Here is a 144,179-nt window from a genome sequence, read left to right as displayed (position 1 = left end):
AACAAAAAAAAAAACACTTAAACAAACAAAACAACAACAACAACAAAAACAGTGAAATGACTGATTGAAGGTAGACAGAAACAGGATCTGCCTGCAGAATAGAAATTAGAGAGCAGATAACCTTTCCAAATGGAATTATGTTCCATGGTCTGGTATATAGCATCCAAGTTAGATGGATTTTTATTTTATTTTATCTTTTTCAAACTCCTTTGTAAGTTATCTGGCAAAACATCTCCCAAATACCTAAAGAGGCATGACAGAAGATAATGACTTTGACAGTAGGAGCTCAGTATAGACCAAAAAGCATGGAAGATCAGAGTTGGAAGGGATTCTGTATCAGCAGAACTAGTTGATATTTTGATGGTGGTCTTTTTGTTTATGATGCATATGTACCTGCTTAAAAAATTAAAAGGCAGCATTCAGGAGGAGGCTTGTTTGGCTTACCTTCCTGTGAAGGACATCGGTGTATACTAAACTGTGTCTTGAAGTACTGCAGTCTCCTGATGGCTTTCATTGAGAACTCTGTGTCCTTGAGCAATCCAAAACACAGCTTTCTATTATTTGAAGTATTACAGAAAACTGTTTAAAACATACTGCTATACCCAGAAAATGTTGATCTACCAGGGCATGTAGTCCTTTATTGGATCTGTATTTGAAAGCAGTTTAAAGCATTTCTATTTACTAAGGATATCTAGAACATGCTTCATTTTTAAAAGCATCTGTTCCTGTAGCAGGAATTCCACTATATACTGTCTATGTAATTCTTTATTTGAAAGGTGGAAAGCTCACAAGTGCTACCATGGCACAAAAGTCACAGTCTTTCCTTTGTTTGTTAGTAGTGTGCTCTTTCCTCAGGTGGTTCTGCTTCAAGTGGATCTGCTTTCTCATGGCTGCCTTCCACATCTGTGTTCCAAAAAGCTGTTTCTGTCATGTACTATGGCTAGAACACAGCAGGCAATCTGTGACGCCCAAGTTTTCATGATTAAATGTTATCAGATCAGTAGAAATGCATGGTGAGGGTGGGAACTAAATTTTCAATTGTTTGTTATTTACCAGTTTTTGAAAAATGTTTAAAATCCATGTGCTATTCCACTGGGGACCCAATTACTCTGGAGGCCAAAGCTGAAAAACCATCTACTTGAATTGGTGCCTAAATCTGAGAGAAGCAGTTTTGTTCTCATGCCTCACTTGAACTTGCTACTTTCCTTTCTTGTAATTCCATTTTTCCTTATATCTTGCTGCTATTATTCTACAGTTATCCCTTATATACTTTTCTGCTGTGTTATGTCTCTTCCTTACTCAGCCACCTTTAGTATTAGGGAGAAACTATGTGTTGTTTGAGTGTATTTGAGCACAGGAGCACTGTTTCATATGAACTTCCATACAGTGATATGCATCTGCAGAGCCTGCGTTAACTGGCTTATGCAAGAGCTCTGTCTTTCTAAGTACCATTCACCACAGACTTGGTTCCCAGCTTCTGTTGCCAATGATTTCACTTTCAATGCCAATGTTACTGCTGGTGGCACTTGTCCATTAATTTGTGATGAAATGAAAATTTAATTAACCTTTCATTTGCTTTAAAAAAAATTGCCACAATCCACCTTCACTGTAGTAGTGTGGAGTTCCTTAATCATGGTGAGAGATGATGACATGCACATGCTAATGGAGCCAATGAAGTAACTGTGGCAACACAGAATCATATAATGATAGAATATCCTGACTTGGAAGAGACCTACAGGCTTCATCTTCCTTTCTCTCTCTCTCTCTCTCTTTTTTTTTTTTTTTTTTTAGCAGACACGGCATAAGCTTGCTTTACTTTCCTCAACACTTAGCTTTTTTTCCTCACTCTTCTTCACAATTTTGAGATAGTCTAGGAAACTCTAGAACAGTGTGTTTCTGTTTTGTTCTTATCTTCCTCGTGTGTCTTCCAAAATTACTTGTTTTCAGGTAGAATGCAGTACTCCTCTAATTCCTGTCATTCTATTGCATAGTTTTGTCTCTTGTGTGAGTTAAAAAGCTATTGGGGGAACAAAAATGAGCAAACTCTTATGCAGCAGCTACTATCGGGAATGATGTTATCTGTCTTTTATTTTTTTTCCCTCCTTCTTGCTTTAGGCTACAACACTGTCCTCAGTCTGTTTTTTTTTTTTTTTTTTTTTTTTCTACTTTCACAGACCTTTAGCTACTTGTGAAGATTTTTACTGCTCTGTTATTCTAATCAATCTGTTTTCCTTGGCTATGCAGCAGGAATGTGCTTCGGAGTCTACTTCTTATAAATGAGATAGATGACATGTCATACACTGTCTCTTTTAACCTAGGAATAGGAGTTTTTCTTCCCTTCAGAAATAAAGGCAGGGTGGAGGGGATAGGAGACAAATGCTGAGCTTTCAGGTCTCGCTTTGACGAAGAGTTGGGATGTTTGCCCACAGTCTGAATGCGTTTCTGGGTTCTGCAGGTAGCTATAACCTAACCCAAGTTTTGTGTTAGGTCTACTGTAGTAATTATTGCAGTGTTGATAATCCTTCCGTGTACTTTGTGGTTAGTGTAGATGATGGGAGAGGAGCATGGCATGCTCTCTGGGTAAGCTTCAGCTTGGCAAGAATCAACTTCCTGTGGCTTCCATATTCTTCATATGTCCTTCAGTCCAGCATGGTGAAAGCAGCTTTTGGAGCACTTTCTCAAATCCAGTCTTAATGGAACTAAAAAGATTACTGTTCATGTTTCTCTAACTAGATGACATAAAATACATGGATCTTCCCTTTTCATGTGTCCTACTGGTATTATTTATTTTCTTTCCATATGGAGTGAAAACAGAGATCTGAAAAGCAATTAAATCCTTAAAAATGTGTCAGAAATGTCAATTTCTTTTCTCTGCTACTCAGTTCATCTATATTTTTCTCTTTAGATTGCTGGAATACACAAAACATTGCTCCTCTAGAACACTTCAGTGGCTGTATAAATTTGTGAACAAAGTTGAGAGAAATCCATTACACTACCTATTTACTTGCAAATGTTCCATTTGAGGAGATGAGAAAAGCCCCAAATGATATCTGATACATAAAAGCAAGTTGCTATTCCCATAGTTATGTTTCTAACCTCCATGATCAGAAATACATTTTTTTCTTACTTTTCTCAAGAATTTTTAATCACAGAATGGTTAAGGTTGGAAAGGATCTCTGTAGGTCTTCTGGTTCAACACCCCTGCTCAAGCAAGATCACCTACAGCAGGTTGCCCAGACCATGTCCATATGGCTTTTGAAGAGCTCCAAGGATGGAGACCCAACAGCCTCTCCAGGCAACCTGTGCCAGACAGTGCTCCATCACCACACAATGAAGAAGTGCTTCTTGATGTTTAGACAGAGCCTTGTGTTCCAGTTTGTTCCCATTGCCTCTCACTCTGTCACTGGGCACCACTGAAAAGAGCATGACTCTGTTCTCTTTGCACCCTCCCTTCAGCTATCTATACACATTGATAAGATCTCCTGAACCTTATCTTCTCCAGGTTGAACAGTCCCAACTCTCTCCTGTGAGGAGAGGTGATCCAGTCTCTTCATCTTCTTGGTAGCCCTACTCTTAAACCTTTCCAGTAGCTTCCTGTCTCTCTTGTACTGAGGAGACACCAGAACAGGACACAGTTCTCCAGGTGTAGCCTCAGCAATGCTGACTAAAGGGGAAGGATCACCAGACTTGACCTGCTGGCAATACTTTGCCTAATGCAGCCAAGAATACTGTTAGCCTTCTCAGGAGCAAGAACAAATTGCTGACGCAAGTTCAACTTGATGTGCGCCAGGACTCCTATTCTGCAGAGTTGTTTTCCAGTTGAGTGGCCTCAAGCCTGTACTAGTACCTGGCATTGTTTCTGCCCAGGTGTAGGACTCTGCATGTCTTGTTGAACTTCATGAGATTTTTGTCAGTCTCTTGCTCCAGCCTGTCAAGGTCCCTCAGGATGGCTGCATGGTCTCTGGTGAGTCAGCCAGTCACCCCAGCTTCATGTCATCTGTGAGTTTACTGAGCATACAGCTAACCCATCATCCAGAGTGTTTGCTACAGCTCTGGTAAGGTTATTTTTAGCTAGAGAAGCACCTTCCCCATGACCCACAATATTTTGCTCAGATGGATGAGACACACACTTTTTGCTTCTCTTTGAGCAGTTATGTTCACAGCAGTGGCTATGATGAGTTTTTTAGCTTCAAGCAGTTACACTCAAACAGAAGTAGAAGTCCATGCTAGACACCGGGTTGTGACTATCGCTGAAAAGAGTCTTACTAAGATTTTGCTTCTTTTCACCCTATAAACCTGTTCTCTCACACCTGCTGCCACTTCTCTGCCTCCTCAGAAGAAATGTCTGGTCTTGCTGCTAGTTAATGAGGACAAATTTTGAATCACATGCTGTTGTGTGGCACTGCACGTGCAGTGTGCCAACCCTGCTGATGACTAATGATTAGAGTTTGTTTTGTTTTGTTAGACCTTATTATAGTTTTGTATAAGGTTGAGAGCATGCAGCAGCTTGCTGATGCTGAAAAGGAGGCCTCAATTTTTCCAGGTATGAAATTTACTCTTATCCTTTCTGCAGCAGCTCTGATGCTCACTGGAAACTTGCTGAGCTATTTCAATTCACTGAAATAGCAGAAAAATACCCCTCTTTTCCTCTTCCTCCAAGGTCTCTTTTATTAAAACAATCTTTTTATTAGGAAGAGGGGAGAAGATGGGCAATGCTGTTTCACTGTATCTTTGGCACCTACAGAATGTGAATATTTTTTTTTTTTAGAAGTTAAACACAATAGAAAAATGTATGTAGAGTAGCATAGCAAAGGAAAGCTTAGTTAATTATGTTATGAAGCCAATTTTCTAAGTTTTAGGGCACTTAAGGTAGGTTAGTCTATTATTATTTTTTAAATGCATATGTATCATTTCTCTTTATACATATGCAGAGATAAGATACTTGGTCACATATTATGTATTTTGTAGGCCTTCTGTCTCATTCAGTGCGTGGGATAGACGAGATCAGAGAGCTATCCTGTACAGTGCCTGTATCCCAAAAGGAAAGCTGTCACTGAGAACACACGTACACAGTCTGTTTAGATCTCTCCCCTCATGTTGCTTGCTTGCTGGCTAAGTTTTCTGGAAAAGCATGCTTACCTTTATCATGTCATTTACCAAACAAAAGCTGCTAAGGGCATTGTTCTACTGACTGCTCATTACAACATACTATGCTTAACAGAGAGGAGAGTCCTTCTTAAAGGAAAAAATATTTTTCTTGTATTGTGTAATAAACACATCTAGAGAATTCTCAACTGTAAACCCAATACAAAACTTGTATGGTCAAAATGTATGTTATATTTGAACAGACTGGAGGTATATTCAGTGCCAGTGGGGACACATGGAAAATGTTACTTATTCTCCTTACTTCCATGTATCCTATGCATCAATAAATTAATTGTGTGTTGGAAATAATCAAAAACAGTCTTGACTGTCAAGTGATGAAGACGTTTTACAGACATATTATATTACTTCTCCTTAAGAGCATTCTGATATGAAAGTGATACATGTAAATATTTCAAAATTAATGAGTCAGAGTTCAGATGCCTCTGCTGTTGTTTTTCATGTAATATTTCAACTTCAACAATGAGTGAATCTATTAGTAGTGGTGTGGTGTGTTTCTGGCTTTGTTTTTCAGCTTGTTTATTTGTTTATTTATTTATTTATTTATTTATTTATTTATTTACTTATTTGGTTTTTAGGTGTCTGCCTTCAGAAAATATGACACAATGCAATATTTCTGTTTTAGTTCCTTTCACCCTGCTCCCATAGGCCCTTTTGCTGGCAGCTGGCAGTGACTGCATAAGCCAGAGAGATCCCTTCACATCTGTCTGCCCCGACTCTCTTTTCTGAGGGTCTGGTGATCCTCTGTTTTCTGTGGATGTTTCTAGACCTGCATTAGGCTGTATATTACATTGGTGCCTAGAGTAGCTGTTGGTTCTGCTGTGGTGGACCTTTAAAATTGAGGTTAAAAAGTCCCCTGGGTTGAGAAGACAGATGAAAGACAGGGCCTCACTTCCTTCCTAACTCTGAGTTGCTGGTGTTTCCCAGTCAACACTGGGCTGCTGTTGGCCCTGTCCTTCCTATATCCCAGGCAGCAGAAGATGAAAAGGACTAGGACAGGCCTGGAGCTCCCACAAGCACATCTGTGCTTTCCTCTCCCCAGCCTCCCAACAAAGTGCTGTCACTGTGCCTGGAACACCATCAATGCCACAATCTGCTGTTTTAATTGAGTCAGAAATGGCATGTAAAAAATCATCAGTTGCTAATTCAAAACCACGGGGAAGCACTGCAGGGTTTATTGCTTGCTTTTACTAAGCAGAAGCTCTTGGTGCCAGAGACTCCGTGGGCTCCTTGCCTGTCTCTTGCAATGCATCCATGGATATTGCATGCTGCTATTAGAATTGGGCAGCAGGTGGTGAATTAAAGGATTAAGCTACCAAGAAGAAAAAGCTGTGTTTTATTTTTATTTATTTATTTATTTATTTATTTTTTCTCCTACTGTTTCGTGGCTGGTAAGGAAAGAAGATGCAGCAGGTGCTACAGCCGCTACTGCTGCCTTGGGGGCTCTTGTCCTTCATCTGTTACTGCCATTACTGTCTCTCTTATTGCCTTGTTCCTGCTGCTTGTACAGCAGAATCCTGTGCTTTGCTAGCAAATCATTGAACATATTTTTGGGGGTGGAGAACTTACAGTGTTTTGGAGCTGACTGAAAAGCATGAAGGCTGGTAGTAGCCTTCTCCTCTTGTCTGTCTTTTACTGTTGTTGTTGTTTTCCCCCCCATATGTCTCCTCTGGCTGTTTTTATTGCCACTAGGCTGTCTCACACTGTCACCAGCCAAATTTATGTTCTCGTAAGATCTATCCCTCCAGACAAAATAATGCAATTGGAAAAGGCTTCCTTATAATGTTGTTTTCCATCTGAAATAATTTTTGATTAACAGTATCAATGCTGATGTTAATTAAATTAATTATTATGATATTTTCACTCCCCTTTTAATGCATGTTTCTGAAATGTTCTGATGTCCTAAGCAGACGCATCCTCTCCTTATCTTCCTCCTTTCTGTTTAGGATGAAGGTTACATTTCTGAATTCCTTCTTATCAGAGTATCTCCAGTCAAGTAGGCAGGCTTTATTTATTTATTTATTTATTTATTTATTTATTTATTTATTTAAACAGCTGTCCAATTATTTTAGCTGGTTGTAGCTATAATTGTATTCTGTGGTTACAGTTACAAGCAAGTGTAATTAGATTTCCAGTTTCATGGTATAAGTTCATCACCATAGAAATGAGGAAATACTTCCTACGTGTAGGATGTTGAGATGTTGATTAAAGGAGTATTTTATTATATTTAAATGTGGTGATTCCTGTCCTGTTGTTATAGCTGGTGTGTGTATTTATCTTACTGAGTCAGATGCTGTGTATGCTTATGGTGGCATATTTGCCAGCACTCCTCTGGAACTTGTTTAATTGCTAGTGATCATCTTTGACTGGGATTTTAGGCTTTGCATGAATTGATGTCTTTCTAACATCATCTTCCACAGGAAATTACCTCTGATTAGTAGTTGATTTAACTCCATGGAAATAAAAAATAAATATCTGGAGAGCTGGAGTAGAAGGGTGGAAAATCACAGGAACTGACATTTCCTTTGTACTGTATAAGTATAACATTCCCCTTGTGTGAAGGAAGTCTGGACTTGCAGGCCTCAAGAGTATAATGCAGAATTAAATCAAGCCCTCCAATAATCCACATTAGAGGTTCTGAGATTGCTCTGGTTTTGAATACCAAAACACCAGTGATATTCAGATGAAGGATTCATCCCTTTCTGTCTGAAAAGAACTCAAACCTACTTGGTCAAGATTTTAAACCAAAAAAGTAATAACTTTAAGTGATATTTACTTTTTCTCAAGATCCATTGTAATTGGCACAATCTTACAAAAGTTCTCAGTCTTTGCTTTGTTTCTAATACTCTGCTAAATTAAACTGAGACTAAGATGTCCCTCAAAATATCAAGGAAGCTTTTCTAGTCTTACTCTAATGAAAAGTGACAAAACATCTCTGAGCACTTTGACTTAAAAACAAGAAAGACAGGGAAGAGGTCCTGTATGGTTTATTGCAGGTTTGTGTATGTTTTACTGATTGACATTTTCAGACTCTTACGATGGGGTAAAAGGAGCCATGAGAAGGACAAGGATTAGTGTATCTGATGAGATGAAATTCTATGATTTTTTTTTCCATTGTTTTTACCAAAGTAATCATCCTCTGTGTGTTATGTGATGGCAAAATGAGGACCCTGAATTGCTTGTTGTTTGGGCTCTGAGCAGGGGATTGTGTAGGGTTTCCTCCTGTTGCAGTGATGTGTTTTCTCATCTACTCCCAGTATGAGTTTTTAGAGCTTTGTCATGACGATAGTGGTGAAGTTTGAACAGCAAATTGTATGCATGCATGATTTGTAAAGTCCTAGAACATAACTGGCTATATTGTAAATTTCAGGAATACGTAGTGATTACTTGACATAAACATACATCCAGTCAAGAGTATCAATGAAGTTAAAAGCCTTTTGGACCCAGATGTAATCTGTCACACCCAGAGAAAATAAAAAATAAAAAGGCATTATGATAGTCCCTCTGGATTTATGGCTATATACCTGGATGTGCCTCAGTATTTCTTTCTTTCTTTATAAAATAGTAGATATCAAGGTGTAGGAAAGATGGCAAGAACCATACCTTCTCTCTTGCTCCATCATGCCCTGGGTGGCTTTTCTTTAACAGGCTTCAGAGAGTGAGTGTGAACAGAAAGTGAACAAAAATTGGCATCTGATTAGCGAGGACATGGACAATAGGATCTTGTTTTCACAGAATCACAGAATTTCTAGGTTGGAAGAGACCTCAAGATCATCGAGTCCAACCTCTGACCTAATGCTAACAGTCCCCACTAAACCATATCCCTAAGCTTTACATCTAAACGTCTTTTAAAGACTTCCAGGGATGGTGACTCCACCACTTCCCTGGGCAGCCTGTTCCAGTGTCTAACAACCCTTTCGGTCAAGAAGTTCTTCCAAATATCCAACCTAAAACTCCCCTGGCGCAACTTAAGCCCCTTCCCCCTCGTCCTGTCACCAGGCACGTGGGAGAACAGACCAACCCCTACCTCTCTACAGCCTCCTTTAAGGTATCTTTAGAGAGCAATAAGGTCATAAGCATCTGTGATGTTCAAAAGCCATTAGACAGTAGCTGTGCTGCAAGGAATGTAGAAAGCAGATTTTGTACCTCATTAATATTTTCCTCTTTTGGATTTTTTCCCATCCTGCCGAGGGACTCCTGATGTGCTCTGGACTTACTTCACTTTCAGAGGCCTGGGTATCCCGCTAACTTGGAGACATGCTTTAAGGACAAGATTAGTCTGCCTGTGCAATGTCTGTCTATTAGCATGTTATGGAAGAACCTCAGCTACTTTTAAGGGGTGTTGTCCATTTGCCAGTTGCAAAAATATTTCTACAGTGACCAACATGAAGTACCTAACTGTAATGCCTAGAAGGCTAGCCTGCAATTCTCTTGATGGTGATGTGGAACACCGGTCTCCTCGTCTCCTCTGAATTGTCTTCTGGGGAAACTGCTCTCTCCCCCTTGATGATATAGCAAAGTTTTCTTATCCAGGCACACAGTATTATATGTTTAATATCTTAAGTATCTTAGAATCATCAAGTCATAGAATTCTAGAAAGATTAAGGTTGGAAAAGACCTCCAAGGTCATCTGGGCCAACCATCACCCTACTACCAATGACACCCACTAAACCATGTCCCTAAGCGCCAAGTCCAAATTTTACTTTAACACCCCCAGGGATGTTGATGCAACCACCTCCCTGGTCAACCCGTTCAAATGCCTGACCACTCTTTCTGACCACGTCTCCTACTTGTTTTAATTGTTGAAGAGTAGCGCTCTTTTTTCCTTTTTTTTTTTTTCTTTTTTTTCTTTTTTTTTCTTCCTAATCATTGAAGAGTACAGGGCATGAAGTTTCCCTTCTTCCTCTCACCAGGAACATCACCTGACTGCCAGGACTTTTCAATTATGATGGAAAGAGGCTTGGCAACTACATCAGGCAGTTCCCTCAGGACCCTGGGATGCATGTCATCGGGTCCCATAGACTTGTACCTGTTTAGGTTCATCAGGTGGTCTCGAACCTGCTCTTCACTTACAGTTGGTGGGACTTTGATCCCCCAGCCTCCATCTACGGGTTCAGGGAAATGAAAGAAGAAGATCGCCTACCAGTGTAGACAGAGGCAAAGAAGTTATTGAGTACCTCCGACTTCTCCATGTCTGTCATTACCAATTACTCAGATACAGAAACTCACTGCTAATAGAAGAAACTAGCCACCTATAATCGCTGACACACTCCTATTTTCACCCCTCGGTCTATTTTCACAAATGTTAAAAGGTGCACTGTGGCCCCTGGGGGCTCCTGCTGTCACCCCAGTGCAGCAGCCCAAAGGAAGCTGGGTCCTCTCTTGTGCTCTTCCACGAGGCTCTGTGCAGAAGGGCTGCCACCTCTGGCACAAGGGCTGGGGGATGGGAAAAAAAGTACTCACACAAGCCCTGAGAATTGGCAACAGAATGGTTTATTGCCGGCATGTCTATGGTGTCTGGGGGCTCCAAGCTAATGCTTGGCATGGAGCCTGTGCGACAACAAGTAGGGGGCTGGCCGGACACTCCTGTGACACCGTTTTTGTGCACGGAGAGCAGAGAGCAAAGATGCACCGCGGTAGTCCCATGCCTGTTCTGGCCGAGGTATGTCCACTTCCATTGGTTCGTCCACGTTTGCTGGAGGTTCCACTTCCATGGGTTCTTCAGTGTTGGGCAGGAGGCTCAGCCAGTCCTTGCCTGGGACTGCCCAAACAGGATGCCTTCCATGTGTAAGGTTTCCAGGCTGGGGTGCCGAACCACGGGGTCGTCCATTTCCACGCCTACGTGCACTGTCAGGTTGATTTCTGTGCGCGGCTCCGATGTTGCCTTCTTGTTTCTGGCCGTGGCTGGGTCCCGCACTGTGGTATGGACGATAGGCGTGCCTGTGCTCCCTGCGGCTGTCTGCCTGGTCCTGCTGCCTTCTCCCTGTGCTGCCGTTGTGCCCATGGTAGTAAGGCGCAGACCCGCTGTTGCTGTGTTGTCTGTCCGAAGGACTGTGCATGACCTGGAGTGGCTGATGACCTTGTCCATCCTTTCTTGGCACAGGACGCACAGTGTGCCTTCCATCTGGGAAGTTTTGAGACCGGGGTGCTGAACCGGAGGGTTGTCCACTTTCACGCCTAGGTGCCATGCCACTGTGTGTTTGTTTTCCATGCGTGAGTCCGATGCTGCCATCTCTGTTACGGCCGTGGCTGGGTCCCGCACTCTGTTGTGGACCATAGGCATGGCTTTGCTGCACACGGCTGCCTGCCTGATGCTGCTGCATTCTCCCCGTGCCCCCGTTGTGCCACTGGGAAGGCGCAGGCCCCCTGTTGTTGGATGGCTGAGGGGCCGGCCCGTTCCCTGCGTCATTGCGGTGCCAATGGTAGCGCTTATAGGTGTTTGTGGGCTGCATGCCAGAGCTCGCTCCTCGGGCACTGGTGTCAGTTGTGCCGCCAACGCTCTGCCTCCACCAATAATGCTTCTCCTTCGCATCAGCTGCCTTCTTTCTTGGTGCTTGCTGCGACTGCATAGCTGCCTGCTCACACCAAAAAGGGCTGCCTCTCGCTTCGCTGCTTTGGCTCTTCTTCGCCACACAAGTTGGCTCTCAGAGTGCCTAGAAGCTCAGCGAGTGGCGGGCCAGTGGCAGGGGGGGCTTTTTATAGGGCCCCGAGCAAAGGCGGGGCAGTGGTGGCCACTGTGACCTCAGCCAGCCTCTGTGACGGAGTTGCCCATGCGTGGCCAAAGGCAGCTGTGTTGGGAGCAGCCTGGAAGATGCCCTCAGGTGGAGGAAGGAGGAGGGTTGGGGGGGCTGAGGGCCCCTTTTCTGGGGCTGGGTCCCCCGGGCCATTTGGCTTGCCAGGGAGAAAGGCTGTCCTTTGGCCACAGGGACTGCCCTCCACCTCCCATCCTGTGCCCTGGGTTTATGTTTAACACTGATTTTTATGTAATTAACATTAGTTTACAGAGAGGAACAGAAGCAAGGTGCATCTTCAGCCCTAATTTCCATGTGCGCTTTGTGTTCTGAGTGAAGAATTTCTTCCTCACATCACATCTAATCTAAGTCTTCCCTCCATTTGCTCAAAGCCATCACTCCTTGTTCCGCTGCTACACTCCCTGACAGAGTCCGTCTCCAGCTTGCTTTTAGGCCCCCTTGATAGATTAGGTTAGGTGGCAAAACCGCAGGACCTTGCAAATTGCAGCCTCATCTACCTTGTTCCACATGTTCCACGCAACATTTTCCAGCTCAGGCTCGATCCTCTCACCAGTGTAACAGAGAAGCATAGAAACATTCAACATCTAATCACGTCTAATATAAGACCATCTTCAAGAACTGAACGTTGTGATGATAGAAAAGACTGGAGATTTTTTTTTTTTTTAATTTTGCATTTGTATCCTAGCAGTTTGATAGTGTTTTCTTTAATGACAATTTTCTACTCTTTTTTCCACACTTTGTTAAACTTCTTTTGTAGTTATTTAGACGACAAATGACATTAAAACTTGTTAGTTTGGGCCCCAAACGTTTGCCGTCGTATAGAGCACTGCAAATGACACGATCTCACCTAAGGTATCTTTCTTGAATTCAGTGCTTGATGAGAAAATAAGGCTTTTTGCTTTCCTGTCCTATTCAGAGCTATGATGAGTGTCCTGTAGGGACAATGGGGCTTGTAAAAGCCTCACAGCAGCAGCTCTCACATTGTACACAATATCACTGCTGAAGTATCTTGGATCTGTTTGCTCTTCGCTAGCTTCCGTGACAGGACTTGCACTGATTACCACTGTGTCCTGAGTCTCTGTCATCTCTTTGTGCTTACACTTAGGTAGTATTCTTGCAGAGTATAAAAGCTGTGAATACCAACCATCCGGTCTACTACTGTATCTGATTTGGTGTTTTCATAGGCATGCCAACTCAACTGAAACTGTAATAGGGGATGCAAGAGATGGTATCATCAAGTGAGGCTCTACATGTCATAGAAAACCTTAATTCATGGATTTCCTTTTGAGTATGAGAACAAATTGAGTCCAGGATGGGAGGAATTAGAGAACAGCACTTGTGGGATAACAGCAGATGTGCTACAAACACAGGAGTACAGCAGCACTGCAAATAAAACTACAGTAACAGCCAGCAGTTTGGAAAGAGATGCTTGCAACAGCATGGAGCATCCAGTTACATGGATGTAAGTTTAGGAAGAGACCCCGGAGTGACAGCAAAGGGTAAGATGATTCTTCAGGCAAGTCTGCGCGAGATCTGAGAGTGGTGGTCCTCCGGCCACAGGCTGGCAGGGAGGTCACGCACCGCCTACTGCCGTGTGCCGTGGCAGCCCTGCTCCCCCTCTCACCTTCTGAGCTGAAGGGTATGGCCACAGCTCGGACTTTACACAGATGTTACGGGATGCACCGATGGCGATGGCTTGCTGGAGAGAGAAGCAAACAGCCTTCATATCCTCCTACCAACATAATGAGCACAAATTAAAAGTCAGAATTTAATGTTTTCTTTGGACTGTGCTCTGCTTTGAGCGCAGGGTGAGCAAGATGATCTCCAGAGGTCTCTTCCAAACCTCTGCTTTCTGGGATTCTCTGAAAACAAATCCAATTAACGTACTATGCTGTAGAATACTAATCAAGAGTATTTTCCACATAATTAACAATTAAATGCATGCTGGCAACCTGCTGAATGAACCTTTCCCCTTCCACACACGAGCAACTATCATCTATCATTGGTACCCTCTTGGCTTTTACATAGAAGATCACGAAAACATAATCAGTGCCCTCATGTCTTTCGAAACAAGGCTGTTCTTACAAACCTGGGCTAAATACAGAGTCACTGAGCAGAACAAAAGGGCAGAGGAGCAATGCAGAGCCCCCCGAAGGATGTGCTGTGCGCCCTGTAGGCAGCTGTTCTCCAGTCATGGGCCCAAAGGAAGACTGAAATACTCAATTCTGCAAAATCTCTCACGAACAGAGATCCATCAAAGACTTCCCTACTGAAAGAGTCCCAAGAACAACATGATTGGGGTACGCAGCAGTCATAAGATTGTTTTGTTTTGGTTTGGTTTGGTTTGGTTTTGATGAGTATGTATATACCTGTAGTCCTTAGCAGGTAAGTGAAAACATTGACCTCAGCTTCCCTCCTGACATTTTCATTGCACAGGTTGTGAGATGCTGCTCGGATGAAGATCTATTACTACAGATACAAGCTGTGGAGAGGTGACCCTGAGGAAGCTCCTCCTGTGTGCAGAGTACTATCCAGTGTGAAACCTTCTGCAGGAGGGAATGAAGAGCTGGCTTTTTTTTATCTTGGGCTGTTGTTATTGTGGTGTTTTTACCCAACTGGGCAGCTGAACTCTACCACAACTGCTCTCTCACTCCCCCTCCTCAAAGGAAAAGGGGAAGAAAGCACGATGGAAAGGGCTCAAGGGTTGAGATGAGGATGGGGAGATCACTCAACAATTATTATCATGGGTAAAACAGACTGTACAGAGATATTAACATAATTTATTACCTATCAGTAGTGAGAAACTCAAAGCAAACTAAAAAATACCTCCCTCCCCATACACTCAAGGATACTTCTGGGAAATCTTTGTCGTAGTTGGCACAATATGTATATTCAGTTACAAATTATACATTTATATGCTACCTGGTAAAAATGATTAATGTATTGAACAGTAAAGTAAGACCTACAAACAAAATGTTGTTCATTCCTCTTTTTTTTTTTCCCTTTCCTTTCCTTTCCTTTCCTTTCCTTTCCTTTCCTTTCCTTTCCTTTCCTTTCCTTTCCTTTCCTTTCCTTTCCTTTCCTTTCCTTTCCTTTCCTTTCCTTTCCTTTCCTTTCCTTTCCTTTCCTTTCCTTTCCTTTCCTTTCCTTTCCTTTCCTTTCCTTTCCTTTCCTTTCCTTTCCTTTCCTTTCCTTTCCTTTCCTTTCCTTTCCTTTCCTTTCCTTTCCTTTCCTTTCCTTTCCTTTCCTTTCCTTTCCTTTTTTTGCTGATTTTGCATTGAAAAGACAGAACAACATGCATTCTTGTAACTGGGACAGCCAAGTAGTGAGATTACAGGCTGCTCAAGGTAGTTGCAGCATCATTTAATGTGCGTGGGAGATTCTGCCCTGAAAATGCAGGACTTCCTCTCCATCTCCTCAGGAGGGATGCTGCCAACCCTGTACAAAGCACTGGGAATGCTCGCATCCCCAGATGTTCCCAGAGGATGGCTGCTGTGCTGTATATGGCTATCAAGATCCATGTCAGCCCTGCATGATCTGTTTTATTGTACAGAGGTATAGAGCTGTGGTGTATGAGCATGTGTTCTTTTGTTTTCTTTGGGTTTAGCAACTCCATCATGGTACATTTGCTCTGTGTCTGCTTTGTGGCATGTGGCTTTCACATCCATGCTTTTTAATCAGCAGGCTGTAAGGGTAGCCTTGCTCTTGCAAGCCTGGAGAGGCAGCTTCATTTCTGTATGGACGGTGGGGCTTTCTCAGGCCTATGTATGTATTAATATTCTAGCTTATGTCATCCCATGCTATCAGTAATATGGGAAACGGTGTTTGTGGGTGGCAGGTGTGAATATGTATCAGTCACATTTGCTGTCCCTAATAAGAGAAAAATCACGTTCTGTGGATTGATGTGCCTGTGTTTGGATGAAAGAGATTAGCATGCATTACTCTGTGAAGACGGTAGCAGCTGAGCACATATTATATACTATTTTACCAAAAAGGTGTTGCTTAAACACTAAAATAATCACAAAAATCTCAGATTATCTTTTCTATTCACATTTTGTCCTTTCTTAGGATCTCCTTTCATGTTCACCCAGATTGGCATGAGAACTTCTTTCATTGCTGGTCTTCACAGCAAAGAGACTTAGCTGGAAACCAGTTCCAGACATCCTGCCTCTAGGTGGAGAGGATCCCCTCTGGTATTTTGCTTGACCATGATGTTATAGTTCACGTCAGGATGTGTTCATACATCCTCCCTCAGTTGCAGCTCTTCCAGCTGAAGAAAACATCCACATGTGCCTGCAGTGCTTGTCTGCGTCCCCAGTTGAAGACAATTACTGTGAGGTTTATCAGCAGCCATATGTGTTGCTATTCCCTTCTTTACTTCTGCTGGGGTGAAAATTCTTTATGACTAATCTTGCTCATCTGAACAGAAGCAAGTGAAAAGGTTCTGGCATGGCAGGTATGAGGAGGAATGGCAAGCAGCATGATCTGGGGCAGTCCCTCCTGGCTAGTGGCAGGCTGTGTCGAGGACACCCTTGGCTTCCTGACAAGTCTTCTCACCTCCACTAGTGTCACACCTCCACACCGGTGTCACACCACCACTGGTGTCATTTCTGGCATGGCCCTTGATACAGAGGGTCCTTGTCTTTAACTTCTCATTGGGATAAGTGGAGCAGTGCAATCACACTTGCATGTTTTGAGAAGTGAGACATCCCAGCACAACATCAATATATATGAGCTCTTTCTAAAGGAGCTCCCAGTGTACAAGAAACATTAGCAATGCTACCATTAAAAGCTAAGCCCAAGTGAATTTATTCAGGACAATCCCACAGCTCCATTGCACCTGCATAGAGATCTGCTTTATTTTGATCCTTTTACTACTTTGATACTATCAGTTTTCTTTTTTTTTTTTTTCCTAAATATATATTTTTCTTATGAGGTCATAATTTAATTTTACTTAAGACCAATTTATAATTGGCAAAGTGCTACTGATATTACTAACTGAAGTAAAAAAGATACTTTCAACATAGCTGTGAAATTTTCAGAACAAAACTTGGAATTACCTTATTCTTTTCTAGGAAGCACAGAGCTCTGTAATATTTAATATTAATAATATTTAATATTAATAATATTTAAAGCAACATAAAAATAAATAAACAGAACCCTTAAGATGATACTTTCATTCAAAAGTTTCCGATGGACTACAAAAAGGAACAACAAGAGCAAGTTGATCCTCATGTTCTGAGACTGGTATTTATCCTCAAGGGGAGAAACACTTGGTAAAATCTTAAAAAGTGCATGAGCCTTGACAGACCAAGGAAAGAAGATCTGTCTATGATAAGTTCATGGGGAAAATGTTTTAACGGTATCACCTGGGTAGGCTTGTTGCTTTTTTACATATTGTAGGAGAACTTTTGTTCTAATTTATTGAAAATAGAAAGAAAAAGGTCTTTTAGGATTGTCAGCTGCAAACCTGTGACAAGGAGATATCTAGAAAAGTCATCTAAACATAGTGGTCTTGGGGAGGAATAAATAAAAGAATTGAATCACTGAAGGATGGCTAGATAGCTTCTGTAGTAAATATTTGGTATTTAGTCCTGATTACACATATGATTCTTCCTAATGCTGTTTTATGCAAAAGCAATAAGCTAGAGTCAGCCCTATTTTAAATAAATTCAAATACAGAGGAAAAGTGAAACAAAGTTTTGTGTAATAGCTTTATCAAATGTAAATTAAATATTAAAATATTTTAGCCATATCTTTAGTAGATAGGATTATCATAAGAAAAATAGATCCTAGAGAAGTAACATTTGATTGATACTACCCACTTACATTTTAATGTGCTAGTATAACTGTATTTAAGAGCACAACAAATTGTAAAGAATAGATCATTTTTCAGTTTGTTGGTGGTTCTGAAAAAAAAACAAACAAACACAGAAAAAGCATTTCAAAAATGAACATTTTAATCTTACTGATTTTTTTTTCCAGGTCAATCAATGCTTCTGAGCTTGCATGAATTCATAGATTTTTGTTTCCTTCTGTATACTTTAAAAAAAAAAAAAAAAGAGTAAGCTGTTTGATGTGAAGAAACACATTTTTGACTACTTTAATATTTTTGTACTTCTTTTGTACAGAGGATTGAATGAAATGTTTGAGCTGTTCAAGTTGTTCTGTTAAAACATATTGTCTGCTCACTTGCTTCTGTGAAGGAAGAAAGTGAAGTCAAAGTGAAAGTGGTTTAGTGGTGCTTTGGAGCAAGCATTAAGTCCTCCTGTGACTGTGTTAAAAACAGAGAAAACAACAACAAATGTTGTTAGTATTCCCTGTATGAAGACCACTAATATCTGCCATCTTAGAATACATGGAAAGAATCAAAATGAGGTAAGAAGGAATAATGAGACTGTGAGACTGTTGGGGGAAAAAAAAAAAAAAAAGAAAAAGTGAAGGATATTAAGAAGGCCAGAGTAGAATCCTCTCACTACAGGAGAGGTCACTAATGTGGTCCTATTTTGAAGTCCTCTCAATGCCTAGGAAGTTATGAGTTTGGGAATGGCTCTTGAAAAGATGTATGACATCAACCTTTCATCAGTGAATGAAACTACAATAATAATGTCTGTATGTGCAATAAATCGGCTTTTCAATATTTAAGTACTATATAAAAAATGTTTAATTTTCCTGGCTTAAAAAAATACCTTTACTTTGTAGGTATACTGATTTTTTGACGGACTGCCCAGGTTAACTGTTCCAGAGCTAGGAATGCCATCTGTGTACTTGTGTCAAACGTACTTTAGAGCTAGAGAGGTACACAAGGTAATGTCAGTAACATTTATTTACCAAAGTATCTGTAACCTTTTGAAAACAGACTTTCTGTAACTTGTAATACATAAAATGCATTCCTGCGTGGCATGGTGAGAAGGACATGATGACAGTTACTTTGTGTGACCTGCCTGCTTTGTTCATGATTGTACCACTTGTGCCTTATTAAGAGACAGTGATACATCTTGTTCCACATCACCCATTAATTAATTTTTTGGAGTGCTGCACTGTTACATGAGCCAGCATAAACACAAACAGCTGTTTGATTCTTCCATGGAACTTACTGTAGGAGCAAAAATAGTCATATTTATCCACAAGTTAGTAGAAGTCATGTAAACAAAAAATGTGGAATTTGGTTGAAACTTACAGAACTCTTTCATCAGTCATACATAAATTTATTTATCACTGTTAAAAATAAACCATTTTTTTCCCAACAATTTCAAATAGGTAGATTAGAAATATGTGTGTATTTCATAGTATATAATCACATTGTCAAATGGAAAGTAAAGAAAGTCTTAGGATATGCCAACATTCCCAGTAATACGCAACTTCTTCAATGGACCCATACTTTTAGGGGAAGCTGGGGCTGAGGTAGATGGGGGATCTTTTACTGATTCTAAGGCAATCATGTGCAACTGTTTTGGGAAAGGGGAAGAAGCCATCCCACTGACTTTCTTTCACTGTCCTTCCCTTAAACATACTTGCAGTTACTTAATCACTGTTATGTATTGTTTTAAAACAATACATGTATGTAATTCCCATACTGAAGACTGTTTTTTCTCAGCTATGTTCTATGACATTTAATTTTAAAACAATTTGGGTATAATTATTACAGATGTTTAAAGTATATGCTTTGTAAAATTGAGAACAGATACAAGAAAATGAAGTTAAGTGCTGCTATTGCATTTTCCATTTGGTTGAAACTTTGCTGTGCGCATTACTCCTGTGGGAGCACACTAAATGGAGTGGAATTTTCATTTCATTTGTTTTGACAGACAGCTGGTTCCTTAGATACTTCTCAGTCTACAATACACTTTGTTTTACCAGTCAGAGCTACTGCATTGATAGGAATGGTGTATTTCATTTGAACTGTAGAATAGAAAAGTCATACTTGAGGTCAAAATCACCACTTATGAAATGATTCTTCTCTCAAAATCCATTGTCAATAACAAATCTTTTTTCTTGAGCATGATTTTAACCAAAGACTCAAATGACTTAATGCCCTGAAGTTGAGGAATTCTACTGCCCATCTTCTGCAGAGATGTCCTGAATTCCAAAGATGATTCTATCTAGTAGGGTGAGCATTCGTCTGTCCTTGCCAGTCAGCTAATAGGAAAATCAACAAATTGTATGGTTGCAGATGTATTTTAAATTTCCATTTTTAAGTAAATGAGTATCCTGTTTCATTTGGAAGAAATGTTGGTAGTTACAGAATTTATTACCTTTATTCTTTTGAAGTGGTGCATATCCTTTATGAAATGATTTCCCACTCTAACTACCTTTATGTGCTGTAATAGCTCAGATGAAGAGCTATCGTATAGATGCTGTACCACTGTATGAACAGAGCACATTCTAAAGACAATATTATCATTCTGTACTAATGGAGAAGTTCTTAAAAATAAAATGGGAAACCTTTATGAAAGGTTATTTGTAACCATCCTTTTAACTGAACAGAGGAATTTTTCTTTTGTGGAATGGCTCCAAAGATCTTGTAAATGGAACTCATTTTGCATAAAATTTAAGCCTTTTAACCCAGTGGAACTTTATTGTCTTCAGTGGAGTTATCTGCATTTATATTGCAAAAATAGGGATGTCTTCAGAAATTTCTTTCTTTTCTATAGGATGTGGTTAGTTCCTTCCTTGATAAACTGTTAAGGATTTCTCCTTGAGGTGTTGGGAGAGGTGGAGGGAGAGGACATTAGTAACTCTATTTCACACTCGTGGTATTAAGATATGATGCACTGGATGATATCAAAGAAATATGTTCTGCATTTCTTCTCTGTCTCAGGAAAGGATAGCTCACTCTTGGCCAAACTGGGAAACTGAACCTGACCAAGCAGATACCTGCTTGGGTCATAAATAAGAAAGAGCTGACAGGCCTGGGTAGGCAGATAAACTGGTCCTATTGATGGTGCTTTGGCTACCTTGAAATATAGATGTTTTATTTCCAATCTGTGTACAGAGTCATTGGATGCAATGTGAAAATAATTTAGCTGATGCGTCGTTGGCTTACTCACACATTAAACATATCATTAATGGTCTGAATTTAGTTTTTCATGACACAGAAAGGAAATCTGAGAATGTGCATGGGAAGTGAAAGACTGGCTTACCTTGACATATTGTGTCAAACTGGCAAGACACTGCAGTACATTATGTTGCAGTATGCTTTTCCCATACTACAAGATGGTTCCCAGAACCAATTTAGGTTCTGATCAGTCTGACATCTTTGGTGTGAGCCATATTCCCATTCGTGTTGTCCTTGAGATGGGGAACCTTTGATGATGAAGTGAAAGCAGGTGTATTCAGCAAAGACAGCTGTGCTTTGGAAACTCCCAGAACAGTGGTATCCTGTTGCTTCGTGTGGCACACACAAATAATAAGTAACTTCAGTTAACAAATATTAAGCCTTCAGTTGAACTGAATGGCCTTTCATATAGTAGCGTGCCTTTGGAAAATAGCATTTACTGAGGAAAAACAAGTGGGACTGAAGGGAAGAAATGATCTGAAGGGCTGGTTGAATCTCAGTGGCTCCATGGTAGCACTGCTGAATTAAAAGCGCCTTGCAAAAATGTCAATTCTTATTGCAGAGGGTGGTATTATTCTGGGTTGTGACAGAGATGGATGATGATGGTATGAATCCATTGACTACTGATGACTTATCCACTGACACTGATGGTGTGATCCACTGGATCTGGTACCTCCCTGCTGTCTGATTTTTAATCAGTTAAATTATGAAGATCTGACTTGATTGAAGTCCATGAGTGTGAGAGAGCCTATGATGCAACATCAAAATGCCTCTTTATCCCAGAAATACAGATAGGCTGTCAAGTGTGCAATGGTGGAGGAAATTTGTGCTAGGACCAGACAGAGAAAACAGGGAATGGGAATTGTGATTGAGCAGGAGGTCAAGGTAATAGCAACTGGAGGACAGTAACAGCAAGATATTAATATGAATATACAGAAGGAGGAGAAATGGGGCATTTCCTTGCGGAAGCCAGACATTAATTTCTTCTCCCTGCTCTTCTTCTATCCTAATGTATTGGAAAGGATCCTTCATGAGCATTTCTTTACATTCTGCTGGCCATTAACAAGCTGTGTGTGTGGTACACAGTGGGAACAGGGGAGAGAAAGAGATGTGCTTAAAATGACATTTATTTTGGGCCATTAGCACCAGCAAGTGAAGAAGCTAAAGGAAGAACAGATAGCAGAATTACTGGATCATGTGTTGCAATAACTATTGAAGATTGTGGGCATGTTTATTTTGTGAATCTACAAATTAGCATGTTCTGCACTGAGAAATAACACTTGAAATGAAGGATGTTATTGAGCATTGAAGCATTGCTTAATATCGATTCCTTGGGCAAGATGACTTTTAAGAGGGACTTCTGAAGTCTGAACCCACACTCTTTCTACCATAAACATCTTCAAGTGTTCTATTGCAAAGAGTAATCACAATGTGATAACATGCTGTGAATGCAAACCTTTGAAATCATTCAAAAATAAAACCTTTTGTTCTGATGCGAGGACCAAGAAAAAAGCTAACAAGAATAGTACAACATTTAGAAATCATGGCATAATGAAAATTATAAAGATGTGGGGTTTGTTAGCTTGATAGCTAACAGTTCCTTAGTTGTTTCTATTATAGTCTGTCCAACATACAGAGAAGTACATTAAGATGCAATGCTTAAACTTTTTCTCCACCTACAATAGTCTGGGGCAGGGAGAAATTAGCTTAGTTTTTATTTTGCTAATAGAAAATTGTACATTTTTATTTAGTTCTGATAGTAGGTCTACCTGTTAATATAGTGAGTTAATATAGTGAGACACTGGAAAAAGATACTTGGGGAGCGTCTGGAGGATGCTTCACTACAAAAAATTCAGTTGAGAAAGATTTTCTGTGGGAATAGGATGCATCCTCAGAGCAAAGGGTGTCTTGGGTGATGCATGAGGGCTTTTCCATTTCTCTGAGACTTTATTTGCTATTTTCTGTACTAGTTGAATCAGCTATGTTGTACTTGGAAGCGCTGGCTTTTACCTTCCATAACACTTTCTTGAAGGTGGAAAGAGCTGTGTAGGAAGTCTTTTTAAAAAGACATATGATTAAATGAATTCAAACCATAAAACCTGAATAACCAACCAGAGGTTCAAGTTCGAACTTCTCCATCTGAACTGCCATTTGGTAGTACACTACTACCAGGGAAAACCTTATTTTCTGGTGATATTTTCCTCCCTAAGTTGAGTAAAAAAACAAGTTCTGCATTTTTTATTTTATTTTTTTTTCTCCACCAAAATTCAGCTGAAATTTGGGTTGTTGTCTTCATTGCTAGGGCCTATCTCTGTAACTAACTAATTGGGTTATCTGATTTTTTTCCCAGATGGTGAAAAAGAGGTAGATTGTATGCTTAAACTCATCCATTAAAAACTGAGTAAAAAGATGAGAGGACACTCTCTGAGCTCTCACGAAGAAGAGAAAGTAATGTGAAAAATGTCAGTTGACTGTTAATTTTAAAAGGTGAGTGCTTTGTGCATTCCCAGCAGCTAAATCTTGATATTGAGTTGCATCTAATGTGCCTTTGGCAAGGTTTGCTTGCAAAGATTACCGCTTTGGATCAGGTGCTCAGCACTTACACAGAACTCTGGAGCATGAATTTGGGTGTCTGGGAGCAAGTGTTGATATGTGTACTGCTAACAGCGGTAGAAGAGGTACAGAGGGGAATAAGGCAAGCAGATCCGTATAAAAGCTTCAGATAACTCAGCAGTGTTTGGATAAAAACTAAACAGGGAAATTTGCCAGCTCTCTAGAAGCAAAATAACATTTCAAAGAGACAGGCTATCTGCTGCTGGGTTACAGCCTGATGTGAGTAAATTGCAAGCTGAGATAAATATGCCTAGAACTAACAAAAAGAGATGTAAAACATGCACAAGGTATGATTAACCATCAGGCACAATTCGTGACAGTCCTAACTGTGTAAGCACCGTACCAGTGAGAGGAGCATGTTGCTTTTGCAGTCAGTCTGGTAAAGGGGAGCAAAACATAAGCAAATGTTTGGTGGTATGGAGGCTATGTAGCCTCCACATATGTTAAAAACATAAGAGTTTCATATGAGGATAGCAATAAGGCAGTATTTATTCAGGAAAAGAAAAATAACTTTTGTCCAGAGTATTGATTATAACAGCAAGAGAAAGTAACTTATGCCTTGATTTAAAATGCCTGTGTCCTGACAGGGTGATCTTAAACATGTGAACATTTAGAGCAGCACACAGTGCTTGGTCTGTTAACATAAAATACAGTAATTTAAGGCAGTGAGTAACATTTAGCATAAGTATCTGGGAAAAGATTTTGACTGAAGTAAGGGTTTCCACAGGTTTGTTATCAAAAGCAAAGGGACTCACAAAACATCCTGCAGAAAAATAGGAGTCTCTTTGCTATGATCATACATACCTGAAAAAGATTATGGACCACTCTACTTTTCACTGCAGTCAAGGTAGAAGAAAAATTTGGAGTTCTGTCATTACAAAAAGATGTTGGAACAAATTGGTGGAGCCAAAAAGGTGTCAACTGTATTTTTGAGGGAAGCTAAACAAACGTTCAGCCTGAAACACATTTTCACCCAGACAGGATGCAGGTAGACTGAATGACAGACATGTCCAGTTGCAGTGTTTGATCTGAACAAACAAGCCCTGAGATTTGTATCAGTACAAAAACAACCACCACAATCACCACCAAAAAACAAAGCAAAACAAAACAAAAAAACACAACAAAAACTAACCAACCAACCAACCTAACCTGCCAAGAGAACAGTGGTGGGAGCAGGTCTTGCACAGGTGCAGGAAGATAGTTTAATTCCATTGCTCTGGAAAAGCCTTTACCTTACTACCCCTTTAAGTATCCAAACGTATATATCCATCATATATCCCAAATGTAAATATCCATCAAACAAGAAATTCAGTTGCTAGCAATATTGAGACGAAATAATTTTCTTTTCTGGGAATACCAGCAGATAATAGATGGCAGGTCAAATCCAAGGTGAAGATCAAATGCAATGGATTGAAAGTTGAAGTTAAAAGACTAGAAATCATATGACTTCAAGAAAATGGAGCAAGAATAAATGGAGGGATACAGACTGCCAAGTTGTTTCTGAAAGCATTATGTACAAGTTCAAATGTTTGGCAAATAAATCTCTGTCTAGAAAATCTGATTACTCTGTAACATTGTTTGTAGAGAATGAAAGGAATCTGAAATAATGTAGATATAATGCCTTCTATTGGATATCAGTTTGTGTCTGCCAATCAAAGGGAAGGCTTGCTAGACTTCTTCTCACCCTATACTCACATACTACAGTCTCTTCTCAGACCCACTTATTTTGAAGACAGCAGCTTGGGTATGTTTTTTTTTTGTAGTGGATGCAGTAGTTAGAGCTGAATAAAAACAAATGTGACAATTAGTGTGGGAGGATTGTATTAAATTACTTCTCCATTAATTTATGGCAAAATGGAGTATTTTAGTCTTTTAGCCATCCAAAGACCTACAAATCTCAGGTTAGATATTATTTTTGGTGCAGTCACTTTTCTTTTGCTCACACTCCACGTTTTTAAAAGTACTGCCTGGGGCAAACATTAAGAATTTAAACTTCTCTTTTACTAGGAGAATAGTATCTTGGCATTAGTGGGTAAAAAACACCTGGTTTTCAAAGGCTGAATGGATTTTCAGAGTTTTGAAGCCACTCCAGTATTAATATGGTAAACCATCAGTGAAGTAGCAATCACTTCATTTTATACAGGTGCAGATAAGATGCATATACTTGCTTCTCAGTGGCTGATATAGGGGGCTGTCAGCTCTGAGACAACTCATTTTAAATTATCCAGGATGTCAGTGGCTGAATGCCTTGCCGTGTTTATCGTATGCTTTAAATGTCTGGCATTTCACAAATTTCCTTCACTCTAGCTCAAGAGCTGAAACTGAAATAGCAGGATAAGTGAAATACAAATATATCTTGGCCTTTTCAGTACATATACATTTAGTGCTGGAAAACAAACGAGCAAACAAACAAAAAACCCCACTAATGAATCGGGACTGGTACAACTCTTTTGCTTAGTCACATGGCTGTCCTGAGTCAATTTAGCAGTCATGGGAGTATGTAGGTGCTGTTGTAACCTGTCTTAATGATCTAATCCTGAAATAAGAATTGTCATATGTTGTCTCTCCTTTAAATATCAACCATTCATAAATGTGAGGCATATTTTTCTAACCTTATTGCCCACAAAATCCAGTGCTGGCTGAGATGATGTTCATATCTAGCGATATCTAGAGAACTGTTGTCTTTATCTTAGAAAAAAATTTGCAGCACTAGAGCACATTGCAAAAGGGTTAATTTTACTTACTAGGGCAGGATAGCGACTATTATTTTTTTTCAGTGTTCTGTGCTCTGTGTAGTACTACTTTGTATCTAGGGGAGCTATAGGCCATAAAGAATCTCTTGTGGTAATTTAACCACAACCAGTCAAGCTGCGAGTATACATTTTCTACTTTGCAACACCAGGTTCTGCTTTCTCTTCTGTAAAATGGTGTCACAAACATCAGAGATGCTGAATCTCTGGATGAGCCCTTCCATGGTCTCTGATGCAATGGAGGAATTCTCTGGAAAGTAGGGCATCCCTGTAGGAAACAAATTTAACTATAGGTGCCAAAATCTGGGATTTTTTTTTTTTTTTTGAAAAAAGGTATGCAATTCAAGTTATAAAGAGAAAACTTGAGTTTGTTCTGTCCCTATAACTGTAGCTAGGTATTAGGGCAATGCCTGTGTGCACAGCTGCACTTAAGTTTGTAACACCCTGGGTGGTCCAGGAATTACCTGGACCTTGTCCTCTGTATAGATGACATAATGACTGTTTTGAGACCATGAATTGATTTGAAAGTCAAAGATTGATTGAACTCCTAGACATGTTCACAGCCAAATATTTGACTAGTATTTGGTGCGGGGGGTTTCCATGTGGAAACTTCAGACTGCCCTGAAGATTGACCCGATGCAGCTTTTCCTGTGCTTAGACAAGTTCTTTTGCTTAGGTACTATGTGTTATTAACATGCAGACTGGAGAAGCTGACTGTCCCAGGGACATCCAGGTGGTTCATGCTGCAAAACTGACCAAATTACATGTATACATAGATAGATTCTTGTAAATGATTAGTATAAACTGTTGTGGAGTACAATCTTTTGTTTGTAGTTCAATTGGTTAGAGGATGTTTTTTACAAAGTTTAAGATAACCAATAGCAATGGATCATGTGTGCACTGGAGAAGTCACATAGGAACATGAGCCAGCTGGGTAGAAGGAATTTGCAGAACAGCAGTTTGTAGTCCTCACCTGATCCAGTTGAGGACATCACTGCATGGACCCTTGCAACAGACTCCCATCATCGTCTGTACAGTGATCAACCAGTCCCTTTGACAGATTTAATTCCCCATGTGTAGGTAACTCTTTGTCAAGATCCTAGTAGTAAACTAAATATTTATTTTATTTTTTTATTGTATTCTATATCACTATTTTTTTTTTTAACATGCACTCTGTGAATTTCTGAGCAACAATTTATTTTTGAGTCTCCTTAAATTTCTCAACTTCAGATCAAAACCACAGATATACAGCTTTTTTTTTTTTTTTTTTCTTTCCTCATCTTTGTCTTGAAGTCTTGGAGGGTACTATTAGTTCAGGTTACAGAGTTACAGAGAGGTTGCTCTGAAATATCTTAATGGAGAAAATAACTTGCTTTTCCTAAGCTTCCAAGTAGTAGTGAACTATTTTAAACTCCAGGGACTAAGTAAATAAGTAGCAGTGTTGAACATCTGTAGATACAGACTCAGGCAAGAGAAGTACTCACAACTAAATGGAGCCGTACTTTTTTCTGCTTGTTAGTAAAAATACATTAGTATCCAGATATACCTGTGGCTTAGGGAAAAGCATGCAAGATATGCATATGCTTGGTGAACTGAGTTGTTGTTTGCCATTGAGAAGATAGATATGTCTGATTAGAGATAAAAGTAAAATTCCCATATCTCCAATGAATTTTGAATCTATATTCTAAGTTATGGATTTTACTGATTTTAGAAAGCAGTCATATAGTGCAATAATATATATATATATTACAATTACTATATTCATCCCTGCCCGCTTCTAATATCTTGTATCTCTTCCTTGTATTCTCAGGGAATCACAAAAAGACAGATAAATAATTTTAACTAAAAGTATTGCATTGAAGTGGGTGCTGTTTAGTGTATGTTCTTATTTAAATCTGGTTTAAATCTGGTTTGTATCTGCCATTTAAAATTTTAGCTACTAAACATTAATTATTTCTAATAGTTCTAAACATGACAGAATTAGTCATTACATTAGAGCTTGGCAAAGTTATGATAAGCAACAATGTAGGAAGTTAGTCATCCAAGTTTTAGATAATGAAAGTCTGGAGCACTTACAATCCCACACTGCTACTCTTCCAGTGAGATTCACTGTTCTTGCAGCAAAAAAAGGGACCTTTATGTTTTCTGCTTTTACTAACCTGACGTGAATTCACAGGGAAAGGAGGAGAGACTTCTGGAAAAGTCTTAGATAATGTTTTAATTTTTCAAAGCTATAAACTCCTCCAGCCTACAGTGTCTTCATCTAGAGTGGGCAAGGACTCTCTGTAGGAGCAGATGGTAAGTGCAAGGTTTGTCTGGAGACTGTAAAGCCTACTTCTTAGTCTTTCCTTCAAATAGTCATTTATTGAGACACTTTCAGTACCATTCAGATAATAACACTCGTCTCCAAATTGTATACTTGTCCCATTCTATTAACCAGACTCTTGGTAATAAAGGCAATTGAAATAAATTGCAAACAGATTAAGGTATTTTTAGAATGTTTTTCTATGTGAAATGTTTGTAGACAGACTTACAGCATTCCTGTGCAGCAACTGTAAAACAGATGTGCAATAGAATGTAGAATGTGTAGGGATATTGTACCATTTTTTGTTTGTTTTTGTTTTTATACCATAACAAATCACTGCTTATGGTTTCAGCTTAACTACACACATAGTTCTATTAGGTAGTTTTTCTCCTTAATATGAAGAATCTAACTTTTGAATTTGAGAGAGTCTGAATCAAAACATCACAAACCAAACAGCATTGTAGAGAATTTTGTGTAAGAAATGGATATGTTGTTTCATTTTTGAATTTGTTTGGTAGGTGTGTTGTTAACAAAGGGACATGCTTGTTTTCAAATAGAAGAATTTTTTGAGAGGAAAACATTGCCATCACAGAAATAAAATATTAGTGTTGTAGCTACAGCAATGTTTGTAGCTATCCAAGACATACACACACACACACACACACGCACGTAAAATCCTTTCTTATCTTTCAAAAATGTTATCTTACCAAAGAACACAGAAACACCAATAACATCTGTTCTTGGCATTCTTTCATTCTGAGGTCGGGATGAAAAACCTAGTGCAAGCACTAACTTTTTCACTGGAAGGGGTTTCCTTTCTCTGACCAGTTCTGCTGAATGATGTATTGGTAGTATTACTCATTCTTCACATATTTCTCAGTCTTCAGACTAGGCAGGCACTGGTTCAAAGATGAACAAATTCGTCAAGCTATTTTTTCATATGGGATACATTACTTACAAATTTTCAAATGCAGGATTTTTTGTTGATTTTTTTTTTGTATAATTCCTCAGAGATTTGCATCCTGTAGTATAAATTATCAGCATTCAGTAGAATTGTCTAACTGTATAAAAGGCAAGGACAAAGAAAGATAAATGCTGTAATTTTTGCATACAGTTGCGCCTCTTCAAAAATCTTTTCTATCCCTGTAAAGTGGAATCTCAAAACTCTTCCTTTTTTTTTTCTTTTTTTTTTTTTTTAATAGGAGGGCAAAAAGGACTTCAGCATGGAAAAAAAGGGATTGCTGGTTAGACCAAATGTCTGTCTAGGCCCGTATCCTATTTCCAGTAGGAATTAATGTTGGTTGCCATAGTGTCTATGAACCACACCAGTATATAATAACAACTCATTGATATATTCTCCCAGCCTTGATATGGCTCAAGTTGCAGACTTATTTCTACTCTTTAGGTACTCTACTAGCTCTGCTCTGATATCTGGAGAAGAAATAAATCTCCAAGCCCGCTAATGCTGTTTGCCATAGTCCACTGGGACCTGAAGCTCAATATTTCTTTTTCTTTCAGTTTAAGATAATTTTTCTGCTAATCTGTTTTCAAGTATATTTGTTTTCTTTACTCCCTAAGAATTTGTTTTATAGATACTTTACTGTCCCCGGAGATGTGTTTTGTGTGAAATAGTGTGACTCGTTTTACACTTTTAATATAGTCTTCCTTCTAGATGATTAGTGATAGTTCATACTTTAAAACAAAGAATTCAAGATAAATGTGCCCTTAAATATAACAGTGGTTGTTGATGGATTCACAGTGTTCCCTTTATGGTACCATCTTAGATGCTGAAATGTGTATTGAGTCTCCAGTATGACTGTATGTTAACCTTATAATGCATTCACTTATTGTCTTCAGCCTGTGGCAAAACATTCCCCCAGACTTTATACTCATTATATTATACCAGTCCTAGTTATTTATTTATTCATTTTAAAATCATTAATGTTTGCAAAGTGTTTGGAAGATGACAAATGCTGAGTGAAGTGCTATGAACTGAAAGCTGAGAGGCAAGAAGTGCTGTTGAAGGTGTGTATATGCTGAGCACTGGCTCAGGTGACAGGAATCCTACTTAACTGTCCAATAGTATGGCTTAGTGATGTCAGTATTAGTTTAATCATTAAATATCAAATTACCTTTCCATGTTTTTTAATCCTGTGATGTTGGGAGCCCAAACCCTTTTAAGTCCATCAGTGAAAGACTGATCCTGAACAATCTTTCAGAAGAGGGTAAGTTTGCTAACTCCTGAACTGTAAAGTTGGCAAGTCCAAACAATTGGTTATTTCAGAACATCCTGTTTCCCTAAAACAACCTCAGTTCTGCTGCTTTCAACACAATGTGCCATTATACCCCAAGAATTATATAAGGCCTAAAGGGTGCTTTTATACAGGAAGCCGTAAGTCACATCTTATCTAGGATTAAAGTTGTTGAAGATAGGGAAACATATTTCATACTCATAAACCTTAAGAACATTTACCTATCAGATTATGCTGAACCATCTGTTTTGGGGCTTTGTCCAAAGACAAGATATTCCAGGGGAGGGGATGTGCATACTTTGTTGTTGCTGGTAACTTTATGTGGTTTGTTGGGTTTTGATGTCAGCTGTAAAGACCGGAATACGTGCTTTGAATATGTGCTTTGTGTTTTAGCTTTACATGTTGTCTAGCAAAACACATTGATTACCACATAAAGCTAAATTTTACATGGTAATCTGAATCTTCTAATTATATTGACTGTAGAGGCTGTTGCTGCCATGTATTCCCCATGCTTGTTTTCCATGTACCACCTCTCCCTCTGATTTGTCAGCTTGGTGGCTATACTTAGTCCTGCCTAACCCCCCTGCAATTCATATAAACCAGGTTAGCAGAAACTGACAGTTTGAAACAGTCTCAAACAGATAATGTGAATGAAATAACCTTTTGTGCATGGGATTTGTAAATGTTGGCCCTAGGACAGCCAGTGGCAGCATAGACTTGCTCTTTTATGGTCCTTGCTCTAACAGGGGTCAGTGGAAGCATCTTCCTCTGTAGAAGCAGCCCTTGGTTGCTGTAGTACTTCACGAAGTGCAGGCATGCAGGGTCATGTAGTTCAAAAAGAGGAGCTTGACTTCAGTAGATTTCCTTCTTCTCCATGTCTGAAGCTGACTTCAGGTTTAATTTGGCACTAGTTCATTTCTTGCCCTCATCATGACTAATGTGTTTGAGCTTCCTTATTCTTCTTTCTTGATTAATTGTTTTTTCCCTTCCCCTTCCCTCCCCTTCCCTTTTCCATAAGTAACAGAAGGTAAGATGAATCTATTCTTTGTTGCTTATTTACTTGCAACAGGCAATGCATGCAAAAGTAGAAAAGTTTTTGATCTTTTGAACTAGAAACTGTTACTTTTTTCTTCCTTGTTCACATTGATATCTACACCATAAGTTTTGAAGGCAGTAATACAGCTGTTGAAATGTATCACCATGGTAGTGTTTTGTTTTTTTTACTTACCTGATGCAACACTTGCCTTTCCCTTATTACTTTTCAGAAAGGATTTTGGTAAATAACAATTATAAACTCATTAGTCTCATTATTCTAAATGGAGTAGATAAATAGATATTACTTCTGACACAGATGAATGTAGTAAATGACAGATAGATGAAACTTAGAAGAGGTTTTGGTTGAGATATTTCATAGTAATCGAGCTACTCAAGAAAATAATTTACTCATTCTTATTGATGGGAATTTGGAAGTTTCCATTCTACTAATCTATTATGTAATACACTTAGACATGTTGATTGTTAGAGTTTTGCTTTGAGTGTTTTGTCTAAGCATCTGTGATTACATTGTTGCAGTAATGAGCTTAATGACGATCATCAAAAGAGATGACCCTTTCTGGGCCAGACAGAGTGGTTTAACTGTCTGGGTCTTTTAACTCTTGCAAAATTGGCAGAAAGACACATGCAACTATTGGTAATAAAAAGGTTGTGCAAGAAATAGGGGAAAAATGGTTCTCTGTGGAATGTGAATTTGTCTTTTCTTGAACTTTGTGGAATTTAATGACTTTGAATAGGTACAAAGGAGATTCTGCTCATATTTTGATGATTATTCATCATTTTAAAACATACTGTGACAATACCTATGAAAAGTGTGAAGTCCTGTTTATTCATAGAGTTAGATACACAGTAAATATGATAAAGGATTCTAGCCAGTGGAAACAGTTATTAATGTGGAGGGAAAACTTTTAGTGAGGATGAGTTTAGGAGACGGGCAGTGGTAGATTTAACTGAGAAGGTTCTCATTAGTGTAGTTATGTGAATATAAATTCAGGAATAGAAAAGGAATATAACTTCCATTACCTCACATATTGTGGACATGCATCTGTAGGTCCTGTATAAAGATCTATTGACCTTGTCTCTAATGTTGAGTCTTTTGATTGATGAGTCAGTTGATTTAAAATTGAACTGTCTATATATAGGCTTTGCTCAGCTCTAACACTTAACCTTCCGAATGGAAATAGGTTTTCTTGAATTCACATACAGACTTGGAGTTTATGGCTTCAGAGAGCGATTAGTTCAACATACATGTACTTAAAAAGATTGCCATAAGTTAGTGGGATTTTGTTACTGAAAATGGTTTATTTTGGTGATGAAGAACATGAAACTGAGACCAAGTTCCATATTTACACTGTGTCAAGTTCTCTGATCCATTAACTTTCTTTCATGAGTACATACAGAGGTAGATGTCTTCCTTATGTTCTAGTTCCTGCACTGGACTTTGGTGTGATATGAAAGGTGAAATCTTGACATATATAGGACTTGTGCAGCATCTTAGAAGTAGAAGGATTTTCTTTTTTGGTCTTTTATTTCAGGAAATCTACAAACCTGGTGTTTTGTCCCACAAGTTACAGTCTGAGAGACATCCAGCCAGCTCCCAGCCAAACTCTATCCACTCACACTGGAGAATTTTATAGACAATCCCTACACAGCTCTTTTGCTTCCTTTGGTGAGGACTATTAGTGCAAGATTAAGGCTGTGTGATAGTTGATGATGTGTTGTGTCTGCAGAGTGATTGAAAAGTGGAAAGTGTAGATAGATTTTGTAAATTGGGGAAAATTGATTGCATCCAAACCAAAGGACTGGCTTTTTTCCTGGTGGATTGCTGTGTCCTGAAGGACAGCAAGACTTCAGGTTTCTATTTTCCTTATAACACAATGTAACACTTGTGGACTCTACTAAGTGTTGGAGAGAACTTAAACAAGTAGATTGTATGATTCATAAACAAGTTGATAAAATAAGGAATTGCCCGGTAAGAAGTCTGAGTTTTGTGTGAGACAGATGGTGGTGGATACAGAAAGTTACAATTTGTTCATGGGGCATGCTGGTGACAATGTGGTTCACCCAAAACTCTGTTTTCTCTCTGTTATCTTCATTTAATGACTGATAGACAAAACCATGTTCTACAGGGTACAACAACCTCAGTGAATGTCTGACATAAACATGCTGAAAAAACTTATTATCCTAGATTTGTTAGATAGAGACTGATATTTAATACCTGAAAATTGTCATGGCCAGTGAAAGCTGGAAACATTTTGTGACCCTGTAAAGGTGGGACACTGTATTATGTATCCATTTCCAGCCTCACTGTCTCTATCAAAAAATGAATGCTAAATAAATAGGTAGAATAATGAGGGCTTTGAATATTCTACCTGCCCTGAAGGCTTAGGCCCACTTACCTCTCTAGAGTATTTCAAGTTCTTAGCTTCTAAGATACATTTTAATCATAGATTTGTGGCTGATTTTCACAGCTCAGTGATTGCTTTAGAAAAGGCTTGTGGACATTTCTCCCCCACCCTGAAGTGAAACAACATGTACTGCCAGGTGATGCTGAGTTGTTGCAACATCCTGACTTTAGGTGACTGTTCCTATGAGGAAACCCAGTCCTGGAGACTTTAAGTCTCTTGAACATGTATTCATGAAATCAGAACTGTTTGCAATCTTGTCCTCTTGGGTGAAAAACTCATAAACTTGTGGATTGCTGCCAGCTTCAGCCATGTCAGGCATGGGTAACTCCTGGCTGGGTGACTGCTGGAGTCACCTGCACAGGTCTGTTGGGACCAGCTGTGATGGGGGTCCTCGGGGAGCCTGTGAGAAGAGCCATTAAGCCATTTAAGTAGACACAGGACAAGGAGCAGCGAGGAGGGTGGGTGACCTCCATGGGGAGATGAGCCAGGGGAGGATGAAAGTAGTGGGCTGACCTCAGGGAGCGCTGACCTATGCAGCCAGCACCTGTAAGTGAGTGTGTGAGATTCAGCCCCTCTGCACAGAGGGCAGGGTGGAAGCTGTGTGCCTACCTCCAGAAGCAGATACTGAGGTTTAAAACTCTAATGGCTGAATAACAGAGTCAAGTTCATGCTGTGCTAGGGATTTCTGATCCAGGAAATCCATAGTGAAGACAGCATAAAGTAAAGCAGCAGGCACAATTTAGATGAGATTTAGAGCAGGCACAACTTAGCTGAGATTTATTAACACATACCGCTAAATGCATAGGCCTTTAAAAGCCAAAGGCCACAAACTCATGCTGATTTTTCTTAATTTGGTGGATAGATTTTGCACTTTTTATTGTTATTTGCTTGTTTGTTTTCCCTTTCTCTTTTTTTTCTTTTTTCTTTTTTTTTTTTTTCTCGTTTTCATTTTTCCCCTATTCCTATTCCCTGTCCCCCTTCCTCCCTTCCTCCCTTCCTTCCTCCTTTCCTAAAAAAAATGATAACAAAAAAAAAAAATAGTCATGCCATTATGTGAAAAAGATCCATTTACCATGGTATAAATAAAAAACAAACTTTTCCTTAATTTTGACTGTTGCTGACCTTATCTGAATATACATGCTTATTCAAGAGGATTATGTTTACTCTAGTCCTTCTCTCTTCAGAAACAGCAATGTTTGCTATGTAACTGCTAGTTTAAATGCAGTTTCTTGACCTGAAATATGTTTTTTGATCTTTTACAAAAATGATGAGAAGTTTCCTAGTGCCTTAATGGATTCAGGAAACTCAGATGAGTGACTTCAAACTGTCACTTAGATTTTGGTCATTTGTTCCTGGACAGATTACTGAATAACGTTAAATGCTCTTGGCAAAAAAAGTGAATCTGCCTTAATATAGAGGGAGACTAGATTTCTTGTGAGAAACTGAGAATTTCTGGGCAATGTAGAAAAACTTTAAACAAAAAATTTGGAAAACCAAGGAAAACAAAGAAAAACTTGACAAAGAAAAATTTTGCATTCAAATTAAAATGTTCTCAGACTTTCAGATTTCTAACCACATTTTAAAATTAGCTATTTGTTTTAGCCATTTTTATACAGCTCTGTTTAGATGGCACACACATACACACAAAACAAAACAGGACTTTTCAAACGTGGAAGTTACAGAGAGTCCATTTACCTATGCATGAATTACATTCAGCTAATGAATTTGAGCTAAATAATGTGCTTTTCAGGATGCTTAGAGTCACCATATCCTCGATCTGAGAAAGCCGTGACTGACACTGAAGGGCAGGGTGCCAGCAGCTCTTTAAAATCCAGCTTCCCGAGTTCCCTTTGCTGCCCCTGTCTGCTCTAGGTTAGGAGAAAGGCCCTGATATTCGGGCCCCCACAATTCACAGTCCCGCTGGCATTGGGAATGCCACTGGATGGCAGCATTTTCCCGTGCAACTCTGCAGAGGTAGGGGAGATGATCAATAAGGGAAAAAATGGTTAAAAAAAAATGAGTGCGGAGGAAAGAAGAAACCATTTTGGAGGTTACCACTTTGAAGACCAGCATGTATCTTCACTTCAGTGTAACTTATGCAAATCTTTGCAGTATTGCAACTCTTAAATCCCTTGCAGGTAGGATATGTATACTGAAATGAGGAAATCAAAAGCAGGGTCTGACTTTATTTTTTTTTTTTTTTTCCATTGCTTTTCTAATTAGGGGATCTGTTCCAAAGTTGGGAGCAGTCTCATGTCTTTAAGAAGATGTGCAGTGTTTGTGGGTTTTCTCCATTCTCTTTTTTTTTTTTTTTTTACCACTATAACTACTACTATAACACATAGTTTTTCAGTCCTTTTGGCGCCTGCCTCAGAAAGCACCTAAGAACTATTGACTTACTTGCCTTGAGATTTGCTTATGCACTCACATGCATAAACTTTAATGCAAACAATATTACTCAGTTCCAACAGCTTATTGGGATTACCTTGTGGATGACATGTCATCTTTTCCACTCTTGGCAAATGCAAAGGACTTTATTATTATTATTATTATTATTATTATTATTATTATTATTATTATTATTATTATTATTATTAAATATTTTTATTTTTTATTATCTTTATTTTCTCTGTATTTTGGAAACAAACACTTCCAACATTTTCAGTTTTCTGTGTTCCCTCAGATATATAAGCAGGTATCAAGCTTAGCAAAACATTGGCAAAAATAGGTTCTCATAAATTATGCAGTGTGATATTTCACTGAAGATTTATGGAGAAAAATATATGTAACCTACTGTTGTCAGTTAATGATTTGAACTGATTAGATAAGATGTATGTATTAGATAAGAACCAATTATATATATATAAATGCATAACTAAAAAACTATGGATTATCTATGCTGACCTAGACGGAGACTCAGGAGGAGTTAGCAAAGTCTTACGTTTTGGAGGTGTTCGTTTTATCATTATTATTTTCTCTGCAGCTTTCTGTAGTTAGGAAAATGTAATTTAATTTGGTCTAGCCCAGCAGGGGTGGGAAGGGGGCAACATTCAGTCAGATCAGCTCTGCTGGCTGAAACATGAGGTGGAAATGGTTGTGAATAATCAGGGATATATATTTCAGAATGTGATCTTCTCTAGCTTAGACTTAAGCTAACTTTTTAATGTGAGCAAAACTCTCTTGCTTCCCTTTAGAGTGCTGGAGCTTATGATCTGTTTTGGTATTACGGAAAAACAAAAACAAAACTTATAGTCTTCTAATTGTTGTTTTGCTTTTTTTCTTATTTTGTCTCCCCTCTCTCACAGGCCTCACCATGGCCTTCCGACACTTGAAAATATTTGGTGTTAGGCAATGTAGGTTGATTTGAAAAAGGTTAGTGGTTTAGAGCAACAGCACTGTTTAGTTCTTCAAGGGTAATTTAGTTCTTCAAGGATTGGAGAGGGGAGATAAAATTTACCTCCTTGTAACATTTTTTTTTGTAAATAAATATTTTTTTCTCTCTTCCTACAAACTAGATTTGCTTAATCACAAAGGCATGATACAACAAGTGTACACAGCTGATAGGTGTCTGCCTAACATTCACTCCTTCATCTCAGAAATACTATTTCATGAACCCCTCCCCTGATTTTTAAGCGAGTTCTGCACATACTGCTGGTTTCCAGATTATACTATCATGTCTGGTGTAGAGAACATTGGTAGCATTATTGCTAAGCATTCAAGACTTTAAAATTACATGTCTCAAGCTCCTGTCATTCTTATCCTTTCATCCTCTGACATATATTCGGTCTCATTTCTTTTTTTCTCTCCTTTGCCTTCCCTCCAAAGATACTTATGTTGAACAGACCCAAAGTTGTTCCCCTCCTGAACTTAGCTGAGAATCACAAATAACAGAGAGGGCTCCAAGTGTCTGCAACAAGGTGCCTCTTAGTTGATCATTAGGCTGGAAAGATAATTGAGCAATATAACAGTGCAGGTACTTGCTTTACAAAGAAGGAGTCTGCAATGCATTTTGGGTTTTTAACGGTAAAGAGCAGCCCAGATTTTTTTTTTTTATTTATTTATTTTTTAATGTCACTTGCAAAAAAATAAGCCTTTGAATGATGTGTCTGTTTTGTTGTTCAACAACAATATAAAGAGCTGTGTGGCATTGTCAGTTGCCATCAATTCTTTAAGCACTGCTAGCCAAATAAATGCTGTGTAGAAGGTTTCTTGTATGCCACCATAGGCACTGGCAATTGCAGGGTTTGACTTTCCTTCCTAGATATCAAGGAGCTGATTTCTGAGGAAAGAATAGGAAATCTGCCAAATCTTGGCCATTGATTTAGCTCACATCCTCAGCTGTTTTACCCTTAGAACATAGTGGGCTGGTAGAGTGAAAATTAGTGGTGTTATGGCTGGTCCATTTATATAACTGTGGTTTGTGAAAACACTAAAGTAGCTGTAAGAAACGTAAAATTGTGAAGTTAAAAGCACCTGTTGTCTGTGTAGTGGAGGTCATTCTATGCAGGAAAAAAAAAGATATTAATGCATTTTTCTGTGTTTAAAAAGATTGCTGTTAGTATTTAGTAGTCAAAATTAAAAACTAGCATACAGGAAAATTTTTAAAGAAAATTAAATTATACCTTATATAGATGAATAGCTCATCATTCCTATCAACCACAATACCTTATAAAGCAGGTAAACATGCACATGGTTGGTTAGACTCCTACCTCTCTCCTCCTCATTGCTTGCAATACCATGCAGAGAAATTTTAAACTTGAAAGCAAGCCACCTCCAGAAAAGCAAACAAAAAACAAGCTTTGATTATAGTAACTTCAGATCTCTGAGACAGCTAATGCCTTCACCCTGAAAGAACAGTCAGCACATACAGTCAATACTGTCTAGACATTGTACATTAAGTGGAAGTGTGATATGATTAGCATTTTTGAAGTGGACTCCTCTGCTGTTTGAGTGACCTGCTTTCCACCCAGTTATTTAGACAGTGACCCTGGCATGTGAGGGACGGACATCATCAGATTGCTCAGTCTCATCAAACTGCTCTCTGCTTGTTAGGATTAGAATTGTCCTGCCTAGCATCATATTCATAGACAGCAACTAATGAACTCACCTTTAATTACTGGTTTACAGGGATCTGGAGCAGGAGAAAACTGGGTCCACACCCAAAGCAAGTGAGAAGTCCTGAGTGGTCTGAATACTCTCACTGGTAAAGCCTGGGTAGGGTTAGATTTATGGTGCTGGGCTCTGTATAATTGTGACCCTGGTTTATTAGCCAGGTAATCATGCACGTGATGAAATTCCCTGTTATAAGGCAGTGTGGGCTAACTCCCTTGCTTCTTCCAAATGAATTATCAACCAAGGTATGGGTGTGAAGATATGTAGGCAAAGACTGCTTGCAGAGGTGTTGTAGGCTCTTTGAATGTTATGAATGGAGGGGACTGCTTCCTTTGCTTGTCTGTGGCACATGGACCTTTGCTAGATCACTTGCACTGATATCTGTGTTTTGTTTTTCTTAACTGTGTGCAAGATGGAGGCAGAAGTAGCAAGTAAAGGGAAAAATGTACCAAGTACTATCATGATTACACTGCTCACTTGACTCTGCTTTTTGCATGTACATGTTTATTTGTCTAAGCCTAAGCATATATACCTTATAAAGCTTTTCTAGACCAGAGATCCTATTTATTGGTCTTGGACATATTTCTACGCTTGTTTCAATAGACAGTTATACTAGCAGACTTCCTAACATAAAGGCACCACAATCACAAGTTGCATCACTGTTAACAGAATCAAGACAAGAAATAGAAAGCCTGAACAGGAAGGCAATGTCACAGGGTTTACAACTTGCTTCCTCTCACCTCCACTGCCTTAAGATAAATGTTTTTATGGGGTCTGACCTGTGACTTTGACCTAGCAAAGTAAATGACAATGGAGTGGGGAGAAGCTTTTCTCACGTCCCTGGTGTACAGGCATACTTGTCTGCCAAGGACACTTGCTGCTTTCACCTTGCAGCCACCTTGAGCCCAGCTCCACTGCCAGGCAGCTCCCAGAAGCATTCACAGTGTGCAGGAAGGAGAAGCTATAAAAGCAATGCCTTTTTTTTTTTTTTTTTTAATGTTCTTTTTGCTAGGTGGTTCTCTCTTTGCATTTAGCATATTCTTTCTAGCCTTTTTGAAAGCATGAACTAGGAGTATAAGGGCTGAAGTGACAGCTGGCCTGTGCACTTGTGTGCAAAAGCAGAGGTCTATGCAGTTCCTTTACAGCACAGCTGTAGTCTGTACCTGAGAATAAATCAGCAAACACCCAGACATAGTAACAGGCACCAATTTTGTGACCGACTTGCAACCTGTTTGCAGCCTTGGCAAAACCTTGTAATGGTGATTTTTCCTAGCTGTCTTACTCCTCTTGTGAACTGTGAAGAGTGGGGGTTGGAACTTGCTGAAAAAAAAAAAAAATTTTTTTTTTTTTTGAGGGGATTGTGGCTGTGGCCAGGTTCTGGGAAGCAGCTACTAATGTAGGCTACTCCATGTACCACTGCCTTTGTACAGAGATGTGGCAACCAGCTACCATGCAGTTCTCCAGAGGCTGTCTTAGCTTATATGATCTTTAAGCCTCATTTAGACTCATAAAGCTGCAATAGCTGTCGGTGACTAGTGAGAGATAAATTACATGTTTATCCAGTGCTGTCCTCTATAACAATTATGCTTTAACAGCAGGAGGAAAGGGAATAGTTAAAAGTAGGTTTAATCCAAAAAAGATGGTCAATTTCCTCTGACTACAGCACTTGCCAGTAGCTCTGGTCTTCCCTCAGCCTTCTTCCCTCCCTTCCTCACTTTCCCCTCACCCCGTCCTTTGGCAAAGTTACCTTCACAATCATGGCCTGCTCATGGCAAGGATTAATGGGTTATTGGAATCTGTGCACCTTACGGGAGTGAGGCATATATTCTTACGAGTTTCATTGCAATGCACCACAGTATATCATTTCATTAAACTGCACATGCCATGGTTATTTGCTGTTATTCCCCAGACCTCTATATGCAGTTTTAATAGTCTCAAATGCCAATAAAATAAAATAAAAAATAAAATAAAATAATGTCTATATATGTGCAGAGGGTCAAGAGAGACTATATGCTGCCTGCAACAACAAATTTATTGTCTCATTTATGTGTGAGTGGGGGAAGGGAGCAGTTTCTTCACTGTATTTTAATTAACTGTGTTTCACTGCATGGTAGTAAAGATAATAACCACAACATTAGTGCAACTACTATGCTATCAAATGCTTGTCACAGCCTAATATGCTCCAACAATATAGCTTCACAATAGAAACATGCACAACAAAAGAGCAGCTTGTTTTATTAATTTACTAACGCTACATGGTTTTGGAAGGCCGGTATGTATTTCTGGGAGACTGATTAAAATAGAAAGAAGTATACATGGTAGAGAATAATATTTTTACTGGTGTGGGATTCATTTAACAAAAGTGTTCCTTCAGGAAAACAGAACCAAGATGCTAATGTTATACCTCATTTATTGCCAGCATATTCAGTGACATTTCATAATGTACATCTGTCAGCCAGAGATATAAATGGATGAGGTGAACCATGCAATTTACCCTCAGGAAGTTCCATTAGAGCCCCCAAAGTATAATATTTATGAGGTCAGAATCAATTAATCAGATAGCTGTATTTGCTTTTCAGCTCAGCATGCTCTTCTACACCAAGCTGTTGCATTGAGAAAGACTTTCCTATATGGTGAGAAGAGTCAGTTTGTGTGTATTGCATGAACTCTGTTTTCTAAATGAATTGCTATTCTCACAGAGCTTATACTCAGTAAAAATACAACCTATAAGTTAAGGGAGTGCAAAATAAAACTCTATCAAAATATACAGCAGAGTAGAAAACTTCCATATCACTTCCTTATTGCTACAGCCTAGCCTCATGGAAATCTGTTGAAAATGAGAAAACAACATGGGAGAAAATGGTGCACCTCAACCAAAGATAATTCCAGTAACTGGAAAATATTGTAGGGAAGGGAGAAAAAAGTAGTTAATTTTAAAAAGTTGAAGGTTACTGATGAAATAAAATGACCACAACTTAAGAAGAAAATCCATAGTATGTTTTGAAATGTTAGCAAAATGATTTTCCTTTGCAAACATGTCCTGGATGCTTCGTACTTTAGTTCTCTTGTGCTCTGTTTGATTTATTAGATGGTTGTGTATTTGAGAGCACATGGGGTATATTTTTTAATTTTTGTTTTAAATTGGGTTTTTTTCCTGGTATATTTTCAGCCTGACAGACCACTTCTCATCCTCTGACCACAGGTGGAGAAGAAGGTTCTTGATTTGGCCATGTAGTTTAGTGTCCTCAGGCTGGGCTCCTGGGAAGGGACAGGTCATGGTGTTTGAGATGTATGCTTTCGGTTCTTAAGTAGTGGAGACTGTTGCTTGTGATGGGATTTTCAAAATCTTAACTGTAATTTAGATTTTGGAAGGTTTCACTCTGCATACCAAATGAATATTTATCATACTGCAATGTCTTTTTTTTTTTTTTTTTTCTATTTAGACATGCAGAAGATTTTTGTTGTGAAATCTGTGTCAGTATGATTGTACTGTCATAACTGATGCCAAGATGTGATCCATCCTTTCTTAGTTTCTTTGAAAAGGAGTTAAGATGGTTCAAAAATTACCTGTTGTCTAATAACATGATCTTTCTCTTCTGATAAAATTTTCTTGAAGATGACAGAAAGAGCAGAAGGTGTGTATCTGAAATTAGTGATAGAATATTCCTAGCAAAGCATTAGCTAGGAAAAAATATCAGAACAATGTTTTACTCAAAGCCTTCACCTCTTTGCATAAAATTCTTAACTACTGTATTTTGTATATAGAACTTCATATTTCATTACCAGGAGATGAACCTTTCACACTTCTTCAGACTTGTTCTTTTGCTCTTGATTTTTTTTCCCCAATCAAAATTTGTCAGAAAATACAAAAATACAAAAAAAAAAAATACATCTCAAACTAATAAGTCCCAGGAAGGGAGTTCCAGAACAATGATCCTGTTTACTGAACACATATGCACAATCCTCCCAGGTATCCCTTGGGATAATCCTCCCCATGTATCACTTAGCCCTGTGTTTGTACATCCTCACTTCAGAAATGATGACTCAACACATGTTGGAAAGACATGTTGGTAGACAGACTAGGAGAATCTAGGAGTATCTAGGAGTAAAGGAGAAAAATAACACAACCATCAATCAGAACAAAGAGGGGTAAAAAGGAAAATAGTTAGGTTGTAGCTTCAGTTGTGTATTCCCATGCAAGGTGCCCTGACTTGTCACAGTGTTAGCAGTTGACTTCACTGGTCTTGCTGCAGCTGATGGCTATGTGGCCAGTTTCACCACACCTCACCATATGCTTGCTGGACAATGATGAAGCAAGAAAAAAAAGTGTAGACTTACAACAGATTTTGTAGATAATTGTGGGAGAAAGTTATCAGTTGTAGGAGAGACCAGTAGTCTAATTTACCAGGGATATAGAAAAGTAAGTTCAAGTACTTGTTTTATAAAAGTCAGCACCAATGACTTGAATGCTGCTTCTTACATTCCCAAGTAAACATCCCAAACATCCCCTAGAGAATTTTTCCTTTCTTTTTGTGGCATTGTTTTGCTCCTGTGCATCAGAATGAAACACATGACAAAACCCCGAAGGAGAAATCTGCCTGCCCATGTGGCAGTAAAAAGCAGAACTAGGTGTTAAGGCATTCTCCACTGCAGAAAACATGACTCTATCAGACAGCTAGCTTATCAGCAAATGCAGCATTTTCTGAAACATTGTGTTCAGTCTTATTTGTGTATGTGTATTCTCATTACCTAGTTGTATCAAGACACCATGAACATCAGTGAATTTCTGTCTCTTTGCTTTGGCTTTATATTTGGACTAGTTAATATTATTGATGGGGTATCATTGACCAGCTGAATTCACGATATTTTTCTGCTTTGCGATTCAACTACTGAAGCCTTGTAAACAGAGGGTAAGCACTTTTTGAACAAGAGTGAATACCTTTGTTTGCATATGAATAAGTATTTGTCCAACCTTGTTCCCTCCACCTATGCAAATACAAACTCATACATGTGAATGGATGTGGAAAAATGAACAAACAATCAAACAAAACATAATAAAAATGAGGAGCTGAATTTATGGAATTGTTTATTTTCCACTATTTGTCCTGCTGTCTTCTCTTCTGCTAGATGAGGGCTTAAAAAATTGCCCACAGCAAATGGTAGAGCATTTTTGGAATAAGGCTTTATGACATGAACAGCAAGAAGAAAGTAAATTGTTCAGCTGCATGGAGGAAATGCTGTGTAGTTGGTTTTCAGCCAAGACTCCAAGTCTCTCATTGTAAGGCAACTTGGACAACAAAAATCACTGATTTTAGAAGACAGTGAGGAAGTAATTGCTTTCTTGTCAACAGTATTATTAGAAGGTATGTTATGCTAGTAGATAAGGCAAGTTACTCTCTGCCCTTTTGTCTTGAAATAAGTGGGGTACATTTCTTATCTGTACAGGTAATATATCTCTGCAAACAACTAGGACTGTCTCATCCACCTTGTCCACTGGTGCACCCCTTGCTATATACTACCCTGCACCATGTATTTGGGAACTGCCTGGTATACTGCAAGCTGGCCAGTACTCAGTCTATAGGGTCCTTGATAGCATTTATATTTTTTTTGATAAAATGTTTTGATAACTGTTCTTCCAAAGTTGAACAAAAGAATTTTAATTAAGAATTAGCAAAGGATTAGGAGACGCTACAGATAACTACATCTGATACTTGCACAATACCTTGTGGCAAGATCTGAAACAAGTGAGGTAAGGTGTTGCCTCTTGATTTATTGCAAGTTCCTTCATCTCCCAGTGAACCACTTCCTGGAGGCTCTTCTTGAGTGATTTATATGTGCTCACCTAAATTCTATGCACATTAGTTCTGGAAGCATTTCCTTTTTCTTATCTAGGTCTGCCTTTTAGGAGTCTACTTTTGAAACTTTATTTGTTTTAACTTTTCATATTAGCAATTACAGCAAATAATTACTAAGACACCACCATGGGATTCCATCCAGTAAATGAAGATAATGCTTTCTTCGTTTAGATCTATTCCCCTTTACAATATCATAATCCCCAGTTTTCAGTTGCTACACTCTGAATGAATATCACATCTCCTTTATTCTTGTATCCCATGACCTCTTTTAACATTCTGAGATACTGGCTAGCTTTGCATTACAGCAAAGGCTGACACAGACACCTTCTCAAATGTCCTTCAAAATTCCCTTTGCATACTGCAAGTAGTTCTTGGTGGCTCCTGAAGAGCTGTATCTTTAATATTGGCTTATAAATGGCAAAGAGGACAGGCAAAAATAAAACCTCTGTAAAGGAGGAGGAAGATAGGAAAATCTGATCATGACACATTCTAGAAAAGTTAAATGGTTGTATTTAACTGGATTGAGAAAATTTATCAACTTTGTGTGAAAGAAAATCTTAAGACTTTGGAAGCTAGGTCTTCATTTAGTTAGAAGTTAGGAGAATCAATCTATGAGTATCTACGAGTAAAGGAGAAAAATAACACAACCATCAATCAAAACCATCACAACCATCAACAAAGTGAATTTAGTTAAAAGTTGGAAGAACAATATTTTTACATTTATTTTTTTTTTTGTCCTCATCATGGAAAGCAGTGTTAGAAAGTTTGTGAAGGTAAGAAAAGAAAGAAGAAAACAATTAAGTAATTTGAAATGAACATATTTTTGGCCATCTGGGAGAAGGGATGATATCACAGAAAAAGGGATCTGAAGATTGAAAATCAAATAATACATGACAGCAAGCTGAAAGAGGAGTCAGGGATTTGTTAAGAACAATCAAGCAAAAACAGGGTAACTAGCTACAACATACTGAGGAAGATGCTGAACAAAAATGATATTATTTAAAGGTTCTTTTAAATGAAAGCAAGAAAAAGAAACTTCCTACATCTAAGGCACTGTACAGGGAAAAGTAGAGAGCAATACAGGGAAAATACTAAAATGCATAAATATCCCAAGGTAATTATCTCTGACAATTTTGATAGAAGGGTACTTTACCTGACTGTTCAGAAATTGAAGGCATTAATACTGTCAGGGAGGACACTAACTCAATTGGAAAGTTACTGAGGGTGTTCTAGAGACTGTAGAAAAAAAAAAAAACAAAAAAAGGAGAAGAACATATGTTCTGTCCAACATGATGAACAAGGGAGAAGGTACCCATGGGTCTAACATTATTTCTTCTTCTCTACAGAGAAGAAGAAAGCCAGCAGAAAGCCATCCATTCCAGCGACTCTACAAGAGAGAAGTGACTGCAGAAAATTGGAATGCAAGATTCAGAAAACAGACTTTGTATAAGATTAAGATTGTGCTGAGAACTGGTAGTTGGGGAACAGTACTGCACTAGCACAGAAACGTGGCTTTTGTATTGGAGCCAATGCATAACTGATATAGAGTAAGCTGAGTCTACATACACAGTCTGCAAAGGACTGTAGGAATAAATGTACCTTTACTTATCTGAAATAATCCAGAAAGCCAAATACAGGGGAAGTTCTGTGAAAGGTGTGCAGAAAGTCTCTATCTGTTTTCAGCAAAGCACATACATCTTAGTGAAGTCTGTCAAAAAATATACTGTAATGGTACTAGCATGTGATATTATTAAAATGAAATAAGTGTGTCCCCCTTGTACTGATTTATTTAAATTAGGATGTGAATAGAACTATGCAGTTTCTGTATATGGAGGTAAATTCAGATTATCCTGTAGTTTGTATTTATTTCATGTGCTCTAAAAATTTAGTAAGAGTATGTCCTCATCCAAATTAGCTTAATTCTCTGTGTGATAGTTTCATGAATGAAAAAATCTATCCTTTAACCACTATTAACTTAAGAATAGACTGCATATGAGAATTTTGTTTGTCAGGATTCAGAGCAGGGTCAGGGACAATGACCCGATTTATTACTGCTCTTCTAGTTGAAGATAATTGGAAAGATCTTCCTAGTAGTGAAATGAAGGATTTTTTAAAGACAGCTTAAAACCCATCAAAAAGTACCATTATTTGATAGATAGCTGAATGCATTTATATCCTGTAAATAAAAGTGCTGGTTAAGCAATCAGCTAGGTTTTCCAAGTACTGTTATCACCAACCACTTTTCCTATAAATTAAGCTGTTTTCAATGAAAATTCTTATTCCAAGATTGTCTCTTCTTTTGCTTTTTGATGTTTATAGTAGCAGAAACTCCACTGAAGTCTAAAGAGTCACTGTATTTAATCTGATAAAGCTAGGAGAATAGAATTGGGCTTGGTCTTTTGATGTGTGTAATCACCTGGGTCCTGAACAAATTCTGCTGTTGTGTAATACATCACAATTTGTCCAGGCAGATAAAATGGGGGAAGAAAGATATAATAGATCTAATTTTTCCAATCCACATATCCAAATGCAGAGTAGCCTTGATGGACTGGGTTTGTATATCAGACATGTAGTTGAATAATACAGAGGGTTGGTACACTTCCTCTTTTGCCCAGTATTTTAAAAGAGAAGTTTATATGAGTGCAATGATGCCTTAATAAAAGAAATGGTTAATTATTTGTGACAAAAGGGTGGGGGGAAGCTTCATTGCAAGTTTTTTAGTTTTTTAGTTTTTTTTTTTTTTTTAAAGTACCTGTTTGAGTTCTGCTGCAACAGTAAGCACATGATATATGTATAACTAAGCACATGATATATGTATAACTTTCCTGATTGAATATTGCAGCCAATAATTATTTACTGTTAATGGCTACAAAACTTTTTTTATTGCAATGTAAAATAATTTGCAAACTAAAGATCTCTTGAGACTTGCCATATACTATTCACTACCTTGATTCATTTGGAAGTGATTGTCCCCCTGTACTTGGCTCTGGTGAGGCCGCACCTCGAGTACTGTGTTCAGTTTTGGGCCCCTCGCTACAAGAAGGACATCGAGGTGCTCAAAAGAGTCCAGAGAAGTGCGACGAAGCTGATTGGTCTGGAGAACAAGTCCTATGAGGAGCGGCTGAGGGAGCTGGGCTTGTTAAGCCTGGAGAAAAGGAGGCTTGGGACGACCTTATCGCTCTTTTGAAGTACATTAAAGGAGGCTGTAGCGAGGTGGGGGTTGGTCTATTCTCCCACGTGCCTGGTGACAGGACGAGGGGGAATGGGCTTAAGTTGCGCCAGGGGAGTTTTAGGTTGGATATTAGGAAGAACTTCTTTCCTGAGAGGGTTGTGAGGCATTGGAATGGGCTGCCCAGGGAAGTGGTGGAGTCACCATCCCTGGAGGTCTTTAAAAGACATTTAGGTGTTGAACTTAGTGATATGGTTTAATAGAGGACTTGTTAGTGTTAGGTCAGAGGTTGGACTCAATGATCTTGAGATCTCTTCCAACCTAGACAATTCTGGATTCTGTGATTCTATGTACCTGTGTTCTTTGCTTGGTGAAATTTCTTTTACATTTTACTGTATTTTTAATTTCTTTCTAAATAAACCTAACATGTCTTGTACCAGCTACTTCCCCTTAAACTTAACTTATAATGTATACTTCTATATGTTTTTTATATGTATCTATTCCTTTCACAAATAGAAATATTTCCTTTGGATTTGTAGTAAAAGCGTTTTATAATACTGTATTAATAGTTAGATTTTTGAGTAGATAAGTTTGAATTTATTAAGTCTCTAGGTGTGAATTTTGCCAAGCTGAATCTCAAAAGGTAGATTTAAATTGTTTAGAGATCACTGCTACATCTTTAAGATGAGATGTAAGGTTTGTAGTCCTAGTTTCCAGACTATGAATGGGACCTGTTTTTCTCTCCTTTTACTTATGCTGGTGTATACCTTACATACAGTGATGGCTCCCCTGACCTTTAAAGTAAATATATACAGAACAAAGAGGGGTTTGGAAAGTATGAAGCCAGTAGGATCAGACCCTTGGTGATTTGCTTTTTGTGCCACCTCCAAGCCTGGGAGGCTCCACCTATGTCTCAAGCTCTGGAGCCTGTGATGCTGCAGTATCCTCCAATTAAACTGAAAGTAGGTAGAAGTGGGAACAGGTCCTCTTGTGGGTGATCCAGTGGTACCCCTATCACAAGCTAATGCAAATAACTTTGTCATCTCCATACTTTGCCAGAGCAGCACATTGCGTGATGAGTGGGGTAACACAGAAGCCAGAAGGCAATAGTGCTAGGAAGCATTTCCTGCAAGTGTTTTAATCTGGGCTGTGTGCTGCAGCCCAGTGAGAAGAGTGAATTGCCAGCTGGTATGCATCTCACCATTTTGTCCTCCTTACCTGTCTGACAAGAAGTCTTTGCAGCTCCTTGCTTTTCTGATGATAGGCTCCTTTGATTTGTTTTAGCCCATTTTAGGGAGTGAGATGTGTACAGAGGGGTGCATATATGTGAACTGGGTCTTAGTGAATTGTATCATAGGGGCATGCGTGTGCAGTGCCTTTGCCCCTTGAATAGCAGCTTGTTTCTGAATCAAAATTCTAGGGCCTTGCTTGTTAATGTATCATTTTTTTGACACCTAGGTACAATCATTTGCAAATATCAACATTGCAATATTTATTTGGAGTCTAGTTTCATAAGCTTTGTCTGTAGAAATCTTTTCCCACTGAAATTCTCTGTGATTTTAAGAGAAAAGATATCTCTAATGGCACCGTGTTCCAGGGAGTTCTGGGGATTTGTTTTGGGCAGGCAAGGAGGAAAACATTTCTGTTCAGACTTCAGTCTTGCTGCTCCTGCTAAAATGTAGATAAAACCTTGTATGAAGTCTGAGGCGTGACACCTGGTACAGTGGATTATAGAGCAAACAGGCCAATCTTTTTTTCATGTAGGGATTATCCCTGCTGCTGCTGCTGCTATAGAAACAGCTTTTAAATTCATGGTCAAGAGCTGCAGACCCTTAGAAAAGTTTGTGCTGGGGTAGGCCAGGCAGCTGCTTCTCCCCACATCCCATGGCATCTGGGACTGGCTGCTGTCACCAGTATTTCAGTGAATGCTTCAGGCTGATTATGAAATGACACATCTCTCACTTGCTACCCTCCTGTTTCCTGGCCATTGGGGTTAGAATAGAAGAGACCAGACCAGAATGGAACGGAACAGAACAGTTGGAAGAGACCTCCAAAGATCATTTGGTCCAACTGACTGACCACTTCAGGGCTAACCAAAAGTTAAAGCATATTAATGAAGGCATTGTCCAAGCACCTCTTGAACAGTGTGTGGCATGGGGCATCAACCACCTCGCTAGGAAGCCTGTTTCAGGGTTTGACCAGTAAAGAAATTTTTCCCAATGTCCACTCTAAATCTTCTACTGGTACAGCTTTTTGCCACTCCCACATGTCTTATCACTGGTGACCAGAAAGAAGAGATCAGCACCTTCCTCTCCATTTCTCCTCCTCAGGGAGGTGCCGAGAGTAATGAGGTCATCGCTTAGCCTCCTTTTCTTCAGGCCAGTCAGCTCAGATGTCCTCAGCCTCTCCTCCCAGGACATGCCTTCCAGACATTTTACCAGCTTTATCACCCTCCTTTGGATGCTTTCAGGGACTTTAACATCCTTTTTATTTTGTGGAGCCCAGAAATGCACACAATATTCAAGGTGAGGCTGCACCAATGCTAAATGCATTAAAGGAGAATCACCTCCTTTGATTGGCTGGCTATACTGTGTTTAATGCACCCCAAAATGCAGTTTGCCCCTTGGCTGTCAGGGCACACTGCTGGCTTTGTTGAGCTGATTGTCAATAGAGCCCCCAGATCCCTTTCTACAGGGCTGTTCTCTAGCCATTCACCTCCCAGTCTGTACCTGTGTCTGACATTACTCCATCCCAGGTGCAGAACCTTGGGGTCAAATTTACCTTTGTTGAATTTCATGCTACGGCTGATGGCCCAGTGCTCCAATCTATCTAGATACCTCTGAAAGTCCTCTTGTATCTCCAGGGAGTCAACAACAATCAGTTTAGTGTCATTGGGCAAACTTGTTGAAGATGCATTTCACTCTTGCATCCAGATCAATGATAAAAATGTTGAACAGAACTGGCCCTGGAGCTGAGCCCTGAAGAACATTGCTAATAACAATCCATCAGCCAGATGCAGCTCCATTCACTATGATTCTTTGAGCACTACCATTCAGCTTGTTCACCACACAGCATAGTATGAACCTGTCTATCTCACAGTCGGACAATTTGTCCAGAAAGATGTGTGAGGGCCAGAATCAAAGGCCACAGGAAAAAAAAAAAAAAAAAAATTGCATCCACCACCTTCCCTTCATCAACCAAATGGGTAACTTTATCATAGAAGGAGATCAAACTACTAAGGCAGGACTTTACCTTAAAGACCCCATGTTGACTATGCCAGATAATAGCTTTGTTCTTTACATGCCTTTCAATATCTCCCAGGACAATCTCCACAACTTTTCCAGGGACCAAGGTTAGACTGACAGGTCTGTAGTTTCCTGTGTCTTCTCTCATGTCCTTTTTGTAGATGGGTATTACATTGGCTAGCTTCCAGTGAGCAGGGACCTCCCTGTTACTGCTCCCCCAGCCCTGGTCTTCCACCTCTGAGTTCCAGTCAGACCAAGATCTGTTGTTACTGTTAAATACTGGGGGGAAAAAATATCTGCCTTTTTCTAAATTGGGTTGAATTGGACTGGTTCTAAGATGCACAGAAGGAAAGTCCTATAAACCTGTTGAATGTTCGTTAAGCCTTTCTGTGGTTATTTGAGGAATCGTAACGTTTAAAGTATATGTTGCAAATTGCACAAGTGGTCTTCAGCCATCCAGACTTGTAGACATGAAGGCTTGTTTGTGCAATTGCTAAACCAAAGGTTCCTGGCTCTTGTTTGCATTGCAGTACAATTTGCTGTAACGCAAGCAAGATATTAATCACCAACAAGGCAGAGTTGAAGTGTTTCAGGTACTCACCTAGTCCATGCCTTGCTAACCAGTTCATAAAACTCTCCAGTGATGGGGATTCCATGTGTTAGAAAGGAGTTTATCATCAGGTCCTTCCAGTTTTACCTTCTGTCTTTTGGCATACCTATGAAATTTTCCATGTTATTATTTCTTGCAAATGTTGATTATTTTTTTTTTTTCAGTCTCTTGCAGGGGCATCTGATCTGTTTATGATCAAAGTAGAACAAACCCTAGCATCCATCTTTTATACAGTGGGAGCAACTCTGTGTACATACTGTACAGAGATCAAGATTAGAGAATTCCATCTCTAAAGGGGAGAAAAAGGAAAAAAACAGAATAAAGTAACCTCACATTTCTTTTTAATTGCCTTGAAATGCAGTGTCAGAAATGATAATAATGGTCTCAGTGTACATAGTTGCCTTGAAAAAATAAAAAAATGAAAATGTGTTATTTCTAACTCTTACTGTACCATTGGAGTTGGATGATGAGTATTTCAAAGTGTGCTCTGTCAAAGCTTTTCTCACAAGCAATGATATTTGCTGTGAATCTTTTAAACTTCAAATGATAGAAGTTTTTAGTAAATTAAATCATTTCAAAGAAATAGACTTTCAGTACAGATGTTTGTTTTTTCCCTGCCTTATATCCCTTGAATCTTATAATTGCATCTCTCTCCAGTACCTGCAGCACATTAATAATCTTCCTTTGCTTTCATCACACTGCAGTAGCTTTTTTTTTTCTTTTTTTTTTTTTTTTTTTTTTCTTCTAATCCTTTTGGTTTTCTTTACTTAAATCAGGAATGGAAGCTTCAGTAACAAGGTAATATAGTAAGTGATAATAATATATAATGATGTATTAATTCTCCTTTTTCCCCGCCTTTCACCCCCACTACTATAATGAATATTAATGTCTGACATTCACATGAGAGCAAATGTAATCAAAGAGCACATGCATACAAAAAAAAGAAGGGACTTTATATTTTGCTGAGTTTTCACATTGCTGAAATGATACATGCTGGGCTCTGTGTATATACTTAAGGAATGAGATTGGAGCCTATAGATTTAAAGGCTGCAAGGTGATGCCCATAGTCTTTACAGTCTGACCTTCCATGTCACTGAGACTAAACTGACATTCTTGCACTTGCCCTGAGAAGGTGGTTACTGGGAGCATATGTTGTGTTTTTTGGAGCATTCTTTTCTTGATTCCCATCCTGGAGAGGCCAGCTGTACTCACCACCAGTGTATTTCCAGAATGCAAACCAGGTCAAACACTGGAACAAACCAGGAACAAACACTGCAGTAGGAGAGGTAAACATCAGCTAAGGTCAGGTTGGTTTTGGTGCCAGAATAATTTTCAAATCTGTCTATCACAGAAAGAGGTGATGTACCCTTCATCTCAGAGGGAATGCAGATTCTGCTGGGGCTCCAGACAACTCCTGGGACCCAGGCAGGTCCCAGTCGTCTCCACTGCTTTTGTTTCATTTGTCCTTTCAGTCCCTTTTGCAAGTTCTCTGATGATTCCAGTGAGTGGGTTGATTTTCCCAGGCATTTCTTTATTTCTCAGATAGGGATGGCCCCTACTTGGAGCAACAAGAACTGCCCCTGCTCCTTCCTTTTCCTTCTCCAATTTTTTTTTTTTTTTTTTTTTTTTTTGTGATAGGAGGAGGCAGACCTCAGCTCTTTATTTTTGCAGCAGTCACAAAATTTTCATTTTACCTGCGTTGATGAAAAGTAGTGAACAAATGCTGGCAAAAACTGTATTCCGTATTTGTACCCCAGTTCGTGGCTGAAAATGACAAACGACAGTTTAGAGAGGTGGAAACTAAGGGGAAATCTTTTTTCTCCCCCTGTAAACTTTACATTTGTATAAAAGGGTATTGAGGACTGAACTGTGTTTAAGCCAGCTGAGGCACTTGCTCAGAAAACTGCTAACCCTTTGAGAGGTATATCTTGCTGTACTCCAGGATATTCGTTGCAGGTTTAGCGAGAGCTATTCACTTGGAAGAAAGGTCTTCTTCCTAGACACAATCCCAGCAATACTATTTATAAATATTGATTACTGCTACTGTACTTATTCCTGTGGTACCTAGAAGCATTCAAACCCCACTGAAATCAGTGTAAAAGATGCTAATGATTTGAATTGGAATTAAACTGGACTTTGTGCACACTGCTCTCACCTAGCTGATAATGCACATGATTTAGGTACCCAGCATTTGTCTCGGGTATATAAAATTATGGTCATGTGGAACATTTTCAGTTCTGAAGCTTCAGCAGAGAGTGGAGGTGATTTGTAAATAGCAGAATATTATAACCATGACTTCACAGTTCTCTGATGGTGTTTTGTAAGAAATTTGTGACCAACATGGAATTTACTTATTCTGTTTTTCTGTTTGACTGCAGTATTCTGTGCCTGAATGGGTTGCACACATTTGTTTGGACAGGTATATATGTTTTAACCTGTAGATACATTCAGCTTGTTTTACATGGACAGCATCCTGGGAGGTTAAAATCAACTGTTAGTGTAAATTATATTTGAGATTTTTGAATGGATTTTATTTTATTTTATTTTATTTTATTTTATTTTATTTTATTTTATTTTATTTTATTTTATTTTATTATTTTATTTTATTTTATTTTATTTTATTTTATTTTATTTTATTTTATTTTATTTTATTTTATTTTATTTTATTTTATTTTAATTCTTTTATTATTATTTTTTTTTTGCTTAAGATATGGGGTGTATATCACGTTGTCAAAGAGTGACTCAGAAGACCATGTGTTATCTATGAGTTCATTTTTTGACTCTTTTGAAAGTGGACTCTTGTCCACAGATTAAGTACTGATTTAAAAAGCTTGTTTCTACAATGAAAATATATCCCTAACGAAGTAATGTGAGGGGAGAGAATAAGAAACAAAGGTCATCGGTCTTTTAAGACAGGTGAAGTAAAAGAGATGTCTCCTGTGACACAGTGTAGATGAAATAATTGTGTGAATTTTTCAACATTATTTCAATATTAAATAATGAATGATATGGTCTCAGTCTCTCATGTGGCATTTTTTTTTTTATTATTTTTTATTTTTTTTCCCTTACTGTGTCTGGGCTCAAAGACTTCAGTTTTCAAGGCTGTGGACCGGAATGTTTTGGGAACACTAAACACTAAATTAAATTTAAATTCAAACATAACCTAAGAAAAAAATAATTTAAATGTTAAAATTTCAAAAGATGAATAAACACACTTGATCAGATTGTCCTGTGCTGCTGAGTGATTACATCTTCCTGCATTCAGAAATCCAGTCAGAGATGCATGTCATTTGACTGACCGCTGCACATACAGAGAACCACAACCTGTCAGTCATCAGTGCTGTGTTCAGAAGTGTGTCATGGTTTGTACCTTCGGGGCTGCAGATAGGAAAAAGCAAGGAAAAAGCAAGTGGGTATGATGGGCACCATCTACAGGCAGCAGTCCACAGTATTCTAGCAAAGCGCTTTGAAAATCTGATGCTGCGTTGTTTGTAAATGCAGCCTTTTGTTCTCTCAGATTTAAAGACATGTTTGGGCAAATAAAACATCTAATTTGAGTGATCTAATTGCTGCCTCTAAAATGCTCTTTGCACATTACACTCTTTAATTATTTCAGTCTAGTAGTTGTATAGCAATGTCTCAATCTATTATATCTATGAGAATTAAGGGAAAAAGGGACTTCATTTAGGTATCTTTCAACAGTTGTATGAAGCCATAAATAGAATACCAATGTTTGTCTATTTTAACACTTTTCATAAATGTCATAACTGCAAAAAAAAAAAAAAAAAAAAAAAAAAAAATCAGAGGAATTTTTCTGTAAAGTTTTATGGTTCTTGATGGCAGTAATATGTAGTCTGAGAGAGCAGTTCATAAAATAGGTGGTAACAAAATAGAGAAAAAGCATAGTCTCTTCATTACTTCAAAACATCTCTAAACATGAAAGTAAATCTTGTGTTAGCATAAAGGGAAGAATATATAAATTAACCTCATCGTGCACTTTGCTCTACTTCCTTCAGATTGTGAGAAGACAACTTGTATTAAATTTATATATAGCCCCATGTAACTCAAAACTATCAGTAACCCTGCTGTAGCAATGCAGATTCTGTACAAGGTACTTTAAAAATAATACAAAAAGCTTGCTGTCTTTTCAGGACATCACACCCGTATATGTGTGTGATTTGTTGTTCTCTAGGTAAGGAGAAGAAACTCTAAGAAAAGAGCTGGAATGGGAATAGAGTCACCATGTAAAGCTGTGTATCTGTCTTTTTAAATCAAAGACTACTTAACCATGTGGGGAAAAATAGAGACCATTCCATGGTATTTTTCTTTTGTCAAATTCTCAGTTGGTTACGAACTTTGGATGTTCATTTATTACTTCTAGCCTTTCCAATATCAGCTGTTTACACTCATGGGAACACAGGGCATAATGCAATGTCTTAGAGCCTGCTAGGTTTAACGAGAGGAGGAATACTGATTCTTTAGATAATGCTTTTTTGAAGAATACAATGTCACATAGGCCATGCAACTACAAATCTTGACATGCTTGGAGTGGCCTCTTGCTGTCTTCTGTTTAATGAGATCACCACCCTGGTAGATATGGAGAGAACCAAAAGGAAATGTTTCTTTCTTTACACTAAGTTGTACCTTGAAGTCTCCCATATGTTTTGGCGATCTGTACATCTGCATTCTGCTGCTGCTTGGCAACTTTGAGTATGAAATTACAAATTCTGAAGAAACAATGTTATAAATATTTTTAAGAGTGCTGTGCGGCATGTGCTTTATTTTCAAAGAGCTGCGTGTTTAATGGAAAGGTCTGACCTTTCTCTAGGTTCTCAATTCTTGTCTCCTTTCCTCCTTTCCCTTCCAAAACCTCATTTGTTCACAGCTGAAGCTTTAGTCTATACTATAAGTCATATTCTGTGTTTGTTTCTGAGGGATCTTTCCTGTGTTGTAAGACAAGAAGTAGCAAAACTATATGCACACTGAAGTGTATTCCCTGAAGCATTTCTAAAATGTTTATGCCAATGGCAAAGATTTTGTTTGACATTTTAACACACTGGAGTTGAATGCAAGAGCTGCAGGCAACTATCACACATGCTGCTGACATTCAGTTGCCTGCACTGGTTGGAGGAGGAAAAAACTCCCACTGTACTTGGTCTCTGCTCTTAAGTTGCCAAACTTGAAGCTCCTGTCTTGGTTAGACACTGCTGTTAAACTCAGACTGCTTCTTCTTTACATCATTTGGACTGCATCTTAAGTAGCAATCACAGAGGCACTCCTTAAGTCCATGCCAGGCTGCAGGGCACCTGTTCATTGTGCCGTAGGTGAGATGTACTCTTGCTTTCTGCACAAGAAAATTTGGGAGGGTGAGGCCTGGAGAAAGGGCATGGGATTTTTGTCCAGATCTGTCTGGAAGATGGAGAGATAGGTGCTTGTTTAAAAACAAATAAAATAACAACAACAACAAAACCAAAAAGAAACAGGTTGGCCTTCGGTGAACAAAGTAATCTAGGATAACTTCAAAGCACCCAACCACCTTGGCAACAGTAGCTACAGTGTAACTGAAGTCTGCCTTTACTCTTGCTGCCCATCTATCAATCCTTTCTGCATACATGTAAGTCCTTTCTATATTGTCCCATGCATAAGTCATCTCTTAACCTGTTTCTAGGGGGTACTTTTGCTTTGAGTTGGCTGACCTGTCCATGGGAATGGACTAACGCTCGACTCAGTGCGCTTACCAGCTACTAGTGTGACTTCTCCACATCATATATGACCCATGTTCTCTGAGATATATATTTGACAGTTTTGGATGGCATTGGATCTAAAAGTAAAACATTTGCCAAGCAAGTTGTCTCTTCACCTCACCTCTAAATAATTTTTGAAATCTGCAAAGTTTTTAAATTAGTAGTAGAGCTGAACAATTTTACATCCCAGATCAGACCAGGGATTTTCAGAACTGGAAATAATGAAAAGGAAAATGATGGCAAGTAATAGTAGTAATATCTTGGTTCTGATTATGTTGGAGACTTGGAGTCTCTTTGCAGTCTTAACTCTGATACAGATTTAAACTTTCTCCAGCAATGATTCTGGATTTTATTATTTCTCTTGTACTTAATAAGAGTCCTATTGGTATGAATCACACTCATCTGTTGTTGTTGCTACAGTGAAAGATCTTCTAGATTTTTCCTTCTTTTCTCTTCCCTCTCTTGATTTTTTTATGCATTATTTTATGTATTAATTCTATGTATTTACTATTATTTATTTTAGTATTTTATGTATTATTTTATTATGTAAAGTAATTCTCAGTCATTTATAATTTGATCAACTATATTTATTTTTATTGCAGTATAGTATTTGCATTATCTCAATTAGTTAACTAGACTTTAGAAGTGCACAGCTGTTCTTTAAACAACAATTAGTTTAAAAGTCTACTGCTGCTTATGATATGTTTTTGTTTTTCTATTTTTTTCTATAATTTTAATACACCTCCTCCAACTTTCTTGGGATATTTGTAATACATTAAGATATTTTCCAGTCTTTCTCTGACTAATTTTGAGGTTAATTTGAAGTCTTAAATCCATTGTTAGTTGTTCTCTATTGCTTTGGTGTTATACAAAGAAAATAGATATTAGAAGGTCTCTTTCTTTAAATATATATTGTAAGAGGTACCAGCAATACTAAGCAAAATAGCATGGACAAAATAGAAATGGTTTTGTATTTAAAACTATTAATACTGAATAACCAGAAGAGATGAAAAAGTACTGATTGAAAAAAGGACAATTCACAAACAAAATATGTTTATCTAGCTCATTTATGAAAACATTTCCATTCATTTATCTATTCTGTTTAAAAAATTGATCAGTTTGGTGGGAACATGTGGTAAAACAGGATAAATTCAATGACCACATTGCATAATAGAAGTTTGCTTGGATTTCTTAATTAGACAAAATCATATTCTTTAATTAAACATAGGGTTTGTGATATGTGGGATGGTGGCTTAGGACTTTTTCAGTTTCATAGACTTCTTAGAATTTGTTCTGAATTTAATTTAAACGATATTATTTGTTGCTTAGCATAAAGGCAGAAAGCTATACACTTATATATAAGGACTATGGTAAATAAAATAAGTTTTCGAGGTGCTGACTCACATTGCATACCCAATGTATTCAGTTGTGTAACTGCCATTAAAAAAAAATCATATTTCAATCATTGTGCTCTATTAGATGGATAAGGCCAATGTTCTTGAAGAGCTGACACACTGATTTAGTGTAGAAGTTTATACCTAATTCTTCTCTGATTTAGGGTTTCATGGACTGCATCTTCTACATATTTTTTTCTTGGCATCATTACAAGTAGGACCCAGGTTTTCCTTGGCTAAATTATTAAACATAGACATTAGTCATGCATAATGTAGGTTTTTCTGTGGAAAAATAAACTTGTTACAAATAATTGGGTATTTCATACAATATTCCAAATAAATGAGTCTGAAACTGAAATGTGTATAAAACTTTTACTTTTGACAATTTAAAATTACACAGTCTGTATGCATTTTAAAATGTGGGAAAACAAACAAACAAACAAACACAGAAACATAGAATCATAGAATGGTTTGGGTTGAAAGTGACCATAAAGATCATCTAGTTCCAATCCCCCCGTGTCCTGGTTTCAGCTAGGCTAGAGTTAATTTTCCTTCTAGTAGCTGGTAGGGTACCAGAAGGGTACTATGGGTACTATGTTTTTGGATTTAGGATGAGAATAATGTTGATTACACACTGATGTTTTAATTGTTTCAGAGCAGTGCTTACACCAAGCCAAGGACAGCTTCTTGCTCTGTCCTGTCAGCGGGCAGGCTGGGGGTGCAGAAGGAGCTGGGAGGGGACAGACCCAGGGCAGCTGACCCAAACTGGCCAAAGGGGTATTCCGTACCACCTGATGTCATGCTGAACAATATATAGGGGTGGCTAGCTGCAGTGGGGGGGCCGGCTGCTCTGGGATAGGGTGGGCATCAGTCAGCAGATGGTGAGCAATTGCATTGTGTATCACTTGTTTTATACACATCATTATTAGTAGTACTATCATCATCATCGTTATTATTATTATTTACTGCCCTAATAAACTGTCACTTGATTCTCTCCCCCATCCCAGAGAGGGAAGGGGGAGGGTGAGTAAATGGCTATGTGGTGCTTAGCTGCCATCTGGGTTAAACCATAACACCCCACCATGGACAGGGACACATCCCACTAGACCATGTTGCTCAAAGCCCCATCCAGCTTTATACACTTCCAGGGAGGGGGGACAATAACTTAACTGGGCAACTTGTTCCAGTAACTCACCATCCTCATAGTAAAGAGCCTCTTCCTAAGATCTAACTTAAATCTGTCCTCTTTCAGTTTAAAGCCATTACCCTTTGCCCTATCACTACATTCCCAGACAAAGAGTCCCTCTCTGGCTTTCCTGCAGGCTCCCTTTAGGTACTGTAAGGCCGCTATAAGGTGTCCCCAGAGCGTTTTCTTCTCCAGGTTGAACAACCCCAAATCCCTCAGCCTGTCATCATAGGAGACATCATATGATGTCATCATAAGCCCTCTGATCATCCTCATGGCCCTCCTCTGGACTTGCTATAACAGGTCCATGTCCTTCTTATTTCAGGGCCCTCTGTTCCTTAGAGATGATATATTAGCACTGCAGCTGTTGTCAGTTTATAACATTTTAATTTTGTACCCATTTTAGAGATATCAATCAATACTTAGACCTTGAGCATGCAGCATCACAATTTCTTGCATATTTCTCAGTTAAAAACAATTTTAAAAAATTTTCATATTCAAAACATACCTACTACACGCTAATGAATCTGTACATCTTATGATTCATTTTAATCAATAATTCATTTTAATAATTTACTACTATTACTTTTATTACTTTTATTTGAGAGGAAAAACTCAACTTTTTTTTTTTTGATTTTTTTTTTTGTTGTCTTTAAAGTTGCTGGAAATCTTTCTTCTCTGAGAGTGGGAGGCAATCATTTTAGAGATTGCTTGAGATTTCTAGAAAACTGAAGCAAGTAGATAGTAGCAGAAACTTATGAAAAATAACACACTTCTAGAGAATATCCTGACGTCTTCCAATATGACCTACTTCTAATTCATTTTGTGTATCTGGTACATAGTTTTGAAGTGACAGAATTGAATCCTGCAAGTGAGAAATGTCCATCATCTCTCTATTGAATAGGAAAATGAGAAAGGAACATTTTCCACCCAGCCCATTCTGGGGGAGGTTTCAAGACACCATAGAATGATTTGGGTTGAAAGGGCCTTAAAGATCATCTAATTCCAACCCCCTTGCCATGGGCAGGGACACCTCTCACCAGATCAGGCTGCTCAGGGGCTTATCCAACCAGACCTTGAACACCTCCAGGGATGGGGCATCCACAGCTGCTCTGGGCAACTTGTGCCAGGGCCTCACCACCCTCATAGTAATGAATTTCCTCCTAACATCTAATTTAAATCTCCCTTCTATTAGTTTAAAAACATTCCTACTTGTTATGTTATTGTCTGACCAAGCAAAAAGTTGTTCTGCATGTTTTTATAAGTCCCCCTTAAGTACTGAAAAGCTGCAATAAGATTACCGTGTAACCTTCTCTTCGTCAGGCTGAACAGTCCCACCTTTCTCAGCCTTTCTTCATAGGAGAGGTGCTCCAGCCCCTTGATCATCTTTGTGGCCCTTCTCTGGACCTGTTCTTCGCATCTTCACATCCTTCTTCTGCTTGGAGCCCTAGACCACGATGCAGCACTCCAGGTGGGGCCTCACAAGGGCAGAGTAGAGGGGGACAATCACCTCCCTTGACCTGCTGACCTCTCCTCTGTTGATGTAGCCTAGGATGTAGGTGGCCTTCTGAGTTTTGCTGGTCATTCAACCCCTGAGAAACCTGCCTGTTCCCAGACTGTATATGTGGTTTCTTTTGGAGTTGCTGTAGTATTTGGTAATATTGCTTCTCTAATTGTTGTCTTGACTTTCAGTTAATAAAATGAGAGAACAAAATGATTTTGAATGAGAGCCAAGGTCACCTGTATTCCCTGGTGGCTGAGATTGGTTTTGATGCAGCTGGTTTGGATCACAGCTGGTCTATACAACAGAGCTGAGGAAGGGATTCAACCTTGCTATCTTTAGCCATCCGCAGATTAGCTGAGTCTGGTGTTTCTATGTTAAGTTCAGAAACAGAGATGCACTTATAGTCTCGTGCTAAGATAAGAGAAATGAATCACCTTTTAGCATGCCAACTTGATGTACAGTCAGCCTTGACAAGTGATACCAGGTGTTTAGCTTCTAATGAATTTAGTTATGCAGAATGATTCCTGCCTTTAGAGATACTTGTGAAGAAGGCTGCATCTGTAGAAGTACATAGCAAAGTCAACTGGACAGTTTCATTTGATTTTCTTTTATTCTACTTGCAACTGCTTGCATTTGATGGGAACAGGAACAGCATTGAAAAATACAAGTAAATATTGGCATATGTTCACCATCAGGTGACTTAAATGTGTGCCCCTCTGCCCCACATCTCTTACGGCTTGGTACATAAACAGAAAGAGCAGAGTAGTAGGTCTAAAAGTTAACAATTAGCCGATTATAAATGCTTGGCTGATGAGTGATGGTTGGTGTTTCACCAGTCTGATGACCTTCTTGTGGCAGTGGTGAAGCAGGTGTTTTGAGCCAGTATTATTATCTAATAGAACCTTTAAATAAACTCATCTATCACAGGTATTAATGTTTGGGCAGCAGTTGCCCAGCTGTGCTTAGATTGTGACTTGCACCACCTTGCACAGAAAGGCCAGAAAAAAGTTTCCCTGTGGCTGTTAATACGCTACTGCAGGTGAAAAGGCATCTTTTGACAAAGCGAAGGTGGGAGGTGAGGTAAATATGCTGTATTAGCTAATATAAATTCATGCTGTGCAAATATCCCTGTGGGCTCCAAAGCAGAACTGGTGTTTGAGGAGGATTCCAGGTGGTCTCTTGGTGATGGAGGATGAGAGGGATGATCATCTGATCAGGTATAAAGGGTTTAGCAGATCAAATGCTTTGCTTCAGTCAAACAAAACCCCAAAAAAGGGCCTTTAATTAACAGACTGCTTAATGAAGAAGCACAGAGAACAGAAATGTCAGCATTGAACCTGTGTTCCCCCCCCGCCCCCATCCCCCATCTTCCCCCCCGTGAGAGGTTTTGAATCTTTGTGTATACTTGCTTTATCTTTGCAGAACAGACACAGTTCTTTCATAGGAAAAACTCTGGAGATGAACACTGACTACATGAAAATATCATCTAACAAGCATGGTTTTTAAAATGGAATTTTAACAGAATATTGCTCAAGCAGGCCATGAATAGTAAGCAGACATATAATGCAAAAGGAGACCATCTTAAATGAAATGGGTTTCATTAGTCAACCTTTAAACACACTAGTTATGGATAAACTTAAATTATGTGTAGCATTTATAAGCTTGTTTTTCTACTGGTCCTTCTAGCTTTTTCTGCTATGGATTCATACTTAATGTAAAGTTTTCAGAATCACTCTAGATTTACATGCATACAGTTTTTTGAAAGGTTGGGATGATAGATAATCTTTTAATTTAAAGTATGTATGTTCACATACAAAAAATATGTATGTTTACATACTACTATGTTTAGCAGTATGTCTTGTTGGAATTAAAATCTAAATATAAAAATCAAATGATCATGGAAGCTGCTATAAGTGGCATTAAAGTGAATAAACCTGGGTCTTCAATTGCATGTGAATTCATTTAAATAGTCTGCATCTCAGTGATCCTACTGTTTGCACTTCCAGTATGTTTTTGTTTTTGCTTTTTACCTTTTTAATATTTATGAGTATTTTTTATTTACTTTTTTTTTTTTTTTTTAATGAAATACAGTCTGATGGAGGCCTTAAATTATGTTTGCTACAGTTCCCATCTCTCTGAGAAAATAATGATAGATCTGTATCTTCCGAAGGCGCTCAGTAGATGAATGAACTGGAATGTATGATCTATACAGAAGCCAGACGGATAGCACATAATTGGATACATGTTGTATCACGGTATATAGCAACAGACACGTGAACCTCTGGATGGTAATGTCCATATACAGCAACCTCTACTGTAAGTGTATCTGTAGTAGCTGCAAGAGCAAATTTCAACTGTGTTGCACTAATTTCCACACCATTGCCTATGTCAATTTTTGGAAGTCCAAAATATTGGACTTCCATATATGTCCAACCTGGTACATATTGCTAGGTATGTGTAAAGGGTGAGAATCAGGGGAAGGAAGAGAATCATTACACTATGTTACAGATATATACATGTTTGTATCATAGACAGAGCACTGACTGTAAAAAGACAAATGTACTTAGACATTTCTGATGATGAAACATCATCAGAAGTTTCCCTGCACTTAAGATTTAAGGGAAATCTGAAAGTGCACTTCAGACTTATCCATCAGCAGTCCTCCCATATATTAATTTGTCCATTTTTCTTCTGGTTGGGTTTTCTGTTTCTAGATTTATTTATCTACTTCTCAAATCTGAATATTAGTTTTATCTTTTTCTCACTTATATATTAACAAGAAAGGAGTAGGTCTAGATCTCCAAAACAAATCCAACCTGGAAGTCTTCCAGTCAGATCAGAGTCAGCAAAGGTGTTCCCAGAATTCAAACCTATATTTAGCTTCAGATGCCAAAAACATCTTCAGAACAAAACTCCCAAGAGTTCAAAACATATGCCAATACATTTGCACTAATTTGAATAGCAAGCCATATTTCTGTACTGGGGCTGAGAGTCTTAAACCAATATTGTGGCTTGAGGATTATTGTTAGTTGAAGAAAAAATATTATCTACTGTTATGTAGGCTGGTAAGAATTTTTAAATCTAGAGGAAAAACCTTAGTAGAAATAGCAGAAAGGAACAAAAGAGGGGGAGGTGGGACTTCAGGAAAAAGTCACATCATCCTGCCCATATATTCTGTTGACTTCTTAAGGTTGTCATACTCTCCCTGCTCTGCTGCTCACTCATACCCATATGGGTGAGATGCTCAGGTGGAACCTAACTGAAACTCAGTTTTGATTTACTGCTTTCTTCAGATGCCTGACAGTTAGGCTGCCTTTTCCTGAAGGTATCCGTGTGTGACTCTAAGTTCTGTGGACTTTGGTGAAGATCAGACCTGGACCTACTGAAATAGGCTAGAAAGTGGAGGTCCTAATTCTTACTTTGTACTGGTGCAAGAAAAACCTAACTCCATTGAGATAGGAGAATTAAGCCTTTACTGAAACTGCAAATGAAATGAGAATAGGTGTTTAGTAATAATCTGTATAATGGATAATTCAAACTATGACAGTAGGCATTAAAGGGTGAATTTTAATCATATGGTCCCTGTAAAATAATATTTTTTATGATAAATGCTCAGAGAAACTACAATGAGCTAACAGTTGCATGTATATCAGCTTAGATAACAAGATCTGTTACTGAAAGTGTAAACACTGTCTGTCTGTGAATACAGTGCTGTTTGTATAATCGAAACTCCAGAGGGGACAAATTTGGTTTTAAGGAATTGGCAATAATATTGGCAATACATTCAACCCTTGATGTTCAAAAACTCCTGAAATTGGCCTAAAAATGGGACTTGACAAATAATCTTGGTATCCTTACATTTGCCTTCTGAGCCATTAGATTTGGATCAAATACTGTTTTCAGTTATATAATCCCAGGACTCTAGTCCTTGCAGTTTGAAAAATACCTGTTATTGTCTGCCTCACAATGCAACTGTAGGAGCTGGCAATAACCTAAAAGTGACACTGAGTCACTGAGTCACTAGAAAGATAGAATCCAATTTTATATTTATTCAAAAAAACTGTTATTCAAACCAATAGGACATCGGTGAAGCAGATGATTAAAAAGGAAAAAAAAAAAAATCCTTTGATAGCTGAAACTAAAACAGATGCCTAGAAACACAGATATAAGAATAGTCTTGGCCAGCTTTCAGCTGCAGTCTCTCTCCTGCCTAATCCAGTAACTACTAATTCATTAGGATGACCCCTGAGAGGATTAGTCTGTATGAGCCTGTACAAAGGCCAGAAGTGGCTCTTGGTTTCATGTTGCTGCCAGTCAACAAAGGCGGAATGACTGCAACCAAGGCTGGTTTCCACGGCAGCCCTGGTGCCATCCTGGCATTAAATAGCTTGGGCTCATCTTTGTCCTCACAGAGGCTGCACAATGCAAGCATTACTCTAGGTTGAAAAACCTGATGCTTGGACCTCCATAGAATATGGCAGACTGTGGTGGTTATGGGGCACCATAAAGTCTCCTCACTTGCTCCCTGATCTCACACTAACTCTGCTGAGAACTGCTGTCTCCTGTCTCTTCTTGTCCCTCACTTTCCTTGCACCTCTGCCCTCTTCTTCTGTTCTTCTGCTTTTTTTTTTTTATTTTAATTTTTATTTATTTATTTTTTAAGATTTAATCCATCTAACATCTATCCTGGCTTTTGGAATCTTCTGATAAAAGGAAGGATTGCTTTCCAGCTGAAGCAGAAAGCAGCACATACAAACAGAACAACAGGCTGTATTAAACAGAAACCACTGCATGGGCACTGGGCAGGTGGCTGTGAAATGTGTGTGCATGCACATACCCACCATGTCACATGTGCTTTCTTCAATCATAAAATAATCTGGTCATATGTCCTGAGCCAGATCTTAAGCTCCCTGTACATGTAGCTAGATTTCTCATGATGTAATTCAAATTTAATCTAAATTCTTCACACTTTATCTCTTTACATGCCTGAAGCCACTGTGTTTCTCTCTTCTGTCTTTATGGGCCTAGCATGGTGCCCATCTCCACAATATCTGAGTCTCTCCCAGACTATTTCAGATTATCACCGCATTTCTGATCAATACTTCTATTTCTTTTACATGTCAGAAAGAGACCATTAAGGCTGATAAAGTGACACAAAGTCACAGCTAGGATATACTGCAGAGCAGCAACTCTACAATTGTGTCTGTACAAATGCAGCAGTGCTCCTTGGCTTTAGTGTAGGCTAGTCAACTGAAACAACTGCTCTTCAGTCTCCTTCAGACTATTGTTAGATTTTTAGTGCCCTAATGAGAGGCAGAAATATGGGCTGGCTACAGAGAGAGTTGGGTGTTAAATTTTAAAACCCAGATGGGGAAAGATGAAAGATGTACTTACATTTATTTATCAATGTCAGAAACTGGGCATGAGAGTGAGGAGGACTGAGTTTTTCTGAATGACACACAGGGACATGGTGGTTGTCTGTCAAGAGTTATCAATAAAATGAGAAGTTGAGTAAAGGGGACTGATAAACTGCCTTGTGTGGGTGTCATGAACAGCCAGCTTGGAGAAGAGGAGCTAATAGATGTTGAGAGGGGAAAAATGGGCAAGGAGGAACTGGCAAACTGTGAAAAGAAATGTGAAAAATACAGGTCTGGGAGAACAAAATAGGTCGATAGAATAAAGTTGTACAAGGTTGGATGTAAGGTCCCTACATAGACATTAACAACCCTTCAGAAACTCAGTGTTCTCTGGGACAGTAGGGAATTTTTTTTTCATCTGAAGTTGATAAGTAGCTGACTAATCTTTTTTGTTGTTGTTGTTTGATTGTTTGTTGTTTTCCTTCTGGTTTAGGACTAATAGTAGTGAAGCTCAAGAGGAAAATATTTTGATCAAGTGACCAGTCTATTAGCTGCAATGCAAGTTTAAGCCTCATGAGGTAAGGCTGGCTTTATGCAGTTACAAAAATTCAGTGTGCTTAGAACCTTACACTGAGAGGTAGATGTCTGAAAAAATGTGTAACTTTTTTTCTGTCTTCTGCAGCACTGTGTAAATTATGTATAGTAGCACAATATTATTCCTGGCAAGACTTTCCTGTCAAGATATTGCTCCTTGTAAATCATTGTAGAAGGTGAGAAACAGATGCTTTTGTTGCTAAGACAGGCTGCTCAGGTCCCACCGAAGAAAAAGTTGCTCTGAAACATCTTGACACATTTGGGAACTTTCAGATTGCTTTGTACTTTGTGTGGTAAAGGCATAGTATTTTGGGTATGGTGCACCCTTGCTTAAAATCATCAGCTTTCTCAATTCATCCTAATTGAAATCTGGTGCTGGGGTCTGTGCTACAGCTGTGCTTTTGACATTGCTCTGGCAAGGGTTCCTGGCTCTGCTCACATTCCTTCCCTTCACTGTTGCCCTCTGGAGGAGGAGAAGGTGTTTGTAGAAATAAGCCCTCCTTCCCTTCCATCCATCCTTTACCTAGTCATCAGCATTGTAAAATCCATAAACAAAATGTTGCCTGCTGATTTCAAACCTGTAATACATTGAAGATCATCAGGTCCCCATGATACAAGATGTTTAAGCTACAGCTGATTAACTCTGCTCCATTGATTTTTACATAGGATTTGGGGAGAGGCACAGGCTGCCCTACATATATGGGTTATATCCAGAGCAGTGAGAGTGATGGTATAGAACAGCAGAGGATGCTTTGATGACTTTTCTTAAATAATAATAAAAAATACATTTTAAGGAAACAAAGCAAATCCTGTAGGGCTCCATCAATGGTCTTATGGGGCGGGGTATACACTGTCATAATTCTTCCCATGGCAGCTCTTTCCAGATCTTCCCTGGAGCTATTTCAGTAATTACCTGTTTTGGGTGCCTATGATATTCATAACATGAAAGCACATTGTTTTCACTACAAAAGAGCTTCTCCACCTCCTGGTGGGCTGAAACTCAGGGCCCAAGTGTGTCAACCACTGTCACAAGGTTGGTCATCCAAGAACAATTGATTTCTAAATGTGCCTGAACTTTGGGTGACCTGAAATATAGCAGCAAGTATTACAAGCTGGGACATCTGGTGGACAATAAAACTTTTTTTTTTATTATTATTTATTTTTGCATGAAGCAGCTGTACTTGAGCAGATGACCAGGGGCTGTGCAATCAAAGTGTGAATAGCTGAATTAGCAAATTGTATTAGTCTTCTTAGGCACTTATTTAAATGCTGCATGCTCCTTTTAAATTTTGCTTTATTAACATCTACCAAAAACACAGCAGTGTTGGCATTATGGTTATTAGTGACTTATTTGCTTCATTAAAATTTACAGCACGTTTTACATTCACCATCTGGGGCAGCTTCTCCCATGTTTATGGTTAAAACGTAACTTAAAGCCAGACCTAATAGTCTAAAATAAAATATTTTATAGATAAAACTCTTTTGTTGGGTGCCAGTTCCCTTTTTTTCTGTAGTGTCCTTGTGCATAAACAGTATGCCAATTTGCTTAGTCACTGTAGTACAACTTAGTGCTAGGATACAGACAAATATTTCTGCTTTCAATAAAAGACGTTGTTGTAAGGAAAGGTTGATTGTGCTGTTACTTGGAAAACCACAGCTTATGGAGAATGGCAAGAGGGAATTAGAGGATCTTCAGACTAAAGGACCTTCTGGGTCACTGAGTCTAAACCCCTGCTATTGCAAGTAACTACTTGGATAATCTTTTCAAAGGGATGGAGAAAGAATAAACAGTGCAAGAGAAATGTGAACATGTTGAAAGGCAGCACATATGATCACAGCTCTGACCCCAAGCTGATGTGCCACTGCAGTTTCCAAATTTGAGTTGCCTTGCTGCTAACCACATCAGAGTGTGGGCAGAGTAGATCACATATGTCTTCACTTAACAGCATACACATAACTTTTAATTCTTCCTCCCTTTTCCTGCTTTTCTTTACTGGAGGATAGGAAACCCACTTTCTTTTTTCTTCAGTGGGAATTTGGAGAAATTGTGTGCTGAGAGGGCAGAGTGAAGGTAGGAGGAGAGGAGCATGCATTGTACTTGTACTGAGAACATGTGTCTTCCCCACCATTTGGAGTCTGAAAGAAAAGTCAATTCAAAATAGTATTTCTCTTGTTGTTGCCTATTGGGATGCTGAACATTGAAAATTCATTCACTATTTTTTTCCCCCTTTTTTTAATTCCCAAAGGAAACCTTCATTCCCCACAAGGCCAAATTAAAATATAAATACATAAAAAATACAAAATTTTTGAGTGTTAGACAGCTCTGTTAGTGTCCAGGTCTTCCTCAGGTCACTGTCTGAAAACAGATCTGTGTGGGACATCCAGACAGACATGTTCATGTATCCCAGGATCTTACAGGCTTACATGTGCACTTGCAACTTCTCCCTTACCTCACTTGGATTTTAGGTATGTATCTCATATGATAGAGGAGTGGCAGTAACCTAGGTATAATTGGAAATCTTACCTTTTATGTGTGTGATTTCATACTGATATCTCTTCATGACATATTTGCAGATCCTTGAGATTTCAGCATCATCTTAGAATTGCAGATAAATGAGTAGACATTAGAAAGGTCTACCCTTGATGCTTCATTCCTCCCTTGGCTTCAGCATGCAGTACATCCAACCTCTTCTCTTATTTAAACTGGTTGATGTGACTGATGGATGTGTTTGCTTTTTTTGCTTTTTTTTTCCTTGCAGCTCAAAATCAAGTATTTTCAACCCATGGTTTACAGGGGAAGCTGACTATAATTACTTCAGAAGGGAGAAAATTATGAATATGAAAGACTAATAATAACCTGATCAATTCCTTAAATTCTTCTCTTTGAAGCACATTTCCTGTCTTGCCACCTTTGAAATTCACATACTGGTAAATTATGAATAAACAAGAAAGGAATGAATGGAACACATGTAATATTAATTGTGCTGCCTAAATTCAAATGGGGAGTAATATGAAAACCTCCAGTCTTTCCGCTCGTTTTTAGGATATAAAGCTGAAATTGTGCTTGGCCATTTTTAAGTATAAAACTGAGGGGATAGATGTTTTACGATTCTTTAATCACAATCCTGTAGTACAGAAATAAGATACGCACTGATATACACTGCTGTCACTGCTGTTCTAAATAGTATAATGCTTACCTGTTTTGCTTTATAACTTCCAAATTCCATCTTTGCATAAATTTTGAGGAGTAGGACAGGAGCAGGGGAGAGGTGAAGAGGAATGACTATACAGAAGAAAATCAAACTAGACCTGATCCTTTCTCCTCTAGATTTAGCATAAAATAGGAGCCAGGAAGTTTCAAGTTCCTTCTGTGTCTTCCAGGGTTGTGATCTTGGACAAATCATTTTGCTGCTCTACCTTTCTCCTGTCTTTCTCTCCTTTGTGTATTTCATTTATTTGGATTGCAAATTCTCTGGTGAAGATATGCTACATTTGTTTTTTTCCAAAATTTTGTATGCATACAGAAGAAAATTTTTCCTTATGTCAAAGGTGGACACTGGGTATACTGCTCCCCTGTTTTATATGCATAAAAAGAAAATACTAGCATCTTATTCCTGCCATGGTCTGTTGGCAGACTCCTTCAGCTATGTCTGTTTTATTCCTTTTGAAAGCCCTAATGTGTTCCTTTAAAACCAGAATTTAAGAACTCCCTTCATCTGACATATTACCTTATTTTCTTTGCTGAATGTTCCAGAGCTGTTTTGCCATTAAACAAGGTAAGAAAGGAGTGATGAACTTCTATGGTATTACGGTATTCCCAATACTGAAGAGCCTTATAAGAAGATCTTTTTTTTTTTTTTTTTTTTTTTTAACAGAAGAAAACATGCCAACCCCTGCTGCTTAGAGAACCTTATTCTTTTGGAAGAACATACTTCTTTCAGCAATTTTTAATGACATTTAGAATTCAAACTTAAAAGCACCAAGGCACAGAGGTCTTTGTGACTGTATAAAAGAAGATCTTGAGAGAAAGGTTTTCAGTTTTCAGAAGTTCAGAGGACTACAGAAAGCTGACTGGGGTGAAAGATGAAATTCTGGTTCAAGGCAAGCTAATGGGAATTTTGCAACAACGTTTGCAACAAATCAAAATCATTGTCTTTACGAGTCAGATTTTTTTCTTGAAACAATATTAGACATACTCCCAGAATTAATCATCTGGTGCTTGAAGAAAACATTTACCTATTAGAGTGTCTTTTTTCTCTGTCCTCTCCTCATTGTAAAACCTGCATGTCTATTTCTGCAGGACAATGTTTTCTCAATGCTTTTAAAGAAAAATGTGAATTCCTTAAATGAAGAGTTAAGACATACAAGTATCTTTTTTTCCTCTTACGTATCTGGGAGGATTATACAGTCCCTCCTGAGATCTCTAAATGATTAAGAGAAGAAGGGCACTTTTAGCCAATATCTTTGCATGACAAATGGTTCTATAACTAATGGTGACCTGGAGACCAGTGCTACTTTTGACTTTTCCTCAACTGATAGCTTTTTTTTTTTTTTTTTCTTTTTTTCCCCTTTCTCTTCCACATTTAAGCTTTTGCTGTAGGGCATTTGAGATTGGACGGGGGAAAATAAATTGTGAGGTTCTTTGCCATTATTGTAAAATTAAATCTTGGAGATCTTTATGGGGTCTACCAGCAACTGTTAATGAGGCTTTATTAACCTTGGACAATATAGCATGAAATATTATGGTACAAATAAATGTAATGCCAGGGCCAAGCTGCCTAATAAATGGCATGATAGAGGAACCATATGCCTAGAGGGTTATGACATAGAACCTTTCCCGTCTAAGTCACTATTTTAAATTCACCATGGGTTGGCAGTGACTGAAGGCCGTTATTATCTAGTGGCTTTTAAATAGGCTATGTGAAATAAAATGGAGGTCTCGGTTCATTTCCTTAGGGAGAGAGGTCCATGTTCCATATGACAGTAATTGTCATCTAAGTTCAAGACTCAGCACAAGATCTGTGTTTTGAATGGACATGGTCACTGAATGGCTCTTTCACCTCACACTCTGTACCCTTGCTCAGGGCTTTAAAGTGCTGTGATGGGGTATTGTTAGAGTTAATACTGTGGGCTCTCATAGAGACTCATTCTCTTGATAAGCAAAAAGATTTGTTTCAGGCTATTACCTATAATACCCTCTAAGGACTTCTTTCCATACTCTGCTCAGATAAATTAATACTATATTTAATAGTACTCTTGGTACAAATAAATGAGAACTTGTGGAAACAGGTATAGCTATGGCGAATATAATGAAGAATGAGGTCCTTTGTAATTATTAAATTCAGTTATAAGGAATAATTATTTGTTATACAGTCTTGCTTGATAGTGAGAAAGAAGATAGGCAGTTTTAAGTCTATTGCCAATTTTTTAGTAGATTCTCATCATCTAGTCTAATTAAATGACATATTACTAGTTTTTAATAACCCAGGAAAATGAAATCAAAATTGTATAAACCATTGACTAATGATTTCTTCAACAGTCCTCCCTACTCCCCACCCCTGCCCAGAGAATTAAATATATAAATCTACAAGAAAACAAATTTATTTTTTTAAAAAGGAAGCAAACAGTAAGGTAGATGGATGAAATATATACTCAGGCAAACAAAAGTGAAATTAAAATATTTTTTTTAAAAAGCATCTCTCCAAGTACTGTGATTTCTTCTTTTCAAGTATGTCTGCCTTTGTAATTTTACTATTTTCAACTTCTTCCTTTCCTTTCCTTTCCTTTCCTTTCCTTTCCTTTCCTTTCCTTTCCTTTCCTTTCCTTTCCTTTCCTTTCCTTTCCTTTCCTTTCCTTTCCTTTCCTTTCCTTTCCTTTCCTTTCCTTTCCTTTCCTTTCCTTTCCTTTCCTTTCCTTTCCTTTCCTTTCCTTTCCTTTCCTTTCCTTTCCTTTCCTTTCCTTTCCTTTCCTTTCCTTTCCTTTCCTTTCCTTTCCTTTCCTTTCCTTTCCTTTCCTTTTCCTTTCCTTTCCCCCAAGTAGTCTGTCAGCAAAAGGAAGAATAAGGAGGACCGGAATTTCTAACTTCTTCCTCTTGAAGCAAAGCAATCAGTAGCAGGTTAAGATTTTAGTTTGGAAAACAACAACAACAAACAAACAAACGAAAAACAGATCTGAACTTTAATTCAGAATGTAGACTTAAAAGGTAGATTTAAAATTTTCCCAGTTTTGCCTTTGGAGCCTTCTTTTTACTTGCTTACAATTAATAATATTTCATCTGAAATGTCATGCAGAAGGAACTTATAGATCATTTGTACCATTAAACCAAATCAAACAAAATGAAAAACTACTGAACAAAAACAAAACAAAAAAAAACACCACCAACACCACCACTACAACCAAAGAAAACATAAGCAACAAACCAAAAGAAAAAGGGAGAGTAGCAGGGGGGAGACAGAGAAACAGACATGCTTTTTTTTTAAAAAAAAAACCATTACTTTCATGGCATGATTTTTCCTGTGCTCTTGTTCTTCTGCAAGTCTTGGGTTATAATGTGTGAAGTGAGCCTAAAAGGCAGCAAGTCCTGTCTAGCTTCAGGGTCAGTTGCATTCTAGAATGTGAATGTTGTCAGTCAATTTCAAAATAGGGCAGCAGAAAATTCCCAGATAAAAAATCAACCAACCAACCCCTTTAGATCAAAATGAAAATCCCCCCAAATCCTCCTAAATGTCTGGCCTTTCTTACTTGGATAGGACTTAAACTGATTTTTTGTTGCTTTCATTTTCAATCCTAGCCCCTGCCACCCCCCTGAAATCAAGACTAAAGACCTGAACAGGACATATCAGCTGGGAGTTAATTAAAGGAGTTTGGACTGGGATATGACAGTCTCAATACTATTATGTTTCTGTGCCTCAGCCTTTACTTCTGTTTCTGCTATGAATATAATTAATACATTACACCTACTCTTAATAGTGGCAGTAACTCTGGCACAGAGACATTATTGCTTCATGGCCCAAGGAGAACAATCATGCATTTCTGGGCACAGTGTCATCCATCACATAGATTGGCCTTGTCTCTGTGAAGGGGCATTATACAGTCAGTTAAGGCAGTTGTTATCATATGTCTTGTGGGAAAGTGATCATTTTCCAGAAATACATCACATGCATGGGATTGTGTTTTTTTGTTTTGTTTTTTTTTTTTTTTTTTTTTAATTATTTTTTTTTTCAGTGCTCCACCACTCTTTCTCTCCCCCAGCTTATTAACCAGAGTACCATTAAGTTATTCCCAGTTTCTACAGAGGCCACAGGGAATCTCTTTTTATGTCTCATAGGCTACATTTTCTTCTTCTGGGACACAGAAGACAGAATATTTGCTTCCTCATGTGGAGCGGCAGCAGCTGCAGAGCACCTGCCCAGCCACAGTACAGAGCAAAGTGGCAAGATCTGGAATAATAATAAAAGAGCGGTCTCTGGACTCCACTTCAATCTCCTTGGCAGTAAATTAGCCAATGGATTCTGAGCCTAATTCCCTGATTTGTCACTTACCAGGTGTGCAGAGAGTGTGTCATTGTAACCTGCCCTGATTTCCCCTGCTACAGCAGCAGTAAGACTCATAATAGAGATGTTCCTGTAAGGAAGCCCCAAAGCGAGGGACTGCTCACCAGGCTGGCACAGTTATGTAAGTGGTTTTGTGTCTTGTTTTATTTGTTTGGTTGGTTTGTTTTGGTTTTGTAACTTTCAGGCAAAAAAAAAGTAAAAGTCTCCAGCCTAGGAAAGCTTAGTAATGACAACTAAGATCAGAAGCCACTGTTGCTGGTGCAAGGACGCCTGGCAGAAGACTAGAAATTTTAATTGGCAGAATGTAATTTTTTGAGGTAACTAAAGCAAATTCCTACTGTACAAAGGGTGGATTGTTGGGATCGTTGGGCCAGAGAGACAGCAGGAGTTACTTTAGCTTTAAAGACTATGGTTAGTGTAGAAAGAGATGGGGTGTGGAGAAGTAATGGATGGGTGCTCAGACGGGATGTATCTGCCATCAGTGGAGATAGCACATTAAGAGAAATGGAAGAAACTCTCTTCCCTCAGCTTGATCTCCATCTGTCCCCCTTCTCTACTGCTCCCAGTGTGTAAATGCTCAAAGACAGAGCAGGAGTACCTTGCAACCAGGGATTTTTCTGTCTGAAAGATGGTACAGTTGTGGACAAGCACCTTCTACCCAGAGATCCTCACAGCCTGGGTATGTATGATGGTGACAGGAAGACATATGCACATGCATGCACAAGTAAAAGCAGTGGCTGCGTTTCTGTCCCACCTTAATATAGAGAACATTGCTAACTCATGGTCTTACATGTGAGTTCAGAAATTGTTAGAATTACAGCATTTGCATGCAAAATTGTGAGAACATCATGGACAGATGGCTATGTAACTGCCAAGATACCCTGGTGATAAGTGCAATACATGTGTCTAGACAGAAGTTGATAGGCAAACTGAGATACTGAGGTAGACAAACTGAGATATTACTTCTCCCAGCCTCAAACAGGGGCTCAACCTTAAAATACTTTCCAATGTATTTCTTCTGTGCCCTTGAGCCAATAACTAGCCCTGAAAATACCTTGCATTTTTAGTAGAAATATATGATCCACAGATTAAAAAAAAAAAAAAAGTCTTCTCTTGTTTCTCTTGCTGAACAACTGAATCATTTTTCTTCTCTTAGAAATCTCTTAGAGATTTATTCTTCTGTAGCTCTTGAAATAACTAGAAAGTAGGAACAGCCGTTGAATTCTCTTATATACTAAGGTAATGTTATACTATTCTGTTCATTATTTCTGGCATTTTCTAGTAGAGTCACACAAAAATATGGCCTTTGCTGCTCATCAGAGCAGCACTGATCAACATCTAGCATACATATGCTGCATATGCTATTTCTGATAACAACAGAGAAATTCTCTTGAAGCAACACAGTACAGCCAACTTGTGTTGCTGTTGCCCTCAGTTAAATGGAGCATACAAAACCTGAATTTTAATTTTGAGCTGCATTTTTTTCTTCTTTCTCAAACTCAAGACATGATGAAGAACCCCAAGATGGTGTTTTGAAGGCTAATAGATAAGAAACCAAAGTTGCTCCTCCACGTTTCTCTGAACTAGAAATAACCTGTGGTTTCCAAAGGTCCATACCACAACATCTGCCATGCTTATAAATGTACAAACCATGGAGATGACAGTTCCCCAGATAAACCAAATTTTGGATTCAGATGCCCTCAGAGACTTTTACTTACCAGCCTCTAGAAGGTATTATGTTTGACCAAAGCAAAGAAGTGTTTATTTTTGTCTGTGTTTATTCCCTTCACCACACACATGTAAGCCAGGATAAAAACTCATCACATTGTTCTAATATTTAAAAGAGTACGTCAAATGTTTGCATTTCTAATTCTTTTCTTTTCTTTTTTTTTTTTTTTTTTTTTTTTTTTTGGTTTCTCGTGATGATCTATATGTAGGCTTAGTAGTCAAAGTTTATATATTTTACATTGTCTATTCTCTGAATGATCTTAAACAGTACTGGGACTAAGGTAACCTGGAAAATTGATTTTGAGATGAAAGGGAGAAAATGAACTGTAAATCAGTCTTCTGTGATCTCTGGTCAAAACAGAGTCTTGCTGAGTGACTTTAAATAACTGGGAAAGGCAGGAACCTTGAGAAATAAGCTTTCAGAGATAGTCTGAAATGTCTCTTCTACTTCATTAATAACTTTTCTAGAGTATTTTCTTGAGTGTTTTTCCTGATATAATCACACAATTGCTTTCAGCCTCTTATTAGGCCTGGCTCAAAACAGATTGCCAAAAAATGGCTAAATAATTACCTTTCACATCCAGCAAAATTTGGTTGAAAATATGTGTTGTTTGTGTTTTAGCATAGCCCAGGAAAGCTCAAGAGTTGTTCTCAGCTGAAGCACAGTATTTCAGAGGTCAACTGCTTAATTTGGTGAATGTCATTGCAACCAGGTTTTTACAGGGGCTACTTCAGGACCATATCCAAGTGCTCGCATGTTAGGATTGCTTCTATAGTACTGATGACCTGAAATTGCCTCCTCTGTTATCAAGCCAGGCTTTTACTTTGGATGAAAATATCTAAATCACAAATCACCATTAATTTAAATTGGAATGACCATAAAGGTAGTTGCCACTTCCTATTCCTAAATTATAATCCTCCTAGGTATTATTCTGTTTATAATGCAGGAGTGAGACTCCCAGATTTTGGTGCATTGACAGGTGTTTAACATATGCACACTGAATTTCTAGCTTTTTCCTCTTCAGATTGTGTTGTGCAGGAAGGGCATATTTGCACCAGAATTTGTTGAATCAAATACACTCAGTCTGCTTAATTATCTATTAAATGGAAAACACACTGCCTTTTGTAAGCTGGCTTTTCTGTACCATTTTTGTTTAAATCAAGCATCAATTTAGATTAATGAAATTAGCAGGCACACTGCACATTCTACAGACTCACAGGTCATTGTGAAAACTTTTCAGATTCCAAATATACATAATATTCATGCACTGCAGTGGTAACATTATTTATCAGTATGTATAGTATGACTATATGATTGCTATAAAATCAAACTTATTTTGAAGAGTTTGAACATAATGTATTCAGTTAAACTTTTTATCTCCTTGGTACTGATGGTAAATTAAGCAGATATCCATTTGGGCATTCTTTGTGCTGATAGATCAATTTATTGCAATTTGTAAGAAGGTGTAGTCATTAGTTAACAAGATTTTAAAATCACGTTACTGTTTTATTGTTCAGCTCTTCACCTTGGAAGAAGGACAGGTTTTGTACTAAATGAGAATGGAAGTACTGCATCAGTTCTGATTAAACAGTACCTGCACACCAGACAAAAATGTCAGGCAGAACATTTTCAACGTAGCAAGAGGAGAGCTGTTAGAAAACCTACAGATTAAATACAGGTAGATACATAGCCAGCAATATGGAATGTTCCTCTGAGCCCTATAGAGTCTGTGCTGCCACTGTAGAAAAGAATGGACCTCTGAGATTTCATTGTAATTTGGACATCTTTCCTCATCAACTGCTTTGCCAAAAGGGTGAATGTACAACTCCCTCTGCAGCCCAGAATCTTTACTTCTGGAAGCATTGGAATCACAAGAAAGGATGCTTTTAGCTTTTGATGACTTTGTCATTGGAAGAGATGTTTTGCATCTGAGTCCTTCTTGCCAGTTGGGACTTTTTCATGTCTGTAATGAATTTGGGATTGAAATCATTGTTGTCAGTGCATTAAGGATTCTGATCTCTCTCTCTCTCTCTTTTTTTTTTTTTTAATTTTCTTTTATTTTTTTCTTCATTTCATTAAGTGTCTCAAGCCAAAGATGGCTCTCTGCCTACTGCTTATTGGAGCCCTCCCCAGACCACCTCATGTTTTTCATAGAGGATTATATTTGTTGATTTGAAAAATACGTATAAAAATAGCTTACGTTCCTCCCCTATCCCCTGTCTTCCTTTACCACATTGTATCCTCTGGCCATCCATTGATTTTTAAGTGTCTGCATGCTAACTTAAATAGTACAGAGAGGATCCCCCTGTTTTTGCTTTACTGTTGAAATGACAGGGTGGTTTTTTTTGCCTCTGAGTACTTTCAGCTGAATTCCATTCCTTTAATTTGTGTTAGCTTTCTCTCATTTTTGAAGTTTTTATTTATTTATTTATTTATGTATTTTTTCCAGGAGAAGGGGGTCTCAGAAGGTGGAGGTCATAGAATTTGGGCATTTAGAATTTGGGACTTCAGTCCCTGGTTTAGTTGTACAGAGATCCAGGGAAGCAGCTTGTGGATGGAAAATGGAAAGTGGTACTTTGACTGCTCTGGTATGCAACCCATCATCAAGCAACCCACCATATGAACTGAACTTGCATTTATATCAAAATTGTATTGAGTATGTATTCTTGGATTGTAAAGATTTGCCTGTGCAGGATAACAGAGGTATAAACTTAGAGTACATTAGATAAACCGTATTACCGCTCTGCAACATCACATATTTAAAATAAAAAGGGCCTGATTTAATTTTTCGTAATTCATTTCTGCAGCAAATTAAACTAAAGCAAATTCAGGTCACATTTATTCTGGTCTTTTAATATGGTTCAACTAATTCACTTGAAAGAATAATTCAGATGAATCTTCCCAAGTGTTCCATGTGGACAAGCCATGATGCATGGCACCATGCTGTCAAGTTATCTTCCCTCAGGAGGTTGAACAATATAGTTATGATAATGAACAACAAGTGATTGCATATGGAAAAAAAATAGGAGTTAATGAACAGCAGTAGGGGGATTGGTTGCAAAACAGAATCAGATGAGGCAGGAGAAGAGTTATGGGGTATGAACAACCATATTGCTGGGCAAATCTCCCATGCTCTGACCTTTCTCACAACCTAGTTAGTCCTTCAAAACAACTCCTGACATGTGGCTCAGCTAAGAGAAAAAGCTGAGAAAGTAAGGATTTTGTGGCAGATGCTGGAATCGTTATTGTGATCAGAGAAATTTCTTTGTGCGGGAAAAGTAAATAAAATTCAGAGGCTGATCCTGAGTCTCTTTATGGGGTTAGCATCGTGTTGGGGGAAGAGAATAATCTGCAGAGTTTTTAACTGAGTGCTTCAGACATCTCTGCTTCCCTTCATCCTACCAGATTGGGGTGTGAAGAAAACCTCACCTTTTTTGAAACACATAAAAGTACTTTTTCGTGCTTCAACTAAAGGTAGTGAGAATAAATATCCAAAATTTGGATTAAATTTCATATATTATATTTTGATGTTCATTATAAGAAGAAATGGAAAGTGCATATCTGCACTGAAGTTTTGGTTCAATTCTGATCTTGTCACTTTCCTAAAGTACTGTTTTACTAATGAGTACAATTTCTTCACATTTAGAAATGGTTAACTCTGCTCTGGCGTGGGACCCAATTAAGCACAAATGGGCACTTTTAGAAGAGGCAGCTGCCATTTTGTGAGAAGCTACAAATATAGCCTATCCGAGAAGAACGATATTCAGAATGCTGTCTTTCTTATATTTCTGCTAAATTTTCCTCTAATCTTACAGTTGAGATACCCTAAAAGGAAAAGATGAAGGTTTACAGTAGTTTAGTATCAGAGAAACAGCAGGAGATATACTTGCAGTTAATCTTAGAGAGATGAACGATCAAGATATTTTGTCTTGTATGCTTTGTTTATTCTAAGTGAACCCTTTCTCACTAATCTGTATGATGGATGAAATAAAGGATTTTATTTATTTACTTATTTGTGCTTCTGTGTAAGTAATGCACAAATTAGGTGTTTCTTTTTGAGCTTATTCTCTTCTCACAAAGGACAAACAATATAGGATTAGAAGGGTTGTCAAACCTTTCTGCATCATTGTAAGCTGCCTGCTGGGGAGAGCCAGGAGTGTGGAAGATATATCTGATTGTGGGATCTTTTGTTATAGATCAGCAGAAGGCCATTTCTTGCAGTAGAAGTCCAATTACCTAATCCTGTTTGTAGGATTGAAAGGGCTTTTAGTTTGCACAGGTTTTCTGGGTGAGTGTAAGTGTCTACTTCCTAACAACTCATGGCAATAAATGAAATGGAAGAGCAAGACTTAAGCTGGCTTTTAAATACCATGTAGCTGTAAGCTACATCTTAGTAGCTGGATAATAAAGGAGTATGCTTTCCCTTGGAGCCATATGTAACAATGTAAGAACACAAGACAAAGCTACCTCCACGTGTAATGCCAAAAATATCAGCTTAGAGTCCCCAGGCTTTAGGTCTATGACAACTACAAAGAAATTCCTTCCTTTTGCATCTACAGTTTTCCTCTCCTTGTGCTCTGTGTGGATGGGTTCTTATACATACACAGAACAATGTGATGCTATTCTTTATAGCTAGGGCATATAAACCAAAGTTAATTGCCCTTCTTGAAGAAGGCAAATTATTTTCATTAAAGAATTCACACAAAGAAGCAGTTATGCAGATCATCCTCTGTAACTTAAACAGCCAAAAGAACAAGACAGAAATGAAATAATGTATGGAGGAGATAGAATGTCCCCTTCTTTGACGTTAACACATATTTCTTTTTCAAAACAAAAGGAATTTATGCAGAGGAAAAAACCTCAAGAACTAGGCTAACACTATTAACCACATCCCCACCCTCTGCTTTTTACATGTTTATTTGTTTATTTATTTATTTCATGCAAAAAATATCATTTTTCTCTCCTTTCCATCAGAGTAAATAGTTGCATTTGTTTTTTTCCTTTTCTACAGCCTGGTTATGGTGAATTGAAACAGTCTTAATAAGAGTGGCAGCCAAAACGAAAAGCATTTACAAAGGATAATTATTGCTTAGGTTATGAATATCAACTTTCTATTGACGTGTAAAAATTGCATCTTACAGAGATATTATAAGCATTGTCATTTACAATGAAGCATGACAGAACAGATTGTACTTTCAGCTGCCTGTAGAATCAAATCATATGAGCCATTCATTCTTTACAGAGAAACATGAAATAGTAAGTTCAAAGGGTTCAGATTTCTATTCAGAATTAGTGTTATTCCCCTTCCTGATGTGTATTGCAACACTAGCTTGACGAACTAGAATATAGGAACCAGAGGTGGGAAATGTAAAGTTCTCTGGGTACTGTAAGAACTTCCAATTCCCCATGCAATTTTTATCTCTCAGCCTTATTTCATTAACAATATCTCTGCTAGGTAAGTGGGTTGGAAACTTCTGGAATACTTCCTCCAACAAGAGATTGAGATCTTAGATCTGAAATAACATTTCTATTTTGAATGACAGCAGCAGTGGCAACCTCAAAGTCCTAAGGGATCAAGAGAATAAAGTTGCATACATAGCCTTTTGCTTCAGTCAGAAATAATGAAAATGTAATTCACATACTACATTTTGTACAGATGGTATTCTGATATTCCTTTTGTATCAAAAGTAAAAAAACAATACATTTCTCCTGACCTAGGTTACAGAATTTTTTACTGAATTTTTTACTGTTTACATAAATACCAAACTTATTGCATCTATATAGGTGTTCATTAAGACTATTATTAAGAAAGAAATGCTGAATGTTGTCATCTGTAGCAATTACACATAAAGTTTGTCATAATGTTTATTACCTATCTTTGTCTAAGGCATTATTCTCTGTGTGCTGTGGTCTATAAGGCATTATAACATTGACTATGATGCCAAGAAAAAATCTCGCAGAAAATGTATAGGCTAGTATATGACCACAAGTTAAAGTAATAATTGAACATTCAAAGCAGGGCCTAATTTTGATTTGAAGTGAGAAGCAAGATGACAGTATTTATTAAAATGGTCTGTGTTTTCCTTTCTGAAAACTTATACGATCTTTCAAATGAAAGTTAAGAAATACTGGGTTTAGTCCACTTGTATTATTTACTTGTATTTACTTCCCCTATTACAGCATATTTTAATATTTCACAATCTTAAAATTTAATCTGAAAGGTGAGGAAGTGACCTTTGGAAATGAGAATCTGATGCACAGTAAAGAACGGTTGTTTACTTGCTACCACATAAATCTTCAGAAAGCAATGAAATCAGGTCTCTAGTCCAGTTCTCCATCTGCTAGACAATTGCTCTGTATCATTTTTTGCTCTGTATCATCACATTTGACAAAGTGACGTGCTTGGTGGATGAGGGAAAGGCTGTGGATGTGGTCTACCTTGACTTCAGCAAGGCTTTTGACACCATTTCCCACAGCATTCTCCTCAAGAAACTGGCTGCTTGTGGCTTGGACTGGCGTACGCTTCGTTGGGTTAGAAACTGGCTGGATGGCCAGGCCCAAAGAGTCGTGGTGAATGGAGTCAAGTCCAGTTGGAGGCCGGTCACTAGTGGCATTCCCCAGGGCTCGGTGCTGGGGCTGGTCCTCTTTAATATCTTCATCGATGATCTGGACGAGAGCATTGAGTGCACCCTCAGCAAGTTTGCAGATGACACCAAGTTAGGTGCGTTTGTCGATCTGCTCGAGGGTAGGAAGACTCTGCAGGAGGATCTGGATAGGCTGGACTGATGGGCTGAGGTCAACTGCATGAAGTTCAACAAGGCCAAGTGCCATGTCCTGTACCTGGGGCGCAATAACCCCAAGCAGAGCTACTGGCTGGGAGATGAGTGGTTGGAAAGCTGCCTGGTGGAGAAGGACCTGGGAGTATTGGTTGATAGTGGGCTGAATATGAGCCAGCAGTGTGCTCAGGTGGCCAAGAAGGCCAACGGCATCCTGGCTTGCATAAGAAACAGTGTGGCCAGCAGGGATGGATGAAGTGGTCCTTTACCTCATCAAGGACTAGCATAGATGCTCTACAAGTCTATACAGAAACTATACTGAAACATGGTAAGCTTGTGCCATCTCCCAGTACATCTCTTCTTAACACTTACTGTAAAAATGATGTGCTCTTCAGAGATTTTATCCAACCATGCTACCATAGGGCTTGATTTTTTAGTTGGGTAAAAAAAAATCTTTCTGGACATTTCTTTCAGAAATGATGGGATCTGTTATAGAGTATTAATATTTACTCCCCATTTCTTTCCTTTACCTTGGTTTTGCATGGTACACCAGAAGAAAAAGTACAGACCAAATGAAATGAACAAAGGAGAAGAGAATGGTAGAAAGCAGAACAAAGACACAAAAGCTAAGCCAGGAATACAGTAGATGCAAAGAAGTTATAAAAGTGCACATAAGCTGTTATGGACAATATTTTAGTGACAAATCCATGATTAACAAGTAATATTTCCATTTCCTGGCCCACTTTAGTCCTGAACGTGAATACAGAAGTAAATAGGAAAGATGAAAGTCTCTTCTTGCTCTTCAATCTTGACATCAAAAGACTAGAAGCTACTTCTTGAGCTTCTCTCAACAGGATGGAGTTCAAAGGGCAGCAGTACACTTAACATTAAAGGAAACAGTCCGTTGGATTGTTGATCACACTTTCAGGTGACAAGCACTTTCATCTGACATTTATTTTGATGATGTTTTCATGGCTGGCTTTTTGAAACCTTGCAGACCTGGAAAAGGATATGTAGAAGTTTGTGTCTTATTTATTTATTTATTTTCCAGAATCACTGGTCTTTTTATCCATTATTCAGAGTTCAATCCTGCCAGCCTTTGGGCAGCTTTGGGGTCTTTAGATGTCCAAAGGACAGAAAACAAAACAAAACAAACAAACAAAAACCAACACAAGGATTTAAGAATATTCTTGCTGTCTGTGTTTGTGTTCCTGACTTTTAGGTTTTGGATATTTTTCTTAGTTAGGATGTATCTTTGCCATCTCAATAATATTTCCGCTTAACAGCTATCTGTAAAAATTTTACCTCCGACAACTGGGGGACTCCAACTAAGTCTGTGTGCAAAATTGAGCAAGACTATTCTCCCTGCAATGGCCATGTGCCATGGGAGGTACTCATATCCTGAGGGTGGAGGATACTGGGATCATAGAATCACAGCATATCTAAGGGGAAGGGACCTTCCAGGATCATTGAGTCCAACTCCTGGGTCCCCAAAGGACCATCTCTCCCCCCAAAAAATCAGATCATGTGTTTGATAGCATTGTCCAAACACTTCTTGAACTCTAAAAGGCTCAGTGCCATGACCACTTACTTCCCTGGGGAGCCTGTTCCAGTGTCTGACCACCCTTTTGGTGAAAAAACTTTTCCTTATACTCAGCCTGAACCTCCCCTGTTGCAGCTTCATGCCATTCCCTTGGGTCCTGTCTCTGGTCACCAAAAAGAAGACTTTAGTGCTTGCCCCTCTGCTTCCTCCTCATAAGGAAGTTGTAGACTGTGATGAGGTCTCCCCTCAGTCTCCTTTTCTCCAAGCTGGACAATCCAAATGGCCTCATATGTTTTCCCCTCCAGATTCTTTACCATCTTTGTTGCCCTCCTTTGGACACTCTCTAATGGTTTTACATCTTATACCGTGGTGCCCAAAACTTCACACAGTGCTCAAAGAGAGACCGCACCAACACAGAGTAGAGGGGGACAATTACTTCCCTTGACCAGTCAGCAGTGCCATTCTTGATACACCAAAGACCTTCTGGCCGCCAAGGCACACTGCTGGCTCATGTTCAGCTTGCTGTTGATCAAAACCCCCAGATCACTTTCTGAGGAGCTGCTATCCAGCATCTTGTGCTCAAGTCTGGATGTATAACCAGGGTTGCCCCTTCACAGGTGCAGAAACTGGCACTTACTCTTGTTAAACTTCATATTGTTGGTGATTGCCCAGCTCTCTAATTTGTCCAGATCTCTCTGCAAGGCCTCACCACTCTCAATGGAGTCAACAGCTCCACCCAATTAGTTATTGTCCACAAAATTTCTCAAAAAATCTTCCAAGTCCTTCATCCAAATTGTTTATGGAAACATTTAAAGAGGACTGGTCCTAAAATGGAGCCCTGGGGAACCCCGCTAGTGTCAGGTTTCCAGCCTGATGTAACCTCATTTACAAGAGCCCTCTGGCCTGACCCATCAGCCAATTTTTCACCCTTTTTATTATGCTTTTATTTAATTATATTTTATCCAGGGATCCCCAAGATAGGCTGTTTCTTTCTTGGTGTAGTATTTTATCGTGATGTGAGGACTGGCCTGGGAGATGTAACTTTTTTTTTTTTTTTTAATCTGAACTCTGTTTTTAAATGTTCTTCTAATATGTTTGAGTGGATTCAAAAGCTGTGATCTCAATACTATAAGGGGTGGCAAATGTTTTATTGTATTCTGTATGTCACACTCATATATTTCATATTTTCTCTACTTTATTAGCCATAATTTCAGAGTTTGCCATTTTAGCTGTGGAACAAAGAGGATCTGCTTTATTTCCTGGATAATTTATTTCTCTTTTCCTCTTCATCACATGTATTCTTCTGTAAATATGGCCTTTTACCTTTGCCTTCTACCTGTCCAAAGTCTTTAGGGAACAATCACTGATCTGTGAAGTTCTTGCAGTGAATATATCTCCTCCAGTTTGTATTTCCATTAAATTTTTTTAACCGATATATGCTAGGCTGTGTCAGTGCCACATTTCACTTTCTTTAGGATGTTTACTGTCTTTGTATTCTTTAGATTATGTTGGAAGAAAAAAAAATCAATTTCTTTCTAATGAAACAGCATGTTATAGGAAATTGTTTTTGATATAATTGTGTTGTTTGTTTTTTAGCACAATTTATCACTGAGGGAATAGATGGTTACTGAGTTGCTGAAAGTCTTAAGCATGTGAATAACAACATAAATTACCTGCTTGAAAAACATCAGTGAGACAAGACGATTAGTTGGAGTAAAAGTGTCTGCTTTGATAAATTAAGGTTGAACAATTTCAGAAAAGAATTGGTTGTCTAATTCCATTCCCAGCTGCATGTATAAATCTAGAGTGCATCAGTAACATCAGTGGTATAAATCTACATTTCCACTGCACACTTAGAATGCCAATGGTCACTGCAGGATTAAGTACAGCAGCAATTGAACCCATGGGAGATGTCCTGTCTATCACTCTGTAATTTTGGTATTTGATTTGTTGACATTAGAAATTTTGAAGCTCTGAACACAGATTTTTCCTACTAAGCCTGGTAGTTTTGAAGGTAGAAGAAATTAAGTCAAGTCAAAGGAAACATTTCAATACTAGAAATAATGCTTTTGAATTACTGTATGATCTCCCTTTTACTCTTTAACTGTAGGTTGACAGATTTTTTCTAGTTGAAAAGTGATATGCTGGAGTTTTTGGGGAACATGTAAATATTAACATGATTAAAGCACTGAAAATTTGTGTAGCAAATTTCAATTCTTTATGTTGGGAAGGTTTTAATTATGAGAACTTTTTCTCCATGTTGGTTACAAGAATGGCTGCTGTACATACAAAAATCAATGCAAATTAAAATTAAAGCTTCCATTATAAGAAGATCAAATACTTTATCCTGTAGGTGTAACACTCTTTTTCTCCTCTTTCAATTGTTAGTTAAGAAGATGTTCACTGCTGTCTTCTCACATATTTTCTGTACATTATTTGATATAAAAAGTATCTCATACACTTTGTGTTAGGGGGCCGTATTATCCTGGCCTCCCAAATGACTTTCCTTTCTGGTAAGGTACTTATTGTGGCCATGTTGTACCCATAATCTATCCTCTTTGCTTTTTCCAAGCCACGTGAAATGTCCAGAACACAACATGGAAATGGCCCTCAGAACCCAGAAACAGAATCTTGAAAGTAATTGTAAATAATGGAAATGCAATTCTTGATGTTTGGGGTTGGACTTAAAGAAAATTCAGATCCAAAAAAGATTGGGGCACTTGTGCTCTCTGACAGTTTGGGTCATGAGACCTGCCTACATTCTACTACATCAGCCTTATTAAACAGACAGTTCAGCTCACAGGTGATATAGAGCTTCAACAGCTTTGTCTGTGGGTGCACTTTAGATGATTCAGGACCTGCTGCCATGGAGTGACTTGGTACCTGGGGAGGTACACAAGCCAGCTCTGAATGCTCTAGCCTAGCTACCTGATACAATCCAGTGTGTTTATCCTGTGATTTTTTTCTTCCAGAAAGCTGCAGGGAGCTTCTCCTAGTACTTGACACTTTATTATAAACCTACTCAAGTATGATTTTGCAGCTAATGGTCTGTTTTAAGCAGGAGTTGAGCTTGATATGAGCGTCAAAGTGCAGGTATTAGATCTTGTGTGGAGGAACTGGTGGCACAACCCAGATGTGTTGGTGAAAAAGACACTCTTCAAAACAAATCCCAAGATCCCATTATAGTATATTTTTTCCTATCCTCTCTGACTAGCTCATAATTCTTGCCCATATTCCCAAGCATGAAATTTAACTTGCTATTACATAGTCCCATTCCCAAGGTCTATGGTGAAGCAGTAATGATGCTGAATTCTCTTTATGGTGGTGGTTAAAATGAAAAGGAATATAAATGTAAATTACTGAAACAGCTTGATCAAAGCTGAAATATGCTTTAAAATAATTTTAAACTTCTCATGACATGTAAATTGAACACCTTTAACTTGGATTTTGTGTTCTATCTTTGATTCCTTTTTCAGTGTTGAACATTAAACTTAATTAAGTTTTGTGTTTATGTTCAACACTGAAAAAGAAATCAATAATAAAAAAAATCAAATCCTAAATTAAACTACATCTCCAGTAAATTATGAAAATGCAGAAATATTGAATTACTCACAACCTGTTGCATATGGACCTACCTTCTGATTGCAGTCAAGTTTGTTGTATTTTATTTTATGGAAGAAAGGCAGTTTTGACAGAGAGATAATTATACTTCTAGGAAGTCATTGGAATATATAAAAATGTGCAACATGGAAAAACATTGCCCTGAAAGTTGTTAACCTTGGTGTTTTACAATGAGAATGAATGGGTGAATTAATATTTTTCTTTATCCCAAAACGGTATTGAGAGAGGAAATCAATATATTAAAGTTTACACCTTACACATTTATTTGTGAGTCAATGATAGCCTTAGATTTGTAATAATCCATCTTAATCCATAAAGCATAATCCATAGCCTACTTAGAACTTCATTGTTTTGGGTGGTCTGTGGATGGGGCACTTTGTTACTTTCTTTTTTATGCGTTACTTCTGTCAAAGGAATTGAGTTCTTTGGAGCAATCTTAAGAGACTTTCTTAAGAGCTTTCTCAAGAGACTTAACTGGAGCCACTCCTGTTCAGTGTTGCTTTCAACCAGTTTTACCTGACTGAAAAGTAATGAAGATTTTTTTTTTAATATTTATTTTAACTTATACTTTAAAAATCATGTCTCTAAAACACACTAGGCACTTTGAATCTGGAGTCACAAGGGCAGATAGCAACAGGAAGTATAAGTAAATCAAAATCCTCATTTTGCTGTATCATATTAGCTCTACTGCCCAGCATCCTTCCCCCTTTGATTCATTTTTAAGTAATTATTTCAAACCAAAACTTTGTGACAATGAAACGAAAACTTGAAAGTTTAGCTTCTGTTGCTTTCATGGAAATGTCAAATACTCTCATTGCATTGTAGTCTTGCATAGCAAAACACACCTGTGAATAAAATATGAGAGACGTTTTTTTGAAACAAAGGCCATCGCAAACTGAGCAAAGTAGATACTTTAAAATCTGCATCAAATGTTCCTGAGAGGAGAAAATGAGATGCTGAGGAGCAGTCTGTGCAAAATTTTGCTCATGTCATGTAGATCTCTGCTTACTCTAATAGCTCATTTGCTGTTTCAGGAAAAATATAAGAAGAAATGGGCTTTAACACAGCAAATGAGTTTCTTCTCTTCCAGGGCTCACTGTGTAGTGTAGCACTTTGTGTGATTTGAACTGGTCACTTTTTGAACAACCTGTTTGTAGCTTATTGAAAAAGTGTTTCAAAGCTGGTTTCTTCCTGCTCTACACTCTTATATATATATATAAATAAATATATATATACACCTATATGTATATGTATATTTACTGCCATTTTAGATGCTAATGTCATTGTTACTTTCAGTCTCCCTGCAAAAACATATACCCGAATCTCAATAAGTTTGGGTCTAGGGAAGTGGAAAGGTGACATTAGAATGGCATACCTGCTACCAACACTATAAAACAGGACAAAGATCAGACAAAGATCACTGTGGTGGGAAGATGATGGAGGGAAACATTGTTTTCCAAATGGCTTCAAAGCTAATTGCCTCAAGCCAGAGTGAGTTCACTCAAAATCTGCATTGAAAATAGTGGAGCTTCTTGAACAAGAGAGGCAAAGAGGGCTTCATACTGTATATTCAAAACATCCATAAATGTAAGCTTTGGTAGAAATTAACAGGAAGGTTGTCATAAGTAGACGTTTTGTTTCTACAAGATTTGTATCCAGGCATTTGGCTACTGTAAATCAGTGTAGTTCTATTGGAATTAATGTTTTCAATGGAGTTATGCTGATTAACAGCAGCTGTAGATCTGACTCAACATCGCCTTTCAAAGAAACAGTGATCTAGCTAAGTATTTAACTTTCCATTACTAAGTATCCACATTAAAGGGATAGAGTTACCATGAGTTACCAAATGGTACAGTTACCATAAAAATGGTAACTCTACCATGAAAATCACATCCTGGAAAAAAGTTAACAGGAAATATCTCTCCATGAGCCATTTCTTTCTGCCTTTTGGGCAGAATTTTTGGGCAGAAATTTTGCTACATGTACCCCAACACTCTTCCAAAGAAGAAAAGTACCCCACATATCTATCATTTTTATCACATAGGAAAAACAACCAAGCAAACAAAATCTAGTCTTCCCCTTTTCTCAAAAAATGTACATGCAATAAGCCCTCCCTAGGTTGAGCTTCCTTAAAAAAAGACTGTTGGTTAAAAAGATTTAAGACAATTTTGAAAAGTTTTCCTTTAACTGACAGACTTTTCAGACCACAGACTGTTTAATGTACAATCTAGATGTTGTGAAGGTCTTTTTATCAGAATTTGAAAAGTTGGTTTCTTCAAAGCTGACAAACACAATACTGCTTTGCAATCGAGTAGTTTTTTGGGCCAGATCCAAATCCTTCTTTAACTTAAGTAACGAAAGAATAATTACTTTTATTTATTTATTTATTTATTTAATTTATTTATTTTTAACCCTGTGGACTGTCGTCAGCTTGTAAATTTTCTCAAGCAAAATGAGCTTCAGTGTTATAAAAGAGCATGGAAAAGATGGGCAGATATAGAGCAATATCCTCCTACCAGAAAATCTGTGGGTGGAAGACAGAACCTGAGGAGCTATGGGAAACTTACTTTCCAGGTTTCTGATTCTTATTCTCTTCACTGGAATGGCTTTTGGGCAAAAACTGTAGGTTTCAAATTAGAACCTCAAATAAAAAGGTCTATCTGGTGTTCAAGTATTTGAAACACAAATCCTCAAAACCCAGCTGCCTCTACAGTTGTGGTGGCACATGAAATTCATAAGAGTCTCTTTATGTTAGTTATTTTATTTGTATTAAAGTAAACCTTGGCCTATTGAAGTAATCCTAGGGCTACTCCTGTTATGCCCATAAATGTGTTGACTAAATACCTCCATTTGGTGGGAGGGAGATATTTCTTTGTCTTTCTCATACTGATGGTTGTGCATGTTGCTTCATTATGAGAACTATGCATTGCACACCCCCAAGACAGAGAGGGAGGCCTACATTCTAGTTGTGCCTGACTAGTGTATATTCAGTAAACTAAAATTGCTCTTTTTGTGGAAGAAAAGATAAATATGAGTGGAAGAACAGTTTGTGGAGCCCAACTGAGAGAAAGTGACTAAGCAGTGCAGAGGAACTGCACTTAAACTTACTGTGTAGGAAGCCTGACCACTTATCCTTCACTGAAGTACAAGTCCCTAAAAGTTTATTGCTATGACATGAGCACCTTCAGGAGCACAGACAAGTCTTAGTCTCTAAATACTTTGAATTGTTCTGAGCCATGGTTATTGGGAAGTGTGAACTGCCTAATAAGGTCTCTGCCTTCTAGGAGGACAGTTTGCTAGCTTATCTTTATCTTCCTTATCAAATATATTCCTTGAGGTGATGTTCTTTGTTGGTTGAGAGAAGTCCATTTTGTTCACCTGGGCAATGGATAATATGTCTAAGACAGGAGATGCTGCAGGGAGATGCTGGAATTTCTGCTCTCATAGAGCCAGACAACTGTCCCAAAGTCAGTGTGAAAGGTTTGATGGGATCCTCAGGTAGAAGAGGTTGTGCCTGTTTCATCCCTGTCTTTGTTCTTTTAAAGAATTGCAAAGAACAATGCAAAATAATGTTCTTTCAGTGGGATTTTTTTTTTTTTTTGGTGTGTGAGCTTTTAAATTTTATTGTACTTGTGAAAGTTTTTATATCTCAGTGGGTGATAACTTTCTGTACTGAAACTTACCTTTAGGATACAGGGTGTATAAACTTGCCTCAAAATTCATTCTTGAGTTTCAGGTAGACTCTTATCTATGGCCTGTAAAACAAAGGCTAATCGAGCACAGATCCTGTTTGAATATGTAAATATATTATAATATGTACATTTTAGATTTAACTAATATGTATATATATAGGTAAATAGACAAGCTTGGCAATAAGAGGAGAATGTGACCTATGGTGACATTTTTAATAGTAGTCTTTACCATAATAAAAACTAATGTATATATCCGCATCTAAAGTGGGTCTCCTGAGATGGTTTCTGCCTAGATCACATTTCAATCTTTCATTTAATCTCACCCTCCTTTCTTAGGGAGGAGTTTTTAATCTCCTGCTGAGTAAATGCTAAGGGTCTGATGTAATTCAGGAAGTTTTATGCCTAATGTGTGATGGATAAACAAGGTTGCTGAGTGCAACAGCTAACTTGGGAATTTTTAGTTTTGCTTCTTTGCTTTCAGGTTTCACTCCAGGAGGTAATATTAAAATCAGTGCCACAGTAGATGAAGGTAGCTTAGAAAGCAAACCAAATGCTTGTCTTTTGTTTACAGTCCTTCATAACCTCCTTTTTGAAATGAGTGAAGTGAAGTAGTGAAAGAAGTGAAGCATTTCCCCAGAACTATAATGTGGAGAAAACCTCATGTTTTGGCTCTTATTTTTTCCTGTCATCTTATTTTCATTATTATTATTGTTATTGTTTATTTTATTTATGCACCATCTGCTTTAAGAGTATTAGAGCAACTGTTGGTGACTGAAATTTGTCTGAAGTTTTGACTTCCAACATTTCAGAGTTAAATGCATCATAAGGATAAGTATTGTATTTACTGAAAAATCTGTTTCCGAATGGTAAGGTCACCTAGCTTCAATAGATCACCTGCTTTCTTTCTTTGCATTTTTTTCCCTCCTTCTTCTTTGTATACCATAAAGACATATAAGCAAGAAATGTCAGTCATATCCCATTGATGCAGTAACTGCTATGAAATTTATTTTGATAGGAAGCTTGTCAAAAAAATACATTATAAATTTTACTATCTAAGGACTTTGTGTGATCTAGCTGAAGGTCAGTTGCTATATAAAATACAATAAGCAAAGGTAAACTGTTTTAATATTAGTCTAGCTGCTGCAATTAACTGTTAGTTCAATAAAAGAAAAAAAATTACTAAGTTTTATGTAGCATAATTTATGCTGATCAGAGAAATGTTGGAAGGCATCTGTTACATATTTCGACTACAAAATTTTCAATTATGCAGATGTGAAATCAAGTTTAGTAGGCTACTATGGTAAACAGGTGGAATTATAAGGTCTGGCAAATGGCATGATGAGAGATGACAACCCTTTAATAACAATGAGTATTATAGAGTTAGACAAGTCCCCTTGGTGAGAATATTAAGAAACAACTCTAATCCTTTACTAGAGAGTATATTTTTGTAACAGTATTGGTAATAGTTATGGCTACTTTAATCCTTCCCTTAAAGTGCTTTGTAAATAGTAGTTGTATAATTCCTGTGACAGTCCTGTGGGGCTGGTGTTTCTTAATCCAGTTTTACAAATGGCAGTGATGAAAGATTACAAAAAACAAACAAACCAACAAACAAAAACCAACTTTTTTTTGGACCCTGCAAAACAGATCCATTTTTGCTCCAATGTGAGAATGGAACTGAATTTCTGAGAGAGAAATTACCATGTTTCAAGTCAAGGAATACAACTGGTCAAGCTAGTTTTTGAATGAGAAAACATTTTTTTTTCTTAAAAAACAGTTTTTGTAACTGTTATATTTTATAGCATCTGCACTATTTTTTAAATACATATTAAAATTAAAAATGTCTGGGTTGTTATTTGCTGGAGATTAGGGTTTGGGTAAATTTCTACATATTTGTAAGTATTGCATCTCCCTTTCTTTCTTCCTCTCTCTGTCTCCCTTTGTTTCTTTCCTCCCATAGATAAAACAATTTCATGAAAAATAGGTCTTTAAAAGTCATAGAAATCAGAGCTCTGTTAAGATTTCTGATTATTATTATAAGATTTTTGTGTCTCATAAAGAATGATACTGTTCATTCACAGCAGAGAACTACTTATTTCTGAGAAAAATGAAATAGTTTTAGGTCATACTGCTGCTTTACACATAGCAATAATGAAGATTGCTTTAGTATTCGTTGTTCCCATTGGTATGCACCACCACAGCTGATACTCAGAAATTATATGGGTCCTCATCTATAACTTTTCTCAATTATTATTAGTCCCAGTTGCTTCTCAATGATTCTTCAGCACATACAAATAAGCACTTAGGTTTTTGCAAAATGAGGGTCTTAATATGTAACTGCATATGATAGTCTTGTACCGGCCTCCTGAAGAAAAATAAATCATTCATAAGCACAGAGCTCATTAATATTTTCTGGAGTCCTTTCACCGTGGTTTGGTCACTATTGCTAATTTGTTATGATTGTGGGAACATTTCAAAAGCCTATGTATTTTATTTTGTCTGAATGACTCCATGAGATCCTGGTTATTTTATATTACCTTGACTGTCACAAACAGAATCAGACACATATAAAATTATGTAAACATAAATGTCAATAAAATAAATTATTCTATTTTTGTAGATCTTCTTCATCTGGATTGAATTTGATTGTAGATACTTGTCTCCATGCATAATGATCCAGAGCTAAAGGACGAAAGTGTTCTTGGAGCAAAGAAAACACATTCTGAATCTTTACTGTAAATTATACACTATACAAAATCAGTCCAAATTGTTCAAACCCTTGGACAATTACAATGTTATTCTACCCACCATGCTGAGTACTGTGTAATTATCATGGTTAGCAGCATTTTGCTTGCTCTCAGCCCTGAAACGAGATGCAAACTTTACTGAACAAAAATAAATGCAGATGTGTAGTCTTATTTTGTTTTCTGACTCAGCAACTGAAAATACCCACATAATATGAAGGATTTTTTTTTTTGTTTATTTAGTTGATATAGCATTAACAAAAACACCACTATTGATCAAATATGCACTGTAGTATACATAATGGATAGTGTGGTTACTTGGATGATTAAGGAATTTGCTAGGTTGCAGACCCAAGCTTCATTTGTTAAAAAAAAAAAAAAAAAAAGAAAGAAAAAAAAAGAAAAAATCAGTGAAATTATTTCCAAAGCAGGAAGATCCACTTATTAATAACCTCTCCTCTCCTCTCCTCTCCTCTCCTCTCCTCTCCTCTCCTCTCCTCTCCTCTCCTCTCCTCTCCTCTCCTCTCCTCTCCTCTCCTCTCCTCTCCTCTCCTCTCCTCTCCTCTCCTCTCCTCTCCTCTCCTCTCCTCTCCTCTCCTCTCCTCTCCTCTCCTCTCCTCTCCTCTCCTCTCCTCTCCTCTCCTCTCCTCTCCTCTCCTCTCCTCTCCTCTCCTCTCCTCTCCTCTCCTCTCCTCTCCTCTCCTCTCCTCTCTCCCCCCCCCCCCTTTTTTTTTTATTAGAGGAACTTTCAAGTTTATGGTCTCACCCTTCTCCTAAGTCATTGATAGATTTGTTTGCACAGTTAATCATGCATGAAACACACTTCACCTGTAAGTCCATTTGTTTTGTAGAGTTTGTTTGCCAGTTCTCTTCATAGACATGATCTGTCTTCCTGACTAAAAGCTTTCCAAACAAATTAACTTCCAAGAACTTGTTTAGCTTATGAACCCAACTTCTGAGCCTCAAAAACTTTGATGTAAGTGCTGAAAGGCTTTAATCTAAAAGCAAAACACTTCTTCAAATTTTGGGTGCTTAAAAAACACCCAAAAACCTACCTTCTATTTGACATCAAAATTTGGAGCAAATGGCACAAGAAATTAGTAACTGAAGATTTCTTTGGCTTCACAAGTTAGAGAATGTTAGTGTGATTCCAGCTGGCATCAAGCAATTTTTAGCAGAAGATAATATTCATATATTATTTATGGTTTTATGTATGTTCTGTCTAATAAAATTTAACTATATATATTACTCCCACAAACATGCAATCACAATGTTAAGGAACAGTTTATCATTCTACTTGGATGCCCTGTTTGTTATTATAAAATCTTTCTGTCCCCAGAGAGCGGGGATCTCTGAGATAGGAAATCATCAGTGACTTGGAGCTCAGATATTAATCTAAGAAGCAATATAGTTTGTGAGACAGCCCAGGTTAGCCAAACTATGCAGGTGTATCTGGATCTTTTTGAATGCATTACTGGCCATGGTGCGCTATCATATCTAGACTTGCAGAAAACTAAGGCACTGTTCACTGTACTTACAGTATTGTCAGAAGGGTGACAGCCAAAGGAAGTAGATAATCCTTACATTTTGCATCGTACAACACGTGTATTGAAGGAGTATGTGCAAATTCAATGTGTGCTCTGAAACTGCTTGTAATATAGGCTGATCATCAGATATGTAAAGATAATAGTGAAACTAGTGGTTCTCAGTATTTAGATTTCTGTGATACCTCTTGAAAGTGTTTTCTTCTGGTTAGTGCATTTAAAGCTTTGCATTTGCTATAGTACAGATGTGCTTAGCTTCTTTGTCAACTTGTCTATGTCTTTATATTTCAGTAGCTCTTGGCACCAGCTTCACAGTTGAATACTTTTATTATTAATATTAGTATTTTTATTTTTATTTATTTATATTTTTCCATTGGAGCCTTATTATTAATGCTCAGACAAAGTTCTTAATTCCATGTCTTTTTAAAATTATATGTAAATTGGATTGGACCATTCAGTTGTGTAGCTTTGCTGTGTGAGGAGTTGGATTAATCTGGGTAGCTCTTGCATGTGTCCAAGCTATCAGGTATCAATTTGGGCCTTACAGGTCACCTTTTTATCATGGTGTGATTAGAGAGGGTTAGGAGCTCTTTTGTAAGTGTTTCATAAGCAAGTTTTGTGCATTTTGTAACTCCTAAACAACACAAATGCATTTACTATAAAGAGCCTTGAAATCTAAGGATACTTGTTGCTTAATTGCAGTTCTGAAAACCCAACTTTTCCTACCTTTGATAGATCCTTGTTCAAAGCCAGTAAATAAAGCTCACTTTAATTCCATATTCTGTATTGTTCTATTCCTTTCTACTTTTTTAATTTTATTTTTTATTTTTAACTCATTTGGCATTTCCTTTTATGGTATCATTGTCTAACTGCCAAAAAGACTGCATCACAAGGTGGTTTAGTCACTAATTAATTTTGTTTGAGTGAAATTTCAGGCTCAAAAAGAACAAATGTATTTTCCAGAGGGGAAAAAAATGTGTTAGTTGGTACCGTAGTGATATATTCACTGTATCCCATTTTCAACTTTGATTTGCTTAGAATGGAGCACTCTAACTTCTATTTATTTATTTATTTATTTAAATGGGCTAATGTTCCTGTGTGTATGTATATTTTAGAAAGAAATGGACTGAACACACACCACCACCACACACATTGAGTGGCTGTTGTATAGGATGTTTACTTCAGAGTGCTGCAATTAATCACACAGAAATGAAAAATTAACCTCTCAAGTGCATGCTAATAATGAACACTTTTCAGAGCTGGACAGAAAAAAAATATTGTCATTAGCAAGAAGCTTTATTGTGAGTATTTATAGGTGCTGTGAACAGAATCAGTCAAAAATGCCACAGTTTAATACCCATCAAACCCATTCAAACTAAGCAGGAAACCACTTTTTTTTTTTTTTTTTTTTTTTTTTTTTTTTTTTTTTCTGGTTAAGGGCCTTGAACTGTAACTTGGAAATAAGGCAATATGGGGGAAGCCAGCCCCATATAAAACCATGAGGAGATTAGATATGAGCCATCGCTCCTGTGAGGACTATAGAATAGACAAACTCAGGAGATAATGCTTGCAAAACATCTCCTGTTTGCTAGCTGGGGGTATTTTTTTATCTATGAGAGACAAGTGTCCTGGACTCACCGTCCCTTTTATGTTCAGGGCTCAGGTGGCAGACTCATTGTGGGTAGTTTTGGCAAAATTTACTCATTTGGTGCAAAGAGGGAGAGATGGAGAATGTCTTGCACACACAGGGGAGATTTACCCTGGGCTCTTAGTACCTGCTGAGCACAACAACAGTCCACAGTTGCACCTTGTACTGTAGGGATAGTACACAACATCTTGGCTGAGCTTGGAGCACATGTCCACACATTTCCACATGGTAATGCTGCTGTGGAATATAAAATGTAGCAGAATGCCCTGACATGTAGGACATAAAATTGTACTCCCTGTTGCATATTTTGTTTTCTCTAGATGTGTAACCAGTGGGTTGCTCTCACTATGGATGGATGTGGAAAAGTCCTGTGCAAAGTTTAGCTGAGTCTAAACATCCATAACCGTGTAATCACAGAGGTGGGTGCAGAACTGACCACACTCCACAGATACAGAGCTTTTAATTTCTTCTGATTTGTCAGCTTTTTTCCGTCTCCAAGACAGAAATGGAAAATGGGGCAACTGGCATGTGTTTCTACTTTTCTGCCCAAAAAATACTTTTGGTATTAAGTGGGGTTCTGTTCACCAGGCTTCAGTGAAATCTGGCACTGATTTGCTGCCCTCAAAACTCACTGTTAGTGTTAGTTGCTTTAGCCAGCTTTAACAACCTTGTCTAAACTCTGTCTTTTGAGATTTGCCCAGAATTTTGTACAAAGACTCTTGTGCTGCTGAGCCAGCATGTTGTCTGAGCTAGCTATGTCTGAGCAAACTTACAGCATTCAGGACCAGAAATGTCAAACTGGTAAAGCTGTTTGTACTTTGGCAACAATAAAATTCACACAGCCAAGTTTTAAAGTCCTTTCCCCAGCTAGCAGGTTCCTTCTCAAGAAGTCTACCTGGAGTAAAATGAGCTCCTTGAGTAATATGGTTCTAAATCCTGAAATCTGATCAAAGTAATATATTTCTAAATCCTGAAATCTGATCTAAGCCACTCCAAAGACTATCTACTTAAAAATAAATTTTGTACTGAAACATTGAAAAGCTGACCTTTGAACATCTGTTATTGCTAAGTAAATATTATTAATGAATAAGTAGTTCCTCAAAGACTTGTCAGTGCTTATGCCTTGTACTTTTATCAATCTTCTGTATATTTGTTTTTCTTTCCTTCTTGTAAAAAGGAAATGGTTCCCTTCCCTGAACTGTGGATAAGAGAAGAGCTCTGAGGAATCACATTAGTAAACTTGCACTCTGCATTGAATGAACAAGAAGTTCTCTGTGGCCCACAGTTTTACCCAGATTATTTTTTGTTTGCTTTCCACAGTACTATCTGGTGAATAGACATTACTGTTCCCCACTTCCCATCCCTCACAGCTCACTGCAGGTGACCAGTCAGTCTGATGGTGCCAAATTAATGACAGAAAACAGATTTTATTGTCCATGTCAGCTGTGAATGATGGGGATTTCTACTAATTCCCATGAAAGCTTGCTAATCTGCCAACTGAAATACTACATTTACAATCCAGACTGTCCACTAGGAGCAGATTTATTTTCCATATATGTATTTTAATTTATTATTATTTTTTTTAAGAAAAAAAAATACACACACAAAATCTTTTTATTCATTGTGGATGGGTAGGTAGGGGAAGAGCCATTTTCCTAAATTCCTTAAATATCATTGAAACCACTTCTTTACTCCTAGTGGAAATGTGAAAACTCTAGGTCATCTGTCAGCCTTCTCTTTCTTTCTTTCTTTCTTTCTTTCTTTCTTTCTTTCTTTCTTTCTTTCTTTCTTTCTTTCTTTCTTTCTTTCTTTCTTTCTTTCTTTCTTTCTTTCTTTCTTTCTTTCTTTCTTTCTTTCTTTCTTTCTTTCTTTCTTTCTTTCTTTCTTTCTTTCTTTTTCTTTCTTTCTTTCTTTTTCTTTCTTTCTTTCTTTCTTTCTTTCTTTCTTTCTTTCTTTCTTTCTTTCTTTCTTTCTTTCTTTCTTTCTTTCTTTCTTTCTCTCTTTCTCTCTCTCTCTTTCTCTCTCTCTCTTTCTCTCTTTCTCTCTTTCTCTCTCTCTTTCTCTCTTTCTCTCTTTCTCTCTTTCTCTCTTTCGTTCGTTCTTTCATTCGTTCTTTCGTTCTTTCATTCTTTCGTTCTCTATCTCTCTCTCTTTCTCTCTCTCTTTCTCTCTCTCTTTCTCTCTCTCTTTCTCTCTTTCTCTTTCTCTCCTTTCTTTCTTTCTTTCTTTCTTTCTTTCTTTCTTTCTTTCTTTCTTTCTTTCTTTCTTTCTTTCTTTCTTTCTTTCTTTCTTTCTTTCTTTCTTTCTTTCTTTCTTTCTTTCTTTCTTTCTTTCTTTCTCTTCCTTCCTTCCTTCCTTCCTTCCTTCCTTCCTTCCTTCCTTCCTTCCTTCCTTCCTTCCTTCCTTCCTTCCTTCCTTCCTTCCTTCCTTCCTTCCTTCTCTCCTGCTATTATCTATCTATCTAATCCATCCATCCATCCATCCATCCATCCATCCATCCATCCATCTATATTCCCCTGAACCTTGTCGGGAAGCAAAAATCTTGCACAACCTGTAACACAAAAATACAAAGATTAAAAAAATACAAAGATTACAGTGGAGTTTTTTTTTTTTTTTCTTTCACAGGAATGGTTGCAGCCAGTAAGATATAATAGATTCAAGCTTGAAGCAAACCTGTTCTTTCCGCTTCTCATGTGTGGAGAAACAGGTATGATACTTGGAAGGAGCAGCTTTTGTGTATATACGCCCGCATGACTTTAATAGCAGCAGACTATTCAGGCATGCCTTTTATAGACAGCTTTGGACAAAGAGACAGTTCTGGCAAAAAAGGCAAAGGAATCATGTTTTGTGGAAATCTGTTCCATAAGAAAAAAAATTAAATAAAAGGTGGTTGGTCATTAAGGAGCCTGGCAGATACTCCAGCCATGGACTGGACAAAGCTGCTCATTATTTTTTGTGCTTCACATAAATATCTAAGCAGCCTTGGGAAAATTAGAAGTACATGCTATTTAATCTGTTTGCTACTGTTTCTTTGTTTGTTTTGTTTGTTTGTTTGTTTTTCTGCCCTGTGGGCTGAAAAAATCTTTGTCTGACAAAGTCATTTGGGATGAGCGCTGCAAGTTTTGTCTCCTGACCAACTCCAGCTTACTATGTCTTATTCAATGACTATTTGACCCTGAGTAATGGTCTTAAAGGTAGCATGCAACAAAATCAAACAAAAGCAAATAGATTCCCGTTGTCTCTTGGCAGGGGTATTGGTGCTGGAGGTACCAAGCTGCCTGCTTTATCTGTGATAAAAAGCACTTTAAGCTACCCAGCCTGTTCCTGACATTCTCCTGTGCAGACCTCTGCCTCAAAGGCTGAGGAAGAGCCTGGCATTTTGGTTGCATTAGGATATGCTCTTGAGAGCACTCGCAGTCACTATATGGACCAGATTTCCCTTATGGAGGTTAGGAGTAGGCCCTGTTTTGTTCTTTTATGTGCATCCATTTGTAGTATAGGAAGGTCAAGACTGTGAACGGGAATTGCCTGGAAGGGGAAGGTAGAAATCAGAGTGAAGGATGGCTGCTTGCAGTGAAAAATCAGAACAGGCAAGTGCTGGGTGTGGAGCAGGGGTGGAAGTCTGGATCCTGGAAAAAGCAGATGTTATGTTCAGCAGACGGCTTAAAAAGCCACCATCAGAATTAAAAAGGTTCTTCTAACAAGCCAAATCATTTCATCAGGTTAATATATGCAATAAATATATTTTCTATGTAATTAAGTCAAAGCACATTATTGATAAATTACTCTGTTAATGGCCAAAGCTTTTGTAGAATGCTTATGTATTTAACAAGTTAGAGATAATTACCTTATAGAGATATACATGTACAGATAATTAGATATTAATCATTTAAAGCGTGAACTGTAATTTAGGAAGACTCTTAATTGTCATGTAACTTTGTAAGCTATCATTTTAACTGCCAATGACATTCACTTACATTTCTCATCACCTCACTTCATCTTTTTCTGTTAAATAAGTACAGGGGAAATAGTTCATAAACAAATGCCAGACTATGATCCTTTTATCTTTAGGTTACGGCTTACTGATCCCAACCCAACTCAGCAGTGAGTAAAATTTGTTGCTACAGAACAATACTGGCAGAAGAACAAATGGATCCCATGAATAAATTTAGGTTGATAATTAGAAGAAATTTTCTAACCATCTGGAATAACAATCAGAATACTGAGGGTTGTGTAACAGTCTTCAGATGAACAGTGGAATGAGACCATTGAAATTTTTTGAAGATGAAGCTTGATAAACTTCTCTATGGGATTGTTTGGGATGATTGTCTGCAAAAACAGGGGGCTGAAATAAAAAATAAAAAACAAAACGAAACAAAACAAAACAAAACATGATGTTGTATGCAGCCCTTTGTGCAATTTAAGGGAAAGTGATGTCAGTCCATAAGGATGAACATTATGGAATGAGAATGACTACTGCAGAGGCCAAGAACAGGATAGATATGGATCACTTTTCCTCACAAAGCAGAAATGAGTTGGTGCCCACTTCAGGCCTGCTTTATTGCATATAGGAAGAAATTTCCACTGACGTAAGTACAAAGAGGAAACATTTCTTAACTGAGAATTGGCTTCTAATATCTTTGGAGATTATTTTATTGAGTTCATTCTAATACTTGTATTTTGGTTTCCTTGATGCATATGACAACTGGATTAACATTACCAGAGCAAGCATAAGTCTGTGTTGTCATTTCAGCTAACACTGTAAGAAAATATGTATTATCTAAGATAATGGCCCCTAGAACTTTTTCCCAAAGTCAATACTTCTGTGTCAATGGAAGTTGTCAAAGACAGTTTTGATACAGAACTGTTAGGACAGGGATGCCTCATCTGCGCCTTCTGCTCTAAAGATTTATAAAACCAAAAAAAGATAAATACCGTGTTCTGGACTGGTGACTGGAGGACTATACTGAATTTAGTGGAGTTGTGATAATCGACATTTGCTGGTGGTCCTCCCATGCTTTTGCTGCATAAATCCTCTCTCAAAATTAATTTAAAAAGCAGACATTAAAAATCATGGAGACTTGATCCACCAGCAGCTGCTGACCATTGCACTGAATACAACTTTTGGCTCAGGAACTCTGTGAAATTTATATTTATATATAAATTATATATAATAATCTGTGAAATTTAGAGTACAGGTTGGCAATAAGATACTTAGCAGTCATGCTTATCGTAAAGCTGAATCTTTTAATTATTTAACAAACTTGATATTTGATTCAGATAATTTTTAGATCATTAAATGTGGTTAAAATATTGTGGCATCATTGGTAATATTAAAAATGTCATAGAAATGAAAGTTGTAAAATGCTACTGAATAATGCAGTCTCCTGACCTCTTGCTTATCATGGTCCATTACTTTTAATGGAGAACATCAAAAGATTGTAGTAGGTGAAATTGGTTTTGTTTCTTCTCCCTCTAACTGATGCTTGAAGCCCCTTAGGTGGTAGAAAATGGATTATGTAGTATTATCTCATGCTCTAGGCTATATACTTATGTTGCTTATTATGTGTTTATGTTTTCTCATGGTTTTTAGAACCCTGAATCTATGTTGCCTTTCCAAGTAAAATGGAATATTTAAAATAATCTGTTAATTTTAAGGGAATACTTTTTTATAACAAAAGGTCTTTATATCAAGGGGAACCACAGTGTGAGATTGGGTGTTTTTCCTTACACGCAGCATAAACTTGGAAGGGCACAGCCTGAGAGCAATCATTTGTTTTCTCTGGGTTAATGGCTTTCAGCTGTATATCTGTCTGCTGGATAATGACTGAGTTGGTACATCAGCCAGTCTTTTCCACTGTAAAACATGTTCAGTTAATGACATTGACACATTGGAAGTTGGAATGAGCCTCCACACTTGAGTTATTCAAGCATGATACACCCAACTAGAGTGAAATTAAATAAGAAGTTATGACAGAAGATGAGATTTCAAGGAAGATGATAGCATGTTCTGAATGTGCAGTATCAAAGGCACTTTATTTTTGACATCATTTGTGCTCATTGTTTAATCATTCCCATCCCAAGTAATTATTTTCTAATGGGAAAATTGGTTTTGAGATTTTCAATCCTAAGGTTTTGATCTTTAGTGTATTTGTACTACTGAGATATGTCAAAAAATAATAAACAGTAGAAAGACTGGAGTACTCTTTCTAAAATTGCTGAAAGCAAAATTGAAAAAATACTTCAGCATCATGTAAAATTTGCATGTCCCTCTCTCACTCTTGGGATTGTTATTTATGTCACAGAGACACTTCAAGAAAATGTTCTGGTGTTTCTGCAGCAGGGATCAGTGTCTGGACATGTGGATAAAAATAAATTTCTTCACTATACCACAAGATATACTGTTTTGTTAAATTGCTTTTTTCAGTGAAAAGACTTGGAAAAATGCATTTTTAACAACTGGCAGTAACAAACAAAGAATTAGCCTCTAACAATACAAGGATTAATTTGAAGGCTTATTGGTTCACTTTGGTTTTGATTTTTAACATTATTGTTATAAGATTAAGTTTTCTGCCTCCGTGTGCCTTGCTGGTCATTGTTTCTAACTTGCATGGTGGAGGCTGATTGTACGGTGACGCCTCTAAACGGTTATTACACATGTGATGGATTTCCATTTACATGGGCTAGCTTTTGCTAGACTCCTTTTGTTTTGTAGTCAAAGACTTCAGTCCACATCTGTCAGTCCCTGAGGTAGGCAGAGGTATTCCAGATAATGTGTGCAATGACATTAAGCGTGCAAAAATAGGAGTGGGCATTCAAGAGGTCCCATGTGAAAGTTCATCAAATGCCCAGAACTTCATTCCAGAAATGACAAAAGCTATCAGTCTTCTGGATGCAGATTTTTTTTTGATTTGGTGACAGTAATAATTCCACCCCTAACTCTTTGGTAATGTATTAGCATTAACTGTAATTTTTGCCTTTAAACAAGCTCTGCATGATGGTTCCTACCCTGTAATTGTAGGATCCTCATTAATCAAAAAGAATATTATGACATTATGTGCTTACAAGAAAGACAATTCATGACTGACAAAATAAAGGCCTAAATTATGCTGCTTTGATGATTAGAGGTGCAAAATTACTTTTTTTTTTTTTTTTTTTCCTCGTGAAAATAGGATTTAGCAGCTGTAAGAAAAAGCTCTGCACAATGAAAGCAGGGAGTGTTCAGAAGCAAGCAACAATGGCTTTATCTATAAGAGACCTTTATTTAAAAAAAAATAATCAAAGCTGTTTTGGTAGTGTTTTTTATTGATAAACCTGAATTTAATTCAGGATCCTGAAGGAGAAAAATATATGTGAGAAACACGTTACTGTAGCAGTGTGTTTAGTCGTTTGCTGCTGTTACCCTTTAAAAGTGCAGAAATGCAAATATGGTTTTGGCCAGCTTCCAAAATGTGTTTTGACATATATAAAATGATTAATACTCAAACACATCTCATAAATTGAATGCAGTTATATATATTCTCCTTTGTTCATAAGGAGACAGAGATTCTGGATGATAAATGAAGGCGAGAATTAAAAATGATTGAGCCAAATTTTTTCTACTACAGGTTTGTAGGCAAAACCATTGAGTTGCTAGATCAAACCTGAAGGCCATTTCTAAAAGCGCTGGTTTAAGTGAACCCAGTCCAGTGTTGTGTGTGCGTAAGCACAAGTGACAAACTGGGAACTCTCTGGAAGACCCAACATTCCCAAGGGACCAAGGACAGAAGGGGTGCTGAGTAGGCAGTGCATTCCCAGAGGAGACCCTTGTGTGACTGCTCAAGTTTCAATGTGCTGTGACTAACAGGGAAATTAATAAAAACGATGTTTTCTCCCCGGGCATTCCTTCCTCCAGAACAGACTGTTTGCAGCACTTACAATCCAAGTAACGAATAACTTAAGTGTTTATGTCTCTGGGAGAGTCCCCCAAAATACCTCCTGAGCTGGGATCCTGCGTGGGAGTTAAGTGGCTATATTCAGGCACTCCTTTCTATCTGTAGGTATTCAAATATGTTTTTAAGGATAGCCCTGACTACTGAAACAGTCAGATTTCTTCTGTGTGTTAGAAATTTCTCCCCTTTCTTCTCTGAAAAAAAAGCAAAAAAAAAAGCAAAAAAAAAAAGCTAGTTGAGGAAATGAGGAAAAAAATTCTCTCTGAACATTACCTCATTTACCATCTTTTCTCAAGACAAAATTTTTGGCAATTAGCCCCCAGGTTCATTGCTTTTCTTTACTTGACACTGGGATGTGTAGGGTGATCAAAATCAGTTGTTAAGTGTAATTGAAGAAGAAAATAATAATCTTAAAAAAATAATATTTAATATTAAAATTAAGGGCTGGAACAACTCACCTCTGAAGAGAGGTTCAGGGAGTTGGGGTTGTTCAGCCTGGAGAAGAAAAGGCTCCAGGGAGACCTTATTGCAGCTTTCCAGTACCTTAAGAGGGCCTATAGGAGAGTAGAGTAAGCAGTAGCACAGGGAGTGCAGTGATAGAACAAAGGGGACTGGCTTTAAACTAAAAAAGGGTATGTTAGATGAGATATGCTGAAGAAATTCTTTACACAGAGGGTGGTGAGGCACTGGAACAGGTTGTCCAGAGAAGCTGTGGATGTCATATTCCTGCAGGTGTTCAAGGCCAGGTTGGATGGGGTTTTGAGCAACTTGGTGTACTGGGAGGTGTCCTTGCCCATGGCAGGGGGCTGGAACATTGTGATCTTTAAGGTCCCTTCCAACCCAAAGCATTCTATGATTTTATGATCTTATATCCTGTCAAGTGTCTGTAGAGATACTATTAAGAAATAACCTCAATATTTTATTTTTATTTTTATTTTTATTTAATGTATATATTTATATATATACATGGCATTTATTTATTTTGCAGATTCTTGTAGCTGTTTCTTGTGTTGTTGCTGTCTTCAGGACTGGACCATGGGTAGTGATCTTATGTCTCAGCTATTTTTCTAGTTTAAACATTAGTTCCTTCTTTTGAGAGGACTTGAAAGTCCCATAGCATTCAGTCTGTGGGACTTCTGTGCTTATTCCAATGACCCCATACAGATAGCATTCAAACCAGATAGTCCCTATGGTACAAAAGTACATGGAATGGATAATTCCTTCTGAGAGGTTAAAAAGTGAAACTATATCTGCTCAAATCTCAGTCTCTGATCTTATCTATTTATTTATTTATTTATTTATTTATTTATTTTTGTTATATTGGACCTATCTCACCAGTATCCAAGTGAAAATTTTGTGACAGTTTGTTAGTGTTGTTTTCTGCAGTTCTTTTCTTTAGAGGCAGCTGCCATATATGCTTGCACTTATCTAGGTGGCAGAGAAACATACAACACAAAGATGACCATCTTGGTCCTCTTCACCTTGAAGAATCCCATGTCACAGTCCTTTAATTCAAGCTTTTACTCATAATAATGGATCCAATGTAAAATAATAGGATTTATCAGAATACACAGATTGATCTCTGCCAGTGAGCTGCAATTGTCAAATTCTAATAGAAATGAAAAAACAAAGAACCTAAAGAAAAATAAAAACCCTCTGTAGAGTCTTGATGTGGCCAGAGAAGAATACTCTCTGCTTCAAACGGGGTAAACATATGAAAGGATCTGTTTCCCTAAATCTGCAAACTTGGAAATGTCAGTAACATAGCCCAAGTGGAGATATACAAAGACTGATGCAGTGTTGTTTTTTGTTTTTTTTTTTTTGTTTGTTTGTTTGTTTGTTTTCCCCTCTGTTAGTGCGTATTGGTCTTCTGTGATCTTTTTCCCTGGATTATGGGCTGCTCAATAAAGTTTCCATTCAAGCTACACTTTGATTTTTTTATTCTTTTTTTTTTATTATTATTTTTAAGGATTGTATCACTTCCTCATAACGTTTTAATAATATCGTTATACAATTTTATAAAAATATTGTGAAATGTAATGCTAATTTATTGAATGACATTTTGTAAAATAAGTATAATAATAACCATATGACTACAATAATAGTAGTTTTAAAAAAATACATAAAGACAGCCCAACTGTTTTTACTATCAGCTGGACTAGTTTTCTTCTTCTAGGTCTTATCAACTTCAAAGAGAAACTAATGAAAATCTCTGGAGATGTACTGGTTGCAGGGGAACCAGTAATTCCATTGTACATCGCAGAATGAAATCTGTTTAATCTGTTTTAACTTCTGGCTGCTCAACAGCCAGAAGGCTGCTTGGATGGGTTGATGATTTCAATCTATGTATGTAGAACAGGTACTGTTCTGCATACTCCCCTTCCCGTTCCTGTTCCTGTTCCCGTTCCCGTTCCCATTCCCCTTCCCCTTCCCATTCCCGTTCCCGTTCCCGTTCCCGTTCCCGTTCCCGTTCCCCTTCCCCTTCCCCTTCCCTTTCCCCTTCCCCTTCCCCTTCCCCTTCCCCTTCCCTTCTGTCTTCCCATTGCATTTTTTTTTCTCTTTTTTCTTTTTCTTTCTTTTGACTCCAATGAAGGCCAATATCTGGCAATGAAAACTGGACAGATGGGTCGAGCTTGCCATCCTGTTCATCATACTAAAGCAACAGAGAATTATTCAAACTCTGCTACTTTCAGCACTAAGATAGGCTCCTTTATTTTCATAATGGAACTAAAATAACTTGGCAGTCTGACTGAGTTAGTTCACAAACCCAGATTCTTCCAGTGTATATTTTATCTTTTCACTACATTGTTATGGACAAGATCTTCAGTTAAGGGGCAGAAACAGCACTGAATTTAACACAAAATACTGCAGTAAAGGTCTTGCTTGTGGAGACCTGTCTTGGAAGTGCTCTGTGACAATCTCAGCCTTTTAGCCACATAATTACTGCTCCAAAAGCTTCATCATTGCAATAAAAATTTATGTTGTTCCTCTATTGTAAATACGTATTTTTTGCCATGGTAAATGTATCGTATGAAATTTCATTATGGAGATGACACTTCATTATGCAATAAAAGATTTGCTAGTATCAAGTCTTGCTGAAATAGAAAATTGGGTTGCATTATCATATTGTAATAACAATATTTGGGAATTTATATAAGGAACTCTTGTTCATACAAGAGTGGCTGTTATTTGTAATTCATATGACATCAGCTCAAATGACCACTTAAATGATTGACCACAAATAATTTTAGCATTTTTTATTTGCCCCTTTCTCTTACGTGACCTGAGTAGTGGCATGCATTCCAGAAATAAAGGATTTAATAGATCTATCCTTCTACTGCAGTTTTGAAAAGGAATAAGGTAAAATATTTTTCAACTTTTCAATAATTAGTGTTTACTTCTAGTTTGCCCATCTTAAAGCACATCATATTTACTGATGTAGTTATATCTAAAAAGTAAGATTTAAATCTAACTTCTCCCAAATAATCTTTCTTTCTTTCCTTCAGAGTGTACAGTGTTTTAAATTAGAGGGATTTTGTTATCCCCTATTCCCCATTTAGTTATTTAATTCCGTTTGGGGACAATGATATGTAGAAAAAAAATATTAATGACATCTGAGTTTGGAGATAGTGATAAAAATATGGTCAGTTTGAAGTTCCGAAAATCATAAAATTGCCACCTCTAGTTTGTTTTGCACTCCTTGGAGCATTAAGCTGTTTAGCACAAATCTAATTTCCCACCAAACAGCTCAAGGCATTTAGTGTTCAGTTTGGTTCCAGAGAATTAAGCACACTGTTATAAATTGTGATAGTCAGTGTGACTCTGTAGATAAACCCATTTTCCAATATGTGTATACCAAGCATGAAAAAATTAGAGGCTGTTGTTTTACAAGGGGGATTACTATGGAAATTAAGGAGAAATTAAAGGAACATTTATTTCAAGGCTAATTAATAACAATTAATAAGAGAGAAAGTATTTGTAAAGCTCAGTAAGTGAAGGATAAATTGAAAGAGTTCATAGGTGAAGAATATTCAATGTACAAACCCACATGAAGCATCAGTCTCACCATGGTTAAGTAAGAGACTAACTCTCTGAGTCTAAATCTCTCATGTCACAGTGATATGGATTGAGATGGATTTTCTAGGCCACCTAATCTGCCACTATCTAGAGTCAGGAAAGAGGATGTGGTGGTTGCAACCACAGTGTATTAATCAGTGTATTAATCTGGACAAAAGAGGGCAGATGAGCTGAGAAACTCAGTTCTGCAATAGGTAGTATTAAAAAAAAATGTATCAAACACTCTGAAATCTGTTTTAAAACATACACGGTGTATGGGGAGAAAGATAAGAATTTCAGTTTTTTAAATTCAGAGCCAGGAGGAGATCTGTATAGCAATTACCTGAAAATTGAAACAGAAGTTTTGTATCCACATTGCACACTCTGTGACTTTTATGGGAAAAAAAATAGTGAGGGCAATTTACTGTTATATAATAACAAATTAGTGTATGTATTACATAATACACAAAAAATGCGGCAATTACACTGGCATAGAAGGATGAATATTTTCAAAGCTACATTTCAGAAGGGCTCTTACGCCTACTGTTTATCATGAAAGTGCTTTCTACATTTCTGAGTTCTCTGCCTGGCAAGAATAAGGAGAGGAAGTTTGGCTGCTGGACCCAAGAATTTCCAAAAGTCTAATAATTGTTCATGGCTAGGATTCCCTTTTAAAAGGTTACCTATGGAATGTCTCTGGTAAGCTCTGGTGAAAAAAAAAAGTGTTAAGACATTCTTTAACATACCTTCTTCCTTTGAATGGCAGCTTAATGTCTCTAGATTTACTGAAGCTGTATTTTCTTTTTCCCCAAAGAAACGTGTGTTTCAGAGCAACAGGATCCAGGATAAGAGTATATGGCCTATCCGAGGGAGGAGAAGTATTCCTAACCTTGATAGGTTTGGAGATTGCCCTATAGTATGCTGGTATCTGCCTCCATTGGCCTTGGGCTCAAGCAGTATCAGAGCTACACAGTGCTAGACATTGTAGGAGATAGTCTTCTGATGAACTAGAGGTCCTAAACCAGAAAGGATGGGTAAGACAGGAGAAGTGGCTTCCCTGGGTTGATACCACCTGTCCACTGTGCTGTGCTTACGGTTATGTAGTGAACCTCTACATGCTGCTTTTGGCCTTAGGAGGTATAAGATAATTTTCAGCAATCCTATTTGGGTAAAATTCACTGGTATGCTGAAAGGCCTCTTTAGACTCAGAGACCATCCAAGTCATTTGACTGCATAAGTAGGATGAGTGCATGTTGGATGCTTTGCTTTGCAGAAGGGGGAGTTTTGCAAATCCTGTGGATCAGGCTAAATTCTTTGAATGCATTATTGTTCCTTAATTGTTCTCTGAGTTGTTTCCTTCTCTATTCTCTTCTTCCTTAGCTAATGTGCCATGCTTAATGCAACTTTGTAGTACTTATTAACCTTACCATGCAAAGTGTGTTAAATGGGAAGCTCGGTGAAGTTAGATCTTTGAACTTTATTTTAATTTGTACATGAGTTTTCAATGGAAATTTCTAGATTTTGCATCAGAGTTCAAGTGTCACAGAGAGGAGTTCAAAAGAAAGTCAAGATTTCAATGAGCACGTAAAGCGAGAAGCTTAGGGTTCTTGTTTCTTAATGCTTTTCTCCTTGCTTTCTTGAAGAACTTATTCTCATAGGTAGATACTTCATAGCTGAGAGTCTCTGTGTTGTACTGGAATATACAATGTCAAATGTTAAAGAAAATATACACAAATTCTATTTTGAAGCCAACCCAGGACTTCATCTGAAATATTTACCTTACAGATTGTCATTGTTGGTATCTTTATTTTTCTCATCAGTCTTGCCCTTTAGTTGGAATAAAGAAACTGGGTGAAGGCTGAGTTTTCCTCTTTGCTAATGTATTATCCATGAAGCTAGGGAACTGGTGACTGTCACACTAAAAAGAAGCATTTTTATTTTCTTGGTGATATGTTTTCTAAGTTATTTTTGAGGATAATTATGTTTAAATGTCAGTGTATAATCCATTCCTCTAATGTACAGCAGCAATAAAACAAAAAAGCAACAACAACAAAAATGCATAGACAATTGTGCCACACTGTCTGTTCTCAGAATACGCTGCTTTACGGTCAGAATGGAACAGTCTAGTTTCTGCTTGTATCCCTGAACTTCTGTTCTTTTACCACTCAGGAACCTCTTCTCCCTTGAAACTTAATGAAATTTAGTAATGAAACTTAGGTGGTATTTATGCATTATTAACATCACCCCAATTATTGGGGTGAGCAGATTATCCTGTGTGCTGCACACCTTTAGAGTGAAGTGTTCAAAACTCAGTTCCCAATTTCTGAAGACTTAGCCAGTAAAAATAGGGCTTGGGGTATGAGGTGAAATTACCAGTAAGTGCATGGAATGGCAGCCAGACACAGAAGTTGAGGTGGGCAGACTAGCTTTGCACCAGGGAGAAACTGTGTGGGGGTGGGGGATAGGCATTTTTGGGGTGGAAGCCAGATAAAGAAAGATACAGTCAATGGAAAACATTTGAGTCTGAAGGGAATGCTACTGCCTCCAGCATATCAGAAAAATAGATTAAGACTACACTTCACCAGGGAAGTTATGATTTATAAATGCTAAAAATTGTTGTCCCCACTGTATATTTCAGAACAGGTTTTTCAAACTGGGTTTCCTGCTGGTAGTGCTAGGTGCTTAAGGGTAAACCACGTTTGCATTTTGCTATTTGCAATGAACAGCTGCAAAGACTTATCTTTATATGTCCAGTTACCTGACTGAATCGTAGCTTTGTTTCTGCAAAGAACTGTGGGCATTTCTATGCCAGAGGACATTTCTTTTAAATGTTGTATTGTGGATGAAAGAACATAATATAAAAAGAGAGAGTTCAAAATATGGAGTCTATAGTCTCATAGTGTTATAGTTAGAAGACAGACTTTGTATATTTCTTTCTGGAATGCAGAGGCCTGCTGAAGTGTACTTGTATGGGGTGGAAAGTGAGAAGAGGGAAGAGCGAGTATTTTGGGGCACTGGTATTCTCTAAATACACACAGCTCTCTGTCCAAAATACAATAATCGGGTTAGAACATGATCGTCTCTTTGACCTTTCCATTCAAAAAATCAGGCATGACAGAACCACAATAATAAAGGCTTTTGGAAACTCTCTTGAATTGCAAGCTTTTATTAGCCATACTTAGGTCTAAGTAGTTTAAACCTCCCCCAGGGACCACTGCTTTATTTCACATGATTAAGCATGCTTTGTGCTTGCCTTCAAACCATTTTTATTTTTTTTTTATGAAGATATTATCAAGGAGAACTGTGTAATATACTGCATGTTTCTTTACAGTAGATAACATTAACAGGCCACAGTGCTAACAACTTCTCTTAACAGCCCCCTCCCCTATTGACTCTCTTTCTCTAGCAGGTATATTTATCATTTCTACCACTCTGACATTTCAAGCTCTGCTTCCCAGGACTGGTTTGTTTCTCTTCTCTCGGTAGATTAGTTTGCATTCTTCAGGATTAAAAAGGTTTAGAAAGCAATGGGGAGTTGGCAGGAAGAGCATGAGTTGTTTAGAAATGTCAAAAAGTGTCAAACCAACAGCCATGTGGGGGACAGCAGCACTTTTCAATCAGTCTGCACCAGAAATAGCATCCCTAAGAAAGGGCCTGAATGTGCCACAGAGATAGTAATAAAACTTTCTTGTATACTGAGCTGAGGAGGAAGAGAGATTTGCTCACTCCTTGAGGCAACCAAGGCCCAATAAATCAATCAGCAGAGCTTAAAATATAATAAATAGCCAACTTTGCTAAAATAGCTCCATAGGGGTGTCTAGAGGGCAGGACAAATGCAGCAGAGTAAGATGGTCCTTAGGGGCATGGTTCTTTCTTTTCCTTTGGTTTATTGCTTTCACTGTCCCACCTTTCTTTTTTCCTCTGCTGCTTTAGGCTCTCCTCCTTTCAGAAAACATGCAAAGCTTGCATATGATGTTATAAACTCTAATACTTCCCTCCTATGGCAAAGATTAACAGCAGTACTATTGCTTCATGTGGCACAGCAAACAGCAACAGCATCTTGAGAAGCCTCAGAGTCAATCTCTTTGTACTTTGGCTTCAGGTGTAAATTCTTCACAGTAGTAAATTAAGTCCCTGGCTTCTTTTGTGTGATGTGTTGGCTAAATATGGATGGAATAGCTTGTGGTCATGCATCCTGTCTGTGGCAGCACTGGAAATGAGGGCCAGGTCTGACTTGCCCTGTATTTTTAAACCCTGGTCACCTTCTCACAGTGGTTTCTCTGTGTGACATTTAGCACTGCAGATTCTCATCTCCTTGGCATCCTTGACTTGGCGTTATAAAATAAGATAGGACTCATCTAACTTCTTGTGTATCTATCGTCTCTTTCAGCCTTAATATAACCTGGTGGGAAAGGGAGAGAAGGAAAGAATTTCAGTGAAGGAGCAGTGAGGTTCCCTAGAAAGCCAAACACGTCTGCTTTTCTTTTCCTACCAAGGCTTAACCAGATCCTTTCCTTTGCCAGACTTGATTCCTCACAACTTGTATGTAAATCATGGAATCTGAGCTGGAAGGGACCCACAAGGATCATTGAGTTTGCACAGAACCACCCAAATGAGAGCATTGTCCAAACACTTCTTGAACTCTGTCAGGCTTGATGCCATGACCACTTCCCTGGGGAGCCTGTTTCAGTGCCCAATCACTGTCTCAGTGACGAACCTTTTCCTAATAGCCAGCCTGAACTTTCCCTGCTGCAGATTTATGTCATTCCTTCGGATCCTATCAGTGGTCACCAGAAAAATGAAATCAGCAAGGCCCCTTCTTTCTGACTGTCTCATCTGCCTACCAAGACATTTACATCATTTACATACTCCAGCACTCCGTTTGTTCACTTTTTACCTAGTGATAGGAAGGGTGATTCAACCCTCATATTGAAAACAAGCACCAAGTCTTGTTTGTATTTCATCTGTAATTTGGAGTCACTTTTTGAGGGGAATCTGGCAGAACGGCTTCAAAATTTTATTCTGAAAGCTGTCTCTGTTTCTTGTTTTTTAACAAAATCTCAACTTGTCCAGGTTTTAGAGGTTGTTTTATTCACCTCTGGGTGAGTGCCATCTGTACTTAGAATATAATTTTTGGCCTGATAAGTGTTTGCAAATAATTTGCTTCAATTCTTTAGCATCTGTAGTTTGTTATTTAGGGGCAGTGGTGATTTTTCACCTGTGTTGGATAGAATAGTGACTGTTGCTTGATCGGCTGATTTATGGGAAGCTGGAGTAATAGCCTGTACATTTTTGTTATATTGCCTTAAGAAAAAGCTGATAACTGCCTGTGAAAATGTCATGATTTGCAGACACTTTCCTTGGATTGAAGATAGTCAGCTAAACATAGTACTCACAGATATTTTTTCTACAAGGTCATAGCAACACTGCCTTCAATCGCCAACTTACAAAATACAGTCCAAAGTCCTGCAAAGATCTACACATCTGTTTAATCTTGCCATCGAGTTCAAGTGCACTAGGCTAAGGGAATAAAACTAAACCTTTATAAGCTGTTGCAGGATCAGAGCACAAGAATGAATCCATGTATTTAAAAAAAAAAAGGCAGTGTATGAACACTTGTATTCCCAGAGCCTTGATGAGCCTGAGAATAAAGCAATGAAACAGAAAAAGAATTTTTTCTTAGAAGACCCAGTGCAAAACAAAAAACATACCTCTCTAAAATAATAATTTCTGTGTAGTTCAGACCTACGAGCAATCAAGTCAGCCTGTGGGAATCCATAAAGCAAGGACTGAAGTAAAGACCGCTAAATGGCTTAATTTTGATCCAGGTCACAGACAGTCCTGTAAGAGTTGGCATTTTAAGTCTACAATAAATGGGAAACCACATTAAGAGCTTTCTTTTTCCATCACTTCTTGGATTTTTTAGTATACTAGATTTTATTGTATCATTGTGAGGTTTTCAACATGTGTAGGAAAATACACCAAACTTCTGCATCACAAGATAACTGTGGAGATAACTTCTTCCTGTGGAGGCACTGTTTTGATGTGCCAGTGGAGGGAGTGAAGAAGAATTCCCTAGCAAGCACTTCAGATGTCCATGCTTCTCACTTTCCTCTGGATCTTTAATCTGATAGCTTTAAATCTAATGCCCTTCCTAACTTAACACACCGTGCTGCTGCTTGTTTCCTCCTTTTACCCTCATGTATTCATGACTTTATGACACCATTCAGACTTCATGCAAACCCCTCCTGTCTTACCTTGTAGTGCAATGTGAGTCCAGTAGGTAGGTTGGAGAAATTGAGATGGGCCATGAGGAGATGGAGTATGGCATAGCTTCAAAAGATGACAGCCTCCTTGTTGTGTGATACAACATGGAGCCTCTCAAAGACTGCCCTCTTTGTCCTGGGAGAGATGTCACTCTATCCAGTGCTGGGATAAAATGTATTGCATAGTTTTTATTGATTGATTTATTTTTTTCTAAGCAGTGGTGGTAGATCTATGACCTCTCTACATATCATTGTCTCAAGTTTGCTTTTACTTTCTGCCTTGTGCAGAGTGTTCTAAATCTTCAGGAACTGGCTATAGATGGGAAAGCAAGTTGCCTTGTGGATGGGAATGCTTCCTTTCTCCCATGAAAGTGTTTGGTAGAGAGAAGCTACATTTCAGGCTTTGTCAGGCTGCAGACTGTACTTCCAGGTGTTGAATTCTGCTGTGATGATTCATACTCAGTGCATAAATTATTATGTTCATGATTTGATCACTAGTATAACCTGGACCAACGGCTTCATGTATAGCAATATGCATATATATTGTACATTCTTCTGAAGCGATAATGTTCAGGCATTAGTAGGTTACATTACAGGCTTTCTAAACCATCCTAGAAATTGCTTTCCTACAGACTGTAATCTGGCTGTACTACAGCTCTGCTGATGGGGATGAAGCAATACACCATGTGGGACAGCTGAGCTTTAGGGACAGCCTGCCTGCTTTCAGACTGGAGCAGTATTCCTATGCTCCCCGTGGCACCTAAGAAAGGCAAACACAAGGGTAAACTCCTCTCCCACGCCGCAGTCAGACCCAGACCAGGACTGGGAGCATCCTTGTCATTTCGTGCTGCGGCCCTGCAGGTGAGAGGCTCTGGGGGTGAGCCAGCCGCTTCCCCATACTGGCAGGCGTGGGTCTGTGTCCCGGGGCAGAGGCACCTCGCTAGATGGCAGCAACGGCCCAGTTTTATGAAGTAGCCTTTGGTCATCCTTCCCCTCCCCCAGAATGCTCCTGTCTAGAGCAGCGAGGTTAAAAATAATAATAATAATAATAAAAAAAATCCTTCTGCTGTGCGTGTCTCGAACAGAAGAGCTGTGATAAGCTGCATGCTGCAGAGCTTCATCATATCTGTGTGCATTGACTGTATATACAAATGCATGTATTTATGCATGCGTGGCTGCAAACAGAGATACGTGTGTATATGCTTATGGCTACGTTTTTCTGATAATTAGGAAGCAGAAGGCTACTACCCCAAAATGACTCCCTCAGAGTCATACGAAAGGGAGAGTGAGAGCTAGGACTGGCCCACGTTTTGCCAAAGCCACCCTTTCAGATGGCAGGCCTCCTCAATGCCCCTCTCCAGCATTAGACCTGGTAGTAGCGGGGTGACAGATTCCTTCATCAGCAGGTTTTGCATTGCAGCCCAGGAATGGCAAAGTCTTTCCTCCCTCCCCCACAAATCATAACACTCTAGGAACCAGCCCTCCAGGGATCGGCTGCAGTGTCTGCTCTGGTGATGGCACTTTGTGGTAGGAACATGTAATAGAGTGAGATAACTGCTTATTTGGAAAATGCTTATTTGGAAAAAAAAAAAAAAAAAAAAAAAAAGAGAGGGAGAGAGAGAGAGAGAGAGAGAGACCCCCTCATCTCCCACATCATCCATCCAGTTTCCCAGACTGGTTCACAGTGTGCCACAACCACAACCAATTTCTGCTGTCATAGGATGGTTCAGGTAGCTAATAAATATTGTTCCATGCATTTCATTAAGCCCAGAATTATACATCACATCAAAGTGAGAGAATGTCACATTTTCTGCCAGCTGGTAGCCATGTCCTCATTCCCACCATGGCCAGTTGTGTACGGTGATGCCTTAAACCTTCCGCAGCAGATAGGCAGGGTGAGAAACACAGAGGTTTACAAGAAAAATGTCCTTGGGTTTTCTTGGCAATGGACTCATCCTCGTGGAGCAGTGCAAGGGCTGAAGGGTGAGCTCATCAGGAAAGAAAAATAATTTATCTTAATGAACCATTGACCCTCTAATGCATTGTAGATAAAAAAAACAAAAAAACATATAACTTGGGACAGGGACTTTGAAAAATAACTTCAGCCGTTGGGGTTGCATACACTCTACTTGTGTGTCTGTAAGTCCACTGAGTTTGGATGAGAGCAATAGAATTTAAAAAAAAATCTGCACTGACAATTGGAAATTAGAGACTTTCAGTGATCATATTTGGTACTCATGTTTTAAGCTATTTGAAGCCAAGAATAAGAGCTATAGGGCTAGGCCAGTGAACCATTTTTATTTTTTTTTTATTTTCTTAGCTGTATCTTATCTCCACATTGCCTGTCCTGCTTGCATGAAGGATGAGAGAAACAAGGGGCAATAGCCTGAGGAATACTGTTTGCAACATGCAGCAGTCATATGGATAGCAACAAAAGGAGGAATTTTGGAAGCTTTTTATTAAAGTGTAGTCTCTTGGAGAACAAAAGGTCCCGTGGGACACTCACACGGAGGTGTCCCTCATCTGAGTAAGGCTGAAGAAGCTGCACTGAGGAGCTGAGGTACCCCCTTGCTGCTCTCAGGCCACTGCCCACACTAACCTGCCTGCTTAGATGAAATGCCCAGCAGCTGCTTCAGGCACTCATGTTTCCCTGGGATCCCTTAGGGCCCAAAGCAAATGATTTTGTATTTGGCTGGGACACATTCTTTTAGAAAAAAAAAAAAAAAAAAGAAGCCCAAATTACTCCTGTCTTTCAATCTGGTAGCTACAGTAGGGAAACCGCACTTTTCTTTGGCTTTGTACAGACACAGAGAGTCATATAACCCTTTTTCATAATGTGAGTGTATTGTACATGTATATATGGCTTGCTTATATGAGTATGCGTGAGGAATTTTGGCAAACAAGTCTGAACTCAAATTCCTCTATTAAGCTGTTCAGATGAACGTGTTTTGTGGTCTCAGATGACTAGAAGACAAGTGACAAGATGACAAGTGATGAGATATTCACTTGAATGGGTGCTTATTTAGAGGCCAGAGCTAAAGTTCAGTCTTTACTGTAAGCATAACTTGTAGTGAAACAGCAATGATACTATAGATAAAACAGTGCCTGGATTTCTGTCATTGCATTTTAGCTGAGGTGAAAAAGTTAAAGATACTGAAATGTAGATTTTAATTTTTGAAACATTAATTCCAAAATTGGTATAGTTTGTGAGATGTTTCAATGTTTGTGCTAATGTGTGGTTTAGAAAAACTTTAATATTAGTTGTTGCTCTGTTAAAATTTCTCTTTGACCAACATTTTCCTTTGTCTGATATATTTGTAGATTCTCTGCTGTGTATGATAAAGCTATTCTAATAGTGAGATTGAATGCATGTAATTTTTTGGTGTGAACAGGTTGTATAAGTATTTTTTAAAAACACGTTTCTCAAATATATACTTAGTTAAGGTTAGGAGAAAATCCTGTCTCTAACATGGTGCTACAGAATGTCAATGTTGTTACACATGCTGCAAAGTAAAATAGTTCTATCCAGGGCAGTAAGTAGTTTAAGAACTATATGGATAATTATGTCAGGTTTTATCATGATTTCATGGGTTAGTGTCTACCTAATGTCCTGGTTACTACCTACAGATACACTTGTATCATGAAATGAAGACTTTTGTTCTCTTTCAGGAAACAGAGCCTAGAAAAGTAACTTAATAGACTTGCTCTTATCTAGGGACCATGTCTTTTGAGGATAGGTTAGACTCTTATAAAATGCCCACAAATCGAAAAACTACAGATCACTTAAACTTGGGACCATCTTCTTCGCCACCCAGAAGTAGCTCTTGGTTAGCCAGTATTGACCTGAGAGTTAATAGAAATTTATGGGTTATCTACTGCCCTTTACATAATCCACATGGCCTTTTACTAGTGAAGACAGTGGTTCATGCCATGGTTACACAAAACAGTCTATAAGGTATAAGAATGAGAGATTAATCACAATTTCACACAGTCAAATGCTGGGACACGATATTTGTTGATAGGTGATGGAAAAGCAGAGAAGTCTCTCCTGACAACCTGTGTAGATGATATGAATGTGGAACAGAATCCTGGAAATTTTCCCAAAACCTTTTGTTTATAGATTGTGACAACATGGGGATTCCGATAGTCCTGGACTGTGTCTCTGTCACTTGTCCTTTGTGAGAAGGCACTGGTTAGTGTCTCAGTGGAATGACTTTCCATGTCTTGGCCCTTGATACTTTTACCATTCTTTGCAGGTTGGTGGGAAACACATCCCAGCTGCTAAGGTACTCCAAATTTGCCTCGGTTCCCAGGCATCAAAGGGATTTTTCTGTAACAGTGAGTTATTAAGATTTTGTTTGTTTGTTTCTGTGCCTTATGTTTTCAGTGTTACTTGAAATCTTCCTCAAAAACTGAAAGAGGGTTAAAAAATATAACTACAAGTGTGTCAAGCGCATCAAAGAAGTAAATTCCTGATTACAAAATTGGAAGCAAAGGTATGAGAAAACCATTAAGAGCAGGAAGAAGACTCAGAGAATGCCTGACTTAAGTCTTCTTCTTCTGCTGAACTTGAGAACTCCTCTGGGGCATGTCTCAGCTGCAGGAGGGCACCACAGCACTGCTGATCCCTACAGGGCTGCCTGTTAGAGCTACTCTGATCCAAATGTACTCACTCAGAATGCACAGATGGTACCAACTTAAAAACTAAAACCCAAGATTCCCTAGAATAAGGTTGCTCAGCTTTAAGAACTTGTTGGAGCTTCATTTTCTTTAATACGGCCTATTTTCCTCTTTCTCTGTGTTCTCCAGCCCCATGAAGGATTCTGCTCTAAGTATATGCCAAGTATATCTCTGTTTTATTCTCTTGCATTCTTTAGGAGTGGAATAAAAGGCAATTTCAGAAAATATAAATGCTTCTCTGAATTCAAGTATACCTGTATTAAGTATCCAGGTGGATGCAGCTTGCCTTGTGATGTTCTGTCCTTTGTGAGACTGAGCTGCTAAAGGAAAATGCTCTGCCCTAGTCCCTGCCTGGGGCTGTCAGTTGGTTTTAAGTGCAGAAATGGTGTTCATTTCTCAGGGCAGGAGCAGAAGAGCTTTGGCCCAATGCCTGCTAACTTTGCAAAGATTAGACTCCGAGATGAATGTGGTGTTACAAGCTCAGCCATAGGCAGTTTGAAGGAAAAAAACAACACCACCAAAAAAAAGCAAACAACAAAAACAACAACAAAAAAACAAACAAACCCAACCAACCAACCAACCAAAAAACAAAACAAAACAAAACAAAACAAAAAAACAGGAAGACCCCAAAGTCCCAGCATACAATCACACTTAAATACAAACAATCAAAATCAAGCATTAAAACAGAAGGGCAACATTCATTCATGAAGAACTGACTGGCTAAAAACAGCAAAATGAGGTGTGAATAAAAGATGTCTACAACAAAATAGTCCAACAAGTAAGGACAAATTTGATAGTCTTTAGGTCACGGAAAAAGGAGGAAAGACTATGGATATTTTCATGGCAGATGTCTCCTGTATATCTGTAATAAAGTAAGGAAATTTCTATCACACTGGTAGGATCAGATGGATAAGGATTTAACCTAGCAAAACTATCAACATCCAACTGTCAATAGAGATTTTTAACTGCCACTCAGGGATGGGCTACACCTGGACAATAGGAGTTATCTAAAATGTTATTGGCCCATGTTGGGATAAACTTTTTGTATGGATGGAGAACAAAGGAATTAATGGGGAGAGCTACCAAGTTTGATTTTGACAAAGAAGTCTTGCAGAGAACGTGAAGGAGAAAGACAACGATTAGGATAGGATACAATTCATGGTTAAAGAAAATCAATTTCAAGAAAGCAGACTTCAATAAGTTCAGAATTTTGATTTATGTTAGATGTTGGGAAAATTATTTAATACTGGAGATTGTTAAATAAAGAGGTAACAGCGCTGATGTCTGTGGTGTGTTCATTTCTGGGAGACTGAGTGCATTGCAAAGATGCATTAGGGGGCTAGTAATCCTGCACAGAGGCAGAGGTTGCCCACTTTTAGTATCTCCTATGCCTATTTTTAATGATATAATGATAAAGGGATGGTTATTGAGTTTAGTGGGTGAGTCACATCCCTGCTTATGCCTAATTGCCTCTAATAGTATTCCATATTCCTACGTATGTAGCTAACTGCTTTGTAAAGCACTTGAATCATCAGATTACATGAAAAATGCCATTAGCATGCAAGTTGCTCCTTCATAATAAACAGCATTAAAAAAAAGGAAAGTTGCCAACGTGTTTTCTGATATCCCTGGTTTTTTTTTTTTTGTTTTTTTTTTTTTTTTTCCCCATTGCACTCACCAACTGTTGTTTTTCAGATTGAATTTGATGAAAAGACATGTCATTATTAAAATATATATTTAAGTAAGGGATACATTCATATTAGAGCAATTGTAGAAAAAATGCATAGCATATTAAGAGAGCCCCATAAGAAGTGGCCTGGAATAGTGTGGAAATACCTGACAAATGTGAACCTGCCAACATGGAAGGACACTTTTAATGCATTATTTATAGATATTGCTTTACCACCACAAGCCATTGAAAGCAAGGTCACTCAGTGGACTTCTGGGCAATGGGTCAAGTTTTGAGAGGCAATATTGATAACAGCAGCTGACAGTTTCTTGGATACAGCTGGTATTTTTCTAAGCAGAAGCATTTTCTAACTTCTAATGAACAATGGAAATCTGTTTGCTGTGAAACTGCTCTTGTCTGTCTTGGTCACAACTCATTAACCGTGGTCAGTTCCAGGCTTGGTGTAACTGCCCTCCCTCTTCCCTGCATCTTTCTGGAAATCAGCCAAGTAAATACATCTAATGAATACAACAATGTGCCCTAGGCATTTTATTTTATTATTATTATTTTTTTAAAGTTCACCAGACCTCAGTTTTCCTCTTTTCTAGTTCTCTGACAGTCATATTTTCTAATATTTTGAAGCCCCAAAGCTGAACACTTTCAGTGTGCTGGGATGAACAGTAACAAAATGTAAGCTCTGACTAAAGAAAATATAAACTGTGTCCATGATCCCCAGCACACTGATTTCTCGGATTGGTTTTAAATGTTTCCTCTCCTCTGTCAACCCCGTTCTCTCTATTGATTGTCATGACCTGTACTTTTTTTTTTTTTTAATTGCTGTTTATTTATTTGTTTTACTGCTATTTAACATAACTTCTTCTCAGGGGAAGATGTATAGAAAAGCCATATGATGTCTTTAGCTAGATTGCATTCTTGTGAGATGTGTGTTAGATTGCTAAATAATGTGTACTGTGAGATTTTTTCCTCCAAATGATTTTGTCTGACAAGATCTCCTGACCATGCAGAAGCTTTCCTCAGTCTTCTCGTTTGGAGGTTCTGACTTCTTTCTAACCTACTCCTGTTTCTTCAATGATCTGTTCTTAGTGCTTGGGTAGTATATCAGCTTACAGTCCAAAACAGATAGTAAACTGCTGATGGAAGGCCTGATCAATAATTTATAAATTCCATTTTTATTGGAATTCATTCCTTTTGTATGTTTCTCTTACCGTTACATTTTCTGTAGCATTAAACTAACCAGGTTTGTATGTTCATCTTGCATTGGATAACTCACTTTCCTATTCCAAACAATCTGTCAGTTTTTGCTAATATAAATAATGATTTTCATAGAGAAAATAAGAGCAAAAAAGTGACCTCTTTCAAAAAGAGGTTTAAAGCACAATGGTATTGTTAACTTCTGGATGACTGGACTGCATTATACACTCACCATCTAATTTTAAGAAAGAAAAAAATCTTGAGAATAAATTACCACTTACTGTATTTCTTTGAGAAGAGCCTTTGGAAGGACTTCATTCAAAGTAATAATCCCTAAGAGTAATCAGAGAGAGGTGAAAATTGACGGATTCTCTCTATACTTGCTTTAATCACTAGGGAAAAAAATACAAGATTATACAAAGGAAGCTGAAGTCTGGGCACTGCATCTGCCAGAGCTACTGGGTTTCCATTAGCTGCCAGACATTGTGACATATTTTGCTCCTAGTAATAATAGTGTAAATTATTCTTACTGAAATTGAGGGAGTTGCACTGAAATGAATCTGGCATAATCTAGTACAGACTTCCTCTCCTTCCTTTTCTGAAGCAATTCTGTGCACATAATGTATATACAATAATTAATTTAAACTAACATGAAATAGACCATTTATGCTTGAAAGGATTTGAGATTAGAAGACTTTTAGTCCAATTTTTAGGATGATTTCTGTTTTTATGGCAAAACCACTTAAAAAAAATAAGCTAGGACAGCATAAGAAACAAAACAAAACAAAACAAAAAAAACAACAAGGAACTCTACCAATAGGACACAAAATCAGTTGTTTTTTTGGTAAAAGTATGCCACATTTAATTTATTATTTGTACGTATATAAATATATTTATTTATATTATAATGCCACATTAATTTATTATTTTAATTGAATTATTTCCCTGTGTTGGTTAAAAGTAATCTTTGGTGCTCCCTGATGGCTCTAGGAGGCAAAAAATGCCATGTCTGTAGTCTGAAGGTAGTGGTGTATGTTGCACTACTCATCAATCAGTGATTTAATATTGCTGCAGATGAGATCAATATTTGCCAGTTGTATACTGTGCCTTCTATTCCAATATTTACATTGGTTTTGATGGCTAGTGACTACATGTCTGCCTACATAAGAGAGAGAGTTCTCTGTTTGCTAGGCTGACAAGAGCAAAACACTGATCAAGCTAGTTCCACTAGGCTTCATAGGGAATTTACCCATTCTGACTCCATTTGCTGTTCTCCCTCCAGAGCTGAGCTGGTCTGGAAGCAGCTCACCCATGCATGTGTGCCAGCCTGACACAGTGGAATTGGAAGTGATGATCCAGCAAGGGTGAGCAGGAGTTAACTTCAGGTCATCACTCTAGTCAATATGCAATCAGGCCCAACACAGGAGGATGGAGTGAGTATTAACCACCTGGTTAATTTGGGCTATGGAGATGGTGAAGTTTCTAGAGGGCAAGAGGTATGAAGAGTGGCTGAGGTGTCTTGGTTTATTCAGCCCAGAGCAGGCTGAGGGGAGGCCTCATGGTGGTCTGCAGCTCCCTCGCTACAGGAGTAGAGAGGCAGGTACTGAGCTCTGCTCTCTGGTGACCGGTGATAGGACCTGAGGGAACGGCATGGGACTGACACAGGGGAGGGTCAGGCGAAAGGTTCTGCACCCAGAAGGTGGTTGGGCCTGGACTGGCTCTCCAGGGCAGTGGTCATGGCACCGAGCCTGTTGGAGGTCAAGAGGCATTTGGACAATGCTCTCAAACACATGGTTTGATTTTGGTGTTGTCACATGTGGAGAAAGGAGTTGGACTCAATAATCCATATAGGTTTCTTCCTGCTCAGGATCTTCTGTGATTTTATAAATTGATATTTCAATAATTCCAGACAGAACTTTTCACCCCTGTGCTTTCTAGCTTTTACATGCTCAGAAACAAAGTTTTAGCTTACGTACTTGAAAGAATTTGAAGGGAAAAAATCTGAGGGGGGAATGAATAGTGTCAGGGGACACTATGAACAACCCATGATGTCTCACTCTCTGTCAGTTCTGAACATGGCAGCAAATTAAAATTGTGGGAGGACAGCTGTTTAAATAGCCAAGAAGAAATGAGTAGTTGGCTAGTGTTGGCTGGGGCTGGCACCACAGCAGGACTGTTCCTGGGTCTGCCCCTGTCTGCAGCAGGCAGTGGGTGTTGCCTTCTAGGGCTGCCACGTCAAACAGCTGCCAGCAGTGCCAAATGCACCAATGCAACAGAAAATCTTGGTTTATTTCACTAATTTGCTGAGTTCAGGATTGTGTGCTAAAGAGCAAAGTGTCAGGTCCAGGAACTGTTTAGCAAAATTTATTTTAAGTGACAGGTAATGATGAGTACCATCAAGCTGCTCACAGCTGCATCATCACCTGTTTCCTGCCAGCACTGACTCTACCTGCGGTCTCTGAGACAACACTGGCTTTCCCCACACACCCGTGTTGGGAGATTGCATCATCTGATACCAAGAGTAGTGCCTGCAGTATTTTTTTCCTACATTGCATAGAAATCAAGAATGTGCTAAATGGATGACACCTACATTTCACTTTCTGTAATGTGAACTAGTCATTTCCATTCGAAAAGTCCGAGGCTTGAAAGCTTATGGACAAAGAAAAGGTGAACATTATCAGCTGCTTGTTTATAACACCAGGCAGGAGCACATCCCTTTGCTTGCTGTTTAAATTAACCTTGCCCAATTTAATTCTTACTTTTAATTTTTCTCCAATGTTTGTATGAAGTTTGTATGAAGTGTTCCAATGTAATTTGGAAGACCTAGTGGTCAGTCAGGACTGTGTAGTGAATTTGCTAATTTTTAAGTATCAACTGTTCCTTCACTGTCTGCAAGGTGATGCTGTCTTCTTCTTGATCCTGCGAGAGAAACGTATCTCAGTTAACCACTGCAAGGGGAAAACAATCAGGATAATTTTCAGCTTGTCTAGTTTTAACTGATTTCATACAGTTTGCTGTGTATAATTACCTTTAATAATCACTTTAAACTAAGTCGTATAAACAAACAACTACAAGTTCTCTGTACTAAACCCTGAAATTTGGATGAATATATGCAAACTGGAACTATAAGGTTTATTTTCCTAACTGTCAAAAGTTGTGCTCAGCTGCATGTCACTGTGGGGAAGAAAAAATTAGCTTTAACTGCTTTTATGCCTCTCTCATTCCAGGGCCAGCTGGGAACAATGTTGATCCCTGGCTTTGTTGTAGTAACCTCTGAGATCTCATTTGTGCCATGTTACCTGTAACTCACACAAGGCTGATGTCCTGGAGAGGGCTGTATTACCAAGGTGTAGACTTTCTCTGGTACTCTTCCTTCCCCTTGGTTATTGAGGGTAAGCAGAGGCTCTTGTGACAGAAGCTAAATTAAAGATTTTATGTTACTAGGAGCCATGCATGTGCAAGGTGAGGTGTTCTCCAGCTGGGCTAACTCTTTTGTGCCCTGGAGTATAGCTCAGAGTCGCTGAGATAGTGCAGAGAGGGCAAAGTTAACAGTTTGTAGCACCATTGTGTGAATTAACTGAATACAAAGTTCTGCTGGGCCTGTGTGTTGCATGGGATCTTCGTGAGAAGTTCTAGCAGGAACTAGGCTTTGAAAGTTTTGTTTGTTTGTTTGTTTTTAATCTCCCGTCTACCATGTTTGTTTCATGGTACTTCAAATACTCTTGCCACACCAACATACTCCAGAGAAATGAAAATCATAAAAATTAGAAAAAGAAAGTGCTGTTAACTCTAGGCTGAATGTTGAATCAGAAAAGTGTTTTTTTTGTTGCTGTTTTTTTTTTTTTTTTTGTGTGTGTGTGTGTGTTTTGTTTGTTTGTTTTTGTTCTTTGTGTGTGTGTGTGTGTGTCTAGATTTGAACATTGCATCACCGGACCACCTATAATTAAAGCACATGACTCATTCCCATGCTAATGCAGATTTATTCTTGCTGTACCATACATTCTGGTGTGCTTTGTACTGTCTATATGCAAATACATTGAATTATGATATTTCCATCTATGCCCTCCAGAGATTATTCTGTGGGCTGATCCATTGTATTGTTAATGCATATTTTTTCATAACAAATCATTCTGCTTGAAGTTTATTTATTTTACTTAATATTTTCTTGTATCTATCTCAAGATCTTTTCCTCTCTTTGTGATCATTCTTGGACATTTTATCATGTATATTTGCTGTAACAGGAAAGAGATCATTTGAGAGTGGATTTCCTATAATAACAGAGTAGAAATATATTTCCTATGCTTGTGGCAGAACAGCTAATGACCAATCAACCCATAAAATATGCTCTATTCACTACTCACATTCTACCCACAAAGTTTATTTTTTAAACTGTTGACACTTTTCCCATCAACCATGTTGCTCTTATAATTCTTATAAATCTTGGGGATCCTGAATGAAGACATGCCAGCTGCAAAACAGAGTCAATACAAGATGAAGGGCTTGTCCCCTACTTCTGTGCAGGAGATCTTGCATATGAATTGTAAAGCAGGTGATGAGATCAGTCCAGAGGCCAGGGACTATACTCCAGTTAAAAGCAGCTGAAGCTTTTTGCTTTAATTATGACGCTAAAAAATAAGTTTAAGCCAGGTAAAGAGTGGAGGTTTGAACAGTGGCCAACATGATTGGCAGGACAGTTGTAAAATCAGGAGTTTCTCAAAGTGAAAGTAAGTGGTCAATGTTGCATGTGACAAAGGAAGGGAGGTAATGAAGAGTGTATAGCATGAATAGCTATGGTCAAAGCAACTTCAGAGACTAGCATTCTGGACAGATCTCAGCTGTGCAAGACCACATTTTTCAAGGACAGTGAGGGAGCTAGATGTGTAGAGTTTCACCTCTGCACCTGCATGGGAGGATCCTTACCTTACTAAGTGTAGAAAAAAATCCAGATGTAAGCACTGGTGCATAGACTGCATGATTGTTTCAAGGCTGAACAGGCTGTAATCAAAAGTGACACCCCACTGCATGTGCCTCCCACTTCCATTAGTTTTCATAGAGCAGTGCTGCTGCAGGGTTGGGGTGCTGATCCAGTTCCAACCTCACCCAGGAAAATTGAGTTGCATATTTTGGTGGCAGTTCCTGCTTCAGCTGGCTTAAAATGACTGAAACTGTCAGCTTGGACTGCTCTCTGAAGGTGATACCCATGCTACCAGCCTGAGTGACAAGCAGAATAATGGTGTTGTCTACAGAGATTGAGAAACCAATTGGGGGAGGAGGCATCACAGCTCTGTTTTAACCACCGTGAACTTCAGCTGACAGCTAAACACCCATGAGGAGATGTCAGAGAGACAGGTCCAGATTTTTGCCTGTAAAGGAGGAGACAAGTCTGGAGAAAGGAGGCTTATGGGTCATCATGATAGAGAGAAGAGAGAAGTTTGGATTGGTGGATAAAATTACTTGCATTTTTTTTCCTGCTTTTGTCAGATTTTTTTCCAATATGTTACTTGATATATTTCTGTTAGATAAATGTTTCACACTAAGCATATTGCAGCAGACTGATCTTCATCAAGATCATGATGTGATGTCCTGTATCTGGAGAACTAAACTGTACTGGCCCCTCCTCAGAGTTTGGGGTATTGTAAATTCATGCTTCCTTTGCTCTTTTTCATGCTTCTACTCTGTGTTTTTATACTTGGGAACATTTCTTTTCTGAGAGTTTAGCTGATCATTTTCCAGGGTGATTTTTTTAAATTTCTCCAGGGGCTCTGAATTATTGCTTACTACCCTTGCAGTGATATATGCAGTGCTTCTCATTGTGTGAGTAAAATGAGATTTGTATAACCTCATGATATGTATACCTTATAGTACAATCCTCATGAGGCGACCACATAGACTTAATGAACATAGACAATAAGATGCTCTTTTTCATTAATAATGACCACCCGAGTCTTTCAGATTATATAATATATTGTTTAGCTTGTCTGGCATTTTCTAATCTCTGATTCCTTCCCATATAACTTGTGACATACTAAGCATTTGTTTTCTATTCCCTTCATTGTAACCAATCTTAAAGGTTTTGTTTTAAAGATATAAGGAGTCAATGACATGTTTAAAACCATGTTGTCAGTATTGTAGCGTAAATTAAAGGTCTTACAAGTAATTTAAAATGCAAAAACAGGACATGAGTTATACTGATAAGCATCACAGACCACTGCAAACATAGATTGTATACTATATTATAAAAGTTGGCCTTTTTTTTTTATAAGTGGCTTAGCCATGCTCTCAAAAACATAGTTAATAAAATGAGTAGCCGTTATCATTGAATTAAAGTAATTTTACTGCTTGGTGACAAGTTATAACTATTTTAAAAATAAATATATGAATAAATGACACTATTTGTGGATATACAATGAACAATCTAGTGGGATATTAATAAAATGCTGTGCATTTGAAAGCGTATTTTGTAGTTTCATTAAAAAATTTCCATTATGAAATTTCCAACATCTTAAAAGAGTATGCAGAAGAAAAATTGCCTTGACATTTTAGATTGATTTGATCATGTTTGAATATGTTACAAGCAAATTTAGGAATAGTGTACATGTTTTCAAACACTTCAATACAATATGAAAATTTCAAAATTATATCATGCAGTAGGTGAAAAATACTGAATAAATCATTCCAAATTTTCCCCCAAAAGTGGTCAACGGGGTAAACTGATATATTTTAATCCACCAGAATAAAATAGTTTTATTTTATGGAATAAAATCTTTTGAAGTGTTAGAGAATAAAATACTCCCTGGAATAAATAATGGAAGTAGAAGATGTATTTTATTTAATACTCTGGAAGGCTGATTAGGAAATGCATGCATTGAAAGCCTTCTTCCTGGACAATCTATGGAAACACTGGGTTGACAGTAAGAGAACCCTTTCAGCTTCATTACAAAGTTTCCATTTTGATTAAGTCCATTTTCCTGTCATGACTATTTTGCTAAGACGAATTGTAAATAATGTTGCAAAAATTTGATAGTGTCCCTACCTGGATATTTGGTTAATTCTCTGCTATTTATTAATAGATGCTATTTATTAATTGCAAAATGATAAATCAGTATCCTTCCCCTTCCCATGGAATCACAGAATTATTTGAGTTGGAAGGGTCCTTGAAGATTAGTTCCAACCCCCGTCCCATGGGGTTGGAACCCCCTGTCCCAGTGATACCTCCCACTAGACCAGGTTGCTCAAAGCCCCAGTCAGCCTGGCCTTGAACAATTTGAGGATGGGGCATCCACAACTTCTCCGGGCAACCTGTACCAGTGCCTTACCACTCAGAGTAAAGAATTTTTTCCTTATAGCTGACCTAAATCTACCTTCTTATAGTTTAAAGCCATTACTCCTTGTTTTATCACCACTAAATCTAAAAGGACAGAGTTTGATTTGTGTTTTATTTCAACTGATTAAAAAAAAGAATGTTCCAGTTAGAACAGGACTGTTTTGTTATGTGGTGAAGGGGTTGTCGCAGTCACAGGAGTGCAGAGGCACATTTGGGAGGGGCGTGGGGGTGGCTAGATCACTACTTGCCCCAGCCCTTGGGGCAGACTGAGGCAGCCTCCAAATATTAGGTACGCCCAGAGGTAATCAGTGCACACTGCAGTGTAATGGTGCATGACCTACAGCACCCAGTTACTGCCAGCTCCTCACGCCTGTGTATTTGGGCACCACACTGCTAAAATGCCCTAGGAGCACTCAGAAATTGGATCTCTGGGTGTATAACATTTTTGGCCAATGCAACTGAATCTGAGGCAAAAGGCAAGATGAGCAGGAGGCTGAAGCATAATAGTTTGCCTGCCCACTCCTGACCCTGCCTGGTGACAGCTCAGTTAATCTGTCCCTGTGTGTATTTTACAATCCAAATTACTTAGACTAAGTACTCCTATATTTGGAAGGATCCTCACCTCCTGCGGTGTATCTTATCAGGCATAGCAGAGAAGTGACTTTGTACCACCCTGTGTATATAAACGTAAATTTTATATGCAGAAAATGATGATAATACCTTAGAACTGACCTTGGGAATTGATTATTTTTATTTAGTTTTGTTCTGCTTTATTCTTTCCCTCTCTTTAAAATTCCGTACAGGTTCTGAGAGACAAAGGCAGCTCTCTGCTTTTAATTACTTTAAGTATCTTGTAAGTAGCTGGAACAGCTTTTTATGCAACCTGATTTGAATATATTCCAGGCTGCAGATAGACACCTATTTTAAAGGCACAGCATGCTCATCGTGGCTTTCTGCCAATCAAACAGTTGTCACTTGCTAGACAGTCCTAAACAACTTCTGCTCCTTCCTCAATTTTCTGTCTGTCTGACTGATGGAAACTGCAAGGCTTCTCCCCTTCCCCCTCCCCTTTCTTTTCCCCTCAACCAATGTCACCACATGGCAGGAGGATTCAGCCTCTGCTGTTAAGAACAAGGCACTATTTGTGCTGCTGGCCTGAGGGCTTGGCTCCTGAAACAGAGCAGAGCAGATTATCAATGTAATTCCCCAGGAATTCCCCCACTTTCCACAGGTCCTTGGGATGGATATGGAGGTGAAAAAGATTTAGTTAGTTTTATTTTGCTGTTTAAACTTTTGAAGATCTCTAAACACTGACAAAAATGAAATTCAACTCTGTTTTTTTCTTAACTTTGGGCAGCCAGATTATGTATAAATTGTGTGAGTATTGTGGTCTGTCCCTATAACAGTAACACCCTGAGACCTAATCTGAAGCAAAGCTAACATGATAAGTGCAATATTTATTTTTCTGTTTTAGCTCCATGGCACAGTTACAGGGCAGATTTGCTGCTGTATTGGGTCAGCAGTGAAGCATGCAATGTAGCTCAGCAACCCTGCAGAAGACTCAGCTCAACCTCAACATCTTCAAATCCATCTGCTCCCTTACCTCTTGCTGAATTCCTTGCTTGCTTGCTGGGCTATTGGCACCAAACATCTTGAAGAAAATCTCAGAAATGTTCATTCTGGACTGGAGATATTCTAACTTCTCATTCCTGATATTGAGACTGTGACCTTTTTGGATCCTTTATGGCTTCACATACATTTCGTAGAAGTTTATTTTGCCAATGACTTTGTTTTAAGATGGTCAATTTGGCCACTGGCTACATGGGGCAAAAGTACATAGTGCTTTATTCATTATTATTTATGGTTCCTAGAAATTTTCCATTCAAGTTTTCAGGCAAACTTTGCACAGTCAGCCTTGCTAAACTTCTGACCCTGTGATGAAGAAAGAAAATATTTTAACGCAAGAAAGTAGAACACAGAGCTCCTACCCTGAAACATTACTTCAAATGGTCAAGATTCTTAATTTTTTCCTTAATACTTTCTAATCATCTTTGTTATTGCTGTTGTTTTTGTTTGCTGAATTGTTTGTATGTTTCACCCCATTTGGACAATGAGGTAAATTTCCCCTTAGAAATGCAAGCTATTATTGATGATGTCTTCCATAAATAGCCATAGACTTTGGGTCTATACTTTTTTTTTTGTTGTTGTCTCTTGATTCTTTCTTTGCTTGGATTAAGTGAAATGCAACACTCCTACTAACTAATACAGAGAAAAAGCAGGGAAAAGAAAGGTTTTTCTCCATGTCTCTTCTCTTTGCTGTACATTTTATTTCTGACTGAGCATTTTTGAACAGTTCAAACTGTTGAAAGAGACCGGTCATGCCACAAAGCACTGTTTCTTGTTTACTATTGCCAGTTTTAGCTATTGCCTATGTCTTTTCCTAGGGTTTTCTTTGACGGATGCTATGGTTTTAAGTATCTCCAATGAAAACTGACCGACTGCCAACAACTCTTTTTACTTCTCTTTGTATATGTTGTCCTATGCCCTGCATTGAGTTTCTTTATACAATGGTTTCTGGGCAATTATAGTAACGAAGAATATGAAAATGTCCTTTGAGTTTGTTCTACACATTTCCTTGTCAATGTGGATATAGGATATTTTATAGTGTTACCTATATTTTCTGTATGATATCGACAATACTGTTTCGTATTTCCATTTCTTCAGTTTTTCTGTATTCCTTCCTCTAAGTCACAAACACTAAGGTAGTGCACTTTTCAACCTTTTCCATTGGTCTACTACTGTTAGTAAAATACAAACCACCAATAAAAATCTACTGAACCTCTTTGACTTTTTCTCTTGTGAAGACACCCCATGATTTTTCCTTAGTCCATTCTATGACAGCATGTATCTGACTACAGAAATTCACTCTGTGCTTGATGTTTATGCAATTCAAAGATGTCTAAATAGCTATTTGTCTTTCCATCTTTGTCAAATGTTTGTCCTCAGCTTTTTCAATTTTGTCTTTGCAAAGCAAGTTTTCCAGGCCTTATGTCATTGTATATTGGGGTAGTCAGTCTTTTTACAGTCCTTTTTTTTTTTTCTCTCTCTGTCTCAGAAGTTACAGTCTGTCAGTGTTAGAGCTGATTGGGATTTTTTGACTAAAAAGCTGCTTCTTTTTTTGTCTTTCTTTTTCTTCCTTTTTTTTTTTTTTTTTGTCTTTTTCTTTCTTTCTTTCTTTTTTTTCCTTTTCTTTTTCTTTTTTTTTTTCTTTTTTTTTCTTTCTTTTTTTTTTCTTTTTTTTTTTAAACTGAAAAATGATTTTTGTAAAATTGGAGTCAGTTCTCTTGGGGAAAGTATTTGCTTCCCTCTTCCCCCCAGCCAGACAGTAGCCCCTCGCCTGGCTGAAATGCTGTATTGAAAGTCACACGACAGTTGAAGATTCTCAGAGGTATAACTTGGCCAAGGCTTCCTTCTTCAGATAAAGAAAAGCAATCTTTATGTATAGTGGCAGGTAAGGAAGAAAGGGACAAATGTCAAACTAAGATGAATTTGAGTGGTATTGGTTGCCTTTCCCAAAGGCAGTGTTACAGAGTAATTGTGATCCAGGCAGCTGTAGGTGTTCTGTAGTTTCAAACTCAGAAATGTTAACGGCTTCTCTCTGCGGCAGGTCAGCAGCAGGTTTATTCATTACTATTATTACTGATTTCCCAGAGAGATGTGCTTAATTAAGCTGGCTGCTACCATCACATGAATTTTAAGGCAAACTGCTAATGTGGGCTGTTTATTCAATGCACAATTGAACACGCTGCCAATACTGCCTATAACAATACAAAAATGTTGTTATGATTATTAAGAGTGTGTGCTAAAAGACTGAAGACATTTTGTCACTTGGCATCCATAAGGTTTAAAATATGTTGGCTGGGGTTTAGCTTTAATAAGGCCTTAAAAAAAATAATAAAAAAAAACCGAATCATTGTTACTAGATTTTCTCACCACTCCTAGCAGAGCAACTGTGCAATTGTTTTAGCTGGCTCTAGCACCCGTCTCTAGGCACTCTGTTTTCTGTATTTCTCTGCTTTTGACTGTACAGAGTTGACATATATATTTACTGCAATACATGGTATGCTGGGGCAAATCAGAGGAAGAAGAAAGTTGGTGGATGGAAAATAAAAGCCTTAGGATTAGCAATAACAAATTCTCAATTATACTGCACTGTGTTTCTTCAGAAATCCCTTTGGATACACAAGGCTTCTTGTGTGAGCTCATTATCTTCTGGTTTGTAGAAAAGTATTTCACTATTGCTCAGGCAACACTGATGTATTATTTATTATTCATCTGATACTAGAATAGGCTTTAAGCTGTGTAATGCTTTCTTTACCATTTCATTGTTTGTTTTAATGAAAATCCATGAGCCAGAGTCTGAAGGCAGACCTGTTTGGCAGGAAAGACTTAACCCACCCTCTATCTTCCTGCCCTTCTCCTTCCCCCTCCAAAAAAAAACCCAACAAAACATAACTACTTCATATTTTCAATGCACTAATTTTTTAACTAGAAATTATTTAAATTACAGTATTATTTATTCTGCTTTTCCTGATATTCATGTAGAAAGATATTGGAGCACTTATCACTTTGCAAAAACAACCCTTTTTAACGTCTTGGTGGTAACACAAAACTAGGCATTATGAAAATTTTAGATTATCATTGTTTGGATTCACTTCAGAAAGTATATGTTTACAATCACCGCTAGAATTGTTAATGAATTATCAATTTTGAAACAAAGTATTATCTCTGAAAGCATTGCCTCTGAGCAGGGCTCAAAAAAGGAGCCAAATGACTATGATGTTCCTGTATGTATTTGGATCTATGAGAGCCAGTTTGAGCCTTAGAAAACAAAGCAGGGAATACCATAAAGTTAAAGCTCATTCTCTAACTCATTCTAGTGATACCGAGAATAGCATTTTTTAGTCCCATTCTATATTCATCCAGTAAAAAAATGCAGGAAGAGTTGAACATTCGAACACCTATTTCCCCATGGTATACCTAAGGAAATCTAACCTATTACCTTCGTACAGGAAAAGAGAAGAAGCAATAGCTAAAAAAAGACCAGAATGGGAAGAATATACTGGTACTCCAAAATATCAGAATGGGAAGAAGATTCTTCAGAAAGAAAGGTCCATAATTAATGAAGAATAGTGTGGTACAAAGCTAAAGCTTTGTATACATTTGTATGATACCATAAAACAAACAAACAAACAAAAAAAATAATACAATGCAATAAAAAAAAACAACAACTACAAAAACCAACACCACAAGACTGTGGCAATTAAGCAGTTAAACTAAAGGAAGGAGAAAGGATCAGGCCACCCAAATGGCCCCTTTCTATGAACACAGTCCTTGAATCCATCTTTTGGTGCCAGCTGGGCCAGAGTGTACCTCTCCACCCAGACCCAGGCAGAGCCAAGCAGGTTTCCTGCATAAAAGATCATGCACCATGAGCAGCAGCATAGCCAGATAAAATTGGACTCCTTTCCACCTGGGGCTCTCATGGAAAATGGCATGACCCCTTTCATTTTCCTGTTCTTGTGCAGTTTGACTGACTGGGCTCGCAGTTGGGACCGACAAGATTATTTCTGTGTAAGCAGCTGAAGTATCCAAGCTTGGCCTATATTCAGCTCCAATTGTTTAAAATCAAATATTGAGAGAAATCAGCAGGAGAATGGAAAAATCATGCTGTATAAGTTAGAACATGTTCCCCCTCTGTGAAGTTAAAGCTAATGATAATACGCTTGCACATTGGTGAAAACAATAGGGTTTATTTACAGTGTGTTAAGTTTCTGTTTTTGTAACGCTAAAGTGTATACAGGCGTGTAAGTGTGGTGAAGTTACATGAGCCAGGCCAGCCTGTTATAGGCATGAGAACTGTGCCAAAATGTTTCAATATGACAACTGGAAAATGTAAAGGACAAGATTGAACTTAGAGAGAAATAAACAATGGTGAAGCTGCACCGAGTGTGTGCTCTGTGAAACAAAAGCAGCTTGTGTGGGAACTCCCATGTAAATATTCATATTAGGTCAAATTCCATGCACTTTGTTATAGCAAAAATAAATAAATAAATAAATATCCCATTAAGGATGTAAATGAAAGGTAATGAATGATAAATGAAAGGTAATAATAATGATAATTATTAAGAAAGCATGATGAGGCTGACTATGTATTCTTAGGACAATCTTCTTTGTGTCTGTATTTCTGCTAGCAACCTCAGAGAGGTTGCAGAGATCTTCAAAAGCCATCTGGACATGGTCCTGGGCAACCTGTTCTAGGTCCCTGCTTGAGCTGGGGAGTTGAGCCAGATGGCCTCCAGAGGTCCTGCCCTATCTCAACCATTCTGTAATTCTGTGATTTTGTGAAACTAGATCAGGGATTGTTCCCTGGCCCAGAGGCCAGAGCAGAGCATGACATAATCCCAGGGAGCAAAACATTTTTTATTAAAATAGGCTGGCTGACTCCAGGGCAACTGTTGGGACTGATCCTGAACCCTTGAGCCACCACCAAGCATGGGTCTGGGTGACTGGTCTTGACTGTGTCCATGCTACCAGTTTTGTAGTACAGACAACGGCACATAAGGGCTTGTGGTTCTGGTCTGGTCCCTTGCTTCTGGAGCTGTAGCTCTCATGTTCTGCCACCTGGCCAAAGGGAGAAGCTTTACTGAATCTTGGACCATGCTTACCATTTTATTTGTATTGCCTGGTATGCACTGAAGCCAAACCAGTACCTGCTGTACAGAACTTCAGCAAAGCACTTATGTATTCTTTTCCAAAAGGATCACTGGGTCTTTTCAAATACTATTCTCTCAACAAGAAAAATGGAAAGACTGCAAAAGACTGCAGTACTGGAGACAATATGAAGTCACCACTACAGCTTACTGAAAATGATTTTTCAGGAAATATTAGGTTATTGAGGAAAAAGTGAGGAAAAAGTGCTGGTTGTCATCCTACGAAAAATTATCAAACAAAACAAAACAAAAGGCTAATTTTTCTTGGATCTTTGTACCCAAGGGGAAGTATACTGAGTTAGACTCTGACCCTTGCTATGAACTCCTCAGTTTGTTCCTTTTTTTTTTTTTTTTTTCCAGTGATTCTATGATACAAAATGCATAAGTAAATTCCTCATTTGGGACCAGAAATCCTTAAAATGGAGTCTGTATTGATAGCTAGTCTACAAAGTCAGGCTGTGCCTTACTTAGCCTTGGTCTCTCACTTCCCCATTAAGATGAAGCTTCAATGAGAAATGGAAACAGTCTGATCTTAGCTCAGCCTTGTCTGCCTCTTGGGATGTGGGAGAAATGACATTGTTTCCTCAGGCTAAGGGGAGCCTCAAAACAGTTTCCAGATCTCTGCATGAATGCTGTACTTATGAAATTACTTCACAAAGGTGGAGAGCAGAAGAATACTCATCATGATGGGCAGTAGGATTGAAAAGTCCTAGTGAATTAATGAGAAATCCAAATTCATCAAGACATCCTGGGCTTTGAAGTGGCATTTGTGAGTCTCTGCTCAGCTGCTGAAGGAGCTCTGTGGTCAAAGCAGAGAAATCGATTGCTTTTAGATATTGCCAAGGCTGAGGAGATGTCTGAGAGCAGCTACTCAAAATTTCTCTCCAAGGCTAAGGCTCCTAGTTCTTTTCTTCATGTCAAATTCAGGAGAACAATCAAACTCAAAATTTTTATTTTATTTATTTTTTCTTATATTCTGTCCTCCAGAAAGAATTGTTCCTAATTCATAACACCTGAAAAATAATGTAAGGTTTTTTTTGTTTGTTTTGTTTTTGTTTTTGTTTTTGTTTTTGTTTTTTTTTTTATCCAGTAACTTGAGGAAAATAAAGACATCTAAATGTGGCCTGCAGGTATATTGGAGATATTCCCAAGGTTCATCATGGCCAAGAATACAGTAAATTGCCAGCACAGAATACCTTTGGTGAAATTGTCACTCTGTTTTTCATCATTTTATAATGGCTGACAGGACTGCTGTTGCACAAAACCCTTCAAATTTTTCTTTGCAGCCCCTGAAGGGCTCTTCAGTGTAGTCATTGCAGCAGGTAACCCCATGGTATCTTCCTCAGGAGGGCACAGCCCTGATGTGCACTGAGATACCTTGCTATCTGACTGGCTTAGGAAGCCTTTGCCCAGGATATGAGATGTTGTTTTGTCTGTGAGACATGATGCTCCTCCTAGAAGCAAGTGCCTACAGCCAAGAATCTTGTCTTCTCAGCAGCCAGGCAGGAGAGGTGGAAACCATGGCATTGGCAGGACAACCTGATCGCACGATCTCTCTAAAGTTCACAGGTCCAGCAAACTGAAAAGAAGGCACTGGACTGTTAAACAGACACCAGGGTGGGTATTCAACTTCATGATCAGTGATTGCTGTGTAGGTACATACCTGGCATAACTGTTTAAGTCCTGACCGCCACCCCCAGATCCAAGCCTCCTCCTAGCCACTGGTTTGGTCTAGTGGGCAGATCGCTGGCCTAGGGCCCATGATGTATGGGCAGATCTTGACTGTGCTGTGGCATTCAGCACCTTGAAGCAGGAGACTGGGCTGCTTTGTGGAGCTATTTCCCCTCCTAGCTGCCTTGGTCAGTTTGGGCTGCAGTCTCTTTCAGTAACATCCACCCAACATGGGTGAGGCCAGCCTTGGCCACTGACACTGAATATTAGTGTAAAAGAAAATGTTGAAAATGACCATAATTTTATATATGACCAACAAACCTTGATAAATAGGCCTTATGAAAATAGATATATTTAACAGGTTGCTGCAGGTTTTTTTTTTTTTTTAAGAGTCAGTATATTTCATGTGAAATAGGGACAAATTGTTTAATTTTATTTTTTTATTTTATTTTATTTTTTTTTTATCCACAGTTTAAATGGAGGTTTCAGAGTTTCAGAAAAATGAAAGGGACACCTTTAAATGAGTGCTAGCCATTTTCTAGAGATCTCTGGATATGTCTGCTTTGGAAAATAGTAATAATTATTTTTCTATGATTTCTTTCTCAAGTGGTTTTGTTATTTAAACAGATGCTTTCATTTGTAGAATGGAAACCTTTTTTATTTTCAATAAAATGCCAGGCTTTAGCGAAGGGAAAATGCAAATCTAAAATCACTCATCTTCTCTTTCTTGCAGACACAAAAAGCTCTTGTTCCTAAACAGAAATTATGTGCGGGAGAAAAATATCCCAACCCCTTGACTTGAAAGAAAATGTAGCAATACTTATCAAGCTCTCTCTCTCTTTCCTCTAGTATTTAGAAGGCTCAATTATATTTTCTTGTTGGCATTACAGTTCTTAATTATGCAGTTGTCTGTTTATTTTGAATAACTGAAAGACTGTGCCAGAAAAAGGAGCAGAGAAGGGAAACAGAGAGAAGGAGAGAGAAGGAAAAGATAGAATCTCATTACCTTTTGCAAACTGCTAATCATTGTAAATGGCCACAGAGGCCAGAGGAGATTGCAGAAAATTACTATCAAGCATGAAGGAATAAAAATACCCTAGACTATATTACAAAATAAATAAATAAATAAATAGAATCTTCTTGCTACTAAAGCAACTAGACTGGAAACAGTAATGGAAATGAAGCACAGTAAGGGGTCCTGGCAAGTTCTGTAAACAAACAAATAAATAAATAAATTGAGGTAAGAAATAGAGAAAGAAATAGATTTTATCATTTTGTGCTGAATATATTGGCAGAACCCATCTCTATATTAGAGTGCTCTTAATCTTTTATTAGCAGGCCTCTGTGAAGCCTTGTTTTTACTTGTCTTTAATGTCACCTTCCCGTGTCTTTGCCACCTTCTTTTGCTGGCTGTGAGCTGAAGGGGGAAGAGCAGCTCTGCTGTCCAAACAAGACAGTGGCGGGTGTCTCTGCTGAGTCAAAAGGGTAGAAGGCACACACACAGCCTTCTTGGAGAGGGCCATAGCGATTTCCAACTCTGGTTTTAACCTCTGCCTCAAACTACTAGCCTACAGCCATGCTCTCGAGGATGGATCGATGTCAGGGATAACAAAAGAGGCTTGGGCAGATGCAGATAGAAAGCTCCAGGCACTGGAACTAATATCAAGGTAGCAGCCTTTGCAGGCCCTGCTTCATGAATTCTTTACAGTGCTGGCTCTGGTGGTCCCCAAGCTTCTTAGGGTTTTATTGCTTATTTGGAAACCCAAGCTAAAACAGTGAAGCTACCAGATGAATTCTGTGCTAAATATTAGCACTGTAGCTAAGGAAGCCTTCTCTCTCAGAAATTACATCTATCTTAAAGAAGTCTTTGGATGGGAATATTGCTCCTAGAGTTCAAAAGAGACCTGCTGAATCAGAAGACTGTAATTTAGCATCTTGTATCTCATAAGGAAAAAAAAAAAAAAAAAAAGAACATCTCTGCAAAGCAAAAGAAAAATGAACTTCATTTTGCTAAAGAACGATTTAGAAAAAGAGGGTCAGATTGCTGAAAAAAAAATGTGTCCTGTGGTTGGGGATTCTTTTCCTGGCTGTGTTTTTGTCTTTTTATATTTACAGTTAGCATGCTCAGTAATTTCTTTTGTTTGGATTCTGTTCTTGAAAAGGCTAAACTGATATAAAATCATGCAAACAATTCTTGATGTCCTTAAATACACAGAATAAATATTTATATTAAAAAATCTGAAAATATACATTAGCATTTTAGGTTAATGTTCAGCTAAGTTTCCAAAAGGAGTTCCTACAGTTTCACATCCAAACTCTTGTATGTACAGATTTTTTGTATGCATACAAAAACTAGAAATATCCAGGCACTTGGGTGCAATGGCAGGAGATTTTTTTTTTCTTTTTTTCTTTTTTCTCTTTTTCTCTTTTCTTTTTTCTTTTTTCTCTTTTTCTTTTTTCTTTTTTTTTTTCTTTTATGTTCAGAATTTATTTGATCAGTTTTCTTTTTTAAGAAATTTCTTTAGTCAAAACCAATGTTACCTGTTTTGACACAAAGTTTCAGCCAAATTAACATCTAACATGGACTCAGCTTACTTAAGGCATCAGTGGCTTACATAAGAATTTTTGCTCAGACTCTCTTTAGTGTCTGTACTAGCCTCATGATGGCGTCAAACCATGTAGATTCTGGATAATTCTCTGTCCTAAATCATGGATGTGCAAAACATGATGTAAAAAATTCAAGTTTCTTTATTTACTTCCTCCTTCCATCCTGGAAGCACCCTTAATACTGCAGCCTCTCATGGTGGCTGGGTCTGGTGTAAGGAGCCTGGGATAGATGTATGAATGCTACCTTGTGGGTAGATGTGATAATCCTCTAGGTTGTCCTTCTGAATTTCTTTTCCCTATATTCTGTGCAGTGCTGAGCACTTCCCACTGGTGTTGGTGTCACACTGAATCTAGCCATGTTCAGCTGCTCATCACAATGAAGCTTCTTCAGTGAGAACATAAAAAAAGGATGCTTACTGATGACACATATGAGGCTTGTGCTTTCCATGGCAAGCTAAAGTTAAGTAAACACACCCGATACATGTATTTTATGTTATTATTTTATGCAATACAATCTTCTGACTTATGTTTTAGCAGCTACATGTTCCTGGAAGCAGGACCTTTTTCCAACACCAGCATCAGGATCTTGACCAATTTTCTTGTGAGAACTAAACTCTCTTGTGAGGCCATTGAGGCCAGTGAGAAATGCATTGTGTGAACAATTTATTCTGTACCAGCTGGTTTAGCATAATGCTAGTTATAAATTTGATGGGTCTTGAGAAAGGGGTGAAGAGATTTACATGGAAAACTTAATTATAAAGAGTAAGGGAAGAAAAAACAATAAATTTGTTCTAATTCTCAAGTTTCTGTTTATGGGAAAAATGCTTATAGTGTAGAGAGATGGACATGTGAGTTTGTGTTACTTTTTATATCGGAGGCCAGTGGTTCAATCATTAGTCTTTCAGGAGATAGATGATACATGCTTATAATGGGAAGAAATTGAAAATGAGAGGTTTCTGGGGAAAACCTTGTTTATCAAGCTGGGTTCTGCACTCTCCTTTGGGAACTGTTGGATC

General features: G+C 38.1%; 1 long non-coding RNA gene across 1 annotated transcript; it reads left to right on the top strand.

The window, feature by feature from the left end:
* Positions 1-68,022: 68,022 nt before the first annotated feature.
* LOC119716148 (uncharacterized) lies at positions 68,023-103,168 on the top strand. Its single transcript, XR_005263914.2, has 3 exons — positions 68,023-68,108; positions 101,600-101,681; positions 103,046-103,168. It is a non-coding gene; the product is annotated as an uncharacterized lncRNA (long non-coding RNA).
* The last annotated feature ends 41,011 nt before the right edge of the window (positions 103,169-144,179 follow it).

Source organism: Anas platyrhynchos, chromosome 2 (genome assembly GCF_047663525.1).
Source record: "Anas platyrhynchos isolate ZD024472 breed Pekin duck chromosome 2, IASCAAS_PekinDuck_T2T, whole genome shotgun sequence".
NCBI lineage: Eukaryota > Metazoa > Chordata > Aves > Anseriformes > Anatidae > Anas > Anas platyrhynchos.
This window is presented reverse-complemented; position numbering and strand designations above follow the sequence as displayed.